Below are 144,179 nucleotides of genomic sequence, written 5' to 3'. Positions count from 1 at the left end.
TAACTACTAGAATGTGATACAATACACTATTGGGTGAAATTTGGTTGACTTCTGCGCAGCGGTTTGGGAGTTAACATCAAAATTACATTTCTCGGCCATATCGCATAGATCTCACTGTGAAAAGGCTTAAATGGCTTTTTTGACCTAAGTTTGAGGATTGCGCTCAAATCAAATGTCCTAGAACCAAATTTCCACATGTAACTACTAGATTGTGATACAATACACTAATGGGTGAAGTTTGGTTTACTTCTGCGCAGCGGTTTGGGAGTTAACATCAAAATTACATTTCTCGGCCATATCGCATAGATCTCACTGTGAAAAGGCTTAAATGGCTTTTTTGACCTAAGTTTAATAATTGCGCTCAAACCAAATGTCCTTGAACGAAATTTTAAAATGTAACTACTAGAATGTGATACAATACACTATTGGGTGAAGTTTGGTTGACTTCTGCGCAGCGGTTTGGGAGTTAACATCAAAATTACATTTCTCGGCCATATCGCATAGATCTCACTGTGAAAAGGCTTAAATGACTTTTTTAATTAAGTTTGAGAATTGCGCTCAAATCAAATGTCCTAGAACAAAATTTCCACATGTAACTACTAGATTGTGATACAATACACTAATGGGTGAAGTTTGGTTGACTTCTGCGCAGCGGTTTGGGAGTTAACATCAAAATTACATTTCTCGGCCATATCGCATAGATCTCACTGTGAAAAGGCTTAAATGACTTTTTTAATTAAGTTTGATGATTGCGTTCAAACAAAATGTCCTAGAACAAAATTTTTAAATGTAACTACTAGATTGTGATACAATACACTATTGGGTGAAGTTTGGTTGACTTCTGCGCAGCGGTTTGGGAGTTAACATCAAAATTACATTTCTCGGCCATATCGCATAGATCTCACTGTGAAAAGGCTTAAATGGCTTTTTTGACCTAAGTTTGAGGATTGCGCTCAAATCAAATGTCCTAGAACCAAATTTCCACATGTAACTACTAGATTGTGATAAAATACACTAATGGGTGAAGTTTGGTTGACTTCTGCGCAGCGGTTTGGGAGTTAACATCAAAATTACATTTCTCGGCCATATCGCAAAGATCTCACTGTGAAAAGGCTTAAATGACTTTTTTAATTAAGTTTGATGATTGCGCTCAAACAAAATTTCCTAGAACAAAATTTTCAAATGTAACTACTAGATTGTGATACAATACACTATTGGGTGAAGTTTGGTTGACTTCTGCGCAGCGGTTTGGGAGTTAACATCAAAATTACATTTCTCGGCCATATCGCATAGATCTCACTGTGAAAAGGCTTAAATGACTTTTTTAATTAAGTTTGATGATTGCGCTCAAACAAAATTTCCTAGAACAAAATTTTCAAATGTAACTACTAGATTGTGATACAATACACTATTGGGTGAAGTTTGGTTGACTTCTGCGCAGCGGTTTGGGAGTTAACATCAAAATTACATTTCTCGGCCATATCGCATAGATCTCACTGTGAAAAGGCTTAAATGACTTTTTTAATTAAGTTTGATGATTGCGTTCAAACAAAATGTCCTAGAACAAAATTTTCAAATGTAACTACTAGATTGTGATACAATACACTATTGGGTGAAGTTTGGTTGACTTCTGCGCAGCGGTTTGGGAGTTAACATCAAAATTACATTTCTCGGCCATATCGCATAGATCTCACTGTGAAAAGGCTTAAATGGCTTTTTTGACCTAAGTTTGAGGATTGCGCTCAAACAAAATGTCCTAGAACAAAATTTTCAAATGTAACTACTAGATTGTGATACAATACACTATTGGGTGAAGTTTGGTTGACTTCTGCGCAGCGGTTTGGGAGTTAACATCAAAATTACATTTCTCGGCCATATCGCATAGATCTCACTGTGAAAAGGCTTAAATGAGTTTTTTAATTAAGTTTGATGATTGCGTTCAAACAAAATGTCCTAGAACAAAATTTTCAAATGTAACTACTAGATTGTGATACAATACACTATTGGGTGAAGTTTGGTTGACTTCTGCGCAGCGGTTTGGGAGTTAACATCAAAATTACATTTCTCGGCCATATCGCATAGATCTCACTGTGAAAAGGCTTAAATGACTTTTTTAATTAAGTTTGATGATTGCGTTCAAACAAAATGTCCTAGAACAAAATTTTCAAATGTAACTACTAGATTGTGATACAATACACTATTGGGTGAAGTTTGGTTGACTTCTGCGCAGCGGTTTGGGAGTTAACATCAAAATTACATTTCTCGGCCATATCGCATAGATCTCACTGTGAAAAGGCTTAAATGGCTTTTTTGACCTAAGTTTGAGGATTGCGCTCAAACCAAATGTCCTAGAACGAAATTTTCAAATGTAACTACTAGAATGTGATACAATACACTATTGGGTGAAGTTTGGTTGACTTCTGCGCAGCGGTTTGGGAGTTAACATCAAAATTACATTTCTCGGCCATATCGCATAGATCTCACTGTGAAAAGGCTTAAATGGCTTTTTTGACCTAAGTTTGAGGATTGCGCTCAAATCAAATGTCCTAGAACCAAATTTCCACATGTAACTACTAGATTGTGATAAAATACACTAATGGGTGAAGTTTGGTTGACTTCTGCGCAGCGGTTTGGGAGTTAAAATCAAAATTACATTTCTCGGCCATATCGCATAGATCTCACTGTGAAAAGGCTTAAATGACTTTTTTAATTAAGTTTGATGATTGCGCTCAAACAAAATTTCCTAGAACAAAATTTTCAAATGTAACTACTAGATTGTGATACAATACACTATTGGGTGAAGTTTGGTTGACTTCTGCGCAGCGGTTTGGGAGTTAACATCAAAATTACATTTCTCGGCCATATCGCATAGATCTCACTGTGAAAAGGCTTAAATGGCTTTTTTGACCTAAGTTTGAGGATTGCGCTCAAATCAAATGTCCTATAACCAAATTTCCACATGTAACTACTAGATTGTGATACAATACACTAATGGGTGAAGTTTGGTTGACTTCTGCGCAGCGGTTTGGGAGTTAACATCAAAATTACATTTCTCGGCCATATCGCATAGATCTCACTGTGAAAAGGCTTAAATGACTTTTTTAATTAAGTTTGATGATTGCGTTCAAACAAAATGTCCTAGAACAAAATTTTTAAATGTAACTACTAGATTGTGATACAATACACTATTGGGTGAAGTTTGGTTGACTTCTGCGCAGCGGTTTGGGAGTTAACATCAAAATTACATTTCTCGGCCATATCGCATAGATGTCACTGTGAAAAGGCTTAAATGGCTTTTTTGACCTAAGTTTGATGATTGCGCTCAAACAAAATTTCCTAGAACAAAATTTTCAAATGTAACTACTAGATTGTGATACAATACACTATTGGGTGAAGTTTGGTTGACTTCTGCGCAGCGGTTTGGGAGTTAACATCAAAATTACATTTCTCGGCCATATCGCATAGATCTCACTGTGAAAAGGCTTAAATGGCTTTTTTGACCTAAGTTTGAGGATTGCGCTCAAACCAAATGTCCTAGAACGAAATTTTCAAATGTAACTACTAGAATGTGATACAATACACTATTGGGTGAAGTTTGGTTGACTTCTGCGCAGCGGTTTGGGAGTTAACATCAAAATTACATTTCTCGGCCATATCGCATAGATCTCACTGTGAAAAGGCTTAAATGGCTTTTTTGACCTAAGTTTGAGGATTGCGCTCAAATCAAATGTCCTAGAACCAAATTTCCACATGTAACTACTAGATTGTGATAAAATACACTAATGGGTGAAGTTTGGTTAACTTCTGCGCAGCGGTTTGGGAGTTAACATCAAAATTACATTTCTCGGCCATATCGCATAGATCTCACTGTGAAAAGGCTTAAATGACTTTTTTAATTAAGTTTGATGATTGCGCTCAAACAAAATTTCCTAGAACAAAATTTTCAAATGTAACTACTAGATTGTGATACAATACACTATTGGGTGAAGTTTGGTTGACTTCTGCGCAGCGGTTTGGGAGTTAACATCAAAATTACATTTCTCGGCCATATCGCATAGATCACACTGTGAAAAGGCTTAAATGGCTTTTTTGACCTAAGTTTGAGGATTGCGCTCAAATCAAATGTCCTAGAACCAAATTTCCATTTGTAACTACTAGATTGTGATAAAATACACTAATGGGTGAAGTTTGGTTGACTTCTGCGCAGCGGTTTGGGAGTTAACATCAAAATTACATTTCTCGGCCATATCGCATAGATCTCACTGTGAAAAGGCTTAAATGACTTTTTTAATTAAGTTTGATGATTGCGCTCAAACAAAATTTCCTAGAACAAAATTTTCAAATGTAACTACTAGATTGTGATACAATACACTATTGGGTGAAGTTTGGTTGACTTCTGCGCAGCGGTTTGGGAGTGAACATCAAAATTACATTTCTCGGCCATATCGCATAGATCTCACTGTGAAAAGGCTTAAATGGCTTTTTTGACCTAAGTTTGAGGATTGCGCTCAAATCAAATGTCCTAGAACCAAATTTTCACATGTAACTACTAGATTGTGATACAATACACTAATGGGTGAAGTTTGGTTGACTTCTGCGCAGCGGTTTGGGAGTTAACATCAAAATTACATTTCTCGGCCATATCGCATAGATCTCACTGTGAAAAGGCTTAAATGACTTTTTTAATTAAGTTTGATGATTGCGCTCAAACAAAATTTCCTAGAACAAAATTTTCAAATGTAACTACTAGATTGTGATACAATACACTATTGGGTGAAGTTTGGTTTACTTCTGCGCAGCGGTTTGGGAGTTAACATCAAAATTACATTTCTCGGCCATATCGCATAGATCTCACTGTGAAAAGGCTTAAATGGCTTTTTTGACCTAAGTTTGAGGATTGCGCTCAAATCAAATGTCCTATAACCAAATTTCCACATGTAACTACTAGATTGTGATACAATACACTAATGGGTGAAGTTTGGTTGACTTCTGCGCAGCGGTTTGGGAGTTAACATCAAAATTACATTTCTCGGCCATATCGCATAGATCTCACTGTGAAAAGGCTTAAATGACTTTTTTAATTAAGTTTGATGATTGCGTTCAAACAAAATGTCCTAGAACAAAATTTTTAAATGTAACTACTAGATTGTGATACAATACACTATTGGGTGAAGTTTGGTTGACTTCTGCGCAGCGGTTTGGGAGTTAACATCAAAATTACATTTCTCGGCCATATCGCATAGATCTCACTGTGAAAAGGCTTAAATGGCTTTTTTGACCTAAGTTTGAGGATTGCGCTCAAATCAAATGTCCTAGAACCAAATTTCCACATGTAACTACTAGATTGTGATAAAATACACTAATGGGTGAAGTTTGGTTGACTTCTGCGCAGCGGTTTGGGAGTTAACATCAAAATTACATTTCTCGGCCATATCGCATAGATCTCACTGTGAAAAGGCTTAAATGACTTTTTTAATTAAGTTTGATGATTGCGCTCAAACAAAATTTCCTAGAACAAAATTTTCAAATGTAACTACTAGATTGTGATACAATACACTATTGGGTGAAGTTTGGTTGACTTCTGCGCAGCGGTTTGGGAGTTAACATCAAAATTACATTTCTCGGCCATATCGCATAGATCTCACTGTGAAAAGGCTTAAATGACTTTTTTAATTAAGTTTGATGATTGCGTTCAAACAAAATGTCCTAGAACAAAATTTTCAAATGTAACTACTAGATTGTGATACAATACACTATTGGGTGAAGTTTGGTTGACTTCTGCGCAGCGGTTTGGGAGTTAACATCAAAATTACATTTCTCGGCCATATCGCATAGATCTCACTGTGAAAAGGCTTAAATGGCTTTTTTGACCTAAGTTTGAGGATTGCGCTCAAACAAAATGTCCTAGAACAAAATTTTCAAATGTAACTACTAGATTGTGATACAATACACTATTGGGTGAAGTTTGGTTGACTTCTGCGCAGCGGTTTGGGAGTAAACATCAAAATTACATTTCTCGGCCATATCGCATAGATCTCACTGTGAAAAGGCTTAAATGACTTTTTTAATTAAGTTTGATGATTGCGTTCAAACAAAATGTCCTAGAACAAAATTTTCAAATGTAACTACTAGATTGTGATACAATACACTATTGGGTGAAGTTTGGTTGACTTCTGCGCAGCGGTTTGGGAGTTAACATCAAAATTACATTTCTCGGCCATATCGCATAGATCTCACTGTGAAAAGGCTTAAATGACTTTTTTAATTAAGTTTGATGATTGCGCTCAAACAAAATTTCCTAGAACAAAATTTTCAAATGTAACTACTAGATTGTGATACAATACACTATTGGGTGAAGTTTGGTTTACTTCTGCGCAGCGGTTTGGGAGTTAACATCAAAATTACATTTCTCGGCCATATCGCATAGATCTCACTGTGAAAAGGCTTAAATGGCTTTTTTGACCTAAGTTTGAGGATTGCGCTCAAATCAAATGTCCTATAACCAAATTTCCACATGTAACTACTAGATTGTGATACAATACACTAATGGGTGAAGTTTGGTTGACTTCTGCGCAGCGGTTTGGGAGTTAACATCAAAATTACATTTCTCGGCCATATCGCATAGATCTCACTGTGAAAAGGCTTAAATGACTTTTTTAATTAAGTTTGATGATTGCGTTCAAACAAAATGTCCTAGAACAAAATTTTTAAATGTAACTACTAGATTGTGATACAATACACTATTGGGTGAAGTTTGGTTGACTTCTGCGCAGCGGTTTGGGAGTTAACATCAAAATTACATTTCTCGGCCATATCGCATAGATCTCACTGTGAAAAGGCTTAAATGGCTTTTTTGACCTAAGTTTGAGGATTGCGTTCAAATCAAATGTCCTAGAACCAAATTTCCACATGTAACTACTAGATTGTGATAAAATACACTAATGGGTGAAGTTTGGTTGACTTCTGCGCAGCGGTTTGGGAGTTAACATCAAAATTACATTTCTCGGCCATATCGCATAGATCTCACTGTGAAAAGGCTTAAATGACTTTTTTAATTAAGTTTGATGATTGCGCTCAAACAAAATTTTCTAGAACAAAATTTTCAAATGTAACTACTAGATTGTGATACAATACACTATTGGGTGAAGTTTGGTTGACTTCTGCGCAGCGGTTTGGGAGTTAACATCAAAATTACATTTCTCGGCCATATCGCATAGATCTCACTGTGAAAAGGCTTAAATGACTTTTTTAATTAAGTTTGATGATTGCGTTCAAACAAAATGTCCTAGAACAAATTTTTCAAATGTAACTACTAGATTGTGATACAATACACTATTGGGTGAAGTTTGGTTGACTTCTGCGCAGCGGTTTGGGAGTTAACATCAAAATTACATTTCTCGGCCATATCGCATAGATCTCACTGTGAAAAGGCTTAAATGGCTTTTTTGACCTAAGTTTGAGGATTGCGCTCAAACAAAATGTCCTAGAACAAAATTTTTAAATGTAACTACTAGATTGTGATAGAATACACTATTGGGTGAAGTTTGGTTGACTTCTGCGCAGCGGTTTGGGAGTTAACATCAAAATTACATTTCTCGGCCATATCGCATAGATCTCACTGTGAAAAGGCTTAAATGACTTTTTTAATTAAGTTTGATGATTGCGTTCAAACAAAATGTCCTAGAACAAAATTTTCAAATGTAACTACTAGATTGTGATACAATACACTATTGGGTGAAGTTTGGTTGACTTCTGCGCAGCGGTTTGGGAGTTAACATCAAAATTACATTTCTCGGCCATATCGCATAGATCTCACTGTGAAAAGGCTTAAATGACTTTTTTAATTAAGTTTGATGATTGCGCTCAAACAAAATTTCCTAAAACAAAATTTTCAAATGTAACTACTAGATTGTGATACAATACACTATTGGGTGAAGTTTGGTTGACTTCTGCGCAGCGGTTTGGGAGTTAACATCAAAATTACATTTCTCGGCCATATCGCATAGATCTCACTGTGAAAAGGCTTAAATGGCTTTTTTGACCTAAGTTTGAGGATTGCGCTAAAATCAAATGTCCTAGAACCAAATTTCCACATGTAACTACTAGATTGTGATACAATACACTAATGGGTGAAGTTTGGTTTACTTCTGCGCAGCGGTTTGGGAGTTAACATCAAAATTACATTTCTCGGCCATATCGCATAGATCTCACTGTGAAAAGGCTTAAATGGCTTTTTTGACCTAAGTTTAATAATTGCGCTCAAACCAAATGTCCTAGAACGAAATTTTCAAATGTAACTACTAGAATGTGATACAATACACTATTGGGTGAAATTTGGTTGACTTCTGCGCAGCGGTTTGGGAGTTAACATCAAAATTACATTTCTCGGCCATATCGCATAGATCTCACTGTGAAAAGGCTTAAATGGCTTTTTTGACCTAAGTTTGAGGATTGCGCTCAAATCAAATGTCCTAGAACCAAATTTCCACATGTAACTACTAGATTGTGATACAATACACTAATGGGTGAAGTTTGGTTTACTTCTGCGCAGCGGTTTGGGAGTTAACATCAAAATTACATTTCTCGGCCATATCGCATAGATCTCACTGTGAAAAGGCTTAAATGGCTTTTTTGACCTAAGTTTAATAATTGCGCTCAAACCAAATGTCCTTGAACGAAATTTTAAAATGTAACTACTAGAATGTGATACAATACACTATTGGGTGAAGTTTGGTTGACTTCTGCGCAGCGGTTTGGGAGTTAACATCAAAATTACATTTCTCGGCCATATCGCATAGATCTCACTGTGAAAAGGCTTAAATGACTTTTTTAATTAAATTTGATGATTGCATTCAAACAAAATGTCCTAGAACAAAATTTTCAAATGTAACTACTAGATTGTGATACAATACACTATTGGGTGAAGTTTGGTTGACTTCTGCGCAGCGGTTTGGGAGTTAACATCAAAATTACATTTCTCGGCCATATCGCATAGATCTCACTGTGAAAAGGCTTAAATGGCTTTTTTGACCTAAGTTTAATAATTGCGCTCAAACCAAATGTCCTAGAACGAAATTTTAAAATGTAACTACTAGAATGTGATACAATACACTATTGGGTGAAGTTTGGTTGACTTCTGCGCAGCGGTTTGGGAGTTAACATCAAAATTACATTTCTCGGCCATATCGCATAGATCTCACTGTGAAAAGGCTTAAATGGCTTTTTTGACCTAAGTTTGAGGATTGCGCTCAAATCAAATGTCCAAGAACCAAATTTCCACATGTAACTACTAGATTGTGATACAATACACTAATGGGTGAAGTTTGGTTGACTTTTGCGCTGCGGTTTGGGAGTTAACATCAAAATTACATTTCTCGGCCATATCGCATAGATCTCACTGTGAAAAGGCTTAAATGACTTTTTTAATTAAGTTTGATGATTGCGCTCAAACAAAATTTCCTAGAACAAAATTTTCAAATGTAACTACTAGATTGTGATACAATACACTATTGGGTGAAGTTTGGTTGACTTCTGCGCAGCGGTTTGGGAGTTAACATCAAAATTACATTTCTCGGCCATATCGCATAGATCTCACTGTGAAAAGGCTTAAATGGCTTTTTTGACCTAAGTTTGAGGATGGCGCTAAAATCAAATGTCCTAGAACCAAATTTCCACATGTAACTACTAGATTGTGATACAATACACTAATGGGTGAAGTTTGGTTTACTTCTGCGCAGCGGTTTGGGAGTTAACATCAAAATTACATTTCTCGGCCATATCGCATAGATCTCACTGTGAAAAGGCTTAAATGGCTTTTTTGACCTAAGTTTAATAATTGCGCTCAAACCAAATGTCCTAGAACGAAATTTTCAAATGTAACTACTAGAATGTGATACAATACACTATTGGGTGAAGTTTGGTTGACTTCTGCGCAGCGGTTTGGGAGTTAACATCAAAATTACATTTCTCGGCCATATCGCATAGATCTCACTTTGAAAAGGCTTAAATGGCTTTTTTGACCTAAGTTTGAGGATTGCGCTCAAATCAAATGTCCTAGAACCAAATTTCCACATGTAACTACTAGATTGTGATACAATACACTAATGGGTGAAGTTTGGTTTACTTCTGCGCAGCGGTTTGGGAGTTAACATCAAAATTACATTTCTCGGCCATATCGCATAGATCTCACTGTGAAAAGGCTTAAATGACTTTTTTAATTAAGTTTGATGATTGCGCTCAAACAAAATTTCCTAGAACAAAATTTTCAAATGTAACTACTAGATTGTGATACAATACACTATTGGGTGAAGTTTGGTTGACTTCTGCGCAGCGGTTTGGGAGTTAACATCAAAATTACATTTCTCGGCCATATCGCATAGATCTCACTGTGAAAAGGCTTAAATGACTTTTTTAATTAAGTTTGATGATTGCGTTCAAACAAAATGTCCTAGAACAAAATTTTCAAATGTAACTACTAGATTGTGATAGAATACACTATTGGGTGAAGTTTGGTTGACTTCTGCGCAGCGGTTTGGGAGTTAACATCAAAATTACATTTCTCGGCCATATCGCATAGATCTCACTGTGAAAAGGCTTTAATGGCTTTTTTGACCTAAGTTTGAGGATTGCGCTCAAACAAAATGTCCTAGAACAAAATTTTCAAATGTAACTACTAGATTGTGATACAATACACTATTGGGTGAAGTTTGGTTGACTTCTGCGCAGCGGTTTGGGAGTTAACATCAAAATTACATTTCTCGGCCATATCGCATAGATCTCACTGTGAAAAGGCTTAAATGACTTTTTTAATTAAGTTTGATGATTGCGTTCAAACAAAATGTCCTAGAACAAAATTTTCAAATGTAACTACTAGATTGTGATACAATACACTATTGGGTGAAGTTTGGTTGACTTCTGCGCAGCGGTTTGGGAGTTATCATCAAAATTACATTTCTCGGCCATATCGCATAGATCTCACTGTGAAAAGGCTTAAATGGCTTTTTTGACCTAAGTTTGAGGATTGCGCTCAAACCAAATGTCCTAGAACGAAATTTTCAAATGTAACTACTAGAATGTGATACAATACACTATTGGGTGAAGTTTGGTTGACTTCTGCGCAGCGGTTTGGGAGTTAACATCAAAATTACATTTCTCGGCCATATCGCATAGATCTCACTGTGAAAAGGCTTTAATGGCTTTTTTGACCTAAGTTTGAGGATTGCGCTCAAACAAAATGTCCTAGAACAAAATTTTCAAATGTAACTACTAGATTGTGATACAATACACTATTGGGTGAAGTTTGGTTGACTTCTGCGCAGCGGTTTGGGAGTTAACATCAAAATTACATTTCTCGGCCATATCGCATAGATCTCACTGTGAAAAGGCTTAAATGACTTTTTTAATTAAGTTTGATGATTGCGTTCAAACAAAATGTCCTAGAACAAAATTTTCAAATGTAACTACTAGATTGTGATACAATACACTATTGGGTGAAGTTTGGTTGACTTCTGCGCAGCGGTTTGGGAGTTATCATCAAAATTACATTTCTCGGCCATATCGCATAGATCTCACTGTGAAAAGGCTTAAATGGCTTTTTTGACCTAAGTTTGAGGATTGCGCTCAAACCAAATGTCCTAGAACGAAATTTTCAAATGTAACTACTAGAATGTGATACAATACACTATTGGGTGAAGTTTGGTTGACTTCTGCGCAGCGGTTTGGGAGTTAACATCAAAATTACATTTCTCGGCCATATCGCATAGATCTCACTGTGAAAAGGCTTAAATGGCTTTTTTGACCTAAGTTTGAGGATTGCGCTCAAATCAAATGTCCTAGAACCAAATTTCCACATGTAACTACTAGATTGTGATAAAATACACTAATGGGTGAAGTTTGGTTGACTTCTGCGCAGCGGTTTGGGAGTTAACATCAAAATTACATTTCTCGGCCATATCGCATAGATCTCACTGTGAAAAGGCTTAAATGACTTTTTTAATTAAGTTTGATGATTGCGCTCAAACAAAATTTCCTAGAACAAAATTTTCAAATGTAACTACTAGATTGTGATACAATACACTATTGGGTGAAGTTTGGTTGACTTCTGCGCAGCGGTTTGGGAGTTAACATCAATATTACATTTTTCGGCCATATCGCATAGATCTCACTGTGAAAAGGCTTAAATGGCTTTTTTGACCTAAGTTTGAGAATTGCGCTCAAATCAAATGTCCTATAACCAAATTTCCACATGTAACTACTAGATTGTGATACAATACACTAATGGGTGAAGTTTGGTTGACTTCTGCGCAGCGGTTTGGGAGTTAACATCAAAATTACATTTCTCGGCCATATCGCATAGATCTCACTGTGAAAAGGCTTAAATGACTTTTTTAATTAAGTTTGATGATTGCGTTCAAACAAAATGTCCTAGAACAAAATTTTTAAATGTAACTACTAGATTGTGATACAATACACTATTGGGTGAAGTTTGGTTGACTTCTGCGCAGCGGTTTGGGAGTTAACATCAAAATTACATTTCTCGGCCATATCGCATAGATCTCACTGTGAAAAGGCTTAAATGGCTTTTTTGACCTAAGTTTGAGGATTGCGCTCAAATCAAATGTCCTAGAACCAAATTTCCACATGTAACTACTAGATTGTGATAAAATACACTAATGGGTGAAGTTTGGTTGACTTCTGCGCAGCGGTTTGGGAGTTAACATCAAAATTACATTTCTCGGCCATATCGCATAGATCTCACTGTGAAAAGGCTTAAATGACTTTTTTAATTAAGTTTGATGATTGCGCTCAAACAAAATTTCCTAGAACAAAATTTTCAAATGTAACTACTAGATTGTGATACAATACACTATTGGGTGAAGTTTGGTTGACTTCTGCGCAGCGGTTTGGGAGTTAACATCAAAATTACATTTCTCGGCCATATCGCATAGATCTCACTGTGAAAAGGCTTAAATGACTTTTTTAATTAAGTTTGATGATTGCGTTCAAACAAAATGTCCTAGAACAAAATTTTCAAATGTAACTACTAGATTGTGATACAATACACTATTGGGTGAAGTTTGGTTGACTTCTGCGCAGCGGTTTGGGAGTTAACATCAAAATTACATTTCTCGGCCATATCGCATAGATCTCACTGTGAAAAGGCTTAAATGGCTTTTTTGACCTAAGTTTGAGGATTGCGCTCAAACAAAATGTCCTAGAACAAAATTTTCAAATGTAACTACTAGATTGTGATACAATACACTATTGGGTGAAGTTTGGTTGACTTCTGCGCAGCGGTTTGGGAGTTAACATCAAAATTACATTTCTCGGCCATATCGCATAGATCTCACTGTGAAAAGGCTTAAATGACTTTTTTAATTAAGTTTGATGATTGCTTTCAAACAAAATGTCCTAGAACAAAATTTTCAAATGTAACTACTAGATTGTGATACAATACACTATTGGGTGAAGTTTGGTTGACTTCTGCGCAGCGGTTTGGGAGTTAACATCAAAATTACATTTCTCGGCCACATCGCATAGATCTCACTGTGAAAAGGCTTAAATGACTTTTTTAATTAAGTTTGATGATTGCGTTCAAACAAAATGTCCTAGAACAAAATTTTCAAATGTAACTACTAGATTGTGATACAATACACTATTGGGTGAAGTTTGGTTGACTTCTGCGCAGCGGTTTGGGAGTTAACATCAAAATTACATTCCTCGGCCATATCGCATAGATCTCACTGTGAAAAGGCTTAAATGGCTTTTTTGACCTAAGTTTGAGGATTGCGCTCAAACAAAATGTCCTAGAACAAAATTTTCAAATGTAACTACTAGATTGTGATACAATACACTATTGGGTGAAGTTTGGTTGACTTCTGCGCAGCGGTTTGGGAGTTAACATCAAAATTACATTTCTCGGCCATATCGCATAGATCTCACTGTGAAAAGGCTTAAATGACTTTTTTAATTAAGTTTGATGATTGCGTTCAAACAAAATGTCCTAGAACAAAATTTTCAAATGTAACTACTAGATTGTGATACAATACACTATTGGGTGAAGTTTGGTTGACTTCTGCGCAGCGGTTTGGGAGTTAACATCAAAATTACATTTCTCGGCCATATCGCATAGATCTCACTGTGAAAAGGCTTAAATGGCTTTTTTGACCTAAGTTTGAGGATTGCGCTCAAACCAAATGTCCTAGAACGAAATTTTCAAATGTAACTACTAGAATGTGATACAATACACTATTGGGTGAAGTTTGGTTGACTTCTGCGCAGCGGTTTGGGAGTTAACATCAAAATTACATTTCTCGGCCATATCGCATAGATCTCACTGTGAAAAGGCTTAAATGGCTTTTTTGACCTAAGTTTGAGGATTGCGCTCAAATCAAATGTCCTAGAACCAAATTTCCACATGTAACTACTAGATTGTGATAAAATACACTAATGGGTGAAGTTTGGTTGACTTCTGCGCAGCGGTTTGGGAGTTAACATCAAAATTACATTTCTCGGCCATATCGCATAGATCTCACTGTGAAAAGGCTTAAATGACTTTTTTAATTAAGTTTGATGATTGCGCTCAAACAAAATTTCCTAGAACAAAATTTTCAAATGTAACTACTAGATTGTGATACAATACACTATTGGGTGAAGTTTGGTTGACTTCTGCGCAGCGGTTTGGGAGTTAACATCAAAATTACATTTCTCGGCCATATCGCATAGATCTCACTGTGAAAAGGCTTAAATGGCTTTTTTGACCTAAGTTTGAGGATTGCGCTCAAATCAAATGTCCTATAACCAAATTTCCACATGTAACTACTAGATTGTGATACAATACACTAATGGGTGAAGTTTGGTTGACTTCTGCGCAGCAGTTTGGGAGTTAACATCAAAATTACATTTCTCGGCCATATCGCATAGATCTCACTGTGAAAAGGCTTAAATGACTTTTTTAATTAAGTTTGATGAATGCGTTCAAACAAAATGTCCTAGAACAAAATTTTTAAATGTAACTACTAGATTGTGATACAATACACTATTGGGTGAAGTTTGGTTGACTTCTGCGCAGCGGTTTGGGAGTTAACATCAAAATTACATTTCTCGGCCATATCGCATAGATCTCACTGTGAAAAGGCTTAAATGGCTTTTTTGACCTAAGTTTGATGATTGCGCTCAAACAAAATTTCCTAGAACAAAATTTTCAAATGTAACTACTAGATTGTGATACAATACACTATTGGGTGAAGTTTGGTTGACTTCTGCGCAGCGGTTTGGGAGTTAACATCAAAATTACATTTCTCGGCCATATCGCATAGATCTCACTGTGAAAAGGCTTAAATGGCTTTTTTGACCTAAGTTTGAGGATTGCGCTCAAACCAAATGTCCTAGAACGAAATTTTAAAATGTAACTACTAGAATGTGATACAATACACTATTGGGTGAAGTTTGGTTGACTTCTGCGCAGCGGTTTGGGAGTTAACATCAAAATTACATTTCTCGGCCATATCGCATAGATCTCACTGTGAAAAGGCTTAAATGGCTTTTTTGACCTAAGTTTGAGGATTGCGCTCAAACCAAATGTCCTAGAACAAAATTTTCAAATGTAACTACTAGATTGTGATACAATACACTATTGGGTGAAGTTTGGTTGACTTCTGCGCAGCGGTTTGGGAGTTAACATCAAAATTACATTTCTCGGCCATATCGCATAGATCTCACTGTGAAAAGGCTTAAATGACTTTTTTAATTAAGTTTGATGATTGCGTTCAAACAAAATGTCCTAGAACAAAATTTTCAAATGTAACTACTAGATTGTGATACAATACACTATTGGGTGAAGTTTGGTTGACTTCTGCGCAGCGGTTTGGGAGTTATCATCAAAATTACATTTCTCGGCCATATCGCATAGATCTCACTGTGAAAAGGCTTAAATGGCTTTTTTGACCTAAGTTTGAGGATTGCGCTCAAACCAAATGTCCTAGAACGAAATTTTCAAATGTAACTACTAGAATGTGATACAATACACTATTGGGTGAAGTTTGGTTGACTTCTGCGCAGCGGTTTGGGAGTTAACATCAAAATTACATTTCTCGGCCATATCGCATAGATCTCACTGTGAAAAGGCTTAAATGGCTTTTTTGACCTAAGTTTGAGGATTGCGCTCAAATCAAATGTCCTAGAACCAAATTTCCACATGTAACTACTAGATTGTGATAAAATACACTAATGGGTGAAGTTTGGTTGACTTCTGCGCAGCGGTTTGGGAGTTAACATCAAAATTACATTTCTCGGCCATATCGCATAGATCTCACTGTGAAAAGGCTTAAATGACTTTTTTAATTAAGTTTGATGATTGCGCTCAAACAAAATTTCCTAGAACAAAATTTTCAAATGTAACTACTAGATTGTGATACAATACACTATTGGGTGAAGTTTGGTTGACTTCTGCGCAGCGGTTTGGGAGTGAACATCAAAATTACATTTCTCGGCCATATCGCATAGATCTCACTGTGAAAAGGCTTAAATGGCTTTTTTGACCTAAGTTTGAGGATTGCGCTCAAATCAAATGTCCTAGAACCAAATTTCCACATGTAACTACTAGATTGTGATAAAATACACTAATGGGTGAAGTTTGGTTGACTTCTGCGCAGCGGTTTGGGAGTTAACATCAAAATTACATTTCTCGGCCATATCGCATAGATCTCACTGTGAAAAGGCTTAAATGACTTTTTTAATTAAGTTTGATGATTGCGCTCAAACAAAATTTCCTAGAACAAAATTTTCAAATGTAACTACTAGATTGTGATACAATACACTATTGGGTGAAGTTTGGTTGACTTCTGCGCAGCGGTTTGGGAGTTAACATCAATATTACATTTCTCGGCCATATCGCATAGATCTCACTGTGAAAAGGCTTTAATGGCTTTTTTGACCTAAGTTTGAGGATTGCGCTCAAACAAAATGTCCTAGAACAAAATTTTCAAATGTAACTACTAGATTGTGATACAATACACTATTGGGTGAAGTTTGGTTGACTTCTGCGCAGCGGTTTGGGAGTTAACATCAAAATTACATTTCTCGGCCATATCGCATAGATCTCACTGTGAAAAGGCTTAAATGACTTTTTTAATTAAGTTTGATGATTGCGTTCAAACAAAATGTCCTAGAACAAAATTTTCAAATGTAACTACTAGATTGTGATACAATACACTATTGGGTGAAGTTTGGTTGACTTCTGCGCAGCGGTTTGGGAGTTATCATCAAAATTACATTTCTCGGCCATATCGCATAGATCTCACTGTGAAAAGGCTTAAATGGCTTTTTTGACCTAAGTTTGAGGATTGCGCTCAAACCAAATGTCCTAGAACGAAATTTTCAAATGTAACTACTAGAATGTGATACAATACACTATTGGGTGAAGTTTGGTTGACTTCTGCGCAGCGGTTTGGGAGTTAACATCAAAATTACATTTCTCGGCCATATCGCATAGATCTCACTGTGAAAAGGCTTAAATGGCTTTTTTGACCTAAGTTTGAGGATTGCGCTCAAATCAAATGTCCTAGAACCAAATTTCCACATGTAACTACTAGATTGTGATAAAATACACTAATGGGTGAAGTTTGGTTGACTTCTGCGCAGCGGTTTGGGAGTTAACATCAAAATTACATTTCTCGGCCATATCGCATAGATCTCACTGTGAAAAGGCTTAAATGACTTTTTTGACCTAAGTTTGATGATTGCGCTCAAACAAAATTTCCTAGAACAAAATTTTCAAATGTAACTACTAGATTGTGATACAATACACTATTGGGTGAAGTTTGGTTGACTTCTGCGCAGCGGTTTGGGAGTGAACATCAAAATTACATTTCTCGGCCATATCGCATAGATCTCACTGTGAAAAGGCTTAAATGGCTTTTTTGACCTAAGTTTGAGGATTGCGCTCAAATCAAATGTCCTAGAACCAAATTTCCACATGTAACTACTAGATTGTGATAAAATACACTAATGGGTGAAGTTTGGTTGACTTCTGCGCAGCGGTTTGGGAGTTAACATCAAAATTACATTTCTCGGCCATATCGCATAGATCTCACTGTGAAAAGGCTTAAATGACTTTTTTAATTAAGTTTGATGATTGCGCTCAAACAAAATTTCCTAGAACAAAATTTTCAAATGTAACTACTAGATTGTGATACAATACACTATTGGGTGAAGTTTGGTTGACTTCTGCGCAGCGGTTTGGGAGTTAACATCAATATTACATTTCTCGGCCATATCGCATAGATCTCACTGTGAAAAGGCTTAAATGGCTTTTTTGACCTAAGTTTGAGAATTGCGCTCAAATCAAATGTCCTATAACCAAATTTCCACATGTAACTACTAGATTGTGATACAATACACTAATGGGTGAAGTTTGGTTGACTTTTGCGCAGCGGTTTGGGAGTTAACATCAAAATTACATTTCTCGGCCATATCGCATAGATCTCACTGTGAAAAGGCTTAAATGACTTTTTTAATTAAGTTTGATGATTGCGTTCAAACAAAATGTCCTAGAACAAAATTTTTAAATGTAACTACTAGATTGTGATACAATACACTATTGGGTGAAGTTTGGTTGACTTCTGCGCAGCGGTTTGGGAGTTAACATCAAAATTACATTTCTCGGCCATATCGCATAGATCTCACTGTGAAAAGGCTTAAATGGCTTTTTTGACCTAAGTTTGAGGATTGCGCTCAAATCAAATGTCCTAGAACCAAATTTCCACATGTAACTACTAGATTGTGATAAAATACACTAATGGGTGAAGTTTGGTTGACTTCTGCGCAGCGGTTTGGGAGTTAACATCAAAATTACATTTCTCGGCCATATCGCATAGATCTCACTGTGAAAAGGCTTAAATGACTTTTTTAATTAAGTTTGATGATTGCGCTCAAACAAAATTTCCTAGAACAAAATTTTCAAATGTAACTACTAGATTGTGATACAATACACTATTGGGTGAAGTTTGGTTGACTTCTGCGCAGCGGTTTGGGAGTTAACATCAAAATTACATTTCTCGGCCATATCGCATAGATCTCACTGTGAAAAGGCTTAAATGACTTTTTTAATTAAGTTTGATGATTGCGTTCAAACAAAATGTCCTAGTACAAAATTTTCAAATGTAACTACTAGATTGTGATACAATACACTATTGGGTGAAGTTTGGTTGACTTCTGCGCAGCGGTTTGGGAGTTAACATCAAAATTACATTTCTCGGCCATATCGCATAGATCTCACTGTGAAAAGGCTTAAATGGCTTTTTTGACCTAAGTTTGAGGATTGCGCTCAAACAAAATGTCCTAGAACAAAATTTTCAAATGTAACTACTAGATTGTGATACAATACACTATTGGGTGAAGTTTGGTTGACTTCTGCGCAGCGGTTTGGGAGTTAACATCAAAATTACATTTCTCGGCCATATCGCATAGATCTCACTGTGAAAAGGCTTAAATGACTTTTTTAATTAAGTTTGATGATTGCGTTCAAACAAAATGTCCTAGAACAAAATTTTCAAATGTAACTACTAGATTGTGATACAATACACTATTGGGTGAAGTTTGGTTGACTTCTGCGCAGCGGTTTGGGAGTTAACATCAAAATTACATTTCTCGGCCATATCGCATAGATCTCACTGTGAAAAGGCTTAAATGACTTTTTTAATTAAGTTTGATGATTGCGTTCAAACAAAATGTCCTAGAACAAAATTTTCAAATGTAACTACTAGATTGTGATACAATACACTATTGGGTGAAGTTTGGTTGACTTCTGCGCAGCGGTTTGGGAGTTAACATCAAAATTACATTTCTCGGCCATATCGCATAGATCTCACTGTGAAAAGGCTTAAATGGCTTTTTTGACCTAAGTTTGAGGATTGCGCTCAAACAAAATGTCCTAGAACAAAATTTTCAAATGTAACTACTAGATTGTGATACAATACACTATTGGGTGAAGTTTGGTTGACTTCTGCGCAGCGGTTTGGGAGTTAACATCAAAATTACATTTCTCGGCCATATCGCATAGATCTCACTGTGAAAAGGCTTAAATGACTTTTTTAATTAAGTTTGATGATTGCGTTCAAACAAAATGTCCTAGAACAAAATTTTCAAATGTAACTACTAGATTGTGATACAATACACTATTGGGTGAAGTTTGGTTGACTTCTGCGCAGCGGTTTGGGAGTTAACATCAAAATTACATTTCTCGGCCATATCGCATAGATCTCACTGTGAAAAGGCTTAAATGACTTTTTTAATTAAGTTTGATGATTGCGCTCAAACAAAATTTCCTAGAACAAAATTTTCAAATGTAACTACTAGATTGTGATACAATACACTATTGGGTGAAGTTTGGTTGACTTCTGCGCAGCGGTTTGGGAGTTAACATCAAAATTACATTTCTCGGCCTTATCGCATAGATCTCACTGTGAAAAGGCTTAAATGGCTTTTTTGACCTAAGTTTGAGGATTGCGCTCAAACCAAATGTCCTAGAACAAAATTTCTACATGTAACTACTAGATTGTGATACAATACACTAATGGGTGAAGTTTGGTTGACTTCTGCGCAGCGGTTTGGGAGTTAACATCAAAATTACATTTCTCGGCCATATCGCATAGATCTCACTGTGAAAAGGCTTAAATGACTTTTTTAATTAAGTTTGATGATTGCGTTCAAACAAAATGTCCTAGAACAAAATTTTTAAATGTAACTACTAGATTGTGATACAATACACTATTGGGTGAAGTTTGGTTGACTTCTGCGCAGCGGTTTGGGAGTTAACATCAATATTACATTTTTCGGCCATATCGCATAGATCTCACTGTGAAAAGGCTTAAATGGCTTTTTTGACCTAAGTTTGAGAATTGCGCTCAAATCAAATGTCCTATAACCAAATTTCCACATGTAACTACTAGATTGTGATACAATACACTAATGGGTGAAGTTTGGTTGACTTCTGCGCAGCGGTTTGGGAGTTAACATCAAAATTACATTTCTCGGCCATATCGCATAGATCTCACTGTGAAAAGGCTTAAATGACTTTTTTAATTAAGTTTGATGATTGCGTTCAAACAAAATGTCCTAGAACAAAATTTTTAAATGTAACTACTAGATTGTGATACAATACACTATTGGGTGAAGTTTGGTTGACTTCTGCGCAGCGGTTTGGGAGTTAACATCAAAATTACATTTCTCGGCCATATCGCATAGATCTCACTGTGAAAAGGCTTAAATGGCTTTTTTGACCTAAGTTTGAGGATTGCGCTCAAATCAAATGTCCTAGAACCAAATTTCCACATGTAACTACTAGATTGTGATAAAATACACTAATGGGTGAAGTTTGGTTGACTTCTGCGCAGCGGTTTGGGAGTTAACATCAAAATTACATTTCTCGGCCATATCGCATAGATCTCACTGTGAAAAGGCTTAAATGACTTTTTTAATTAAGTTTGATGATTGCGCTCAAACAAAATTTCCTAGAACAAAATTTTCAAATGTAACTACTAGATTGTGATACAATACACTATTGGGTGAAGTTTGGTTGACTTCTGCGCAGCGGTTTGGGAGTTAACATCAAAATTACATTTCTCGGCCATATCGCATAGATCTCACTGTGAAAAGGCTTAAATGACTTTTTTAATTAAGTTTGATGATTGCGTTCAAACAAAATGTCCTAGAACAAAATTTTCAAATGTAACTACTAGATTGTGATACAATACACTATTGGGTGAAGTTTGGTTGACTTCTGCGCAGCGGTTTGGGAGTTAACATCAAAATTACATTTCTCGGCCATATCGCATAGATCTCACTGTGAAAAGGCTTAAATGGCTTTTTTGACCTAAGTTTGAGGATTGCGCTCAAACAAAATGTCCTAGAACAAAATTTTCAAATGTAACTACTAGATTGTGATACAATACACTATTGGGTGAAGTTTGGTTGACTTCTGCGCAGCGGTTTGGGAGTTAACATCAAAATTACATTTCTCGGCCATATCGCATAGATCTCACTGTGAAAAGGCTTAAATGACTTTTTTAATTAAGTTTGATGATTGCTTTCAAACAAAATGTCCTAGAACAAAATTTTCAAATGTAACTACTAGATTGTGATACAATACACTATTGGGTGAAGTTTGGTTGACTTCTGCGCAGCGGTTTGGGAGTTAACATCAAAATTACATTTCTCGGCCACATCGCATAGATCTCACTGTGAAAAGGCTTAAATGACTTTTTTAATTAAGTTTGATGATTGCGTTCAAACAAAATGTCCTAGAACAAAATTTTCAAATGTAACTACTAGATTGTGATACAATACACTATTGGGTGAAGTTTGGTTGACTTCTGCGCAGCGGTTTGGGAGTTAACATCAAAATTACATTCCTCGGCCATATCGCATAGATCTCACTGTGAAAAGGCTTAAATGGCTTTTTTGACCTAAGTTTGAGGATTGCGCTCAAACAAAATGTCCTAGAACAAAATTTTCAAATGTAACTACTAGATTGTGATACAATACACTATTGGGTGAAGTTTGGTTGACTTCTGCGCAGCGGTTTGGGAGTTAACATCAAAATTACATTTCTCGGCCATATCGCATAGATCTCACTGTGAAAAGGCTTAAATGACTTTTTTAATTAAGTTTGATGATTGCGTTCAAACAAAATGTCCTAGAACAAAATTTTCAAATGTAACTACTAGATTGTGATACAATACACTATTGGGTGAAGTTTGGTTGACTTCTGCGCAGCGGTTTGGGAGTTAACATCAAAATTACATTTCTCGGCCATATCGCATAGATCTCACTGTGAAAAGGCTTAAATGGCTTTTTTGACCTAAGTTTGAGGATTGCGCTCAAACCAAATGTCCTAGAACGAAATTTTCAAATGTAACTACTAGAATGTGATACAATACACTATTGGGTGAAGTTTGGTTGACTTCTGCGCAGCGGTTTGGGAGTTAACATCAAAATTACATTTCTCGGCCATATCGCATAGATCTCACTGTGAAAAGGCTTAAATGGCTTTTTTGACCTAAGTTTGAGGATTGCGCTCAAATCAAATGTCCTAGAACCAAATTTCCACATGTAACTACTAGATTGTGATAAAATACACTAATGGGTGAAGTTTGGTTGACTTCTGCGCAGCGGTTTGGGAGTTAACATCAAAATTACATTTCTCGGCCATATCGCATAGATCTCACTGTGAAAAGGCTTAAATGACTTTTTTAATTAAGTTTGATGATTGCGCTCAAACAAAATTTCCTAGAACAAAATTTTCAAATGTAACTACTAGATTGTGATACAATACACTATTGGGTGAAGTTTGGTTGACTTCTGCGCAGCGGTTTGGGAGTTAACATCAAAATTACATTTCTCGGCCATATCGCATAGATCTCACTGTGAAAAGGCTTAAATGGCTTTTTTGACCTAAGTTTGAGGATTGCGCTCAAATCAAATGTCCTATAACCAAATTTCCACATGTAACTACTAGATTGTGATACAATACACTAATGGGTGAAGTTTGGTTGACTTCTGCGCAGCAGTTTGGGAGTTAACATCAAAATTACATTTCTCGGCCATATCGCATAGATCTCACTGTGAAAAGGCTTAAATGACTTTTTTAATTAAGTTTGATGAATGCGTTCAAACAAAATGTCCTAGAACAAAATTTTTAAATGTAACTACTAGATTGTGATACAATACACTATTGGGTGAAGTTTGGTTGACTTCTGCGCAGCGGTTTGGGAGTTAACATCAAAATTACATTTCTCGGCCATATCGCATAGATCTCACTGTGAAAAGGCTTAAATGGCTTTTTTGACCTAAGTTTGATGATTGCGCTCAAACAAAATTTCCTAGAACAAAATTTTCAAATGTAACTACTAGATTGTGATACAATACACTATTGGGTGAAGTTTGGTTGACTTCTGCGCAGCGGTTTGGGAGTTAACATCAAAATTACATTTCTCGGCCATATCGCATAGATCTCACTGTGAAAAGGCTTAAATGGCTTTTTTGACCTAAGTTTGAGGATTGCGCTCAAACCAAATGTCCTAGAACGAAATTTTAAAATGTAACTACTAGAATGTGATACAATACACTATTGGGTGAAGTTTGGTTGACTTCTGCGCAGCGGTTTGGGAGTTAACATCAAAATTACATTTCTCGGCCATATCGCATAGATCTCACTGTGAAAAGGCTTAAATGGCTTTTTTGACCTAAGTTTGAGGATTGCGCTCAAACCAAATGTCCTAGAACAAAATTTTCAAATGTAACTACTAGATTGTGATACAATACACTATTGGGTGAAGTTTGGTTGACTTCTGCGCAGCGGTTTGGGAGTTAACATCAAAATTACATTTCTCGGCCATATCGCATAGATCTCACTGTGAAAAGGCTTAAATGACTTTTTTAATTAAGTTTGATGATTGCGTTCAAACAAAATGTCCTAGAACAAAATTTTCAAATGTAACTACTAGATTGTGATACAATACACTATTGGGTGAAGTTTGGTTGACTTCTGCGCAGCGGTTTGGGAGTTATCATCAAAATTACATTTCTCGGCCATATCGCATAGATCTCACTGTGAAAAGGCTTAAATGGCTTTTTTGACCTAAGTTTGAGGATTGCGCTCAAACCAAATGTCCTAGAACGAAATTTTCAAATGTAACTACTAGAATGTGATACAATACACTATTGGGTGAAGTTTGGTTGACTTCTGCGCAGCGGTTTGGGAGTTAACATCAAAATTACATTTCTCGGCCATATCGCATAGATCTCACTGTGAAAAGGCTTAAATGGCTTTTTTGACCTAAGTTTGAGGATTGCGCTCAAATCAAATGTCCTAGAACCAAATTTCCACATGTAACTACTAGATTGTGATAAAATACACTAATGGGTGAAGTTTGGTTGACTTCTGCGCAGCGGTTTGGGAGTTAACATCAAAATTACATTTCTCGGCCATATCGCATAGATCTCACTGTGAAAAGGCTTAAATGACTTTTTTAATTAAGTTTGATGATTGCGCTCAAACAAAATTTCCTAGAACAAAATTTTCAAATGTAACTACTAGATTGTGATACAATACACTATTGGGTGAAGTTTGGTTGACTTCTGCGCAGCGGTTTGGGAGTGAACATCAAAATTACATTTCTCGGCCATATCGCATAGATCTCACTGTGAAAAGGCTTAAATGGCTTTTTTGACCTAAGTTTGAGGATTGCGCTCAAATCAAATGTCCTAGAACCAAATTTCCACATGTAACTACTAGATTGTGATAAAATACACTAATGGGTGAAGTTTGGTTGACTTCTGCGCAGCGGTTTGGGAGTTAACATCAAAATTACATTTCTCGGCCATATCGCATAGATCTCACTGTGAAAAGGCTTAAATGACTTTTTTAATTAAGTTTGATGATTGCGCTCAAACAAAATTTCCTAGAACAAAATTTTCAAATGTAACTACTAGATTGTGATACAATACACTATTGGGTGAAGTTTGGTTGACTTCTGCGCAGCGGTTTGGGAGTTAACATCAATATTACATTTCTCGGCCATATCGCATAGATCTCACTGTGAAAAGGCTTTAATGGCTTTTTTGACCTAAGTTTGAGGATTGCGCTCAAACAAAATGTCCTAGAACAAAATTTTCAAATGTAACTACTAGATTGTGATACAATACACTATTGGGTGAAGTTTGGTTGACTTCTGCGCAGCGGTTTGGGAGTTAACATCAAAATTACATTTCTCGGCCATATCGCATAGATCTCACTGTGAAAAGGCTTAAATGACTTTTTTAATTAAGTTTGATGATTGCGTTCAAACAAAATGTCCTAGAACAAAATTTTCAAATGTAACTACTAGATTGTGATACAATACACTATTGGGTGAAGTTTGGTTGACTTCTGCGCAGCGGTTTGGGAGTTATCATCAAAATTACATTTCTCGGCCATATCGCATAGATCTCACTGTGAAAAGGCTTAAATGGCTTTTTTGACCTAAGTTTGAGGATTGCGCTCAAACCAAATGTCCTAGAACGAAATTTTCAAATGTAACTACTAGAATGTGATACAATACACTATTGGGTGAAGTTTGGTTGACTTCTGCGCAGCGGTTTGGGAGTTAACATCAAAATTACATTTCTCGGCCATATCGCATAGATCTCACTGTGAAAAGGCTTAAATGGCTTTTTTGACCTAAGTTTGAGGATTGCGCTCAAATCAAATGTCCTAGAACCAAATTTCCACATGTAACTACTAGATTGTGATAAAATACACTAATGGGTGAAGTTTGGTTGACTTCTGCGCAGCGGTTTGGGAGTTAACATCAAAATTACATTTCTCGGCCATATCGCATAGATCTCACTGTGAAAAGGCTTAAATGACTTTTTTGACCTAAGTTTGATGATTGCGCTCAAACAAAATTTCCTAGAACAAAATTTTCAAATGTAACTACTAGATTGTGATACAATACACTATTGGGTGAAGTTTGGTTGACTTCTGCGCAGCGGTTTGGGAGTGAACATCAAAATTACATTTCTCGGCCATATCGCATAGATCTCACTGTGAAAAGGCTTAAATGGCTTTTTTGACCTAAGTTTGAGGATTGCGCTCAAATCAAATGTCCTAGAACCAAATTTCCACATGTAACTACTAGATTGTGATAAAATACACTAATGGGTGAAGTTTGGTTGACTTCTGCGCAGCGGTTTGGGAGTTAACATCAAAATTACATTTCTCGGCCATATCGCATAGATCTCACTGTGAAAAGGCTTAAATGACTTTTTTAATTAAGTTTGATGATTGCGCTCAAACAAAATTTCCTAGAACAAAATTTTCAAATGTAACTACTAGATTGTGATACAATACACTATTGGGTGAAGTTTGGTTGACTTCTGCGCAGCGGTTTGGGAGTTAACATCAATATTACATTTCTCGGCCATATCGCATAGATCTCACTGTGAAAAGGCTTAAATGGCTTTTTTGACCTAAGTTTGAGAATTGCGCTCAAATCAAATGTCCTATAACCAAATTTCCACATGTAACTACTAGATTGTGATACAATACACTAATGGGTGAAGTTTGGTTGACTTTTGCGCAGCGGTTTGGGAGTTAACATCAAAATTACATTTCTCGGCCATATCGCATAGATCTCACTGTGAAAAGGCTTAAATGACTTTTTTAATTAAGTTTGATGATTGCGTTCAAACAAAATGTCCTAGAACAAAATTTTTAAATGTAACTACTAGATTGTGATACAATACACTATTGGGTGAAGTTTGGTTGACTTCTGCGCAGCGGTTTGGGAGTTAACATCAAAATTACATTTCTCGGCCATATCGCATAGATCTCACTGTGAAAAGGCTTAAATGGCTTTTTTGACCTAAGTTTGAGGATTGCGCTCAAATCAAATGTCCTAGAACCAAATTTCCACATGTAACTACTAGATTGTGATAAAATACACTAATGGGTGAAGTTTGGTTGACTTCTGCGCAGCGGTTTGGGAGTTAACATCAAAATTACATTTCTCGGCCATATCGCATAGATCTCACTGTGAAAAGGCTTAAATGACTTTTTTAATTAAGTTTGATGATTGCGCTCAAACAAAATTTCCTAGAACAAAATTTTCAAATGTAACTACTAGATTGTGATACAATACACTATTGGGTGAAGTTTGGTTGACTTCTGCGCAGCGGTTTGGGAGTTAACATCAAAATTACATTTCTCGGCCATATCGCATAGATCTCACTGTGAAAAGGCTTAAATGACTTTTTTAATTAAGTTTGATGATTGCGTTCAAACAAAATGTCCTAGTACAAAATTTTCAAATGTAACTACTAGATTGTGATACAATACACTATTGGGTGAAGTTTGGTTGACTTCTGCGCAGCGGTTTGGGAGTTAACATCAAAATTACATTTCTCGGCCATATCGCATAGATCTCACTGTGAAAAGGCTTAAATGGCTTTTTTGACCTAAGTTTGAGGATTGCGCTCAAACAAAATGTCCTAGAACAAAATTTTCAAATGTAACTACTAGATTGTGATACAATACACTATTGGGTGAAGTTTGGTTGACTTCTGCGCAGCGGTTTGGGAGTTAACATCAAAATTACATTTCTCGGCCATATCGCATAGATCTCACTGTGAAAAGGCTTAAATGACTTTTTTAATTAAGTTTGATGATTGCGTTCAAACAAAATGTCCTAGAACAAAATTTTCAAATGTAACTACTAGATTGTGATACAATACACTATTGGGTGAAGTTTGGTTGACTTCTGCGCAGCGGTTTGGGAGTTAACATCAAAATTACATTTCTCGGCCATATCGCATAGATCTCACTGTGAAAAGGCTTAAATGACTTTTTTAATTAAGTTTGATGATTGCGTTCAAACAAAATGTCCTAGAACAAAATTTTCAAATGTAACTACTAGATTGTGATACAATACACTATTGGGTGAAGTTTGGTTGACTTCTGCGCAGCGGTTTGGGAGTTAACATCAAAATTACATTTCTCGGCCATATCGCATAGATCTCACTGTGAAAAGGCTTAAATGGCTTTTTTGACCTAAGTTTGAGGATTGCGCTCAAACAAAATGTCCTAGAACAAAATTTTCAAATGTAACTACTAGATTGTGATACAATACACTATTGGGTGAAGTTTGGTTGACTTCTGCGCAGCGGTTTGGGAGTTAACATCAAAATTACATTTCTCGGCCATATCGCATAGATCTCACTGTGAAAAGGCTTAAATGACTTTTTTAATTAAGTTTGATGATTGCGTTCAAACAAAATGTCCTAGAACAAAATTTTCAAATGTAACTACTAGATTGTGATACAATACACTATTGGGTGAAGTTTGGTTGACTTCTGCGCAGCGGTTTGGGAGTTAACATCAAAATTACATTTCTCGGCCATATCGCATAGATCTCACTGTGAAAAGGCTTAAATGACTTTTTTAATTAAGTTTGATGATTGCGCTCAAACAAAATTTCCTAGAACAAAATTTTCAAATGTAACTACTAGATTGTGATACAATACACTATTGGGTGAAGTTTGGTTGACTTCTGCGCAGCGGTTTGGGAGTTAACATCAAAATTACATTTCTCGGCCATATCGCATAGATCTCACTGTGAAAAGGCTTAAATGGCTTTTTTGACCTAAGTTTGAGGATTGCGCTCAAACCAAATGTCCTAGAACAAAATTTCTACATGTAACTACTAGATTGTGATACAATACACTAATGGGTGAAGTTTGGTTGACTTCTGCGCAGCGGTTTGGGAGTTAACATCAAAATTACATTTCTCGGCCATATCGCATAGATCTCACTGTGAAAAGGCTTAAATGACTTTTTTAATTAAGTTTGATGATTGCGTTCAAACAAAATGTCCTAGAACAAAATTTTTAAATGTAACTACTAGATTGTGATACAATACACTATTGGGTGAAGTTTGGTTGACTTCTGCGCAGCGGTTTGGGAGTTAACATCAAAATTACATTTCTCGGCCATATCGCATAGATCTCACTGTGAAAAGGCTTAAATGGCTTTTTTGACCTAAGTTTGATGATTGCGCTCAAACAAAATTTCCTAGAACAAAATTTTCAAATGTAACTACTAGATTGTGATACAATACACTATTGGGTGAAGTTTGGTTGACTTCTGCGCAGCGGTTTGGGAGTTAACATCAAAATTACATTTCTCGGCCATATCGCATAGATCTCACTGTGAAAAGGCTTAAATGGCTTTTTTGACCTAAGTTTGAGGATTGCGCTCAAACCAAATGTCCTAGAACGAAATTTTCAAATGTAACTACTAGAATGTGATACAATACACTATTGGGTGAAGTTTGGTTGACTTCTGCGCAGCGGTTTGGGAGTTAACATCAAAATTACATTTCTCGGCCATATCGCATAGATCTCACTGTGAAAAGGCTTAAATGGCTTTTTTGACCTAAGTTTGAGGATTGCGCTCAAATCAAATGTCCTAGAACCAAATTTCCACATGTAACTACTAGATTGTGATAAAATACACTAATGGGTGAAGTTTGGTTAACTTCTGCGCAGCGGTTTGGGAGTTAACATCAAAATTACATTTCTCGGCCATATCGCACAGATCTCACTGTGAAAAGGCTTAAATGACTTTTTTAATTAAGTTTGATGATTGCGCTCAAACAAAATTTCCTAGAACAAAATTTTCAAATGTAACTACTAGATTGTGATACAATACACTATTGGGTGAAGTTTGGTTGACTTCTGCGCAGCGGTTTGGGAGTTAACATCAAAATTACATTTCTCGGCCATATCGCATAGATCTCACTGTGAAAAGGCTTAAATGGCTTTTTTGACCTAAGTTTGAGGATTGCGCTCAAACCAAATGTCCTAGAACGAAATTTTCAAATGTAACTACTAGAATGTGATACAATACACTATTGGGTGAAGTTTGGTTGACTTCTGCGCAGCGGTTTGGGAGTTAACATCAAAATTACATTTCTCGGCCATATCGCATAGATCTCACTGTGAAAAGGCTTAAATGGCTTTTTTGACCTAAGTTTGAGGATTGCGCTCAAATCAAATGTCCTAGAACCAAATTTCCATTTGTAACTACTAGATTGTGATACAATACACTAATGGGTGAAGTTTGGTTGACTTCTGCGCAGCGGTTTGGGAGTTAACATCAAAATTACATTTCTCGGCCATATCGCATAGATCTCACTGTGAAAAGGCTTAAATGACTTTTTTAATTAAGTTTGATGATTGCGCTCAAACAAAATTTCCTAGAACAAAATTTTCAAATGTAACTACTAGATTGTGATACAATACACTATTGGGTGAAGTTTGGTTGACTTCTGCGCAGGGGTTTGGGAGTGAACATCAAAATTACATTTCTCGGCCATATCGCATAGATCTCACTGTGAAAAGGCTTAAATGGCTTTTTTGACCTAAGTTTGAGGATTGCGCTCAAATCAAATGTCCTAGAACCAAATTTCCACATGTAACTACTAGATTGTGATAAAATACACTAATGGGTGAAGTTTGGTTGACTTCTGCGCAGCGGTTTGGGAGTTAACATCAAAATTACATTTCTCGGCCATATCGCATAGATCTCACTGTGAAAAGGCTTAAATGACTTTTTTAATTAAGTTTGATGATTGCGCTCAAACAAAATTTCCTAGAACAAAATTTTCAAATGTAACTACTAGATTGTGATACAATACACTATTGGGTGAAGTTTGGTTGACTTCTGCGCAGCGGTTTGGGAGTTAACATCAAAATTACATTTCTCGGCCATATCGCATAGATCTCACTGTGAAAAGGCTTAAATGGCTTTTTTGACCTAAGTTTGAGGATTGCGCTCAAATCAAATGTCCTATAACCAAATTTCCACATGTAACTACTAGATTGTGATACAATACACTAATGGGTGAAGTTTGGTTGACTTCTGCGCAGCGGTTTGGGAGTTAACATCAAAATTACATTTCTCGGCCATATCGCATAGATCTCACTGTGAAAAGGCTTAAATGACTTTTTTAATTAAGTTTGATGATTGCGTTCAAACAAAATGTCCTAGAACAAAATTTTTTAAATGTAACTACTAGATTGTGATACAATACACTATTGGGTGAAGTTTGGTTGACTTCTGCGCAGCGGTTTGGGAGTTAACATCAAAATTACATTTCTCGGCCATATCGCATAGATCTCACTGTGAAAAGGCTTAAATGGCTTTTTTGACCTAAGTTTGAGGATTGCGCTCAAATCAAATGTCCTAGAACCAAATTTCCACATGTAACTACTAGATTGTGATAAAATACACTAATGGGTGAAGTTTGGTTGACTTCTGCGCAGCGGTTTGGGAGTTAACATCAAAATTACATTTCTCGGCCATATCGCATAGATCTCACTGTGAAAAGGCTTAAATGGCTTTTTTGACCTAAGTTTGAGGATTGCGCTCAAACCAAATGTCCTAGAACCAAATTTTCAAATGTAACTACTAGATTGTGATACAATACACTAATGGGTGAAGTTTGGTTGACTTCTGCGCAGCGGTTTGGGAGTTAACATCAAAATTACATTTCTCGGCCATATCGCATAGATCTCACTGTGAAAAGGCTTAAATGACTTTTTTAATTAAGTTTGATGATTGCGCTCAAACAAAATTTCCTAGAACAAAATTTTCAAATGTAACTACTAGATTGTGATACAATACACTATTGGGTGAAGTTTGGTTGACTTCTGCGCAGGGGTTTGGGAGTGAACATCAAAATTACATTTCTCGGCCATATCGCATAGATCTCACTGTGAAAAGGCTTAAATGGCTTTTTTGACCTAAGTTTGAGGATTGCGCTCAAATCAAATGTCCTAGAACCAAATTTCCACATGTAACTACTAGATTGTGATAAAATACACTAATGGGTGAAGTTTGGTTGACTTCTGCGCAGCGGTTTGGGAGTTAACATCAAAATTACATTTCTCGGCCATATCGCATAGATCTCACTGTGAAAAGGCTTAAATGACTTTTTTAATTAAGTTTGATGATTGCGCTCAAACAAAATTTCCTAGAACAAAATTTTCAAATGTAACTACTAGATTGTGATACAATACACTATTGGGTGAAGTTTGGTTGACTTCTGCGCAGCGGTTTGGGAGTTAACATCAAAATTACATTTCTCGGCCATATCGCATAGATCTCACTGTGAAAAGGCTTAAATGGCTTTTTTGACCTAAGTTTGAGGATTGCGCTCAAATCAAATGTCCTATAACCAAATTTCCACATGTAACTACTAGATTGTGATACAATACACTAATGGGTGAAGTTTGGTTGACTTCTGCGCAGCGATTTGGGAGTTAACATCAAAATTACATTTCTCGGCCATATCGCATAGATCTCACTGTGAAAAGGCTTAAATGACTTTTTTAATTAAGTTTGATGATTGCGTTCAAACAAAATGTCCTAGAACAAAATTTTTTAAATGTAACTACTAGATTGTGATACAATACACTATTGGGTGAAGTTTGGTTGACTTCTGCGCAGCGGTTTGGGAGTTAACATCAAAATTACATTTCTCGGCCATATCGCATAGATCTCACTGTGAAAAGGCTTAAATGGCTTTTTTGACCTAAGTTTGAGGATTGCGCTCAAATCAAATGTCCTAGAACCAAATTTCCACATGTAACTACTAGATTGTGATAAAATACACTAATGGGTGAAGTTTGGTTGACTTCTGCGCAGCGGTTTGGGAGTTAACATCAAAATTACATTTCTCGGCCATATCGCATAGATCTCACTGTGAAAAGGCTTAAATGGCTTTTTTGACCTAAGTTTGAGGATTGCGCTCAAACCAAATGTCCTAGAACAAAATTTTCAAATGTAACTACTAGATTGTGATACAATACACTATTGGGTGAAGTTTGGTTGACTTCTGCGCAGCGGTTTGGGAGTTAACATCAAAATTACATTTCTCGGCCATATCGCATAGATCTCACTGTGAAAAGGCTTAAATGACTTTTTTAATTAAGTTTGATGATTGCGTTCAAACAAAATGTCCTAGAACAAAATTTTTAAATGTAACTACTAGATTGTGATACAATACACTATTGGGTGAAGTTTGGTTGACTTCTGCGCAGCGGTTTGGGAGTTATCATCAAAATTACATTTCTCGGCCATATCGCATAGATCTCACTGTGAAAAGGCTTAAATGGCTTTTTTGACCTAAGTTTGAGGATTGCGCTCAAACCAAATGTCCTAGAACGAAATTTTCAAATGTAACTACTAGAATGTGATACAATACACTATTGGGTGAAGTTTGGTTGACTTCTGCGCAGCGGTTTGGGAGTTAACATCAAAATTACATTTCTCGGCCATATCGCATAGATCTCACTGTGAAAAGGCTTAAATGGCTTTTTTGACCTAAGTTTGAGGATTGCGCTCAAATCAAATGTCCTAGAACCAAATTTCCACATGTAACTACTAGATTGTGATAAAATACACTAATGGGTGAAGTTTGGTTGACTTCTGCGCAGCGGTTTGGGAGTTAACATCAAAATTACATTTCTCGGCCATATCGCATAGATCTCACTGTGAAAAGGCTTAAATGACTTTTTTAATTAAGTTTGATGATTGCGCTCAAACAAAATTTCCTAGAACAAAATTTTCAAATGTAACTACTAGATTGTGATACAATACACTATTGGGTGAAGTTTGGTTGACTTCTGCGCAGCGGTTTGGGAGTGAACATCAAAATTACATTTCTCGGCCATATCGCATAGATCTCACTGTGAAAAGGCTTAAATGGCTTTTTTGACCTAAGTTTGAGGATTGCGCTCAAATCAAATGTCCTAGAACCAAATTTCCACATGTAACTACTAGATTGTGATAAAATACACTAATGGGTGAAGTTTGGTTGACTTCTGCGCAGCGGTTTGGGAGTTAACATCAAAATTACATTTCTCGGCCATATCGCATAGATCTCACTGTGAAAAGGCTTAAATGACTTTTTTAATTAAGTTTGATGATTGCGCTCAAACAAAATTTCCTAGAACAAAATTTTCAAATGTAACTACTAGATTGTGATACAATACACTATTGGGTGAAGTTTGGTTGACTTCTGCGCAGCGGTTTGGGAGTTAACATCAATATTACATTTCTCGGCCATATCGCATAGATCTCACTGTGAAAAGGCTTAAATGGCTTTTTTGACCTAAGTTTGAGAATTGCGCTCAAATCAAATGTCCTATAACCAAATTTCCACATGTAACTACTAGATTGTGATACAATACACTAATGGGTGAAGTTTGGTTGACTTCTGCGCAGCGGTTTGGGAGTTAACATCAAAATTACATTTCTCGGCCATATCGCATAGATCTCACTGTGAAAAGGCTTAAATGACTTTTTTAATTAAGTTTGATGATTGCGTTCAAACAAAATGTCCTAGAACAAAATTTTTAAATGTAACTACTAGATTGTGATACAATACACTATTGGGTGAAGTTTGGTTGACTTCTGCGCAGCGGTTTGGGAGTTAACATCAAAATTACATTTCTCGGCCATATCGCATAGATCTCACTGTGAAAAGGCTTAAATGGCTTTTTTGACCTAAGTTTGAGGATTGCGCTCAAATCAAATGTCCTAGAACCAAATTTCCACATGTAACTACTAGATTGTGATAAAATACACTAATGGGTGAAGTTTGGTTGACTTCTGCGCAGCGGTTTGGGAGTTATCAAAATTACATTTCTCGGCCATATCGCATAGATCTCACTGTGAAAAGGCTTAAATGACTTTTTTAATTAAGTTTGATGATTGCGCTCAAACAAAATTTCCTAGAACAAAATTTTCAAATGTAACTACTAGATTGTGATACAATACACTATTGGGTGAAGTTTGGTTGACTTCTGCGCAGCGGTTTGGGAGTTAACATCAAAATTACATTTCTCGGCCATATCGCTTAGATCTCACTGTGAAAAGGCTTAAATGACTTTTTTAATTAAGTTTGATGATTGCGTTCAAACAAAATGTCCTAGAACAAAATTTTCAAATGTAACTACTAGATTGTGATACAATACACTATTGGGTGAAGTTTGGTTGACTTCTGCGCAGCGGTTTGGGAGTTAACATCAAAATTACATTTCTCGGCCATATCGCATAGATCTCACTGTGAAAAGGCTTAAATGGCTTTTTTGACCTAAGTTTGAGGATTGCGCTCAAACAAAATGTCCTAGAACAAAATTTTCAAATGTAACTACTAGATTGTGATACAATACACTATTGGGTGAAGTTTGGTTGACTTCTGCGCAGCGGTTTGGGAGTTAACATCAAAATTACATTTCTCGGCCATATCGCATAGATCTCACTGTGAAAAGGCTTATATGACTTTTTTAATTAAGTTTGATGATTGCGTTCAAACAAAATGTCCTAGAACAAAATTTTCAAATGTAACTACTAGATTGTGATACAATACACTATTGGGTGAAGTTTGGTTGACTTCTGCGCAGCGGTTTGGGAGTTAACATCAAAATTACATTTCTCGGCCATATCGCATAGATCTCACTGTGAAAAGGCTTAAATGACTTTTTTAATTAAGTTTGATGATTGCGTTCAAACAAAATGTCCTAGAACAAAATTTTCAAATGTAACTACTAGATTGTGATACAATACACTATTGGGTGAAGTTTGGTTGACTTCTGCGCAGCGGTTTGGGAGTTAACATCAAAATTACATTTCTCGGCCATATCGCATAGATCTCACTGTGAAAAGGCTTAAATGGCTTTTTTGACCTAAGTTTGAGGATTGCGCTCAAACAAAATGTCCTAGAACAAAATTTTCAAATGTAACTACTAGATTGTGATACAATACACTATTGGGTGAAGTTTGGTTGACTTCTGCGCAGCGGTTTGGGAGTTAACATCAAAATTACATTTCTCGGCCATATCGCATAGATCTCACTGTGAAAAGGCTTAAATGACTTTTTTAATTAAGTTTGATGATTGCGCTCAAACAAAATTTCCTAGAACAAAATTTTCAAATGTAACTACTAGATTGTGATACAATACACTATTGGGTGAAGTTTGGTTGACTTCTGCGCAGCGGTTTGGGAGTGAACATCAAAATTACATTTCTCGGCCATATCGCATAGATCTCACTGTGAAAAGGCTTAAATGACTTTTTTAATTAAGTTTGATGATTGCGTTCAAACAAAATGTCCTAGAACAAAATTTTCAAATGTAACTACTAGATTGTGATACAATACACTATTGGGTGAAGTTTGGTTGACTTCTGCGCAGCGGTTTGGGAGTTAACATCAAAATTACATTTCTCGGCCATATCGCATAGATCTCACTGTGAAAAGGCTTAAATGGCTTTTTTGACCTAAGTTTGAGGATTGCGCTCAAACAAAATGTCCTAGAACAAAATTTTCAAATGTAACTACTAGATTGTGATACAATACACTATTGGGTGAAGTTTGGTTGACTTCTGCGCAGCGGTTTGGGAGTTAACATCAAAATTACATTTCTCGGCCATATCGCATAGATCTCACTGTGAAAAGGCTTAAATGACTTTTTTAATTAAGTTTGATGATTGCGCTCAAACAAAATTTCCTAGAACAAAATTTTCAAATGTAACTACTAGATTGTGATACAATACACTATTGGGTGAAGTTTGGTTGACTTCTGCGCAGCGGTTTGGGAGTGAACATCAAAATTACATTTCTCGGCCATATCGCATAGATCTCACTGTGAAAAGGCTTAAATGGCTTTTTTGACCTAAGTTTGAGGATTGCGCTCAAATCAAATGTCCTAGAACCAAATTTCCACATGTAACTACTAGATTGTGATAAAATACACTAATGGGTGAAGTTTGGTTGACTTCTGCGCAGCGGTTTGGGAGTTAACATCAAAATTACATTTCTCGGCCATATCGCATAGATCTCACTGTGAAAAGGCTTAAATGACTTTTTTAATTAAGTTTGATGATTGCGCTCAAACAAAATTTCCTAGAACAAAATTTTCAAATGTAACTACTAGATTGTGATACAATACACTATTGGGTGAAGTTTGGTTGACTTCTGCGCAGCGGTTTGGGAGTTAACATCAATATTACATTTCTCGGCCATATCGCATAGATCTCACTGTGAAAAGGCTTAAATGGCTTTTTTGACCTAAGTTTGAGAATTGCGCTCAAATCAAATGTCCTATAACCAAATTTCCACATGTAACTACTAGATTGTGATACAATACACTAATGGGTGAAGTTTGGTTGACTTCTGCGCAGCGGTTTGGGAGTTAACATCAAAATTACATTTCTCGGCCATATCGCATAGATCTCACTGTGAAAAGGCTTAAATGACTTTTTTAATTAAGTTTGATGATTGCGTTCAAACAAAATGTCCTAGAACAAAATTTTTAAATGTAACTACTAGATTGTGATACAATACACTATTGGGTGAAGTTTGGTTGACTTCTGCGCAGCGGTTTGGGAGTTAACATCAAAATTACATTTCTCGGCCATATCGCATAGATCTCACTGTGAAAAGGCTTAAATGGCTTTTTTGACCTAAGTTTGAGGATTGCGCTCAAATCAAATGTCCTAGAACCAAATTTCCACATGTAACTACTAGATTGTGATAAAATACACTAATGGGTGAAGTTTGGTTGACTTCTGCGCAGCGGTTTGGGAGTTATCAAAATTACATTTCTCGGCCATATCGCATAGATCTCACTGTGAAAAGGCTTAAATGACTTTTTTAATTAAGTTTGATGATTGCGCTCAAACAAAATTTCCTAGAACAAAATTTTCAAATGTAACTACTAGATTGTGATACAATACACTATTGGGTGAAGTTTGGTTGACTTCTGCGCAGCGGTTTGGGAGTTAACATCAAAATTACATTTCTCGGCCATATCGCATAGATCTCACTGTGAAAAGGCTTAAATGACTTTTTTAATTAAGTTTGATGATTGCGTTCAAACAAAATGTCCTAGAACAAAATTTTCAAATGTAACTACTAGATTGTGATACAATACACTATTGGGTGAAGTTTGGTTGACTTCTGCGCAGCGGTTTGGGAGTTAACATCAAAATTACATTTCTCGGCCATATCGCATAGATCTCACTGTGAAAAGGCTTAAATGGCTTTTTTGACCTAAGTTTGAGGATTGCGCTCAAACAAAATGTCCTAGAACAAAATTTTCAAATGTAACTACTAGATTGTGATACAATACACTATTGGGTGAAGTTTGGTTGACTTCTGCGCAGCGGTTTGGGAGTTAACATCAAAATTACATTTCTCGGCCATATCGCATAGATCTCACTGTGAAAAGGCTTATATGACTTTTTTAATTAAGTTTGATGATTGCGTTCAAACAAAATGTCCTAGAACAAAATTTTCAAATGTAACTACTAGATTGTGATACAATACACTATTGGGTGAAGTTTGGTTGACTTCTGCGCAGCGGTTTGGGAGTTAACATCAAAATTACATTTCTCGGCCATATCGCATAGATCTCACTGTGAAAAGGCTTAAATGACTTTTTTAATTAAGTTTGATGATTGCGTTCAAACAAAATGTCCTAGAACAAAATTTTCAAATGTAACTACTAGATTGTGATACAATACACTATTGGGTGAAGTTTGGTTGACTTCTGCGCAGCGGTTTGGGAGTTAACATCAAAATTACATTTCTCGGCCATATCGCATAGATCTCACTGTGAAAAGGCTTAAATGGCTTTTTTGACCTAAGTTTGAGGATTGCGCTCAAACAAAATGTCCTAGAACAAAATTTTCAAATGTAACTACTAGATTGTGATACAATACACTATTGGGTGAAGTTTGGTTGACTTCTGCGCAGCGGTTTGGGAGTTAACATCAAAATTACATTTCTCGGCCATATCGCATAGATCTCACTGTGAAAAGGCTTAAATGACTTTTTTAATTAAGTTTGATGATTGCGCTCAAACAAAATTTCCTAGAACAAAATTTTCAAATGTAACTACTAGATTGTGATACAATACACTATTGGGTGAAGTTTGGTTGACTTCTGCGCAGCGGTTTGGGAGTGAACATCAAAATTACATTTCTCGGCCATATCGCATAGATCTCACTGTGAAAAGGCTTAAATGACTTTTTTAATTAAGTTTGATGATTGCGTTCAAACAAAATGTCCTAGAACAAAATTTTCAAATGTAACTACTAGATTGTGATACAATACACTATTGGGTGAAGTTTGGTTGACTTCTGCGCAGCGGTTTGGGAGTTAACATCAAAATTACATTTCTCGGCCATATCGCATAGATCTCACTGTGAAAAGGCTTAAATGGCTTTTTTGACCTAAGTTTGAGGATTGCGCTCAAACAAAATGTCCTAGAACAAAATTTTCAAATGTAACTACTAGATTGTGATACAATACACTATTGGGTGAAGTTTGGTTGACTTCTGCGCAGCGGTTTGGGAGTTAACATCAAAATTACATTTCTCGGCCATATCGCATAGATCTCACTGTGAAAAGGCTTAAATGACTTTTTTAATTAAGTTTGATGATTGCGCTCAAACAAAATTTCCTAGAACAAAATTTTCAAATGTAACTACTAGATTGTGATACAATACACTATTGGGTGAAGTTTGGTTGACTTCTGCGCAGCGGTTTGGGAGTGAACATCAAAATTACATTTCTCGGCCATATCGCATAGATCTCACTGTGAAAAGGCTTAAATGGCTTTTTTGACCTAAGTTTGAGGATTGCGCTCAAATCAAATGTCCTAGAACCAAATTTCCACATGTAACTACTAGATTGTGATAAAATACACTAATGGGTGAAGTTTGGTTGACTTCTGCGCAGCGGTTTGGGAGTTAACATCAAAATTACATTTCTCGGCCATATCGCATAGATCTCACTGTGAAAAGGCTTAAATGACTTTTTTAATTAAGTTTGATGATTGCGCTCAAACAAAATTTCCTAGAACAAAATTTTCAAATGTAACTACTAGATTGTGATACAATACACTATTGGGTGAAGTTTGGTTGACTTCTGCGCAGCGGTTTGGGAGTTAACATCAATATTACATTTCTCGGCCATATCGCATAGATCTCACTGTGAAAAGGCTTAAATGGCTTTTTTGACCTAAGTTTGAGAATTGCGCTCAAATCAAATGTCCTATAACCAAATTTCCACATGTAACTACTAGATTGTGATACAATACACTAATGGGTGAAGTTTGGTTGACTTCTGCGCAGCGGTTTGGGAGTTAACATCAAAATTACATTTCTCGGCCATATCGCATAGATCTCACTGTGAAAAGGCTTAAATGACTTTTTTAATTAAGTTTGATGATTGCGTTCAAACAAAATGTCCTAGAACAAAATTTTTAAATGTAACTACTAGATTGTGATACAATACACTATTGGGTGAAGTTTGGTTGACTTCTGCGCAGCGGTTTGGGAGTTAACATCAAAATTACATTTCTCGGCCATATCGCATAGATCTCACTGTGAAAAGGCTTAAATGGCTTTTTTGACCTAAGTTTGAGGATTGCGCTCAAATCAAATGTCCTAGAACCAAATTTCCACATGTAACTAATAGATTGTGATAAAATACACTAATGGGTGAAGTTTGGTTGACTTCTGCGCAGCGGTTTGGGAGTTAACATCAAAATTACATTTCTCGGCCATATCGCATAGATCTCACTGATAAAAGGCTTAAATGACTTTTTTAATTAAGTTTGATGATTGCGCTCAAACAAAATTTCCTAGAACAAAATTTTCAAATGTAACTACTAGATTGTGATACAATACACTATTGGGTGAAGTTTGGTTGACTTCTGCGCAGCGGTTTGGGAGTTAACATCAAAATTACATTTCTCGGCCATATCGCATAGATCTCACTGTGAAAAGGCTTAAATGACTTTTTTAATTAAGTTTGATGATTGCGTTCAAACAAAATGTCCTAGAACAAAATTTTCAAATGTAACTACTAGATTGTGATACAATACACTATTGGGTGAAGTTTGGTTGACTTCTGCGCAGCGGTTTGGGAGTTAACATCAAAATTACATTTCTCGGCCATATCGCATAGATCTCACTGTGAAAAGGCTTAAATGGCTTTTTTGACCTAAGTTTGAGGATTGCGCTCAAACAAAATGTCCTAGAACAAAATTTTCAAATGTAACTACTAGATTGTGATACAATACACTATTGGGTGAAGTTTGGTTGACTTCTGCGCAGCGGTTTGGGAGTTAACATCAAAATTACATTTCTCGGCCATATCGCATAGATCTCACTGTGAAAAGGCTTAAATGACTTTTTTAATTAAGTTTGATGATTGCGTTCAAACAAAATGTCCTAGAACAAAATTTTCAAATGTAACTACTAGATTGTGATACAATACACTATTGGGTGAAGTTTGGTTGACTTCTGCGCAGCGGTTTGGGAGTTAACATCAAAATTACATTTCTCGGCCATATCGCATAGATCTCACTGTGAAAAGGCTTAAATGACTTTTTTAATTAAGTTTGATGATTGCGTTCAAACAAAATGTCCTAGAACAAAATTTTCAAATGTAACTACTAGATTGTGATACAATACACTATTGGGTGAAGTTTGGTTGACTTCTGCGCAGCGGTTTGGGAGTTAACATCAAAATTACATTTCTCGGCCATATCGCATAGATCTCACTGTGAAAAGGCTTAAATGACTTTTTTAATTAAGTTTGATGATTGCGTTCAAACAAAATGTCCTAGAACAAAATTTTCAAATGTAACTACTAGATTGTGATACAATACACTATTGGGTGAAGTTTGGTTGACTTCTGCGCAGCGGTTTGGGAGTTAACATCAAAATTACATTTCTCGGCCATATCGCATAGATCTCACTGTGAAAAGGCTTAAATGGCTTTTTTGACCTAAGTTTGAGGATTGCGCTCAAACCAAATGTCCTAGAACGAAATTTTCAAATGTAACTACTAGAATCTGATACAATACACTATTGGGTGAAGTTTTGTTGACTTCTGCGCAGCGGTTTGGGAGTTAACATCAAAATTACATTTCTCGGCCATATCGCATAGATCTCACTGTGAAAAGGCTTAAATGGCTTTTTTGACCTAAGTTTGAGGATTGCGCTCAAATCAAATGTCCTAGAACCAAATTTCCACATGTAACTACTAGATTGTGATAAAATACACTAATGGGTGAAGTTTGGTTGACTTCTGCGCAGCGGTTTGGGAGTTAACATCAAAATTACATTTCTCGGCCATATCGCATAGATCTCACTGTGAAAAGGCTTAAATGACTTTTTTAATTAAGTTTGATGATTGCGCTCAAACAAAATTTCCTAGAACAAAATTTTCAAATGTAACTACTAGATTGTGATACAATACACTATTGGGTGAAGTTTGGTTGACTTCTGCGCAGCGGTTTGGGAGTTAACTTCAAAATTACATTTCTCGGCCATATCGCATAGATCTCACTGTGAAAAGGCTTAAATGGCTTTTTTTGACCTAAGTTTGAGGATTGCGCTCAAATCAAATGTCCTATAACCAAATTTCCACATGTAACTACTAGATTGTGATACAATACACTAATGGGTGAAGTTTGGTTGACTTCTGCGCAGCGGTTTGGGAGTTAACATCAAAATTACATTTCTCGGCCATATCGCATAGATCTCACTGTGAAAAGGCTTAAATGACTTTTTTAATTAAGTTTGATGATTGCGTTCAAACAAAATGTCCTAGAACAAAATTTTTAAATGTAACTACTAGATTGTGATACAATACACTATTGGGTTAAGTTTGGTTGACTTCTGCGCAGCGGTTTGGGAGTTAACATCAAAATTACATTTCTCGGCCATATCGCATAGATCTCACTGTGAAAAGGCTTAAATGGCTTTTTTGACCTAAGTTTGATGATTGCGCTCAAACAAAATTTCCTAGAACAAAATTTTCAAATGTAACTACTAGATTGTGATACAATACACTATTGGGTGAAGTTTGGTTGACTTCTGCGCAGCGGTTTGGGAGTTAACATCAAAATTACATTTCTCGGCCATATCGCATAGATCTCACTGTGAAAAGGCTTAAATGGCTTTTTTGACCTAAGTTTGAGGATTGCGCTCAAACCAAATGTCCTAGAACGAAATTTTCAAATGTAACTACTAGATTGTGATACAATACACTATTGGGTGAAGTTTGGTTGACTTCTGCGCAGCGGTTTGGGAGTTAACATCAAAATTACATTTCTCGGCCATATCGCATAGATCTCACTGTGAAAAGGCTTAAATGGCTTTTTTGACCTAAGTTTGAGGATTGCGCTCAAACCAAATGTCCTAGAACGAAATTTTCAAATGTAACTACTAGAATGTGATACAATACACTATTGGGTGAAGTTTGGTTGACTTCTGCGCAGCGGTTTGGGAGTTAACATCAAAATTACATTTCTCGGCCATATCGCATAGATCTCACTGTGAAAAGGCTTAAATGGCTTTTTTGACCTAAGTTTGAGGATTGCGCTCAAATCAAATGTCCTAGAACCAAATTTCCACATGTAACTACTAGATTGTGATAAAATACACTAATGGGTGAAGTTTGGTTGACTTCTGCGCAGCGGTTTGGGAGTTAACATCAAAATTACATTTCTCGGCCATATCGCATAGATCTCACTGTGAAAAGGCTTAAATGACTTTTTTAATTAAGTTTGATGATTGCGCTCAAACAAAATTTCCTAGAACAAAATTTTCAAATGTAACTACTAGATTGTGATACAATACACTATTGGGTGAAGTTTGGTTGACTTCTGCGCAGCGGTTTGGGAGTTAACATCAAAATTACATTTCTCGGCCATATCGCATAGATCTCACTGTGAAAAGGCTTAAATGGCTTTTTTGACCTAAGTTTGAGGATTGCGCTCAAATCAAATGTCCTATAACCAAATTTCCACATGTAACTACTAGATTGTGATACAATACACTAATGGGTGAAGTTTGGTTGACTTCTGCGCAGCGGTTTGGGAGTTAACATCAAAATTACATTTCTCGGCCATATCGCATAGATCTCACTGTGAAAAGGCTTAAATGACTTTTTTAATTAAGTTTGATGATTGCGTTCAAACAAAATGTCCTAGAACAAAATTTTTAAATGTAACTACTAGATTGTGATACAATACACTATTGGGTGAAGTTTGGTTGACTTCTGCGCAGCGGTTTGGGAGTTAACATCAAAATTACATTTCTCGGCCATATCGCATAGATCTCACTGTGAAAAGGCTTAAATGGCTTTTTTGACCTAAGTTTGAGGATTGCGCTCAAATCAAATGTCCTAGAACCAAATTTCCACATGTAACTACTAGATTGTTATAAAATACACTAATGGGTGAAGTTTGGTTGACTTCTGCGCAGCGGTTTGGGAGTTAACATCAAAATTACATTTCTCGGCCATATCGCATAGATCTCACTGTGAAAAGGCTTAAATGACTTTTTTAATTAAGTTTGATGATTGCGCTCAAACAAAATTTCCTAGAACGAAATTTTCAAATGTAACTACTAGAATGTGATACAATACACTATTGGGTGAAGTTTGGTTGACTTCTGCGCAGCGGTTTGGGAGTTAACATCAAAATTACATTTCTCGGCCATATCGCATAGATCTCACTGTGAAAAGGCTTAAATGGCTTTTTTGACCTAAGTTTGAGGATTGCGCTCAAACCAAATGTCCTAGAACAAAATTTTCAAATGTAACTACTAGATTGTGATACAATACACTATTGGGTGAAGTTTGGTTGACTTCTGCGCAGCGGTTTGGGAGTTAACATCAAAATTACATTTCTCGGCCATATCGCATAGATCTCACTGTGAAAAGGCTTAAATGACTTTTTTAATTAAGTTTGATGATTGCGTTCAAACAAAATGTCCTAGAACAAAATTTTCAAATGTAACTACTAGATTGTGATACAATACACTATTGGGTGAAGTTTGGTTGACTTCTGCGCAGCGGTTTGGGAGTTATCATCAAAATTACATTTCTCGGCCATATCGCATAGATCTCACTGTGAAAAGGCTTAAATGGCTTTTTTGACCTAAGTTTGAGGATTGCGCTCAAACCAAATGTCCTAGAACGAAATTTTCAAATGTAACTACTAGAATGTGATACAATACACTATTGGGTGAAGTTTGGTTGACTTCTGCGCAGCGGTTTGGGAGTTAACATCAAAATTACATTTCTCGGCCATATCGCATAGATCTCACTGTGAAAAGGCTTAAATGGCTTTTTTGACCTAAGTTTGAGGATTGCGCTCAAATCAAATGTCCTAGAACCAAATTTCCACATGTAACTACTAGATTGTGATAAAATACACTAATGGGTGAAGTTTGGTTGACTTCTACGCAGCGGTTTGGGAGTTAACATCAAAATTACATTTCTCGGCCATATCGCATAGATCTCACTGTGAAAAGGCTTAAATGACTTTTTTAATTAAGTTTGATGATTGCGCTCAAACAAAATTTCCTAGAACAAAATTTTCAAATGTAACTACTAGATTGTGATACAATACACTATTGGGTGAAGTTTGGTTGACTTCTGCGCAGCGGTTTGGGAGTTAACATCAAAATTACATTTCTCGGCCATATCGCATAGATCTCACTGTGAAAAGGCTTAAATGGCTTTTTTGACCTAAGTTTGAGGATTGCGCTCAAACCAAATGTCCTAGAACGAAATTTTCAAATGTAACTACTAGAATGTGATACAATACACTATTGGGTGAAGTTTGGTTGACTTCTGCGCAGCGGTTTGGGAGTTAACATCAAAATTACATTTCTCGGCCATATCGCATAGATCTCACTGTGAAAAGGCTTAAATGGCTTTTTTGACCTAAGTTTGAGGATTGCGCTCAAATCAAATGTCCTAGAACCAAATTTCCACATGTAACTACTAGATTGTGATAAAATACACTAATGGGTGAAGTTTGGTTGACTTCTGCGCAGCGGTTTGGGAGTTAACATCAAAATTACATTTCTCGGCCATATCGCATAGATCTCACTGTGAAAAGGCTTAAATGACTTTTTTAATTAAGTTTGATGATTGCGCTCAAACAAAATTTCCTAGAACAAAATTTTCAAATGTAACTACTAGATTGTGATACAATACACTATTGGGTGAAGTTTGGTTGACTTCTGCGCAGCGGTTTGGGAGTTAACATCAAAATTACATTTCTCGGCCATATCGCATAGATCTCACTGTGAAAAGGCTTAAATGACTTTTTTAATTAAGTTTGATGATTGCGCTCAAACAAAATTTCCTAGAACAAAATTTTCAAATGTAACTACTAGATTGTGATACAATACACTATTGGGTGAAGTTTGGTTGACTTCTGCGCAGCGGTTTGGGAGTTAACATCAAAATTACATTTCTCGGCCATATCGCATAGATCTCACTGTGAAAAGGCTTAAATGGCTTTTTTGACCTAAGTTTGAGGATTGCGCTCAAATCAAATGTCCTATAACCAAATTTCCACATGTAACTACTAGATTGTGATACAATACACTAATGGGTGAAGTTTGGTTGACTTCTGCGCAGCGGTTTGGGAGTTAACATCAAAATTACATTTCTCGGCCATATCGCATAGATCTCACTGTGAAAAGGCTTAAATGACTTTTTTAATTAAGTTTGATGATTGCGTTCAAACAAAATGTCCTAGAACAAAATTTTTAAATGTAACTACTAGATTGTGATACAATACACTATTGGGTGAAGTTTGGTTGACTTCTGCGCAGCGGTTTGGGAGTTAACATCAAAATTACATTTCTCGGCCATATCGCATAGATCTCACTGTGAAAAGGCTTAAATGGCTTTTTTGACCTAAGTTTGATGATTGCGCTCAAACAAAATTTCCTAGAACAAAATTTTCAAATGTAACTACTAGATTGTGATACAATACACTATTGGGTGAAGTTTGGTTGACTTCTGCGCAGCGGTTTGGGAGTTAACATCAAAATTACATTTCTCGGCCATATCGCATAGATCTCACTGTGAAAAGGCTTAAATGGCTTTTTTGACCTAAGTTTGAGGATTGCGCTCAAACCAAATGTCCTAGAACGAAATTTTCAAATGTAACTACTAGAATGTGATACAATACACTATTGGGTGAAGTTTGGTTGACTTCTGCGCAGCGGTTTGGGAGTTAACATCAAAATTACATTTCTCGGCCATATCGCATAGATCTCACTGTGAAAAGGCTTAAATGGCTTTTTTGACCTAAGTTTGAGGATTGCGCTCAAATCAAATGTCCTAGAACCAAATTTCCACATGTAACTACTAGATTGTGATAAAATACACTAATGGGTGAAGTTTGGTTAACTTCTGCGCAGCGGTTTGGGAGTTAACATCAAAATTACATTTCTCGGCCATATCGCATAGATCTCACTGTGAAAAGGCTTAAATGACTTTTTTAATTAAGTTTGATGATTGCGCTCAAACAAAATTTCCTAGAACAAAATTTTCAAATGTAACTACTAGATTGTGATACAATACACTATTGGGTGAAGTTTGGTTGACTTCTGCGCAGCGGTTTGGGAGTTAACATCAAAATTACATTTCTCGGCCATATCGCATAGATCTCACTGTGAAAAGGCTTAAATGGCTTTTTTGACCTAAGTTTGAGGATTGCGCTCAAACCAAATGTCCTAGAACGAAATTTTCAAATGTAACTACTAGAATGTGATACAATACACTATTGGGTGAAGTTTGGTTGACTTCTGCGCAGCGGTTTGGGAGTTAACATCAAAATTACATTTCTCGGCCATATCGCATAGATCTCACTGTGAAAAGGCTTAAATGGCTTTTTTGACCTAAGTTTGAGGATTGCGCTCAAATCAAATGTCCTAGAACCAAATTTCCATTTGTAACTACTAGATTGTGATAAAATACACTAATGGGTGAAGTTTGGTTGACTTCTGCGCAGCGGTTTGGGAGTTAACATCAAAATTACATTTCTCGGCCATATCGCATAGATCTCACTGTGAAAAGGCTTAAATGACTTTTTTAATTAAGTTTGATGATTGCGCTCAAACAAAATTTCCTAGAACAAAATTTTCAAATGTAACTACTAGATTGTGATACAATACACTATTGGGTGAAGTTTGGTTGACTTCTGCGCAGCGGTTTGGGAGTGAACATCAAAATTACATTTCTCGGCCATATCGCATAGATCTCACTGTGAAAAGGCTTAAATGGCTTTTTTGACCTAAGTTTGAGGATTGCGCTCAAATCAAATGTCCTAGAACCAAATTTCCACATGTAACTACTAGATTGTGATAAAATACACTAATGGGTGAAGTTTGGTTGACTTCTGCGCAGCGGTTTGGGAGTTAACATCAAAATTACATTTCTCGGCCATATCGCATAGATCTCACTGTGAAAAGGCTTAAATGACTTTTTTAATTAAGTTTGATGATTGCGCTCAAACAAAATTTCCTAGAACAAAATTTTCAAATGTAACTACTAGATTGTGATACAATACACTATTGGGTGAAGTTTGGTTGACTTCTGCGCAGCGGTTTGGGAGTTAACATCAAAATTACATTTCTCGGCCATATCGCATAGATCTCACTGTGAAAAGGCTTAAATGGCTTTTTTGACCTAAGTTTGAGGATTGCGCTCAAATCAAATGTCCTATAACCAAATTTCCACATGTAACTACTAGATTGTGATACAATACACTAATGGGTGAAGTTTGGTTGACTTCTGCGCAGCGGTTTGGGAGTTAACATCAAAATTACATTTCTCGGCCATATCGCATAGATCTCACTGTGAAAAGGCTTAAATGACTTTTTTAATTAAGTTTGATGATTGCGTTCAAACAAAATGTCCTAGAACAAAATTTTTAAATGTAACTACTAGATTGTGATACAATACACTATTGGGTGAAGTTTGGTTGACTTCTGCGCAGCGGTTTGGGAGTTAACATCAAAATTACATTTCTCGGCCATATCGCATAGATCTCACTGTGAAAAGGCTTAAATGGCTTTTTTGACCTAAGTTTGAGGATTGCGCTCAAATCAAATGTCCTAGAACCAAATTTCCACATGTAACTACTAGATTGTGATAAAATACACTAATGGGTGAAGTTTGGTTGACTTCTGCGCAGCGGTTTGGGAGTTAACATCAAAATTACATTTCTCGGCCATATCGCATAGATCTCACTGTGAAAAGGCTTAAATGACTTTTTTAATTAAGTTTGATGATTGCGCTCAAACAAAATTTCCTAGAACAAAATTTTCAAATGTAACTACTAGATTGTGATACAATACACTATTGGGTGAAGTTTGGTTGACTTCTGCGCAGCGGTTTGGGAGTTAACATCAAAATTACATTTCTCGGCCATATCGCATAGATCTCACTGTGAAAAGGCTTAAATGACTTTTTTAATTAAGTTTGATGATTGCGTTCAAACAAAATGTCCTAGAACAAAATTTTCAAATGTAACTACTAGATTGTGATACAATACACTATTGGGTGAAGTTTGGTTGACTTCTGCGCAGCGGTTTGGGAGTAAACATCAAAATTACATTTCTCGGCCATATCGCATAGATCTCACTGTGAAAAGGCTTAAATGACTTTTTTAATTAAGTTTGATGATTGCGTTCAAACAAAATGTCCTAGAACAAAATTTTCAAATGTAACTACTAGATTGTGATACAATACACTATTGGGTGAAGTTTGGTTGACTTCTGCGCAGCGGTTTGGGAGTTAACATCAAAATTACATTTCTCGGCCATATCGCATAGATCTCACTGTGAAAAGGCTTAAATGGCTTTTTTGACCTAAGTTTGAGGATTGCGCTCAAACCAAATGTCCTAGAACGAAATTTTCAAATGTAACTACTAGAATGTGATACAATACACTATTGGGTGAAGTTTGGTTGACTTCTGCGCAGCGGTTTGGGAGTTAACATCAAAATTACATTTCTCGGCCATATCGCATAGATCTCACTGTGAAAAGGCTTAAATGGCTTTTTTGACCTAAGTTTGAGGATTGCGCTCAAATCAAATGTCCTAGAACCAAATTTCCACATGTAACTACTAGATTGTGATAAAATACACTAATGGGTGAAGTTTGGTTGACTTCTGCGCAGCGGTTTGGGAGTTAACATCAAAATTACATTTCTCGACCATATCGCATAGATCTCACTGTGAAAAGGCTTAAATGACTTTTTTAATTAAGTTTGATGATTGCGCTCAAACAAAATTTCCTAGAACAAAATTTTCAAATGTAACTACTAGATTGTGATACAATACACTATTGGGTGAAGTTTGGTTGACTTCTGCGCAGCGGTTTGGGAGTTAACATCAAAATTACATTTCTCGGCCATATCGCATAGATCTCACTGTGAAAAGGCTTAAATGGCTTTTTTGATCTAAGTTTGAGGATTGCGCTCAAATCAAATGTCCTAGAACCAAATTTCCACATGTAACTACTAGATTGTGATACAATACACTAATGGGTGAAGTTTGGTTGACTTCTGCGCAGCGGTTTGGGAGTTAACATCAAAATTACATTTCTCGGCCATATCGCATAGATCTCACTGTGAAAAGGCTTAAATGACTTTTTTAATTAAGTTTGATGATTGCGTTCAAACAAAATGTCCTAGAACAAAATTTTTAAATGTAACTACTAGATTGTGATACAATACACTATTGGGTGAAGTTTGGTTGACTTCTGCGCAGCGGTTTGGGAGTTAACATCAAAATTACATTTCTCGGCCATATCGCATAGATCTCACTGTGAAAAGGCTTAAATGGCTTTTTTGACCTAAGTTTGAGGATTGCGCTCAAATCAAATGTCCTAGAACCAAATTTCCACATGTAACTACTAGATTGTGATAAAATACACTAATGGGTGAAGTTTGGTTGACTTCTGCGCAGCGGTTTGGGAGTTAACATCAAAATTACATTTCTCGGCCATATCGCATAGATCTCACTGTGAAAAGGCTTAAATGACTTTTTTAATTAAGTTTGATGATTGCGCTCAAATCAAATGTCCTATAACCAAATTTCCACATGTAACTACTAGATTGTGATACAATACACTAATGGGTGAAGTTTGGTTGACTTCTGCGCAGCGGTTTGGGAGTTAACATCAAAATTACATTTCTCGGCCATATCGCATAGATCTCACTGTGAAAAGGCTTAAATGACTTTTTTAATTAAGTTTGATGATTGCGTTCAAACAAAATGTCCTAGAACAAAATTTTTAAATGTAACTACTAGATTGTGATACAATACACTAATGGGTGAAGTTTGGTTGACTTCTGCGCAGCGGTTTGGGAGTTAACATCAAAATTACATTTCTCGGCCATATCGCATAGATCTCACTGTGAAAAGGCTTAAATGACTTTTTTAATTAAGTTTGATGATTGCGTTCAAACAAAATGTCCTAGAACAAAATTTTTAAATGTAACTACTAGATTGTGATACAATACACTATTGGGTGAAGTTTGGTTGACTTCTGCGCTGCGGTTTGGGAGTTAACATCAAAATTACATTTCTCGGCCATATCGCATAGATCTCACTGTGAAAAGGCTTAAATGGCTTTTTTGACCTAAGTTTGATGATTGCGCTCAAACAAAATTTCCTAGAACAAAATTTTCAAATGTAACTACTAGATTGTGATACAATACACTATTGGGTGAAGTTTGGTTGACTTCTGCGCAGCGGTTTGGGAGTTAACATCAAAATTACATTTCTCGGCCATATCGCATAGATCTCACTGTGAAAAGGCTTAAATGGCTTTTTTGACCTAAGTTTGAGGATTGCGCTCAAACCAAATGTCCTAGAACGAAATTTTCAAATGTAACTACTAGAATGTGATACAATACACTATTGGGTGAAGTTTGGTTGACTTCTGCGCAGCGGTTTGGGAGTTAACATCAAAATTACATTTCTCGGCCATATCGCATAGATCTCACTGTGAAAAGGCTTAAATGGCTTTTTTGACCTAAGTTTGAGGATTGCGCTCAAATCAAATGTCCTAGAACCGAATTTCCACATGTAACTACTAGATTGTGATAAAATACACTAATGGGTGAAGTTTGGTTAACTTCTGCGCAGCGGTTTGGGAGTTAACATCAAAATTACATTTCTCGGCCATATCGCATAGATCTCACTGTGAAAAGGCTTAAATGACTTTTTTAATTAAGTTTGATGGTTGCGCTCAAACAAAATTTCCTAGAACAAAATTTTCAAATGTAACTACTACATTGTGATACAATACACTATTGGGTGAAGTTTGGTTGACTTCTGCGCAGCGGTTTGGGAGTTAACATCAAAATTACATTTCTCGGCCATATCGCATAGATCTCACTGTGAAAAGGCTTAAATGGCTTTTTTGACCTAAGTTTGAGGATTGCGCTCAAACCAAATGTCCTAGAACGAAATTTTCAAATGTAACTACTAGAATGTGATACAATACACTATTGGGTGAAGTTTGGTTGACTTCTGCGCAGCGGTTTGGGAGTTAACATCAAAATTACATTTCTCGGCCATATCGCATAGATCTCACTGTGAAAAGGCTTAAATGGCTTTTTTGACCTAAGTTTGAGGATTGCGCTCAAATCAAATGTCCTAGAACCAAATTTCCATTTGTAACTACTAGATTGTGATAAAATACACTAATGGGTGAAGTTTGGTTGACTTCTGCGCAGCGGTTTGGGAGTTAACATCAAAATTACATTTCTCGGCCATATCGCATAGATCTCACTGTGAAAAGGCTTAAATGACTTTTTTAATTAAGTTTGATGATTGCGCTCAAACAAAATTTCCTAGAACAAAATTTTCAAATGTAACTACTAGATTGTGATACAATACACTATTGGGTGAAGTTTGGTTGACTTCTGCGCAGCGGTTTGGGAGTGAACATCAAAATTACATTTCTCGGCCATATCGCATAGATCTCACTGTGAAAAGGCTTAAATGGCTTTTTTGACCTAAGTTTGAGGATTGCGCTCAAATCAAATGTCCTAGAACCAAATTTCCACATGTAACTACTAGATTGTGATAAAATACACTAATGGGTGAAGTTTGGTTGACTTCTGCGCAGCGGTTTGGGAGTTAACATCAAAATTACATTTCTCGGCCATATCGCATAGATCTCACTGTGAAAAGGCTTAAATGACTTTTTTAATTAAGTTTGATGATTGCGCTCAAACAAAATTTCCTAGAACAAAATTTTCAAATGTAACTACTAGATTGTGATACAATACACTATTGGGTGAAGTTTGGTTGACTTCTGCGCAGCGGTTTGGGAGTTAACATCAAAATTACATTTCTCGGCCATATCGCATAGATCTCACTGTGAAAAGGCTTAAATGGCTTTTTTGACCTAAGTTTGAGGATTGCGCTCAAATCAAATGTCCTATAACCAAATTTCCACATGTAACTACTAGATTGTGATACAATACACTAATGGGTGAAGTTTGGTTGACTTCTGCGCAGCGGTTTGGGAGTTAACATCAAAATTACATTTCTCGGCCATATCGCATAGATCTCACTGTGAAAAGGCTTAAATGACTTTTTTAATTAAGTTTGATGATTGCGTTCAAACAAAATGTCCTAGAACAAAATTTTTAAATGTAACTACTAGATTGTGATACAATACACTATTGGGTGAAGTTTGGTTGACTTCTGCGCAGCGGTTTGGGAGTTAACATCAAAATTACATTTCTCGGCCATATCGCATAGATCTCACTGTGAAAAGGCTTAAATGGCTTTTTTGACCTAAGTTTGAGGATTGCGCTCAAATCAAATGTCCTAGAACCAAATTTCCACATGTAACTACTAGATTGTGATAAAATACACTAATGGGTGAAGTTTGGTTGACTTCTGCGCAGCGGTTTGGGAGTTAACATCAAAATTACATTTCTCGGCCATATCGCATAGATCTCACTGTGAAAAGGCTTAAATGACTTTTTTAATTAAGTTTGATGATTGCGCTCAAACAAAATTTCCTAGAACGAAATTTTCAAATGTAACTACTAGAATGTGATACAATACACTATTGGGTGAAGTTTGGTTGACTTCTGCGCAGCGGTTTGGGAGTTAACATCAAAATTACATTTCTCGGCCATATCGCATAGATCTCACTGTGAAAAGGCTTAAATGGCTTTTTTGACCTAAGTTTGAGGATTGCGCTCAAACCAAATGTCCTAGAACAAAAATTTCAAATGTAACTACTAGATTGTGATACAATACACTATTGGGTGAAGTTTGGTTGACTTCTGCGCAGCGGTTTGGGAGTTAACATCAAAATTACATTTCTCGGCCATATCGCATAGATCTCACTGTGAAAAGGCTTAAATGACTTTTTTAATTAAGTTTGATGATTGCGTTCAAACAAAATGTCCTAGAACAAAATTTTCAAATGTAACTACTAGATTGTGATACAATACACTATTGGGTGAAGTTTAGTTGACTTCTGCGCAGCGGTTTGGGAGTTATCATCAAAATTACATTTCTCGGCCATATCGCATAGATCTCACTGTGAAAAGGCTTAAATGGCTTTTTTGACCTAAGTTTGAGGATTGCGCTCAAATCAAATGTCCTAGAACCAAATTTCCACATGTAACTACTAGATTGTGATAAAATACACTAATGGGTGAAGTTTGGTTGACTTCTGCGCAGCGGTTTGGGAGTTAACATCAAAATTACATTTCTCGGCCATATCGCATAGATCTCACTGTGAAAAGGCTTAAATGACTTTTTTAATTAAGTTTGATGATTGCGCTCAAACAAAATTTCCTAGAACAAAATTTTAAATTTAACTACTAGATTGTGATACAATACACTATTGGGTGAAGTTTGGTTGACTTCTGCGCAGCGGTTTGGGAGTTAACATCAAAATTACATTTCTCGGCCATATCGCATAGATCTCACTGTGAAAAGGCTTAAATGGCTTTTTTGACCTAAGTTTGAGGATTGCGCTCAAACCAAATGTCCTAGAACGAAATTTTCAAATGTAACTACTAGAATGTGATACAATACACTATTGGGTGAAGTTTGGTTGACTTCTGCGCAGCGGTTTGGGAGTTAACATCAAAATTACATTTCTCGGCCATATCGCATAGATCTCACTGTGAAAAGGCTTAAATGGCTTTTTTGACCTAAGTTTGAGGATTGCGCTCAAATCAAATGTCCTAGAACCAAATTTCCACATGTAACTACTAGATTGTGATAAAATACACTAATGGGTGAAGTTTGGTTGACTTCTGCGCAGCGGTTTGGGAGTTAACATCAAAATTACATTTCTCGGCCATATCGCATAGATCTCACTGTGAAAAGGCTTAAATGACTTTTTTAATTAAGTTTGATGATTGCGCTCAAACAAAATTTCCTAGAACAAAATTTTCAAATGTAACTACTAGATTGTGATACAATACACTATTGGGTGAAGTTTGGTTGACTTCTGCGCAGCGGTTTGGGAGTTAACATCAAAATTACATTTCTCGGCCATATCGCATAGATCTCACTGTGAAAAGGCTTAAATGGCTTTTTTGACCTAAGTTTGAGGATTGCGCTCAAATCAAATGTCCTATAACCAAATTTCCACATGTAACTACTAGATTGTGATACAATACACTAATGGGTGAAGTTTGGTTGACTTCTGCGCAGCGGTTTGGGAGTTAACATCAAAATTACATTTCTCGGCCATATCGCATAGATCTCACTGTGAAAAGGCTTAAATGACTTTTTTAATTAAGTTTGATGATTGCGTTCAAACAAAATGTCCTAGAACAAAATTTTTAAATGTAACTACTAGATTGTGATACAATACACTATTGGGTGAAGTTTGGTTGACTTCTGCGCAGCGGTTTGGGAGTTAACATCAAAATTACATTTCTCGGCCATATCGCATAGATCTCACTGTGAAAAGGCTTAAATGGCTTTTTTGACCTAAGTTTGATGATTGCGCTCAAACAAAATTTCCTAGAACAAAATTTTCAAATGTAACTACTAGATTGTGATACAATACACTATTGGGTGAAGTTTGGTTGACTTCTGCGCAGCGGTTTGGGAGTTAACATCAAAATTACATTTCTCGGCCATATCGCATAGATCTCACTGTGAAAAGGCTTAAATGGCTTTTTTGACCTAAGTTTGAGGATTGCGCTCAAACCAAATGTCCTAGAACGAAATTTTCAAATGTAACTACTAGAATGTGATACAATACACTATTGGGTGAAGTTTGGTTGACTTCTGCGCAGCGGTTTGGGAGTTAACATCAAAATTACATTTCTCGGCCATATCGCATAGATCTCACTGTGAAAAGGCTTAAATGGCTTTTTTGACCTAAGTTTGAGGATTGCGCTCAAATCAAATGTCCTAGAACCAAATTTCCATTTGTAACTACTAGATTGTGATAAAATACACTAATGGGTGAAGTTTGGTTGACTTCTGCGCAGCGGTTTGGGAGTTAACATCAAAATTACATTTCTCGGCCATATCGCATAGATCTCACTGTGAAAAGGCTTAAATGACTTTTTTAATTAAGTTTGATGATTGCGCTCAAACAAAATTTCCTAGAACAAAATTTTCAAATGTAACTACTAGATTGTGATACAATACACTATTGGGTGAAGTTTGGTTGACTTCTGCGCAGCGGTTTGGGAGTGAACATCAAAATTACATTTCTCGGCCATATCGCATAGATCTCACTGTGAAAAGGCTTAAATGGCTTTTTTGACCTAAGTTTGAGGATTGCGCTCAAATCAAATGTCCTAGAACCAAATTTCCACATGTAACTACTAGATTGTGATAAAATACACTAATGGGTGAAGTTTGGTTGACTTCTGCGCAGCGGTTTGGGAGTTAACATCAAAATTACATTTCTCGGCCATATCGCATAGATCTCACTGTGAAAAGGCTTAAATGACTTTTTTAATTAAGTTTGATGATTGCGCTCAAACAAAATTTCCTAGAACAAAATTTTCAAATGTAACTACTAGATTGTGATACAATACACTATTGGGTGAAGTTTGGTTGACTTCTGCGCAGCGGTTTGGGAGTTAACATCAAAATTACATTTCTCGGCCATATCGCATAGATCTCACTGTGAAAAGGCTTAAATGGCTTTTTTGACCTAAGTTTGAGGATTGCGCTCAAATCAAATGTCCTATAACCAAATTTCCACATGTAACTACTAGATTGTGATACAATACACTAATGGGTGAAGTTTGGTTGACTTCTGCGCAGCGGTTTGGGAGTTAACATCAAAATTACATTTCTCGGCCATATCGCATAGATCTCACTGTGAAAAGGCTTAAATGACTTTTTTAATTAAGTTTGATGATTGCGTTCAAACAAAATGTCCTAGAACAAAATTTTTAAATGTAACTACTAGATTGTGATACAATACACTATTGGGTGAAGTTTGGTTGACTTCTGCGCAGCGGTTTGGGAGTTAACATCAAAATTACATTTCTCGGCCATATCGCATAGATCTCACTGTGAAAAGGCTTAAATGGCTTTTTTGACCTAAGTTTGAGGATTGCGCTCAAATCAAATGTCCTAGAACCAAATTTCCACATGTAACTACTAGATTGTGATAAAATACACTAATGGGTGAAGTTTGGTTGACTTCTGCGCAGCGGTTTGGGAGTTAACATCAAAATTACATTTCTCGGCCATATCGCATAGATCTCACTGTGAAAAGGCTTAAATGACTTTTTTAATTAAGTTTGATGATTGCGCTCAAACAAAATTTCCTAGAACAAAATTTTCAAATGTAACTACTAGATTGTGATACAATACACTATTGGGTGAAGTTTGGTTGACTTCTGCGCAGCGGTTTGGGAGTTAACATCAAAATTACATTTCTCGGCCATATCGCATAGATCTCACTGTGAAAAGGCTTAAATGACTTTTTTAATTAAGTTTGATGATTGCGTTCAAACAAAATGTCCTAGAACAAAATTTTCAAATGTAACTACTAGATTGTGATACAATACACTATTGGGTGAAGTTTGGTTGACTTCTGCGCAGCGGTTTGGGAGTTAACATCAAAATTACATTTCTCGGCCATATCGCATAGATCTCACTGTGAAAAGGCTTAAATGGCTTTTTTGACCTAAGTTTGAGGATTGCGCTCAAACAAAATGTCCTAGAACAAAATTTTCAAATGTAACTACTAGATTGTGATACAATACACTATTGGGTGAAGTTTGGTTGACTTCTGCGCAGCGGTTTGGGAGTAAACATCAAAATTACATTTCTCGGCCATATCGCATAGATCTCACTGTGAAAAGGCTTAAATGACTTTTTTAATTAAGTTTGATGATTGCGTTCAAACAAAATGTCCTAGAACAAAATTTTCAAATGTAACTACTAGATTGTGATACAATACACTATTGGGTGAAGTTTGGTTGACTTCTGCGCAGCGGTTTGGGAGTAAACATCAAAATTACATTTCTCGGCCATATCGCATAGATCTCACTGTGAAAAGGCTTAAATGGCTTTTTTGACCTAAGTTTGAGGATTGCGCTCAAACCAAATGTCCTAGAACGAAATTTTCAAATGTAACTACTAGAATGTGATACAATACACTATTGGGTGAAGTTTGGTTGACTTCTGCGCAGCGGTTTGGGAGTTAACATCAAAATTACATTTCTCGGCCATATCGCATAGATCTCACTGTGAAAAGGCTTAAATGGCTTTTTTGACCTAAGTTTGAGGATTGCGCTCAAATCAAATGTCCTAGAACCAAATTTCCACATGTAACTACTAGATTGTGATAAAATACACTAATGGGTGAAGTTTGGTTGACTTCTGCGCAGCGGTTTGGGAGTTAACATCAAAATTACATTTCTCGGCCATATCGCATAGATCTCACTGTGAAAAGGCTTAAATGACTTTTTTAATTAAGTTTGATGATTGCGCTCAAACAAAATTTCCTAGAACAAAATTTTCAAATGTAACTACTAGATTGTGATACAATACACTATTGGGTGAAGTTTGGTTGACTTCTGCGCAGCGGTTTGGGAGTTAACATCAAAATTACATTTCTCGGCCATATCGCATAGATCTCACTGTGAAAAGGCTTAAATGGCTTTTTTGATCTAAGTTTGAGGATTGCGCTCAAATCAAATGTCCTAGAACCAAATTTCCACATGTAACTACTAGATTGTGATACAATACACTAATGGGTGAAGTTTGGTTGACTTCTGCGCAGCGGTTTGGGAGTTAACATCAAAATTACATTTCTCGGCCATATCGCATAGATCTCACTGTGAAAAGGCTTAAATGACTTTTTTAATTAAGTTTGATGATTGCGTTCAAACAAAATGTCCTAGAACAAAATTTTTAAATGTAACTACTAGATTGTGATACAATACACTATTGGGTGAAGTTTGGTTGACTTCTGCGCAGCGGTTTGGGAGTTAACATCAAAATTACATTTCTCGGCCATATCGCATAGATCTCACTGTGAAAAGGCTTAAATGACTTTTTTGACCTAAGTTTGAGGATTGCGCTCAAACCAAATGTCCTAGAACGAAATTTTCAAATGTAACTACTAGAATGTGATACAATACACTATTGGGTGAAGTTTGGTTGACTTCTGCGCAGCGGTTTGGGAGTTAACATCAAAATTACATTTCTCGGCCATATCGCATAGATCTCACTGTGAAAAGGCTTAAATGGCTTTTTTGACCTAAGTTTGAGGATTGCGCTCAAATCAAATGTCCTAGAACCAAATTTCCACATGTAACTACTAGATTGTGATAAAATACACTAATGGGTGAAGTTTGGTTGACTTCTGCGCAGCGGTTTGGGAGTTAACATCAAAATTACATTTCTCGGCCATATCGCATAGATCTCACTGTGAAAAGGCTTAAATGACTTTTTTAATTAAGTTTGATGATTGCGCTCAAACAAAATTTCCTAGAACAAAATTTTAAATTTAACTACTAGATTGTGATACAATACACTATTGGGTGAAGTTTGGTTGACTTCTGCGCAGCGGTTTGGGAGTTAACATCAAAATTACATTTCTCGGCCATATCGCATAGATCTCACTGTGAAAAGGCTTAAATGGCTTTTTTGACCTAAGTTTGAGGATTGCGCTCAAACCAAATGTCCTAGAACGAAATTTTCAAATGTAACTACTAGAATGTGATACAATACACTATTGGGTGAAGTTTGGTTGACTTCTGCGCAGCGGTTTGGGAGTTAACATCAAAATTACATTTCTCGGCCATATCGCATAGATCTCACTGTGAAAAGGCTTAAATGGCTTTTTTGACCTAAGTTTGAGGATTGCGCTCAAATCAAATGTCCTAGAACCAAATTTCCACATGTAACTACTAGATTGTGATAAAATACACTAATGGGTGAAGTTTGGTTGACTTCTGCGCAGCGGTTTGGGAGTTAACATCAAAATTACATTTCTCGGCCATATCGCATAGATCTCACTGTGAAAAGGCTTAAATGACTTTTTTAATTAAGTTTGATGATTGCGCTCAAACAAAATTTCCTAGAACAAAATTTTCAAATGTAACTACTAGATTGTGATACAATACACTATTGGGTGAAGTTTGGTTGACTTCTGCGCAGCGGTTTGGGAGTTAACATCAAAATTACATTTCTCGGCCATATCGCATAGATCTCACTGTGAAAAGGCTTAAATGGCTTTTTTGACCTAAGTTTGAGGATTGCGCTCAAATCAAATGTCCTATAACCAAATTTCCACATGTAACTACTAGATTGTGATACAATACACTAATGGGTGAAGTTTGGTTGACTTCTGCGCAGCGGTTTGGGAGTTAACATCAAAATTACATTTCTCGGCCATATCGCATAGATCTCACTGTGAAAAGGCTTAAATGACTTTTTTAATTAAGTTTGATGATTGCGTTCAAACAAAATGTCCTAGAACAAAATTTTTAAATGTAACTACTAGATTGTGATACAATACACTATTGGGTGAAGTTTGGTTGACTTCTGCGCAGCGGTTTGGGAGTTAACATCAAAATTACATTTCTCGGCCATATCGCATAGATCTCACTGTGAAAAGGCTTAAATGGCTTTTTTGACCTAAGTTTGAGGATTGCGCTCAAATCAAATGTCCTATAACCAAATTTCCACATGTAACTACTAGATTGTGATACAATACACTAATGGGTGAAGTTTGGTTGACTTCTGCGCAGCGGTTTGGGAGTTAACATCAAAATTACATTTCTCGGCCATATCGCATAGATCTCACTGTGAAAAGGCTTAAATGACTTTTTTAATTAAGTTTGATGATTGCGTTCAAACAAAATGTCCTAGAACAAAATTTTTAAATGTAACTACTAGATTGTGATACAATACACTATTGGGTGAAGTTTGGTTGACTTCTGCGCAGCGGTTTGGGAGTTAACATCAAAATTACATTTCTCGGCCATATCGCATAGATCTCACTGTGAAAAGGCTTAAATGGCTTTTTTGACCTAAGTTTGATGATTGCGCTCAAACAAAATTTCCTAGAACAAAATTTTCAAATGTAACTACTAGATTGTGATACAATACACTATTGGGTGAAGTTTGGTTGACTTCTGCGCAGCGGTTTGGGAGTTAACATCAAAATTACATTTCTCGGCCATATCGCATAGATCTCACTGTGAAAAGGCTTAAATGACTTTTTTGACCTAAGTTTGAGGATTGCGCTCAAACCAAATGTCCTAGAACGAAATTTTCAAATGTAACTACTAGAATGTGATACAATACACTATTGGGTGAAGTTTGGTTGACTTCTGCGCAGCGGTTTGGGAGTTAACATCAAAATTACATTTCTCGGCCATATCGCATAGATCTCACTGTGAAAAGGCTTAAATGGCTTTTTTGACCTAAGTTTGAGGATTGCGCTCAAATCAAATGTCCTAGAACCAAATTTCCACATGTAACTACTAGATTGTGATAAAATACACTAATGGGTGAAGTTTGGTTAAGTTCTGCGCAGCGGTTTGGGAGTTAACATCAAATTTACATTTCTCGGCCATATCGCATAGATCTCACTGTGAAAAGGCTTAAATGACTTTTTTAATTAAGTTTGATGATTGCGCTCAAACAAAATTTCCTAGAACAAAATTTTCAAATGTAACTACTAGATTGTGATACAATACACTATTGGGTGAAGTTTGGTTGACTTCTGCGCAGCGGTTTGGGAGTTAACATCAAAATTACATTTCTCGGCCATATCGCATAGATCTCACTGTGAAAAGGCTTAAATGGCTTTTTTGACCTAAGTTTGAGGATTGCGCTCAAACCAAATGTCCTAGAACGAAATTTTCAAATGTAACTACTAGAATGTGATACAATACACTATTGGGTGAAGTTTGGTTGACTTCTGCGCAGCGGTTTGGGAGTTAACATCAAAATTACATTTCTCGGCCATATCGCATAGATCTCACTGTGAAAAGGCTTAAATGGCTTTTTTGACCTAAGTTTGAGGATTGCGCTCAAATCAAATGTCCTAGAACCAAATTTCCATTTGTAACTACTAGATTGTGATAAAATACACTAATGGGTGAAGTTTGGTTGACTTCTGCGCAGCGGTTTGGGAGTTAACATCAAAATTACATTTCTCGGCCATATCGCATAGATCTCACTGTGAAAAGGCTTAAATGACTTTTTTAATTAAGTTTGATGATTGCGCTCAAACAAAATTTCCTAGAACAAAATTTTCAAATGTAACTACTAGATTGTGATACAATACACTATTGGGTGAAGTTTGGTTGACTTCTGCGCAGCGGTTTGGGAGTGAACATCAAAATTACATTTCTCGGCCATATCGCATAGATCTCACTGTGAAAAGGCTTAAATGGCTTTTTTGACCTAAGTTTGAGGATTGCGCTCAAATCAAATGTCCTAGAACAAAATTTCCACATGTAACTACTAGATTGTGATAAAATACACTAATGGGTGAAGTTTGGTTGACTTCTGCGCAGCGGTTTGGGAGTTAACATCAAAATTACATTTCTCGGCCATATCGCATAGATCTCACTGTGAAAAGGCTTAAATGACTTTTTTAATTAAGTTTGATGATTGCGCTCAAACAAAATTTCCTAGAACAAAATTTTCAAATGTAACTACTAGATTGTGATACAATACACTATTGGGTGAAGTTTGGTTGACTTCTGCGCAGCGGTTTGGGAGTTAACATCAAAATTACATTTCTCGGCCATATCGCATAGATCTCACTGTGAAAAGGCTTAAATGGCTTTTTTGACCTAAGTTTGAGGATTGCGCTCAAATCAAATGTCCTATAACCAAATTTCCACATGTAACTACTAGATTGTGATACAATACACTAATGGGTGAAGTTTGGTTGACTTCTGCGCAGCGGTTTGGGAGTTAACATCAAAATTACATTTCTCGGCCATATCGCATAGATCTCACTGTGAAAAGGCTTAAATGACTTTTTTAATTAAGTTTGATGATTGCGTTCAAACAAAATGTCCTAGAACAAAATTTTTAAATGTAACTACTAGATTGTGATACAATACACTATTGGGTGAAGTTTGGTTGACTTCTGCGCAGCGGTTTGGGAGTTAACATCAAAATTACATTTCTCGGCCATATCGCATAGATCTCACTGTGAAAAGGCTTAAATGGCTTTTTTGACCTAAGTTTGAGGATTGCGCTCAAATCAAATGTCCTAGAACCAAATTTCCACATGTAACTACTAGATTGTGATAAAATACACTAATGGGTGAAGTTTGGTTGACTTCTGCGCAGCGGTTTGGGAGTTAACATCAAAATTACATTTCTCGGCCATATCGCATAGATCTCACTGTGAAAAGGCTTAAATGACTTTTTTAATTAAGTTTGATGATTGCGCTCAAACAAAATTTCCTAGAACAAAATTTTCAAATGTAACTACTAGATTGTGATACAATACACTATCGGGTGAAGTTTGGTTGACTTCTGCGCAGCGGTTTGGGAGTTAACATCAAAATTACATTTCTCGGCCATATCGCATAGATCTCACTGTGAAAAGGCTTAAATGACTTTTTTAATTAAGTTTGATGATTGCGTTCAAACAAAATGTCCTAGAACAAAATTTTCAAATGTAACTACTAGATTGTGATACAATACACTATTGGGTGAAGTTTGGTTGACTTCTGCGCAGCGGTTTGGGAGTTAACATCAAAATTACATTTCTCGGCCATATCGCATAGATCTCACTGTGAAAAGGCTTAAATGGCTTTTTTGACCTAAGTTTGAGGATTGCGCTCAAACAAAATGTCCTAGAACAAAATTTTCAAATGTAACTACTAGATTGTGATACAATACACTATTGGGTGAAGTTTGGTTGACTTCTGCGCAGCGGTTTGGGAGTAAACATCAAAATTACATTTCTCGGCCATATCGCATAGATCTCACTGTGAAAAGGCTTAAATGACTTTTTTAATTAAGTTTGATGATTGCGTTCAAACAAAATGTCCTAGAACAAAATTTTCAAATGTAACTACTAGATTGTGATACAATACACTATTGGGTGAAGTTTGGTTGACTTCTGCGCAGCGGTTTGGGAGTTAACATCAAAATTACATTTCTCTACCATATCGCATAGATCTCACTGTGAAAAGGCTTAAATGGCTTTTTTGACCTAAGTTTGAGGATTGCGCTCAAACCAAATGTCCTAGAACGAAATTTTCAAATGTAACTACTAGAATGTGATACAATACACTATTGGGTGAAGTTTGGTTGACTTCTGCGCAGCGGTTTGGGAGTTAACATCAAAATTACATTTCTCGGCCATATCGCATAGATCTCACTGTGAAAAGGCTTAAATGGCTTTTTTGACCTAAGTTTGAGGATTGCGCTCAAATCAAATGTCCTAGAACCAAATTTCCACATGTAACTACTAGATTGTGATAAAATACACTAATGGGTGAAGTTTGGTTGACTTCTGCGCAGCGGTTTGGGAGTTAACATCAAAATTACATTTCTCGGCCATATCGCATAGATCTCACTGTGAAAAGGCTTAAATGACTTTTTTAATTAAGTTTGATGATTGCGCTCAAACAAAATTTCCTAGAACAAAATTTTCAAATGTAACTACTAGATTGTGATACAATACACTATTGGGTGAAGTTTGGTTGACTTCTGCGCAGCGGTTTGGGAGTTAACATCAAAATTACATTTCTCGGCCATATCGCATAGATCTCACTGTGAAAAGGCTTAAATGGCTTTTTTGATCTAAGTTTGAGGATTGCGCTCAAATCAAATGTCCTAGAACCAAATTTCCACATGTAACTACTAGATTGTGATACAATACACTAATGGGTGAAGTTTGGTTGACTTCTGCGCAGCGGTTTGGGAGTTAACATCAAAATTACATTTCTCGGCCATATCGCATAGATCTCACTGTGAAAAGGCTTAAATGACTTTTTTAATTAAGTTTGATGATTGCGTTCAAACAAAATGTCCTAGAACAAAATTTTTAAATGTAACTACTAGTTTGTGATACAATACACTATTGGGTGAAGTTTGGTTGACTTCTGCGCAGCGGTTTGGGAGTTAACATCAAAATTACATTTCTCGGCCATATCGCATAGATCTCACTGTGAAAAGGCTTAAATGGCTTTTTTGACCTAAGTTTGAGGATTGCGCTCAAATCAAATGTCCTAGAACCAAATTTCCACATGTAACTACTAGATTGTGATAAAATACACTAATGGGTGAAGTTTGGTTGACTTCTGCGCAGCGGTTTGGGAGTTAACATCAAAATTACATTTCTCGGCCATATCGCATAGATCTCACTGTGAAAAGGCTTAAATGACTTTTTTAATTAAGTTTGATGATTGCGCTCAAACAAAATTTTCTAGAACAAAATTTTCAAATGTAACTACTAGATTGTGATACAATACACTATTGGGTGAAGTTTGGTTGACTTCTGCGCAGCGGTTTGGGAGTTAACATCAAAATTACATTTCTCGGCCATATCGCATAGATCTCACTGTGAAAAGGCTTAAATGACTTTTTTAATTAAGTTTGATGATTGCGTTCAAACAAAATGTCCTAGAACAAATTTTTCAAATGTAACTACTAGATTGTGATACAATACACTATTGGGTGAAGTTTGGTTGACTTCTGCGCAGCGGTTTGGGAGTTAACATCAAAATTACATTTCTCGGCCATATCGCATAGATCTCACTGTGAAAAGGCTTAAATGGCTTTTTTGACCTAAGTTTGAGGATTGCGCTCAAACAAAATGTCCTAGAACAAAATTTTTAAATGTAACTACTAGATTGTGATACAATACACTATTGGGTGAAGTTTGGTTGACTTCTGCGCAGCGGTTTGGGAGTTAACATCAAAATTACATTTCTCGGCCATATCGCATAGATCTCACTGTGAAAAGGCTTAAATGACTTTTTTAATTAAGTTTGATGATTGCGTTCAAACAAAATGTCCTAGAACAAAATTTTCAAATGTAACTACTAGATTGTGATACAATACACTATTGGGTGAAGTTTGGTTGACTTCTGCGCAGCGGTTTGGGAGTTAACATCAAAATTACATTTCTCGGCCATATCGCATAGATCTCACTGTGAAAAGGCTTAAATGACTTTTTTAATTAAGTTTGATGATTGCGCTCAAACAAAATTTCCTAAAACAAAATTTTCAAATGTAACTACTAGATTGTGATACAATACACTATTGGGTGAAGTTTGGTTTACTTCTGCGCAGCGGTTTGGGAGTTAACATCAAAATTACATTTCTCGGCCATATCGCATAGATCTCACTGTGAAAAGGCTTAAATGGCTTTTTTGACCTAAGTTTGAGGATTGCGCTAAAATCAAATGTCCTAGAACCAAATTTCCACATGTAACTACTAGATTGTGATACAATACACTAATGGGTGAAGTTTGGTTTACTTCTGCGCAGCGGTTTGGGAGTTAACATCAAAATTACATTTCTCGGCCATATCGCATAGATCTCACTGTGAAAAGGCTTAAATGGCTTTTTTGACCTAAGTTTAATAATTGCGCTCAAACCAAATGTCCTAGAACGAAATTTTCAAATGTAACTACTAGAATGTGATACAATACACTATTGGGTGAAATTTGGTTGACTTCTGCGCAGCGGTTTGGGAGTTAACATCAAAATTACATTTCTCGGCCATATCGCATAGATCTCACTGTGAAAAGGCTTAAATGGCTTTTTTGACCTAAGTTTGAGGATTGCGCTCAAATCAAATGTCCTAGAACCAAATTTCCACATGTAACTACTAGATTGTGATACAATACACTAATGGGTGAAGTTTGGTTTACTTCTGCGCAGCGGTTTGGGAGTTAACATCAAAATTACATTTCTCGGCCATATCGCATAGATCTCACTGTGAAAAGGCTTAAATGGCTTTTTTGACCTAAGTTTAATAATTGCGCTCAAACCAAATGTCCTTGAACGAAATTTTAAAATGTAACTACTAGAATGTGATACAATACACTATTGGGTGAAGTTTGGTTGACTTCTGCGCAGCGGTTTGGGAGTTAACATCAAAATTACATTTCTCGGCCATATCGCATAGATCTCACTGTGAAAAGGCTTAAATGACTTTTTTAATTAAGTTTGATGATTGCATTCAAACAAAATGTCCTAGAACAAAATTTTCAAATGTAACTACTAGATTGTGATACAATACACTATTGGGTGAAGTTTGGTTGACTTCTGCGCAGCGGTTTGGGAGTTAACATCAAAATTACATTTCTCGGCCATATCGCATAGATCTCACTGTGAAAAGGCTTAAATGGCTTTTTTGACCTAAGTTTAATAATTGCGCTCAAACCAAATGTCCTAGAACGAAATTTTAAAATGTAACTACTAGAATGTGATACAATACACTATTGGGTGAAGTTTGGTTGACTTCTGCGCAGCGGTTTGGGAGTTAACATCAAAATTACATTTCTCGGCCATATCGCATAGATCTCACTGTGAAAAGGCTTAAATGGCTTTTTTGACCTAAGTTTGAGGATTGCGCTCAAATCAAATGTCCTAGAACCAAATTTCCACATGTAACTACTAGATTGTGATACAATACACTAATGGGTGAAGTTTGGTTGACTTTTGCGCAGCGGTTTGGGAGTTAACATCAAAATTACATTTCTCGGCCATATCGCATAGATCTCACTGTGAAAAGGCTTAAATGACTTTTTTAATTAAGTTTGATGATTGCGCTCAAACAAAATTTCCTAGAACAAAATTTTCAAATGTAACTACTAGATTGTGATACAATACACTATTGGGTGAAGTTTGGTTGACTTCTGCGCAGCGGTTTGGGAGTTAACATCAAAATTACATTTCTCGGCCATATCGCATAGATCTCACTGTGAAAAGGCTTAAATGGCTTTTTTGACCTAAGTTTGAGGATTGCGCTAAAATCAAATGTCCTAGAACCAAATTTCCACATGTAACTACTAGATTGTGATACAATACACTAATGGGTGAAGTTTGGTTTACTTCTGCGCAGCGGTTTGGGAGTTAACATCAAAATTACATTTCTCGGCCATATCGCATAGATCTCACTGTGAAAAGGCTTAAATGGCTTTTTTGACCTAAGTTTAATAATTGCGCTCAAACCAAATGTCCTAGAACGAAATTTTCAAATGTAACTACTAGAATGTGATACAATACACTATTGGGTGAAGTTTGGTTGACTTCTGCGCAGCGGTTTGGGAGTTAACATCAAAATTACATTTCTCGGCCATATCGCATAGATCTCACTGTGAAAAGGCTTAAATGGCTTTTTTGACCTAAGTTTGAGGATTGCGCTCAAATCAAATGTCCTAGAACCAAATTTCCACATGTAACTACTAGATTGTGATACAATACACTAATGGGTGAAGTTTGGTTTACTTCTGCGCAGCGGTTTGGGAGTTAACATCAAAATTACATTTCTCGGCCATATCGCATAGATCTCACTGTGAAAAGGCTTAAATGGCTTTTTTGACCTAAGTTTAATAATTGCGCTCAAACCAAATGTCCTTGAACGAAATTTTAAAATGTAACTACTAGAATGTGATACAATACACTATTGGGTGAAGTTTGGTTGACTTCTGCGCAGCGGTTTGGGAGTTAACATCAAAATTACATTTCTCGGCCATATCGCATAGATCTCACTGTGAAAAGGCTTAAATGGCTTTTTTGACCTAAGTTTGAGGATTGCGCTCAAATCAAATGTCCTAGAACCAAATTTCCACATGTAACTACTAGATTGTGATACAATACACTAATGGGTGAAGTTTGGTTGACTTCTGCGCAGCGGTTTGGGAGTTAACAACAAAATTACATTTCTCGGCCATATCGCATAGATCTCACTGTGAAAAGGCTTAAATGGCTTTTTTGACCTAAGTTTGAGGATTGCGCTCAAACAAAATGTCCTAGAACAAAATTTTCAAATGTAACTACTAGATTGTGATACAATACACTATTGGGTGAAGTTTGGTTGACTTCTGCGCAGCGGTTTGGGAGTTAACATCAAAATTACATTTCTCGGCCATATCGCATAGATCTCACTGTGAAAAGGCTTAAATGACTTTTTTAATTAAGTTTGATGATTGCGTTCAAACAAAATGTCCTAGAACAAAATTTTCAAATGTAACTACTAGATTGTGATACAATACACTATTGGGTGAAGTTTGGTTGACTTCTGCGCAGCGGTTTGGGAGTTAACATCAAAATTACATTTCTCGGCCATATCGCATAGATCTCACTGTGAAAAGGCTTAAATGGCTTTTTTGACCTAAGTTTGAGGATTGCGCTCAAACCAAATGTCCTAGAACGAAATTTTCAAATGTAACTACTAGAATGTGATACAATACACTATTGGGTGAAGTTTGGTTGACTTCTGCGCAGCGGTTTGGGAGTTAACATCAAAATTACATTTCTCGGCCATATCGCATAGATCTCACTGTGAAAAGGCTTAAATGGCTTTTTTGACCTAAGTTTGAGGATTGCGCTCAAATCAAATGTCCTAGAACCAAATTTCCACATGTAACTACTAGATTGTGATAAAATACACTAATGGGTGAAGTTTGGTTGACTTCTGCGCAGCGGTTCGGGAGTTAACATCAAAATTACATTTCTCGGCCATATCGCATAGATCTCACTGTGAAAAGGCTTAAATGACTTTTTTAATTAAGTTTGATGATTGCGCTCAAACAAAATTTCCTAGAACAAAATTTTCAAATGTAACTACTAGATTGTGATACAATACACTATTGGGTGAAGTTTGGTTGACTTCTGCGCAGCGGTTTGGGAGTGAACATCAAAATTACATTTCTCGGCCATATCGCATAGATCTCACTGTGAAAAGGCTTAAATGGCTTTTTTGACCTAAGTTTGAGGATTGCGCTCAAATCAAATGTCCTAGAACCAAATTTCCACATGTAACTACTAGATTGTGATAAAATACACTAATGGGTGAAGTTTGGTTGACTTCTGCGCAGCGGTTTGGGAGTTAACATCAAAATTACATTTCTCGGCCATATCGCATAGATCTCACTGTTAAAAGGCTTAAATGACTTTTTTAATTAAGTTTGATGATTGCGCTCAAACAAAATTTTCTAGAACAAAATTTTCAAATGTAACTACTAGATTGTGATACAATACACTATTGGGTGAAGTTTGGTTGACTTCTGCGCAGCGGTTTGGGAGTTAACATCAATATTACATTTCTCGGCCATATCGCATAGATCTCACTGTGAAAAGGCTTAAATGGCTTTTTTGACCTAAGTTTGAGAATTGCGCTCAAATCAAATGTCCTATAACCAAATTTCCACATGTAACTACTAGATTGTGATACAATACACTAATGGGTGAAGTTTGGTTGACTTCTGCGCAGCAGTTTGGGAGTTAACATCAAAATTACATTTCTCGGCCATATCGCATAGATCTCACTGTGAAAAGGCTTAAATGACTTTTTTAATTAAGTTTGATGATTGCGTTCAAACAAAATGTCCTAGAACAAAATTTTTAAATGTAACTACTAGATTGTGATACAATACACTATTGGGTGAAGTTTGGTTGACTTCTGCGCAGCGGTTTGGGAGTTAACATCAAAATTACATTTCTCGGCCATATCGCATAGATCTCACTGTGAAAAGGCTTAAATGGCTTTTTTGACCTAAGTTTGAGGATTGCGCTCAAATCAAATGTCCTAGAACCAAATTTCCACATGTAACTACTAGATTGTGATAAAATACACTAATGGGTGAAGTTTGGTTGACTTCTGCGCAGCGGTTTGGGAGTTAACATCAAAATTACATTTCTCGGCCATATCGCATAGATCTCACTGTGAAAAGGCTTAAATGACTTTTTTAATTAAGTTTGATGATTGCGTTCAAACAAAATGTCCTAGAACAAAATTTTCAAATGTAACTACTAGATTGTGATACAATACACTATTGGGTGAAGTTTGGTTGACTTCTGCGCAGCGGTTTGGGAGTTAACATCAAAATTACATTTCTCGGCCATATCGCATAGATCTCACTGTGAAAAGGCTTAAATGGCTTTTTTGACCTAAGTTTGAGGATTGCGCTCAAACCAAATGTCCTAGAACGAAATTTTCAAATGTAACTACTAGAATGTGATACAATACACTATTGGGTGAAGTTTGGTTGACTTCTGCGCAGCGGTTTGGGAGTTAACATCAAAATTACATTTCTCGGCCATATCGCATAGATCTCACTGTGAAAAGGCTTAAATGGCTTTTTTGACCTAAGTTTGAGGATTGCGCTCAAACAAAATGTCCTAGAACAAAATTTTCAAATGTAACTACTAGATTGTGATACAATACACTATTGGGTGAAGTTTGGTTGACTTCTGCGCAGCGGTTTGGGAGTAAACATCAAAATTACATTTCTCGGCCATATCGCATAGATCTCACTGTGAAAAGGCTTAAATGACTTTTTTAATTAAGTTTGATGATTGCGTTCAAACAAAATGTCCTAGAACAAAATTTTCAAATGTAACTACTAGATTGTGATACAATACACTATTGGGTGAAGTTTGGTTGACTTCTGCGCAGCGGTTTGGGAGTAAACATCAAAATTACATTTCTCGGCCATATCGCATAGATCTCACTGTGAAAAGGCTTAAATGGCTTTTTTGACCTAAGTTTGAGGATTGCGCTCAAACCAAATGTCCTAGAACGAAATTTTCAAATGTAACTACTAGAATGTGATACAATACACTATTGGGTGAAGTTTGGTTGACTTCTGCGCAGCGGTTTGGGAGTTAACATCAAAATTACATTTCTCGGCCATATCGCATAGATCTCACTGTGAAAAGGCTTAAATGGCTTTTTTGACCTAAGTTTGAGGATTGCGCTCAAATCAAATGTCCTAGAACCAAATTTCCACATGTAACTACTAGATTGTGATAAAATACACTAATGGGTGAAGTTTGGTTGACTTCTGCGCAGCGGTTTGGGAGTTAACATCAAAATTACATTTCTCGGCCATATCGCATAGATCTCACTGTGAAAAGGCTTAAATGACTTTTTTAATTAAGTTTGATGATTGCGCTCAAACAAAATTTCCTAGAACAAAATTTTCAAATGTAACTACTAGATTGTGATACAATACACTATTGGGTGAAGTTTGGTTGACTTCTGCGCAGCGGTTTGGGAGTTAACATCAAAATTACATTTCTCGGCCATATCGCATAGATCTCACTGTGAAAAGGCTTAAATGGCTTTTTTGATCTAAGTTTGAGGATTGCGCTCAAATCAAATGTCCTAGAACCAAATTTCCACATGTAACTACTAGATTGTGATACAATACACTAATGGGTGAAGTTTGGTTGACTTCTGCGCAGCGGTTTGGGAGTTAACATCAAAATTACATTTCTCGGCCATATCGCATAGATCTCACTGTGAAAAGGCTTAAATGACTTTTTTAATTAAGTTTGATGATTGCGTTCAAACAAAATGTCCTAGAACAAAATTTTTAAATGTAACTACTAGATTGTGATACAATACACTATTGGGTGAAGTTTGGTTGACTTCTGCGCAGCGGTTTGGGAGTTAACATCAAAATTACATTTCTCGGCCATATCGCATAGATCTCACTGTGAAAAGGCTTAAATGACTTTTTTGACCTAAGTTTGAGGATTGCGCTCAAACCAAATGTCCTAGAACGAAATTTTCAAATGTAACTACTAGAATGTGATACAATACACTATTGGGTGAAGTTTGGTTGACTTCTGCGCAGCGGTTTGGGAGTTAACATCAAAATTACATTTCTCGGCCATATCGCATAGATCTCACTGTGAAAAGGCTTAAATGGCTTTTTTGACCTAAGTTTGAGGATTGCGCTCAAATCAAATGTCCTAGAACCAAATTTCCACATGTAACTACTAGATTGTGATAAAATACACTAATGGGTGAAGTTTGGTTGACTTCTGCGCAGCGGTTTGGGAGTTAACATCAAAATTACATTTCTCGGCCATATCGCATAGATCTCACTGTGAAAAGGCTTAAATGACTTTTTTAATTAAGTTTGATGATTGCGCTCAAACAAAATTTCCTAGAACAAAATTTTAAATTTAACTACTAGATTGTGATACAATACACTATTGGGTGAAGTTTGGTTGACTTCTGCGCAGCGGTTTGGGAGTTAACATCAAAATTACATTTCTCGGCCATATCGCATAGATCTCACTGTGAAAAGGCTTAAATGGCTTTTTTGACCTAAGTTTGAGGATTGCGCTCAAACCAAATGTCCTAGAACGAAATTTTCAAATGTAACTACTAGAATGTGATACAATACACTATTGGGTGAAGTTTGGTTGACTTCTGCGCAGCGGTTTGGGAGTTAACATCAAAATTACATTTCTCGGCCATATCGCATAGATCTCACTGTGAAAAGGCTTAAATGGCTTTTTTGACCTAAGTTTGAGGATTGCGCTCAAATCAAATGTCCTAGAACCAAATTTCCACATGTAACTACTAGATTGTGATAAAATACACTAATGGGTGAAGTTTGGTTGACTTCTGCGCAGCGGTTTGGGAGTTAACATCAAAATTACATTTCTCGGCCATATCGCATAGATCTCACTGTGAAAAGGCTTAAATGACTTTTTTAATTAAGTTTGATGATTGCGCTCAAACAAAATTTCCTAGAACAAAATTTTCAAATGTAACTACTAGATTGTGATACAATACACTATTGGGTGAAGTTTGGTTGACTTCTGCGCAGCGGTTTGGGAGTTAACATCAAAATTACATTTCTCGGCCATATCGCATAGATCTCACTGTGAAAAGGCTTAAATGGCTTTTTTGACCTAAGTTTGAGGATTGCGCTCAAATCAAATGTCCTATAACCAAATTTCCACATGTAACTACTAGATTGTGATACAATACACTAATGGGTGAAGTTTGGTTGACTTCTGCGCAGCGGTTTGGGAGTTAACATCAAAATTACATTTCTCGGCCATATCGCATAGATCTCACTGTGAAAAGGCTTAAATGACTTTTTTAATTAAGTTTGATGATTGCGTTCAAACAAAATGTCCTAGAACAAAATTTTTAAATGTAACTACTAGATTGTGATACAATACACTATTGGGTGAAGTTTGGTTGACTTCTGCGCAGCGGTTTGGGAGTTAACATCAAAATTACATTTCTCGGCCATATCGCATAGATCTCACTGTGAAAAGGCTTAAATGGCTTTTTTGACCTAAGTTTGAGGATTGCGCTCAAATCAAATGTCCTATAACCAAATTTCCACATGTAACTACTAGATTGTGATACAATACACTAATGGGTGAAGTTTGGTTGACTTCTGCGCAGCGGTTTGGGAGTTAACATCAAAATTACATTTCTCGGCCATATCGCATAGATCTCACTGTGAAAAGGCTTAAATGACTTTTTTAATTAAGTTTGATGATTGCGTTCAAACAAAATGTCCTAGAACAAAATTTTTAAATGTAACTACTAGATTGTGATACAATACACTATTGGGTGAAGTTTGGTTGACTTCTGCGCAGCGGTTTGGGAGTTAACATCAAAATTACATTTCTCGGCCATATCGCATAGATCTCACTGTGAAAAGGCTTAAATGGCTTTTTTGACCTAAGTTTGATGATTGCGCTCAAACAAAATTTCCTAGAACAAAATTTTCAAATGTAACTACTAGATTGTGATACAATACACTATTGGGTGAAGTTTGGTTGACTTCTGCGCAGCGGTTTGGGAGTTAACATCAAAATTACATTTCTCGGCCATATCGCATAGATCTCACTGTGAAAAGGCTTAAATGGCTTTTTTGACCTAAGTTTGAGGATTGCGCTAAAATCAAATGTCCTAGAACCAAATTTCCACATGTAACTACTAGATTGTGATACAATACACTAATGGGTGAAGTTTGGTTTACTTCTGCGCAGCGGTTTGGGAGTTAACATCAAAATTACATTTCTCGGCCATATCGCATAGATCTCACTGTGAAAAGGCTTAAATGGCTTTTTTGACCTAAGTTTAATAATTGCGCTCAAACCAAATGTCCTAGAACGAAATTTTCAAATGTAACTACTAGAATGTGATACAATACACTATTGGGTGAAGTTTGGTTGACTTCTGCGCAGCGGTTTGGGAGTTAACATCAAAATTACATTTCTCGGCCATATCGCATAGATCTCACTGTGAAAAGGCTTAAATGGCTTTTTTGACCTAAGTTTGAGGATTGCGCTCAAATCAAATGTCCTAGAACCAAATTTCCACATGTAACTACTAGATTGTGATACAATACACTAATGGGTGAAGTTTGGTTTACTTCTGCGCAGCGGTTTGGGAGTTAACATCAAAATTACATTTCTCGGCCATATCGCATAGATCTCACTGTGAAAAGGCTTAAATGGCTTTTTTGACCTAAGTTTAATAATTGCGCTCAAACCAAATGTCCTTGAACGAAATTTTAAAATGTAACTACTAGAATGTGATACAATACACTATTGGGTGAAGTTTGGTTGACTTCTGCGCAGCGGTTTGGGAGTTAACATCAAAATTACATTTCTCGGCCATATCGCATAGATCTCACTGTGAAAAGGCTTAAATGGCTTTTTTGACCTAAGTTTGAGGATTGCGCTCAAATCAAATGTCCTAGAACCAAATTTCCACATGTAACTACTAGATTGTGATACAATACACTAATGGGTGAAGTTTGGTTGACTTCTGCGCAGCGGTTTGGGAGTTAACATCAAAATTACATTTCTCGGCCATATCGCATAGATCTCACTGTGAAAAGGCTTAAATGGCTTTTTTGACCTAAGTTTGAGGATTGCGCTCAAACAAAATGTCCTAGAACAAAATTTTCAAATGTAACTACTAGATTGTGATACAATACACTATTGGGTGAAGTTTGGTTGACTTCTGCGCAGCGGTTTGGGAGTTAACATCAAAATTACATTTCTCGGCCATATCGCATAGATCTCACTGTGAAAAGGCTTAAATGACTTTTTTAATTAAGTTTGATGATTGCGTTCAAACAAAATGTCCTAGAACAAAATTTTCAAATGTAACTACTAGATTGTGATACAATACACTATTGGGTGAAGTTTGGTTGACTTCTGCGCAGCGGTTTGGGAGTTAACATCAAAATTACATTTCTCGGCCATATCGCATAGATCTCACTGTGAAAAGGCTTAAATGGCTTTTTTGACCTAAGTTTGAGGATTGCGCTCAAACCAAATGTCCTAGAACGAAATTTTCAAATGTAACTACTAGAATGTGATACAATACACTATTGGGTGAAGTTTGGTTGACTTCTGCGCAGCGGTTTGGGAGTTAACATCAAAATTACATTTCTCGGCCATATCGCATAGATCTCACTGTGAAAAGGCTTAAATGGCTTTTTTGACCTAAGTTTGAGGATTGCGCTCAAATCAAATGTCCTAGAACCAAATTTCCACATGTAACTACTAGATTGTGATAAAATACACTAATGGGTGAAGTTTGGTTGACTTCTGCGCAGCGGTTCGGGAGTTAACATCAAAATTACATTTCTCGGCCATATCGCATAGATCTCACTGTGAAAAGGCTTAAATGACTTTTTTAATTAAGTTTGATGATTGCGCTCAAACAAAATTTCCTAGAACAAAATTTTCAAATGTAACTACTAGATTGTGATACAATACACTATTGGGTGAAGTTTGGTTGACTTCTGCGCAGCGGTTTGGGAGTGAACATCAAAATTACATTTCTCGGCCATATCGCATAGATCTCACTGTGAAAAGGCTTAAATGGCTTTTTTGACCTAAGTTTGAGGATTGCGCTCAAATCAAATGTCCTAGAACCAAATTTCCACATGTAACTACTAGATTGTGATAAAATACACTAATGGGTGAAGTTTGGTTGACTTCTGCGCAGCGGTTTGGGAGTTAACATCAAAATTACATTTCTCGGCCATATCGCATAGATCTCACTGTTAAAAGGCTTAAATGACTTTTTTAATTAAGTTTGATGATTGCGCTCAAACAAAATTTCCTAGAACAAAATTTTCAAATGTAACTACTAGATTGTGATACAATACACTATTGGGTGAAGTTTGGTTGACTTCTGCGCAGCGGTTTGGGAGTTAACATCAATATTACATTTCTCGGCCATATCGCATAGATCTCACTGTGAAAAGGCTTAAATGGCTTTTTTGACCTAAGTTTGAGAATTGCGTTCAATCAAATGTCCTATAACCAAATTTCCACATGTAACTACTAGATTGTGATACAATACACTAATGGGTGAAGTTTGGTTGACTTCTGCGCAGCGGTTTGGGAGTTAACATCAAAATTACATTTCTCGGCCATATCGCATAGATCTCACTGTGAAAAGGCTTAAATGACTTTTTTAATTAAGTTTGATGATTGCGTTCAAACAAAATGTCCTAGAACAAAATTTTTAAATGTAACTACTAGATTGTGATACAATACACTATTGGGTGAAGTTTGGTTGACTTCTGCGCAGCGGTTTGGGAGTTAACATCAAAATTACATTTCTCGGCCATATCGCATAGATCTCACTGTGAAAAGGCTTAAATGGCTTTTTTGACCTAAGTTTGAGGATTGCGCTCAAATCAAATGTCCTAGAACCAAATTTCCACATGTAACTACTAGATTGTGATAAAATACACTAATGGGTGAAGTTTGGTTGACTTCTGCGCAGCGGTTTGGGAGTTAACATCAAAATTACATTTCTCGGCCATTTCGCATAGATCTCACTGTGAAAAGGCTTAAATGACTTTTTTAATTAAGTTTGATGATTGCGTTCAAACAAAATGTCCTAGAACAAAATTTTCAAATGTAACTACTAGATTGTGATACAATACACTATTGGGTGAAGTTTGGTTGACTTCTGCGCAGCGGTTTGGGAGTTAACATCAAAATTACATTTCTCGGCCATATCGCATAGATCTCACTGTGAAAAGGCTTAAATGGCTTTTTTGACCTAAGTTTGAGGATTGCGCTCAAACCAAATGTCCTAGAACGAAATTTTCAAATGTAACTACTAGAATGTGATACAATACACTATTGGGTGAAGTTTGGTTGACTTCTGCGCAGCGGTTTGGGAGTTAACATCAAAATTACATTTCTCGGCCATATCGCATAGATCTCACTGTGAAAAGGCTTAAATGGCTTTTTTGACCTAAGTTTGAGGATTGCGCTCAAATCAAATGTCCTAGAACCAAATTTCCACATGTAACTACTAGATTGTGATAAAATACACTAATGGGTGAAGTTTGGTTGACTTCTGCGCAGCGGTTTGGGAGTTAACATCAAAATTACATTTCTCGGCCATATCGCATAGATCTCACTGTGAAAAGGCTTAAATGACTTTTTTAATTAAGTTTGATGATTGCGCTCAAACAAAATTTCCTAGAACAAAATTTTCAAATGTAACTACTAGATTGTGATACAATACACTATTGGGTGAAGTTTGGTTGACTTCTGCGCAGCGGTTTGGGAGTTAACATCAAAATTACATTTCTCGGCCATATCGCATAGATCTCACTGTGAAAAGGCTTAAATGGCTTTTTTGACCTAAGTTTGAGGATTGCGCTCAAACCAAATGTCCTAGAACGAAATTTTCAAATGTAACTACTAGAATGTGATACAATACACTATTGGGTGAAGTTTGGTTGACTTCTGCGCAGCGGTTTGGGAGTTAACATCAAAATTACATTTCTCGGCCATATCGCATAGATCTCACTGTGAAAAGGCTTAAATGGCTTTTTTGACCTAAGTTTGAGGATTGCGCTCAAATCAAATGTCCTAGAACCAAATTTCCATTTGTAACTACTAGATTGTGATAAAATACACTAATGGGGGAAGTTTGGTTGACTTCTGCGCAGCGGTTTGGGAGTTAACATCAAAATTACATTTCTCGGCCATATCGCATAGATCTCACTGTGAAAAGGCTTAAATGACTTTTTTAATTAAGTTTGATGATTGCGCTCAAACAAAATTTCCTAGAACAAAATTTTCAAATGTAACTACTAGATTGTGATACAATACACTATTGGGTGAAGTTTGGTTGACTTCTGCGCAGCGGTTTGGGAGTTAACATCAAAATTACATTTCTCGGCCATATCGCATAGATCTCACTGTGAAAAGGCTTAAATGGCTTTTTTGACCTAAGTTTGAGGATTGCGCTCAAATCAAATGTCCTAGAACCAAATTTCCACATGTAACTACTAGATTGTGATAAAATACACTAATGGGTGAAGTTTGGTTGACTTCTGCGCAGCGGTTTGGGAGTTAACATCAAAATTACATTTCTCGGCCATATCGCATAGATCTCACTGTGAAAAGGCTTAAATGGCTTTTTTGACCTAAGTTTGAGGATTGCGCTCAAACCAAATGTCCTAGAACGAAATTTTCAAATGTAACTACTAGAATGTGATACAATACACTATTGGGTGAAGTTTGGTTGACTTCTGCGCAGCGGTTTGGGAGTTAACATCAAAATTACATTTCTCGGCCATATCGCATAGATCTCACTGTGAAAAGGCTTAAATGGCTTTTTTGACCTAAGTTTGAGGATTGCGCTCAAATCAAATGTCCTAGAACCAAATTTCCACATGTAACTACTAGATTGTGATAAAATACACTAATGGGTGAAGTTTGGTTGACTTCTGCGCAGCGGTTTGGGAGTTAACATCAAAATTACATTTCTCGGCCATATCGCATAGATCTCACTGTGAAAAGGCTTAAATGACTTTTTTAATTAAGTTTGATGATTGCGCTCAAACAAAATTTCCTAGAACAAAATTTTCAAATGTAACTACTAGATTGTGATACAATACACTATTGGGTGAAGTTTGGTTGACTTCTGCGCAGCGGTTTGGGAGTGAACATCAAAATTACATTTCTCGGCCATATCGCATAGATCTCACTGTGAAAAGGCTTAAATGGCTTTTTTGACCTAAGTTTGAGGATTGCGCTCAAATCAAATGTCCTAGAACCAAATTTCCACATGTAACTACTAGATTGTGATAAAATACACTAATGGGTGAAGTTTGGTTGACTTCTGCGCAGCGGTTTGGGAGTTAACATCAAAATTACATTTCTCGGCCATATCGCATAGATCTCACTGTGAAAAGGCTTAAATGACTTTTTTAATTAAGTTTGATGATTGCGCTCAAACAAAATTTCCTAGAACAAAATTTTCAAATGTAACTACTAGATTGTGATACAATACACTATTGGGTGAAGTTTGGTTGACTTCTGCGCAGCGGTTTGGGAGTTATCAAAATTACATTTCTCGGCCATATCGCATAGATCTCACTGTGAAAAGGCTTAAATGGCTTTTTTGACCTAAGTTTGAGGATTGCGCTCAAATCAAATGTCCTAGAACCAAATTTCCACATGTAACTACTAGATTGTGATAAAATACACTAATGGGTGAAGTTTGGTTGACTTCTGCGCAGCGGTTTGGGAGTTAACATCAAAATTACATTTCTCGGCCATATCGCATAGATCTCACTGTGCAAAGGCTTAAATGACTTTTTTAATTAAGTTTGATGATTGCGCTCAAACAAAATTTCCTAGAACAAAATTTTCAAATGTAACTACTAGATTGTGATACAATACACTATTGGGTGAAGTTTGGTTGACTTCTGCGCAGCGGTTTGGGAGTTAACATCAAAATTACATTTCTCGGCCATATCGCATAGATCTCACTGTGAAAAGGCTTAAATGGCTTTTTTGACCTAAGTTTGAGGATTGCGCTCAAATCAAATGTCCTATAACCAAATTTCCACATGTAACTACTAGATTGTGATACAATACACTAATGGGTGAAGTTTGGTTGACTTCTGCGCAGCGGTTTGGGAGTTAACATCAAAATTACATTTCTCGGCCATATCGCATAGATCTCACTGTGAAAAGGCTTAAATGACTTTTTTAATTAAGTTTGATGATTGCGTTCAAACAAAATGTCCTAGAACAAAATTTTTAAATGTAACTACTAGATTGTGATACAATACACTATTGGGTGAAGTTTGGTTGACTTCTGCGCAGCGGTTTGGGAGTTAACATCAAAATTACATTTCTCGGCCATATCGCATAGATCTCACTGTGAAAAGGCTTAAATGGCTTTTTTGACCTAAGTTTGAGGATTGCGCTCAAATCAAATGTCCTAGAACCAAATTTCCACATGTAACTACTAGATTGTGATAAAATACACTAATGGGTGAAGTTTGGTTGACTTCTGCGCAGCGGTTTGGGAGTTAACATCAAAATTACATTTCTCGGCCATATCGCATAGATCTCACTGTGAAAAGGCTTAAATGACTTTTTTAATTAAGTTTGATGATTGCGCTCAAACAAAATTTCCTAGAACAAAATTTTCAAATGTAACTACTAGATTGTGATACAATACACTATTGGGTGAAGTTTGGTTGACTTCTGCGCAGCGGTTTGGGAGTTAACATCAAAATTACATTTCTCGGCCATATCGCATAGATCTCACTGTGAAAAGGCTTAAATGACTTTTTTAATTAAGTTTGATGATTGCGTTCAAACAAAATGTCCTAGAACAAAATTTTCAAATGTAACTACTAGATTGTGATACAATACACTATTGGGTGAAGTTTGGTTGACTTCTGCGCAGCGGTTTGGGAGTTAACATCAAAATTACATTTCTCGGCCATATCGCATAGATCTCACTGTGAAAAGGCTTAAATGGCTTTTTTGACCTAAGTTTGAGGATTGCGCTCAACTCAAATGTCCTATAACCAAATTTCCACATGTAACTACTAGATTGTGATACAATACACTAATGGGTGAAGTTTGGTTGACTTCTGCGCAGCGGTTTGGGAGTGAACATCAAAATTACATTTCTCGGCCATATCGCATAGATCTCACTGTGAAAAGACTTAAATGGCTTTTTTGACCTAAGTTTGAGGATTGCGCTCAAATCAAATGTCCTAGAACCAAATTTCCACATGTAACTACTAGATTGTGATAAAATACACTAATGGGTGAAGTTTGGTTGACTTCTGCGCAGCGGTTTGGGAGTTAACATCAAAATTACATTTCTCGGCCATATCGCATAGATCTCACTGTGAAAAGGCTTAAATGACTTTTTTAATTAAGTTTGATGATTGCGCTCAAACAAAATTTCCTAGAACAAAATTTTCAAATGTAACTACTAGATTGTGATACAATACACTATTGGGTGAAGTTTGGTTGACTTCTGCGCAGCGGTTTGGGAGTTAACATCAAAATTACATTTCTCGGCCATATCGCATAGATCTCACTGTGAAAAGGCTTAAATGGCTTTTTTGACCTAAGTTTGAGGATTGCGCTCAAATCAAATGTCCTAGAACCAAATTTCCACATGTAACTACTAGATTGTGATACAATACACTAATGGGTGAAGTTTGGTTGACTTTTGCGCAGCGGTTTGGGAGTTAACATCAAAATTACATTTCTCGGCCATATCGCATAGATCTCACTGTGAAAAGGCTTAAATGACTTTTTTAATTAAGTTTGATGATTGCGCTCAAACAAAATTTCCTAGAACAAAATTTTCAAATGTAACTACTAGATTGTGATACAATACACTATTGGGTGAAGTTTGGTTGACTTCTGCGCAGCGGTTTGGGAGTTAACATCAAAATTACATTTCTCGGCCATATCGCATAGATCTCACTGTGAAAAGGCTTAAATGGCTTTTTTGACCTAAGTTTGAGGATTGCGCTAAAATCAAATGTCCTAGAACCAAATTTCCACATGTAACTACTAGATTGTGATACAATACACTAATGGGTGAAGTTTGGTTTACTTCTGCGCAGCGGTTTGGGAGTTAACATCAAAATTACATTTCTCGGCCATATCGCATAGATCTCACTGTGAAAAGGCTTAAATGGCTTTTTTGACCTAAGTTTAATAATTGCGCTCAAACCAAATGTCCTAGAACGAAATTTTCAAATGTAACTACTAGAATGTGATACAATACACTATTGGGTGAAGTTTGGTTGACTTCTGCGCAGCGGTTTGGGAGTTAACATCAAAATTACATTTCTCGGCCATATCGCATAGATCTCACTGTGAAAAGGCTTAAATGGCTTTTTTGACCTAAGTTTGAGGATTGCGCTCAAATCAAATGTCCTATAACCAAATTTCTACATGTAACTACTAGATTGTGATACAATACACTAATGGGTGAAGTTTGGTTTACTTCTGCGCAGCGGTTTGGGAGTTAACATCAAAATTACATTTCTCGGCCATATCGCATAGATCTCACTGTGAAAAGGCTTAAATGGCTTTTTTGACCTAAGTTTAATAATTGCGCTCAAACCAAATGTCCTAGAACGAAATTTTCAAATGTAACTACTAGAATGTGATACAATACACTATTGGGTGAAGTTTGGTTGACTTCTGCGCAGCGGTTTGGGAGTTAACATCAAAATTACATTTCTCGGCCATATCGCATAGATCTCACTGTGAAAAGGCTTAAATGGCTTTTTTGACCTAAGTTTGAGGATTGCGCTCAAATCAAATGTCCTATAACCAAATTTCTACATGTAACTACTAGATTGTGATACAATACACTAATGGGTGAAGTTTGGTTGACTTCTGCGCAGCGGTTTGGGAGTGAACATCAAAATTACATTTCTCGGCCATATCGCATAGATCTCACTGTGAAAAGGCTTAAATGGCTTTTTTGACCTAAGTTTGAGGATTGCGCTCAAATCAAATGTCCTAGAACCAAATTTCCACATGTAACTACTAGATTGTGATACAATACACTAATGGGTGAAGTTTGGTTGACTTCTGCGCAGCGGTTTGGGAGTTAACATCAAAATTACATTTCTCGGCCATATCGCATAGATCTCACTGTGAAAAGGCTTAAATGACTTTTTTAATTAAGTTTGATGATTGCGCTCAAATCAAATGTCCTAGAACCAAATTTCCACATGTAACTACTAGATTGTGATACAATACACTAATGGGTGAAGTTTGGTTGACTTCTGCGCAGCGGTTTGGGAGTTAACATCAAAATTACATTTCTCGGCCATATCGCATAGATCTCACTGTGAAAAGGCTTAAATGGCTTTTTTGACCTAAGTTTGAGGATTGCGCTCAAATCAAATGTCCTAGAACCAAATTTCCACATGTAACTACTAGATTGTGATACAATACACTATTGGGTGAAGTTTGGTTGACTTCTGCGCAGCGGTTTGGGAGTTAACATCAAAATTACATTTCTCGGCCATATCGCATAGATCTCACTGTGAAAAGGCTTAAATGGCTTTTTTGACCTAAGTTTGAGGATTGCGCTCAAATCAAATGTCCTAGAACCAAATTTCCACATGTAACTACTAGATTGTGATACAATACACTAATGGGTGAAGTTTGGTTGACTTTTGCGCAGCGGTTTGGGAGTTAACATCAAAATTACATTTCTCGGCCATATCGCATAGATCTCACTGTGAAAAGGCTTAAATGACTTTTTTAATTAAGTTTGATGATTGCGCTCAAACAAAATTTCCTAGAACAAAATTTTCAAATGTAACTACTAGATTGTGATACAATACACTATTGGGTGAAGTTTGGTTGACTTCTGCGCAGCGGTTTGGGAGTTAACATCAAAATTACATTTCTCGGCCATATCGCATAGATCTCACTGTGAAAAGGCTTAAATGGCTTTTTTGACCTAAGTTTGAGGATTGCGCTAAAATCAAATGTCCTAGAACCAAATTTCCACATGTAACTACTAGATTGTGATACAATACACTAATGGGTGAAGTTTGGTTTACTTCTGCGCAGCGGTTTGGGAGTTAACATCAAAATTACATTTCTCGGCCATATCGCATAGATCTCACTGTGAAAAGGCTTAAATGGCTTTTTTGACCTAAGTTTAATAATTGCGCTCAAACCAAATGTCCTTGAACGAAATTTTAAAATGTAACTACTAGAATGTGATACAATACACTATTGGGTGAAGTTTGGTTGACTTCTGCGCAGCGGTTTGGGAGTTAACATCAAAATTACATTTCTCGGCCATATCGCATAGATCTCACTGTGAAAAGGCTTAAATGGCTTTTTTGACCTAAGTTTGAGGATTGCGCTCAAATCAAATGTCCTAGAACCAAATTTCCACATGTAACTACTAGAATGTGATACAATACACTATTGGGTGAAGTTTGGTTTACTTCTGCGCAGCGGTTTGGGAGTTAACATCAAAATTACATTTCTCGGCCATATCGCATAGATCTCACTGTGAAAAGGCTTAAATGGCTTTTTTGACCTAAGTTTAATAATTGCGCTCAAACCAAATGTCCTTGAACGAAATTTTAAAATGTAACTACTAGATTGTGATACAATACACTATTGGGTGAAGTTTGGTTGACTTCTGCGCAGCGGTTTGGGAGTTAACATCAAAATTACATTTCTCGGCCATATCGCATAGATCTCACTGTGAAAAGGCTTAAATGGCTTTTTTGACCTAAGTTTGAGGATTGCGCTCAAACAAAATGTCCTAGAACAAAATTTTCAAATGTAACTACTAGATTGTGATACAATACACTATTGGGTGAAGTTTGGTTGACTTCTGCGCAGCGGTTTGGGAGTTAACATCAAAATTACATTTCTCGGCCATATCGCATAGATCTCACTGTGAAAAGGCTTAAATGGCTTTTTTGACCTAAGTTTGAGGATTGCGCTCAAATCAAATGTCCTAGAACCAAATTTCAACATGTAACTACTAGATTGTGATACAATACACTATTGGGTGAAGTTTGGTTGACTTCTGCGCAGCGAATTGGGAGTTAACATCAAAATTAAATTTCTCGGCCATATCGCGTAGATCTCACTGTGAAAAGGCTTAAATGACTTTTTTAATTAAGTTTGATGATTGCGCTCAAATCAAATGTCCTAGAACCAAATTTCCACATGTAACTACTAGATTGTGATACAATACACTATTGGGTGAAGTTTGGTTGACTTCTGCGCAGCGGTTTGGGAGTTAACATCAAAATTACATTTCTCGGCCATATCGCATAGATCTCACTGTGAAAAGGCTTAAATGGCTTTTTTGACCTAAGTTTGAGGATTGCGCTCAAATCAAATGTCCTAGAACCAAATTTCCACAAGTAACTACTAGATTGTGATACAATACACTAATGGGTGAAGTTTGGTTTACTTCTGCGCAGCGGTTTGGGAGTTAACATCAAAATTACATTTCTCGGCCATATCGCATAGATCTCACTGTGAAAAGGCTTAAATGACTTTTTTAATTAAGTTTGATGATTGCGCTCAAACAAAATTTCCTAGAACAAAATTTTCAAATGTAACTACTAGATTGTGATACAATACACTATTGGGTGAAGTTTGGTTGACTTCTGCGCAGCGGTTTGGGAGTTAACATCAAAATTACATTTCTCGGCCATATCGCATAGATCTCACTGTGAAAAGGCTTAAATGGCTTTTTTGACCTAAGTTTGAGGATTGCGCTCAAATCAAATGTCCTAGAACCAAATTTCCACATGTAACTACTAGATTGTGATACAATACACTATTGGGTGAAGTTTGGTTGACTTCTGCGCAGCGAATTGGGAGTTAACATCAAAATTAAATTTCTCGGCCATATCGCGTAGATCTCACTGTGAAAAGGCTTAAATGACTTTTTTAATTAAGTTTGATGATTGCGCTCAAACAAAATTTCCTAGAACAAAATTTTCAAATGTAACTACTAGATTGTGATACAATACACTATTGGGTGAAGTTTGGTTGACTTCTGCGCAGCGGTTTGGGAGTTAACATCAAAATTACATTTCTCGGCCATATCGCATAGATCTCACTGTGAAAAGGCTTAAATGGCTTTTTTGACCTAAGTTTGAGGATTGCGCTCAAATCAAATGTCCTAGAACCAAATTTCCACATGTAACTACTAGATTGTGATACAATACACTAATGGGTGAAGTTTGGTTGACTTTTGCGCAGCGGTTTGGGAGTTAACATCAAAATTACATTTCTCGGCCATATCGCATAGATCTCACTGTGAAAAGGCTTAAATGACTTTTTTAATTAAGTTTGATGATTGCGCTCAAACAAAATTTCCTAGAACAAAATTTTCAAATGTAACTACTAGATTGTGATACAATACACTATTGGGTGAAGTTTGGTTGACTTCTGCGCAGCGGTTTGGGAGTTAACATCAAAATTACATTTCTCGGCCATATCGCATAGATCTCACTGTGAAAAGGCTTAAATGGCTTTTTTGACCTAAGTTTGAGGATTGCGCTAAAATCAAATGTCCTAGAACCAAATTTCCACATGTAACTACTAGATTGTGATACAATACACTAATGGGTGAAGTTTGGTTTACTTCTGCGCAGCGGTTTGGGAGTTAACATCAAAATTACATTTCTCGGCCATATCGCATAGATCTCACTGTGAAAAGGCTTAAATGGCTTTTTTGACCTAAGTTTAATAATTGCGCTCAAACCAAATGTCCTAGAACGAAATTTTCAAATGTAACTACTAGAATGTGATACAATACACTATTGGGTGAAGTTTGGTTGACTTCTGCGCAGCGGTTTGGGAGTTAACATCAAAATTACATTTCTCGGCCATATCGCATAGATCTCACTGTGAAAAGGCTTAAATGGCTTTTTTGACCTAAGTTTGAGGATTGCGCTCAAATCAAATGTCCTAGAACCAAATTTCCACATGTAACTACTAGATTGTGATACAATACACTAATGGGTGAAGTTTGGTTTACTTCTGCGCAGCGGTTTGGGAGTTAACATCAAAATTACATTTCTCGGCCATATCGCATAGATCTCACTGTGAAAAGACTTAAATGGCTTTTTTGACCTAAGTTTAATAATTGCGCTCAAACCAAATGTCCTTGAACGAAATTTTAAAATGTAACTACTAGAATGTGATACAATACACTATTGGGTGAAGTTTGGTTGACTTCTGCGCAGCGGTTTGGGAGTTAACATCAAAATTACATTTCTCGGCCATATCGCATAGATCTCACTGTGAAAAGGCTTAAATGGCTTTTTTGACCTAAGTTTGAGGATTGCGCTCAAATCAAATGTCCTAGAACCAAATTTCCACATGTAACTACTAGATTGTGATACAATACACTAATGGGTGAAGTTTGGTTTACTTCTGCGCAGCGGTTTGGGAGTTAACATCAAAATTACATTTCTCGGCCATATCGCATAGATCTCACTGTGAAAAGGCTTAAATGGCTTTTTTGACCTAAGTTTAATAATTGCGCTCAAACCAAATGTCCTTGAACGAAATTTTAAAATGTAACTACTAGATTGTGATACAATACACTATTGGGTGAAGTTTGGTTGACTTCTGCGCAGCGGTTTGGGAGTTAACATCAAAATTACATTTCTCGGCCATATAGCATTGATCTCACTGTGAAAAGGCTTAAATGGCTTTTTTGACCTAAGTTTGAGGATTGCGCTCAAACAAAATGTCCTAGAACAAAATTTTCAAATGTAACTACTAGATTGTGATACAATACACTATTGGGTGAAGTTTGGTTGACTTCTGCGCAGCGGTTTGGGAGTTAACATCAAAATTACATTTCTCGGCCATATCGCATAGATCTCACTGTGAAAAGGCTTAAATGACTTTTTTAATTAAGTTTGATGATTGCGTTCAAACAAAATGTCCTAGAACAAAATTTTCAAATGTAACTACTAGATTGTGATACAATACACTATTGGGTGAAGTTTGGTTGACTTCTGCGCAGCGGTTTGGGAATTAACATCAAAATTACATTTCTCGGCCATATCGCATAGATCTCACTGTGAAAAGGCTTAAATGGCTTTTTTGACCTAAGTTTGAGGATTGCGCTTAAACCAAATGTCCTAGAACGAAATTTTCAAATGTAACTACTAGAATGTGATACAATACACTATTGGGTGAAGTTTGGTTGATTTCTGCGCAGCGGTTTGGGAGTTAACATCAAAATTACATTTCTCGGCCATATCGCATAGATCTCACTGTGAAAAGGCTTAAATGGCTTTTTTGACCTAAGTTTGAGGATTGCGCTCAAATCAAATGTCCTAGAACCAAATTTCCACATGTAACTACTAGATTGTGATAAAATACACTAATGGGTGAAGTTTGATTGACTTCTGCGCAGCGGTTTGGGAGTTAACTTAAAAATTACATTTCTCGGCCATATCGCATAGATCTCACTGTGAAAAGGCTTAAATGACTTTTTTAATTAAGTTTGATGATTGCGCTCAAACAAAATTTCCTAGAACAAAATTTTCAAATGTAACTACTAGATTGTGATACAATACACTATTGGGTGAAGTTTGGTTGACTTCTGCGCAGCGGTTTGGGAGTGAACATCAAAATTACATTTCTCGGCCATATCGCATAGATCTCACTGTGAAAAGGCTTAAATGGCTTTTTTGACCTAAGTTTGAGGATTGCGCTCAAATCAAATGTCCTAGAACCAAATTTCCACATGTAACTACTAGATTGTGATAAAATACACTAATGGGTGAAGTTTGGTTGACTTCTGCGCAGCGGTTTGGGAGTTAACATCAAAATTACATTTCTCGGCCATATCGCATAGATCTCACTGTGAAAAGGCTTAAATGACTTTTTTAATTAAGTTTGATGATTGCGCTCAAACAAAATTTCCTAGAACAAAATTTTCAAATGTAACTACTAGATTGTGATACAATACACTATTGGGTGAAGTTTGGTTGACTTCTGCGCAGCGGTTTGGGAGTTAACATCAAAATTACATTTCTCGGCCATATCGCATAGATCTCACTGTGAAAAGGCTTAAATGGCTTTTTTGACCTAAGTTTGAGGATTGCGCTCAAATCAAATGTCCTAGAACCAAATTTCCACATGTAACTACTAGATTGTGATACAATACACTAATGGGTGAAGTTTGGTTTACTTCTGCGCAGCGGTTTGGGAGTTAACATCAAAATTACATTTCTCGGCCATATCGCATAGATCTCACTGTGAAAAGGCTTAAATGGCTTTTTTGACCTAAGTTTAATAATTGCGCTCAAACCAAATGTCCTTGAACGAAATTTTAAAATGTAACTACTAGAATGTGATACAATACACTATTGGGTGAAGTTTGGTTGACTTCTGCGCAGCGGTTTGGGAGTTAACATCAAAATTACATTTCTCGGCCATATCGCATAGATCTCACTGTGAAAAGGCTTAAATGGCTTTTTTGACCTAAGTTTGAGGATTGCGCTCAAATCAAATGTCCTATAACCAAATTTCCACATGTAACTACTAGATTGTGATACAATACACTAATGGGTGAAGTTTGGTTGACTTCTGCGCAGCGGTTTGGGAGTTAACATCAAAATTACATTTCTCGGCCATATCGCATAGATCTCACTGTGAAAAGGCTTAAATGGCTTTTTTGACCTAAGTTTGAGGATTGCGCTCAAACAAAATGTCCTAGAACAAAATTTTCAAATGTAACTACTAGATTGTGATACAATACACTATTGGGTGAAGTTTGGTTGACTTCTGCGCAGCGGTTTGGGAGTTAACATCAAAATTACATTTCTCGGCCATATCGCATAGATCTCACTGTGAAAAGGCTTAAATGACTTTTTTAATTAAGTTTGATGATTGCGTTCAAACAAAATGTCCTAGAACAAAATTTTCAAATGTAACTACTAGATTGTGATACAATACACTATTGGGTGAAGTTTGGTTGACTTCTGCGCAGCGGTTTGGGAGTTAACATCAAAATTACATTTCTCGGCCATATCGCATAGATCTCACTGTGAAAAGGCTTAAATGGCTTTTTTGACCTAAGTTTGAGGATTGCGCTCAAACCAAATGTCCTAGAACGAAATTTTCAAATGTAACTACTAGAATGTGATACAATACACTATTGGGTGAAGTTTGGTTGACTTCTGCGCAGCGGTTTGGGAGTTAACATCAAAATTACATTTCTCGGCCATATCGCATAGATCTCACTGTGAAAAGGCTTAAATGGCTTTTTTGACCTAAGTTTGAGGATTGCGCTCAAATCAAATGTCCTAGAACCAAATTTCCACATGTAACTACTAGATTGTGATAAAATACACTAATGGGTGAAGTTTGGTTGACTTCTGCGCAGCGGTTCGGGAGTTAACATCAAAATTACATTTCTCGGCCATATCGCATAGATCTCACTGTGAAAAGGCTTAAATGACTTTTTTAATTAAGTTTGATGATTGCGCTCAAACAAAATTTCCTAGAACAAAATTTTCAAATGTAACTACTAGATTGTGATACAATACACTATTGGGTGAAGTTTGGTTGACTTCTGCGCAGCGGTTTGGGAGTGAACATCAAAATTACATTTCTCGGCCATATCGCATAGATCTCACTGTGAAAAGGCTTAAATGGCTTTTTTGACCTAAGTTTGAGGATTGCGCTCAAATCAAATGTCCTAGAACCAAATTTCCACATGTAACTACTAGATTGTGATAAAATACACTAATGGGTGAAGTTTGGTTGACTTCTGCGCAGCGGTTTGGGAGTTAACATCAAAATTACATTTCTCGGCCATATCGCATAGATCTCACTGTTAAAAGGCTTAAATGACTTTTTTAATTAAGTTTGATGATTGCGCTCAAACAAAATTTCCTAGAACAAAATTTTCAAATGTAACTACTAGATTGTGATACAATACACTATTGGGTGAAGTTTGGTTGACTTCTGCGCAGCGGTTTGGGAGTTAACATCAATATTACATTTCTCGGCCATATCGCATAGATCTCACTGTGAAAAGGCTTAAATGGCTTTTTTGACCTAAGTTTGAGAATTGCGTTCAATCAAATGTCCTATAACCAAATTTCCACATGTAACTACTAGATTGTGATACAATACACTAATGGGTGAAGTTTGGTTGACTTCTGCGCAGCGGTTTGGGAGTTAACATCAAAATTACATTTCTCGGCCATATCGCATAGATCTCACTGTGAAAAGGCTTAAATGACTTTTTTAATTAAGTTTGATGATTGCGTTCAAACAAAATGTCCTAGAACAAAATTTTTAAATGTAACTACTAGATTGTGATACAATACACTATTGGGTGAAGTTTGGTTGACTTCTGCGCAGCGGTTTGGGAGTTAACATCAAAATTACATTTCTCGGCCATATCGCATAGATCTCACTGTGAAAAGGCTTAAATGGCTTTTTTGACCTAAGTTTGAGGATTGCGCTCAAATCAAATGTCCTAGAACCAAATTTCCACATGTAACTACTAGATTGTGATAAAATACACTAATGGGTGAAGTTTGGTTGACTTCTGCGCAGCGGTTTGGGAGTTAACATCAAAATTACATTTCTCGGCCATTTCGCATAGATCTCACTGTGAAAAGGCTTAAATGACTTTTTTAATTAAGTTTGATGATTGCGTTCAAACAAAATGTCCTAGAACAAAATTTTCAAATGTAACTACTAGATTGTGATACAATACACTATTGGGTGAAGTTTGGTTGACTTCTGCGCAGCGGTTTGGGAGTTAACATCAAAATTACATTTCTCGGCCATATCGCATAGATCTCACTGTGAAAAGGCTTAAATGGCTTTTTTGACCTAAGTTTGAGGATTGCGCTCAAACCAAATGTCCTAGAACGAAATTTTCAAATGTAACTACTAGAATGTGATACAATACACTATTGGGTGAAGTTTGGTTGACTTCTGCGCAGCGGTTTGGGAGTTAACATCAAAATTACATTTCTCGGCCATATCGCATAGATCTCACTGTGAAAAGGCTTAAATGGCTTTTTTGACCTAAGTTTGAGGATTGCGCTCAAATCAAATGTCCTAGAACCAAATTTCCACATGTAACTACTAGATTGTGATAAAATACACTAATGGGTGAAGTTTGGTTGACTTCTGCGCAGCGGTTTGGGAGTTAACATCAAAATTACATTTCTCGGCCATATCGCATAGATCTCACTGTGAAAAGGCTTAAATGACTTTTTTAATTAAGTTTGATGATTGCGCTCAAACAAAATTTCCTAGAACAAAATTTTCAAATGTAACTACTAGATTGTGATACAATACACTATTGGGTGAAGTTTGGTTGACTTCTGCGCAGCGGTTTGGGAGTTAACATCAAAATTACATTTCTCGGCCATATCGCATAGATCTCACTGTGAAAAGGCTTAAATGGCTTTTTTGACCTAAGTTTGAGGATTGCGCTCAAACCAAATGTCCTAGAACGAAATTTTCAAATGTAACTACTAGAATGTGATACAATACACTATTGGGTGAAGTTTGGTTGACTTCTGCGCAGCGGTTTGGGAGTTAACATCAAAATTACATTTCTCGGCCATATCGCATAGATCTCACTGTGAAAAGGCTTAAATGGCTTTTTTGACCTAAGTTTGAGGATTGCGCTCAAATCAAATGTCCTAGAACCAAATTTCCATTTGTAACTACTAGATTGTGATAAAATACACTAATGGGGGAAGTTTGGTTGACTTCTGCGCAGCGGTTTGGGAGTTAACATCAAAATTACATTTCTCGGCCATATCGCATAGATCTCACTGTGAAAAGGCTTAAATGACTTTTTTAATTAAGTTTGATGATTGCGCTCAAACAAAATTTCCTAGAACAAAATTTTCAAATGTAACTACTAGATTGTGATACAATACACTATTGGGTGAAGTTTGGTTGACTTCTGCGCAGCGGTTTGGGAGTTAACATCAAAATTACATTTCTCGGCCATATCGCATAGATCTCACTGTGAAAAGGCTTAAATGGCTTTTTTGACCTAAGTTTGAGGATTGCGCTCAAATCAAATGTCCTAGAACCAAATTTCCACATGTAACTACTAGATTGTGATAAAATACACTAATGGGTGAAGTTTGGTTGACTTCTGCGCAGCGGTTTGGGAGTTAACATCAAAATTACATTTCTCGGCCATATCGCATAGATCTCACTGTGAAAAGGCTTAAATGGCTTTTTTGACCTAAGTTTGAGGATTGCGCTCAAACCAAATGTCCTAGAACGAAATTTTCAAATGTAACTACTAGAATGTGATACAATACACTATTGGGTGAAGTTTGGTTGACTTCTGCGCAGCGGTTTGGGAGTTAACATCAAAATTACATTTCTCGGCCATATCGCATAGATCTCACTGTGAAAAGGCTTAAATGGCTTTTTTGACCTAAGTTTGAGGATTGCGCTCAAATCAAATGTCCTAGAACCAAATTTCCACATGTAACTACTAGATTGTGATAAAATACACTAATGGGTGAAGTTTGGTTGACTTCTGCGCAGCGGTTTGGGAGTTAACATCAAAATTACATTTCTCGGCCATATCGCATAGATCTCACTGTGAAAAGGCTTAAATGACTTTTTTAATTAAGTTTGATGATTGCGCTCAAACAAAATTTCCTAGAACAAAATTTTCAAATGTAACTACTAGATTGTGATACAATACACTATTGGGTGAAGTTTGGTTGACTTCTGCGCAGCGGTTTGGGAGTGAACATCAAAATTACATTTCTCGGCCATATCGCATAGATCTCACTGTGAAAAGGCTTAAATGGCTTTTTTGACCTAAGTTTGAGGATTGCGCTCAAATCAAATGTCCTAGAACCAAATTTCCACATGTAACTACTAGATTGTGATAAAATACACTAATGGGTGAAGTTTGGTTGACTTCTGCGCAGCGGTTTGGGAGTTAACATCAAAATTACATTTCTCGGCCATATCGCATAGATCTCACTGTGAAAAGGCTTAAATGACTTTTTTAATTAAGTTTGATGATTGCGCTCAAACAAAATTTCCTAGAACAAAATTTTCAAATGTAACTACTAGATTGTGATACAATACACTATTGGGTGAAGTTTGGTTGACTTCTGCGCAGCGGTTTGGGAGTTATCAAAATTACATTTCTCGGCCATATCGCATAGATCTCACTGTGAAAAGGCTTAAATGGCTTTTTTGACCTAAGTTTGAGGATTGCGCTCAAATCAAATGTCCTAGAACCAAATTTCCACATGTAACTACTAGATTGTGATAAAATACACTAATGGGTGAAGTTTGGTTGACTTCTGCGCAGCGGTTTGGGAGTTAACATCAAAATTACATTTCTCGGCCATATCGCATAGATCTCACTGTGCAAAGGCTTAAATGACTTTTTTAATTAAGTTTGATGATTGCGCTCAAACAAAATTTCCTAGAACAAAATTTTCAAATGTAACTACTAGATTGTGATACAATACACTATTGGGTGAAGTTTGGTTGACTTCTGCGCAGCGGTTTGGGAGTTAACATCAAAATTACATTTCTCGGCCATATCGCATAGATCTCACTGTGAAAAGGCTTAAATGGCTTTTTTGACCTAAGTTTGAGGATTGCGCTCAAATCAAATGTCCTATAACCAAATTTCCACATGTAACTACTAGATTGTGATACAATACACTAATGGGTGAAGTTTGGTTGACTTCTGCGCAGCGGTTTGGGAGTTAACATCAAAATTACATTTCTCGGCCATATCGCATAGATCTCACTGTGAAAAGGCTTAAATGACTTTTTTAATTAAGTTTGATGATTGCGTTCAAACAAAATGTCCTAGAACAAAATTTTTAAATGTAACTACTAGATTGTGATACAATACACTATTGGGTGAAGTTTGGTTGACTTCTGCGCAGCGGTTTGGGAGTTAACATCAAAATTACATTTCTCGGCCATATCGCATAGATCTCACTGTGAAAAGGCTTAAATGGCTTTTTTGACCTAAGTTTGAGGATTGCGCTCAAATCAAATGTCCTAGAACCAAATTTCCACATGTAACTACTAGATTGTGATAAAATACACTAATGGGTGAAGTTTGGTTGACTTCTGCGCAGCGGTTTGGGAGTTAACATCAAAATTACATTTCTCGGCCATATCGCATAGATCTCACTGTGAAAAGGCTTAAATGACTTTTTTAATTAAGTTTGATGATTGCGCTCAAACAAAATTTCCTAGAACAAAATTTTCAAATGTAACTACTAGATTGTGATACAATACACTATTGGGTGAAGTTTGGTTGACTTCTGCGCAGCGGTTTGGGAGTTAACATCAAAATTACATTTCTCGGCCATATCGCATAGATCTCACTGTGAAAAGGCTTAAATGACTTTTTTAATTAAGTTTGATGATTGCGTTCAAACAAAATGTCCTAGAACAAAATTTTCAAATGTAACTACTAGATTGTGATACAATACACTATTGGGTGAAGTTTGGTTGACTTCTGCGCAGCGGTTTGGGAGTTAACATCAAAATTACATTTCTCGGCCATATCGCATAGATCTCACTGTGAAAAGGCTTAAATGGCTTTTTTGACCTAAGTTTGAGGATTGCGCTCAACTCAAATGTCCTATAACCAAATTTCCACATGTAACTACTAGATTGTGATACAATACACTAATGGGTGAAGTTTGGTTGACTTCTGCGCAGCGGTTTGGGAGTGAACATCAAAATTACATTTCTCGGCCATATCGCATAGATCTCACTGTGAAAAGACTTAAATGGCTTTTTTGACCTAAGTTTGAGGATTGCGCTCAAATCAAATGTCCTAGAACCAAATTTCCACATGTAACTACTAGATTGTGATAAAATACACTAATGGGTGAAGTTTGGTTGACTTCTGCGCAGCGGTTTGGGAGTTAACATCAAAATTACATTTCTCGGCCATATCGCATAGATCTCACTGTGAAAAGGCTTAAATGACTTTTTTAATTAAGTTTGATGATTGCGCTCAAACAAAATTTCCTAGAACAAAATTTTCAAATGTAACTACTAGATTGTGATACAATACACTATTGGGTGAAGTTTGGTTGACTTCTGCGCAGCGGTTTGGGAGTTAACATCAAAATTACATTTCTCGGCCATATCGCATAGATCTCACTGTGAAAAGGCTTAAATGGCTTTTTTGACCTAAGTTTGAGGATTGCGCTCAAATCAAATGTCCTAGAACCAAATTTCCACATGTAACTACTAGATTGTGATACAATACACTAATGGGTGAAGTTTGGTTGACTTTTGCGCAGCGGTTTGGGAGTTAACATCAAAATTACATTTCTCGGCCATATCGCATAGATCTCACTGTGAAAAGGCTTAAATGACTTTTTTAATTAAGTTTGATGATTGCGCTCAAACAAAATTTCCTAGAACAAAATTTTCAAATGTAACTACTAGATTGTGATACAATACACTATTGGGTGAAGTTTGGTTGACTTCTGCGCAGCGGTTTGGGAGTTAACATCAAAATTACATTTCTCGGCCATATCGCATAGATCTCACTGTGAAAAGGCTTAAATGGCTTTTTTGACCTAAGTTTGAGGATTGCGCTAAAATCAAATGTCCTAGAACCAAATTTCCACATGTAACTACTAGATTGTGATACAATACACTAATGGGTGAAGTTTGGTTTACTTCTGCGCAGCGGTTTGGGAGTTAACATCAAAATTACATTTCTCGGCCATATCGCATAGATCTCACTGTGAAAAGGCTTAAATGGCTTTTTTGACCTAAGTTTAATAATTGCGCTCAAACCAAATGTCCTAGAACGAAATTTTCAAATGTAACTACTAGAATGTGATACAATACACTATTGGGTGAAGTTTGGTTGACTTCTGCGCAGCGGTTTGGGAGTTAACATCAAAATTACATTTCTCGGCCATATCGCATAGATCTCACTGTGAAAAGGCTTAAATGGCTTTTTTGACCTAAGTTTGAGGATTGCGCTCAAATCAAATGTCCTATAACCAAATTTCTACATGTAACTACTAGATTGTGATACAATACACTAATGGGTGAAGTTTGGTTGACTTCTGCGCAGCGGTTTGGGAGTGAACATCAAAATTACATTTCTCGGCCATATCGCATAGATCTCACTGTGAAAAGGCTTAAATGGCTTTTTTGACCTAAGTTTGAGGATTGCGCTCAAATCAAATGTCCTAGAACCAAATTTCCACATGTAACTACTAGATTGTGATACAATACACTAATGGGTGAAGTTTGGTTGACTTCTGCGCAGCGGTTTGGGAGTTAACATCAAAATTACATTTCTCGGCCATATCGCATAGATCTCACTGTGAAAAGGCTTAAATGACTTTTTTAATTAAGTTTGATGATTGCGCTCAAACAAAATTTCCTAGAACAAAATTTTCAAATGTAACTACTAGATTGTGATACAATACACTATTGGGTGAAGTTTGGTTGACTTCTGCGCAGCGGTTTGGGAGTTAACATCAAAATTACATTTCTCGGCCATATCGCATAGATCTCACTGTGAAAAGGCTTAAATGGCTTTTTTGACCTAAGTTTGAGGATTGCGCTCAAATCAAATGTCCTAGAACCAAATTTCCACATGTAACTACTAGATTGTGATACAATACACTAATGGGTGAAGTTTGGTTGACTTTTGCGCAGCGGTTTGGGAGTTAACATCAAAATTACATTTCTCGGCCATATCGCATAGATCTCACTGTGAAAAGGCTTAAATGACTTTTTTAATTAAGTTTGATGATTGCGCTCAAACAAAATTTCCTAGAACAAAATTTTCAAATGTAACTACTAGATTGTGATACAATACACTATTGGGTGAAGTTTGGTTGACTTCTGCGCAGCGGTTTGGGAGTTAACATCAAAATTACATTTCTCGGCCATATCGCATAGATCTCACTGTGAAAAGGCTTAAATGGCTTTTTTGACCTAAGTTTGAGGATTGCGCTAAAATCAAATGTCCTAGAACCAAATTTCCACATGTAACTACTAGATTGTGATACAATACACTAATGGGTGAAGTTTGGTTTACTTCTGCGCAGCGGTTTGGGAGTTAACATCAAAATTACATTTCTCGGCCATATCGCATAGATCTCACTGTGAAAAGGCTTAAATGGCTTTTTTGACCTAAGTTTAATAATTGCGCTCAAACCAAATGTCCTTGAACGAAATTTTAAAATGTAACTACTAGAATGTGATACAATACACTATTGGGTGAAGTTTGGTTGACTTCTGCGCAGCGGTTTGGGAGTTAACATCAAAATTACATTTCTCGGCCATATCGCATAGATCTCACTGTGAAAAGGCTTAAATGGCTTTTTTGACCTAAGTTTGAGGATTGCGCTCAAATCAAATGTCCTAGAACCAAATTTCCACATGTAACTACTAGAATGTGATACAATACACTATTGGGTGAAGTTTGGTTTACTTCTGCGCAGCGGTTTGGGAGTTAACATCAAAATTACATTTCTCGGCCATATCGCATAGATCTCACTGTGAAAAGGCTTAAATGGCTTTTTTGACCTAAGTTTAATAATTGCGCTCAAACCAAATGTCCTTGAACGAAATTTTAAAATGTAACTACTAGATTGTGATACAATACACTATTGGGTGAAGTTTGGTTGACTTCTGCGCAGCGGTTTGGGAGTTAACATCAAAATTACATTTCTCGGCCATATCGCATAGATCTCACTGTGAAAAGGCTTAAATGGCTTTTTTGACCTAAGTTTGAGGATTGCGCTCAAACAAAATGTCCTAGAACAAAATTTTCAAATGTAACTACTAGATTGTGATACAATACACTATTGGGTGAAGTTTGGTTGACTTCTGCGCAGCGGTTTGGGAGTTAACATCAAAATTACATTTCTCGGCCATATCGCATAGATCTCACTGTGAAAAGGCTTAAATGGCTTTTTTGACCTAAGTTTGAGGATTGCGCTCAAATCAAATGTCCTAGAACCAAATTTCAACATGTAACTACTAGATTGTGATACAATACACTATTGGGTGAAGTTTGGTTGACTTCTGCGCAGCGAATTGGGAGTTAACATCAAAATTAAATTTCTCGGCCATATCGCGTAGATCTCACTGTGAAAAGGCTTAAATGACTTTTTTAATTAAGTTTGATGATTGCGCTCAAATCAAATGTCCTAGAACCAAATTTCCACATGTAACTACTAGATTGTGATACAATACACTATTGGGTGAAGTTTGGTTGACTTCTGCGCAGCGGTTTGGGAGTTAACATCAAAATTACATTTCTCGGCCATATCGCATAGATCTCACTGTGAAAAGGCTTAAATGGCTTTTTTGACCTAAGTTTGAGGATTGCGCTCAAATCAAATGTCCTAGAACCAAATTTCCACAAGTAACTACTAGATTGTGATACAATACACTAATGGGTGAAGTTTGGTTTACTTCTGCGCAGCGGTTTGGGAGTTAACATCAAAATTACATTTCTCGGCCATATCGCATAGATCTCACTGTGAAAAGGCTTAAATGACTTTTTTAATTAAGTTTGATGATTGCGCTCAAACAAAATTTCCTAGAACAAAATTTTCAAATGTAACTACTAGATTGTGATACAATACACTATTGGGTGAAGTTTGGTTGACTTCTGCGCAGCGGTTTGGGAGTTAACATCAAAATTACATTTCTCGGCCATATCGCATAGATCTCACTGTGAAAAGGCTTAAATGGCTTTTTTGACCTAAGTTTGAGGATTGCGCTCAAATCAAATGTCCTAGAACCAAATTTCCACATGTAACTACTAGATTGTGATACAATACACTATTGGGTGAAGTTTGGTTGACTTCTGCGCAGCGAATTGGGAGTTAACATCAAAATTAAATTTCTCGGCCATATCGCGTAGATCTCACTGTGAAAAGGCTTAAATGACTTTTTTAATTAAGTTTGATGATTGCGCTCAAACAAAATTTCCTAGAACAAAATTTTCAAATGTAACTACTAGATTGTGATACAATACACTATTGGGTGAAGTTTGGTTGACTTCTGCGCAGCGGTTTGGGAGTTAACATCAAAATTACATTTCTCGGCCATATCGCATAGATCTCACTGTGAAAAGGCTTAAATGGCTTTTTTGACCTAAGTTTGAGGATTGCGCTCAAATCAAATGTCCTAGAACCAAATTTCCACATGTAACTACTAGATTGTGATACAATACACTAATGGGTGAAGTTTGGTTGACTTTTGCGCAGCGGTTTGGGAGTTAACATCAAAATTACATTTCTCGGCCATATCGCATAGATCTCACTGTGAAAAGGCTTAAATGACTTTTTTAATTAAGTTTGATGATTGCGCTCAAACAAAATTTCCTAGAACAAAATTTTCAAATGTAACTACTAGATTGTGATACAATACACTATTGGGTGAAGTTTGGTTGACTTCTGCGCAGCGGTTTGGGAGTTAACATCAAAATTACATTTCTCGGCCATATCGCATAGATCTCACTGTGAAAAGGCTTAAATGGCTTTTTTGACCTAAGTTTGAGGATTGCGCTAAAATCAAATGTCCTAGAACCAAATTTCCACATGTAACTACTAGATTGTGATACAATACACTAATGGGTGAAGTTTGGTTTACTTCTGCGCAGCGGTTTGGGAGTTAACATCAAAATTACATTTCTCGGCCATATCGCATAGATCTCACTGTGAAAAGGCTTAAATGGCTTTTTTGACCTAAGTTTAATAATTGCGCTCAAACCAAATGTCCTAGAACGAAATTTTCAAATGTAACTACTAGAATGTGATACAATACACTATTGGGTGAAGTTTGGTTGACTTCTGCGCAGCGGTTTGGGAGTTAACATCAAAATTACATTTCTCGGCCATATCGCATAGATCTCACTGTGAAAAGGCTTAAATGGCTTTTTTGACCTAAGTTTGAGGATTGCGCTCAAATCAAATGTCCTAGAACCAAATTTCCACATGTAACTACTAGATTGTGATACAATACACTAATGGGTGAAGTTTGGTTTACTTCTGCGCAGCGGTTTGGGAGTTAACATCAAAATTACATTTCTCGGCCATATCGCATAGATCTCACTGTGAAAAGACTTAAATGGCTTTTTTGACCTAAGTTTAATAATTGCGCTCAAACCAAATGTCCTTGAACGAAATTTTAAAATGTAACTACTAGAATGTGATACAATACACTATTGGGTGAAGTTTGGTTGACTTCTGCGCAGCGGTTTGGGAGTTAACATCAAAATTACATTTCTCGGCCATATCGCATAGATCTCACTGTGAAAAGGCTTAAATGGCTTTTTTGACCTAAGTTTGAGGATTGCGCTCAAATCAAATGTCCTATAACCAAATTTCTACATGTAACTACTAGATTGTGATACAATACACTAATGGGTGAAGTTTGGTTGACTTCTGCGCAGCGGTTTGGGAGTGAACATCAAAATTACATTTCTCGGCCATATCGCATAGATCTCACTGTGAAAAGGCTTAAATGGCTTTTTTGACCTAAGTTTGAGGATTGCGCTCAAATCAAATGTCCTAGAACCAAATTTCCACATGTAACTACTAGATTGTGATACAATACACTAATGGGTGAAGTTTGGTTGACTTCTGCGCAGCGGTTTGGGAGTTAACATCAAAATTACATTTCTCGGCCATATCGCATAGATCTCACTGTGAAAAGGCTTAAATGACTTTTTTAATTAAGTTTGATGATTGCGCTCAAACAAAATTTCCTAGAACAAAATTTTCAAATGTAACTACTAGATTGTGATACAATACACTATTGGGTGAAGTTTGGTTGACTTCTGCGCAGCGGTTTGGGAGTTAACATCAAAATTACATTTCTCGGCCATATCGCATAGATCTCACTGTGAAAAGGCTTAAATGGCTTTTTTGACCTAAGTTTGAGGATTGCGCTCAAATCAAATGTCCTAGAACCAAATTTCCACATGTAACTACTAGATTGTGATACAATACACTAATGGGTGAAGTTTGGTTGACTTTTGCGCAGCGGTTTGGGAGTTAACATCAAAATTACATTTCTCGGCCATATCGCATAGATCTCACTGTGAAAAGGCTTAAATGACTTTTTTAATTAAGTTTGATGATTGCGCTCAAACAAAATTTCCTAGAACAAAATTTTCAAATGTAACTACTAGATTGTGATACAATACACTATTGGGTGAAGTTTGGTTGACTTCTGCGCAGCGGTTTGGGAGTTAACATCAAAATTACATTTCTCGGCCATATCGCATAGATCTCACTGTGAAAAGGCTTAAATGGCTTTTTTGACCTAAGTTTGAGGATTGCGCTAAAATCAAATGTCCTAGAACCAAATTTCCACATGTAACTACTAGATTGTGATACAATACACTAATGGGTGAAGTTTGGTTTACTTCTGCGCAGCGGTTTGGGAGTTAACATCAAAATTACATTTCTCGGCCATATCGCATAGATCTCACTGTGAAAAGGCTTAAATGGCTTTTTTGACCTAAGTTTAATAATTGCGCTCAAACCAAATGTCCTTGAACGAAATTTTAAAATGTAACTACTAGAATGTGATACAATACACTATTGGGTGAAGTTTGGTTGACTTCTGCGCAGCGGTTTGGGAGTTAACATCAAAATTACATTTCTCGGCCATATCGCATAGATCTCACTGTGAAAAGGCTTAAATGGCTTTTTTGACCTAAGTTTGAGGATTGCGCTCAAACAAAATGTCCTAGAACAAAATTTTCAAATGTAACTACTAGATTGTGATACAATACACTATTGGGTGAAGTTTGGTTGACTTCTGCGCAGCGGTTTGGGAGTTAACATCAAAATTACATTTCTCGGCCATATCGCATAGATCTCACTGTGAAAAGGCTTAAATGGCTTTTTTGACCTAAGTTTGAGGATTGCGCTCAAATCAAATGTCCTAGAACCAAATTTCAACATGTAACTACTAGATTGTGATACAATACACTATTGGGTGAAGTTTGGTTGACTTCTGCGCAGCGAATTGGGAGTTAACATCAAAATTAAATTTCTCGGCCATATCGCGTAGATCTCACTGTGAAAAGGCTTAAATGACTTTTTTAATTAAGTTTGATGATTGCGCTCAAATCAAATGTCCTAGAACCAAATTTCCACATGTAACTACTAGATTGTGATACAATACACTATTGGGTGAAGTTTGGTTGACTTCTGCGCAGCGGTTTGGGAGTTAACATCAAAATTACATTTCTCGGCCATATCGCATAGATCTCACTGTGAAAAGGCTTAAATGGCTTTTTTGACCTAAGTTTGAGGATTGCGCTCAAATCAAATGTCCTAGAACCAAATTTCCACAAGTAACTACTAGATTGTGATACAATACACTAATGGGTGAAGTTTGGTTTACTTCTGCGCAGCGGTTTGGGAGTTAACATCAAAATTACATTTCTCGGCCATATCGCATAGATCTCACTGTGAAAAGGCTTAAATGACTTTTTTAATTAAGTTTGATGATTGCGCTCAAACAAAATTTCCTAGAACAAAATTTTCAAATGTAACTACTAGATTGTGATACAATACACTATTGGGTGAAGTTTGGTTGACTTCTGCGCAGCGGTTTGGGAGTTAACATCAAAATTACATTTCTCGGCCATATCGCATAGATCTCACTGTGAAAAGGCTTAAATGGCTTTTTTGACCTAAGTTTGAGGATTGCGCTCAAATCAAATGTCCTAGAACCAAATTTCCACATGTAACTACTAGATTGTGATACAATACACTATTGGGTGAAGTTTGGTTGACTTCTGCGCAGCGAATTGGGAGTTAACATCAAAATTAAATTTCTCGGCCATATCGCGTAGATCTCACTGTGAAAAGGCTTAAATGACTTTTTTAATTAAGTTTGATGATTGCGCTCAAACAAAATTTCCTAGAACAAAATTTTCAAATGTAACTACTAGATTGTGATACAATACACTATTGGGTGAAGTTTGGTTGACTTCTGCGCAGCGGTTTGGGAGTTAACATCAAAATTACATTTCTCGGCCATATCGCATAGATCTCACTGTGAAAAGGCTTAAATGGCTTTTTTGACCTAAGTTTGAGGATTGCGCTCAAATCAAATGTCCTAGAACCAAATTTCCACATGTAACTACTAGATTGTGATACAATACACTAATGGGTGAAGTTTGGTTGACTTTTGCGCAGCGGTTTGGGAGTTAACATCAAAATTACATTTCTCGGCCATATCGCATAGATCTCACTGTGAAAAGGCTTAAATGGCTTTTTTGACCTAAGTTTGAGGATTGCGCTAAAATCAAATGTCCTAGAACCAAATTTCCACATGTAACTACTAGATTGTGATACAATACACTAATGGGTGAAGTTTGGTTTACTTCTGCGCAGCGGTTTGGGAGTTAACATCAAAATTACATTTCTCGGCCATATCGCATAGATCTCACTGTGAAAAGGCTTAAATGGCTTTTTTGACCTAAGTTTAATAATTGCGCTCAAACCAAATGTCCTAGAACGAAATTTTCAAATGTAACTACTAGAATGTGATACAATACACTATTGGGTGAAGTTTGGTTGACTTCTGCGCAGCGGTTTGGGAGTTAACATCAAAATTACATTTCTCGGCCATATCGCATAGATCTCACTGTGAAAAGGCTTAAATGGCTTTTTTGACCTAAGTTTGAGGATTGCGCTCAAATCAAATGTCCTATAACCAAATTTCCACATGTAACTACTAGATTGTGATACAATACACTAATGGGTGAAGTTTGGTTGACTTCTGCGCAGCGGTTTGGGAGTTAACATCAAAATTACATTTCTCGGCCATATCGCATAGATCTCACTGTGAAAAGGCTTAAATGGCTTTTTTGACCTAAGTTTGAGGATTGCGCTCAAATCAAATGTCCTAGAACCAAATTTCCACATGTAACTACTAGATTGTGATACAATACACTAATGGGTGAAGTTTGGTTTACTTCTGCGCAGCGGTTTGGGAGTTAACATCAAAATTACATTTCTCGGCCATATCGCATAGATCTCACTGTGAAAAGACTTAAATGGCTTTTTTGACCTAAGTTTAATAATTGCGCTCAAACCAAATGTCCTTGAACGAAATTTTAAAATGTAACTACTAGAATGTGATACAATACACTATTGGGTGAAGTTTGGTTGACTTCTGCGCAGCGGTTTGGGAGTTAACATCAAAATTACATTTCTCGGCCATATCGCATAGATCTCACTGTGAAAAGGCTTAAATGGCTTTTTTGACCTAAGTTTGAGGATTGCGCTCAAATCAAATGTCCTAGAACCAAATTTCCACATGTAACTACTAGATTGTGATACAATACACTAATGGGTGAAGTTTGGTTTACTTCTGCGCAGCGGTTTGGGAGTTAACATCAAAATTACATTTCTCGGCCATATCGCATAGATCTCACTGTGAAAAGGCTTAAATGGCTTTTTTGACCTAAGTTTAATAATTGCGCTCAAACCAAATGTCCTTGAACGAAATTTTAAAATGTAACTACTAGATTGTGATACAATACACTATTGGGTGAAGTTTGGTTGACTTCTGCGCAGCGGTTTGGGAGTTAACATCAAAATTACATTTCTCGGCCATATAGCATTGATCTCACTGTGAAAAGGCTTAAATGGCTTTTTTGACCTAAGTTTGAGGATTGCGCTCAAACAAAATGTCCTAGAACAAAATTTTCAAATGTAACTACTAGATTGTGATACAATACACTATTGGGTGAAGTTTGGTTGACTTCTGCGCAGCGGTTTGGGAGTTAACATCAAAATTACATTTCTCGGCCATATCGCATAGATCTCACTGTGAAAAGGCTTAAATGACTTTTTTAATTAAGTTTGATGATTGCGTTCAAACAAAATGTCCTAGAACAAAATTTTCAAATGTAACTACTAGATTGTGATACAATACACTATTGGGTGAAGTTTGGTTGACTTCTGCGCAGCGGTTTGGGAATTAACATCAAAATTACATTTCTCGGCCATATCGCATAGATCTCACTGTGAAAAGGCTTAAATGGCTTTTTTGACCTAAGTTTGAGGATTGCGCTTAAACCAAATGTCCTAGAACGAAATTTTCAAATGTAACTACTAGAATGTGATACAATACACTATTGGGTGAAGTTTGGTTGATTTCTGCGCAGCGGTTTGGGAGTTAACATCAAAATTACATTTCTCGGCCATATCGCATAGATCTCACTGTGAAAAGGCTTAAATGGCTTTTTTGACCTAAGTTTGAGGATTGCGCTCAAATCAAATGTCCTAGAACCAAATTTCCACATGTAACTACTAGATTGTGATAAAATACACTAATGGGTGAAGTTTGATTGACTTCTGCGCAGCGGTTTGGGAGTTAACTTAAAAATTACATTTCTCGGCCATATCGCATAGATCTCACTGTGAAAAGGCTTAAATGACTTTTTTAATTAAGTTTGATGATTGCGCTCAAACAAAATTTCCTAGAACAAAATTTTCAAATGTAACTACTAGATTGTGATACAATACACTATTGGGTGAAGTTTGGTTGACTTCTGCGCAGCGGTTTGGGAGTGAACATCAAAATTACATTTCTCGGCCATATCGCATAGATCTCACTGTGAAAAGGCTTAAATGGCTTTTTTGACCTAAGTTTGAGGATTGCGCTCAAATCAAATGTCCTAGAACCAAATTTCCACATGTAACTACTAGATTGTGATAAAATACACTAATGGGTGAAGTTTGGTTGACTTCTGCGCAGCGGTTTGGGAGTTAACATCAAAATTACATTTCTCGGCCATATCGCATAGATCTCACTGTGAAAAGGCTTAAATGACTTTTTTAATTAAGTTTGATGATTGCGCTCAAACAAAATTTCCTAGAACAAAATTTTCAAATGTAACTACTAGATTGTGATACAATACACTATTGGGTGAAGTTTGGTTGACTTCTGCGCAGCGGTTTGGGAGTTAACATCAAAATTACATTTCTCGGCCATATCGCATAGATCTCACTGTGAAAAGGCTTAAATGACTTTTTTAATTAAGTTTGATGATTGCGTTCAAACAAAATCTCCTAGAACAAAATTTTTAAATGTAACTACTAGATTGTGATACAATACACTATTGGGTGAAGTTTGGTTGACTTCTGCGCAGCGGTTTGGGAGTTAACATCAAAATTACATTTCTCGGCCATATAGCATAGATCTCACTGTGAAAAGGCTTAAATGGCTTTTTTGACCTAAGTTTGAGGATTGCGCTCAAACAAAATGTCCTAGAACAAAATTTTCAAATGTAACTACTAGATTGTGATACAATACACTATTGGGTGAAGTTTGGTTGACTTCTGCGCAGCGGTTTGGGAGTTAACATCAAAATTACATTTCTCGGCCATATCGCATAGATCTCACTGTGAAAAGGCTTAAATGACTTTTTTAATTAAGTTTGATGATTGCGTTCAAACAAAATGTCCTAGAACAAAATTTTCAAATGTAACTACTAGATTGTGATACAATACACTATTGGGTGAAGTTTGGTTGACTTCTGCGCAGCGGTTTGGGAATTAACATCAAAATTACATTTCTCGGCCATATCGCATAGATCTCACTGTGAAAAGGCTTAAATGGCTTTTTTGACCTAAGTTTGAGGATTGCGCTCAAACCAAATGTCCTAGAACGAAATTTTCAAATGTAACTACTAGAATGTGATACAATACACTATTGGGTGAAGTTTGGTTGACTTCTGCGCAGCGGTTTGGGAGTTAACATCAAAATTACATTTCTCGGCCATATCGCATAGATCTCACTGTGAAAAGGCTTAAATGGCTTTTTTGACCTAAGTTTGAGGATTGCGCTCAAATCAAATGTCCTAGAACCAAATTTCCACATGTAACTACTAGATTGTGATAAAATACACTAATGGGTGAAGTTTGATTGACTTCTGCGCAGCGGTTTGGGAGTTAACTTAAAAATTACATTTCTCGGCCATATCGCATAGATCTCACTGTGAAAAGGCTTAAATGACTTTTTTAATTAAGTTTGATGATTGCGCTCAAACAAAATTTCCTAGAACAAAATTTTCAAATGTAACTACTAGATTGTGATACAATACACTATTGGGTGAAGTTTGGTTGACTTCTGCGCAGCGGTTTGGGAGTGAACATCAAAATTACATTTCTCGGCCATATCGCATAGATCTCACTGTGAAAAGGCTTAAATGGCTTTTTTGACCTAAGTTTGAGGATTGCGCTCAAATCAAATGTCCTAGAACCAAATTTCCACATGTAACTACTAGATTGTGATACAATACACTAATGGGTGAAGTTTGGTTTACTTCTGCGCAGCGGTTTGGGAGTTAACATCAAAATTACATTTCTCGGCCATATCGCATAGATCTCACTGTGAAAAGGCTTAAATGGCTTTTTTGACCTAAGTTTAATAATTGCGCTCAAACCAAATGTCCTTGAACGAAATTTTAAAATGTAACTACTAGATTGTGATACAATACACTATTGGGTGAAGTTTGGTTGACTTCTGCGCAGCGGTTTGGGAGTTAACATCAAAATTACATTTCTCGGCCATATAGCATTGATCTCACTGTGAAAAGGCTTAAATGGCTTTTTTGACCTAAGTTTGAGGATTGCGCTCAAACAAAATGTCCTAGAACAAAATTTTCAAATGTAACTACTAGATTGTGATACAATACACTATTGGGTGAAGTTTGGTTGACTTCTGCGCAGCGGTTTGGGAGTTAACATCAAAATTACATTTCTCGGCCATATCGCATAGATCTCACTGTGAAAAGGCTTAAATGACTTTTTTAATTAAGTTTGATGATTGCGTTCAAACAAAATGTCCTAGAACAAAATTTTCAAATGTAACTACTAGATTGTGATACAATACACTATTGGGTGAAGTTTGGTTGACTTCTGCGCAGCGGTTTGGGAATTAACATCAAAATTACATTTCTCGGCCATATCGCATAGATCTCACTGTGAAAAGGCTTAAATGGCTTTTTTGACCTAAGTTTGAGGATTGCGCTCAAACCAAATGTCCTAGAACGAAATTTTCAAATGTAACTACTAGAATGTGATACAATACACTATTGGGTGAAGTTTGGTTGATTTCTGCGCAGCGGTTTGGGAGTTAACATCAAAATTACATTTCTCGGCCATATCGCATAGATCTCACTGTGAAAAGGCTTAAATGGCTTTTTTGACCTAAGTTTGAGGATTGCGCTCAAATCAAATGTCCTAGAACCAAATTTCCACATGTAACTACTAGATTGTGATAAAATACACTAATGGGTGAAGTTTGATTGACTTCTGCGCAGCGGTTTGGGAGTTAACTTAAAAATTACATTTCTCGGCCATATCGCATAGATCTCACTGTGAAAAGGCTTAAATGACTTTTTTAATTAAGTTTGATGATTGCGCTCAAACAAAATTTCCTAGAACAAAATTTTCAAATGTAACTACTAGATTGTGATACAATACACTATTGGGTGAAGTTTGGTTGACTTCTGCGCAGCGGTTTGGGAGTGAACATCAAAATTACATTTCTCGGCCATATCGCATAGATCTCACTGTGAAAAGGCTTAAATGGCTTTTTTGACCTAAGTTTGAGGATTGCGCTCAAATCAAATGTCCTAGAACCAAATTTCCACATGTAACTACTAGATTGTGATAAAATACACTAATGGGTGAAGTTTGGTTGACTTCTGCGCAGCGGTTTGGGAGTTAACATCAAAATTACATTTCTCGGCCATATCGCATAGATCTCACTGTGAAAAGGCTTAAATGACTTTTTTAATTAAGTTTGATGATTGCGCTCAAACAAAATTTCCTAGAACAAAATTTTCAAATGTAACTACTAGATTGTGATACAATACACTATTGGGTGAAGTTTGGTTGACTTCTGCGCAGCGGTTTGGGAGTTAACATCAAAATTACATTTCTCGGCCATATCGCATAGATCTCACTGTGAAAAGGCTTAAATGACTTTTTTAATTAAGTTTGATGATTGCGTTCAAACAAAATCTCCTAGAACAAAATTTTTAAATGTAACTACTAGATTGTGATACAATACACTATTGGGTGAAGTTTGGTTGACTTCTGCGCAGCGGTTTGGGAGTTAACATCAAAATTACATTTCTCGGCCATATCGCATAGATCTCACTGTGAAAAGGCTTAAATGGCTTTTTTGACCTAAGTTTGAGGATTGCGCTCAAATCAAATGTCCTAGAACCAAATTTCCACATGTAACTACTAGATTGTGATAAAATACACTAATGGGTGAAGTTTGGTTGACTTCTGCGCAGCGGTTTGGGAGTTAACATCAAAATTACATTTCTCGGCCATATAGCATTGATCTCACTGTGAAAAGGCTTAAATGGCTTTTTTGACCTAAGTTTGAGGATTGCGCTCAAACAAAATGTCCTAGAACAAAATTTTCAAATGTAACTACTAGATTGTGATACAATACACTATTGGGTGAAGTTTGGTTGACTTCTGCGCAGCGGTTTGGGAGTTAACATCAAAATTACATTTCTCGGCCATATCGCATAGATCTCACTGTGAAAAGGCTTAAATGACTTTTTTAATTAAGTTTGATGATTGCGTTCAAACAAAATGTCCTAGAACAAAATTTTCAAATGTAACTACTAGATTGTGATACAATACACTATTGGGTGAAGTTTGGTTGACTTCTGCGCAGCGGTTTGGGAATTAACATCAAAATTACATTTCTCGGCCATATCGCATAGATCTCACTGTGAAAAGGCTTAAATGGCTTTTTTGACCTAAGTTTGAGGATTGCGCTCAAACCAAATGTCCTAGAACGAAATTTTCAAATGTAACTACTAGAATGTGATACAATACACTATTGGGTGAAGTTTGGTTGACTTCTGCGCAGCGGTTTGGGAGTTAACATCAAAATTACATTTCTCGGCCATATCGCATAGATCTCACTGTGAAAAGGCTTAAATGGCTTTTTTGACCTAAGTTTGAGGATTGCGCTCAAATCAAATGTCCTAGAACCAAATTTCCACATGTAACTACTAGATTGTGATAAAATACACTAATGGGTGAAGTTTGATTGACTTCTGCGCAGCGGTTTGGGAGTTAACTTAAAAATTACATTTCTCGGCCATATCGCATAGATCTCACTGTGAAAAGGTTTAAATGACTTTTTTAATTAAGTTTGATGATTGCGCTCAAACAAAATTTCCTAGAACAAAATTTTCAAATGTAACTACTAGATTGTGATACAATACACTATTGGGTGAAGTTTGGTTGACTTCTGCGCAGCGGTTTGGGAGTGAACATCAAAATTACATTTCTCGGCCATATCGCATAGATCTCACTGTGAAAAGGCTTAAATGACTTTTTTAATTAAGTTTGATGATTGCGTTCAAACAAAATGTCCTAGAACAAAATTTTCAAATGTAACTACTAGATTGTGATACAATACACTATTGGGTGAAGTTTGGTTGACTTCTGCGCAGCGGTTTGGGAATTAACATCAAAATTACATTTCTCGGCCATATCGCATAGATCTCACTGTGAAAAGGCTTAAATGGCTTTTTTGACCTAAGTTTGAGGATTGCGCTCAAACCAAATGTCCTAGAACGAAATTTTCAAATGTAACTACTAGAATGTGATACAATACACTATTGGGTGAAGTTTGGTTGATTTCTGCGCAGCGGTTTGGGAGTTAACATCAAAATTACATTTCTCGGCCATATCGCATAGATCTCACTGTGAAAAGGCTTAAATGGCTTTTTTGACCTAAGTTTGAGGATTGCGCTCAAATCAAATGTCCTAGAACCAAATTTCCACATGTAACTACTAGATTGTGATAAAATACACTAATGGGTGAAGTTTGATTGACTTCTGCGCAGCGGTTTGGGAGTTAACTTAAAAATTACATTTCTCGGCCATATCGCATAGATCTCACTGTGAAAAGGCTTAAATGACTTTTTTAATTAAGTTTGATGATTGCGCTCAAACAAAATTTCCTAGAACAAAATTTTCAAATGTAACTACTAGATTGTGATACAATACACTATTGGGTGAAGTTTGGTTGACTTCTGCGCAGCGGTTTGGGAGTGAACATCAAAATTACATTTCTCGGCCATATCGCATAGATCTCACTGTGAAAAGGCTTAAATGGCTTTTTTGACCTAAGTTTGAGGATTGCGCTCAAATCAAATGTCCTAGAACCAAATTTCCACATGTAACTACTAGATTGTGATAAAATACACTAATGGGTGAAGTTTGGTTGACTTCTGCGCAGCGGTTTGGGAGTTAACATCAAAATTACATTTCTCGGCCATATCGCATAGATCTCACTGTGAAAAGGCTTAAATGACTTTTTTAATTAAGTTTGATGATTGCGCTCAAACAAAATTTCCTAGAACAAAATTTTCAAATGTAACTACTAGATTGTGATACAATACACTATTGGGTGAAGTTTGGTTGACTTCTGCGCAGCGGTTTGGGAGTTAACATCAAAATTACATTTCTCGGCCATATCGCATAGATCTCACTGTGAAAAGGCTTAAATGACTTTTTTAATTAAGTTTGATGATTGCGTTCAAACAAAATCTCCTAGAACAAAATTTTTAAATGTAACTACTAGATTGTGATACAATACACTATTGGGTGAAGTTTGGTTGACTTCTGCGCAGCGGTTTGGGAGTTAACATCAAAATTACATTTCTCGGCCATATCGCATAGATCTCACTGTGAAAAGGCTTAAATGGCTTTTTTGACCTAAGTTTGAGGATTGCGCTCAAATCAAATGTCCTAGAACCAAATTTCCACATGTAACTACTAGATTGTGATAAAATACACTAATGGGTGAAGTTTGGTTGACTTCTGCGCAGCGGTTTGGGAGTTAACATCAAAATTACATTTCTCGGCCATATAGCATTGATCTCACTGTGAAAAGGCTTAAATGGCTTTTTTGACCTAAGTTTGAGGATTGCGCTCAAACAAAATGTCCTAGAACAAAATTTTCAAATGTAACTACTAGATTGTGATACAATACACTATTGGGTGAAGTTTGGTTGACTTCTGCGCAGCGGTTTGGGAGTTAACATCAAAATTACATTTCTCGGCCATATCGCATAGATCTCACTGTGAAAAGGCTTAAATGACTTTTTTAATTAAGTTTGATGATTGCGTTCAAACAAAATGTCCTAGAACAAAATTTTCAAATGTAACTACTAGATTGTGATACAATACACTATTGGGTGAAGTTTGGTTGACTTCTGCGCAGCGGTTTGGGAATTAACATCAAAATTACATTTCTCGGCCATATCGCATAGATCTCACTGTGAAAAGGCTTAAATGGCTTTTTTGACCTAAGTTTGAGGATTGCGCTCAAACCAAATGTCCTAGAACGAAATTTTCAAATGTAACTACTAGAATGTGATACAATACACTATTGGGTGAAGTTTGGTTGACTTCTGCGCAGCGGTTTGGGAGTTAACATCAAAATTACATTTCTCGGCCATATCGCATAGATCTCACTGTGAAAAGGCTTAAATGGCTTTTTTGACCTAAGTTTGAGGATTGCGCTCAAATCAAATGTCCTAGAACCAAATTTCCACATGTAACTACTAGATTGTGATAAAATACACTAATGGGTGAAGTTTGATTGACTTCTGCGCAGCGGTTTGGGAGTTAACTTAAAAATTACATTTCTCGGCCATATCGCATAGATCTCACTGTGAAAAGGCTTAAATGACTTTTTTAATTAAGTTTGATGATTGCGCTCAAACAAAATTTACTAGAACAAAATTTTCAAATGTAACTACTAGATTGTGATACAATACACTATTGGGTGAAGTTTGGTTGACTTCTGCGCAGCGGTTTGGGAGTGAACATCAAAATTACATTTCTCGGCCATATCGCATAGATCTCACTGTGAAAAGGCTTAAATGGCTTTTTTGACCTAAGTTTGAGGATTGCGCTCAAATCAAATGTCCTAGAACCAAATTTCCACATGTAACTACTAGATTGTGATAAAATACACTAATGGGTGAAGTTTGGTTGACTTCTGCGCAGCGGTTTGGGAGTTAACATCAAAATTACATTTCTCGGCCATATCGCATAGATCTCACTGTGAAAAGGCTTAAATGACTTTTTTAATTAAGTTTGATGATTGCGCTCAAACAAAATTTCCTAGAACAAAATTTTCAAATGTAACTACTAGATTGTGATACAATACACTATTGGGTGAAGTTTGGTTGACTTCTGCGCAGCGGTTTGGGAGTTAACATCAAAATTACATTTCTCGGCCATATCGCATAGATCTCACTGTGAAAAGGCTTAAATGACTTTTTTAATTAAGTTTGATGATTGCGTTCAAACAAAATCTCCTAGAACAAAATTTTTAAATGTAACTACTAGATTGTGATACAATACACTATTGGGTGAAGTTTGGTTGACTTCTGCGCAGCGGTTTGGGAGTTAACATCAAAATTACATTTCTCGGCCATATCGCATAGATCTCACTGTGAAAAGGCTTAAATGGCTTTTTTGACCTAAGTTTGAGGATTGCGCTCAAATCAAATGTCCTAGAACCAAATTTCCACATGTAACTACTAGATTGTGATAAAATACACTAATGGGTGAAGTTTGGTTGACTTCTGCGCAGCGGTTTGGGAGTTAACATCAAAATTACATTTCTCGGCCATATCGCATAGATCTCACTGTGAAAAGGATTAAATGACTTTTTTAATTAAGTTTGATGATTGCGCTCAAACAAAATTTCCTAGAACAAAATTTTCAAATGTAACTACTAGATTGTGATAAAATACACTAATGGGTGAAGTTTGGTTGACTTCTGCGCAGCGGTTTGGGAGTTAACATCAAAATTACATTTCTCGGCCATATCGCATAGATCTCACTGTGAAAAGGCTTAAATGACTTTTTTAATTAAGTTTGATGATTGCGCTCAAACAAAATTTCCTAGAACAAAATTTTCAAATGTAACTACTAGATTGTGATACAATACACTATTGGGTGAAGTTTGGTTGACTTCTGCGCAGCGGTTTGGGAGTTAACATCAAAATTACATTTCTCGGCCATATCGCATAGATCTCACTGTGAAAAGGCTTAAATGACTTTTTTAATTAAGTTTGATGATTGCGCTCAAACAAAATTTCCTAGAACAAAATTTTCAAATGTAACTACTAGATTGTGATAGAATACACTATTGGGTGAAGTTTGGTTGACTTCTGCGCAGCGGTTTGGGAGTGAACATCAAAATTACATTTCTCGGCCATATCGCATAGATCTCACTGTGAAAAGGCTTAAATGGCTTTTTTGACCTAAGTTTGAGGATTGCGCTCAAATCAAATGTCCTAGAACCAAATTTCCACATGTAACTACTAGATTGTGATAAAATACACTAATGGGTGAAGTTTGGTTGACTTCTGCGCAGCGGTTTGGGAGTTAACATCAAAATTACATTTCTCGGCCATATCGCATAGATCTCACTGTGAAAAGGCTTAAATGACTTTTTTAATTAAGTTTGATGATTGCGCTCAAACAAAATTTCCTAGAACAAAATTTTCAAATGTAACTACTAGATTGTGATACAATACACTATTGGGTGAAGTTTGGTTGACTTCTGCGCAGCGGTTTGGGAGTTATCAAAATTACATTTCTCGGCCATATCGCATAGATCTCACTGTGAAAAGGCTTAAATGGCTTTTTTGACCTAAGTTTGAGGATTGCGCTCAAATCAAATGTCCTAGAACCAAATTTCCACATGTAACTACTAGATTGTGATAAAATACACTAATGGGTGAAGTTTGGTTGACTTCTGCGCAGCGGTTTGGGAGTTAACATCAAAATTACATTTCTCGGCCATATCGCATAGATCTCACTGTGCAAAGGCTTAAATGACTTTTTTAATTAAGTTTGATGATTGCGCTCAAACAAAATTTCCTAGAACAAAATTTTCAAATGTAACTACTAGATTGTGATACAATACACTATTGGGTGAAGTTTGGTTGACTTCTGCGCAGCGGTTTGGGAGTTAACATCAAAATTACATTTCTCGGCCATATCGCATAGATCTCACTGTGAAAAGGCTTAAATGGCTTTTTTGACCTAAATTTGAGGATTGCGCTCAAACAAAATGTCCTAGAACAAAATTTTCAAATGTAACTACTAGATTGTGATACAATACACTATTGGGTGAAGTTTGGTTGACTTCTGCGCAGCGGTTTGGGAGTTAACATCAAATTTACATTTCTCGGCCATATCGCATAGATCTCACTGTGAAAAGGCTTAAATGACTTTTTTAATTAAGTTTGATGATTGCGTTCAAACAAAATGTCCTAGAACAAAATTTTCAAATGTAACTACTAGATTGTGATACAATATACTATTGGGTGAAGTTTGGTTGACTTCTGCGCAGCGGTTTGGGAGTTAACATCAAAATTACATTTCTCGGCCATATCGCATAGATCTCACTGTGAAAAGGCTTAAATGGCTTTTTTGACCTAAGTTTGAGGATTGCGCTCAAACCAAATGTCCTAGAACGAAATTTTCAAATGTAACTACTAGAATGTGATACAATACACTATTGGGTGAAGTTTGGTTGACTTCTGCGCAGCGGTTTGGGAGTTAACATCAAAATTACATTTCTCGGCCATATCGCATAGATCTCACTGTGAAAAGGCTTAAATGGCTTTTTTGACCTAAGTTTGAGGATTGCGCTCAAATCAAATGTCCTAGAACCAAATTTCCACATGTAACTACTAGATTGTGATAAAATACACTAATGGGTGAAGTTTGGTTGACTTCTGCGCAGCGGTTTGGGAGTTAACATCAAAATTACATTTCTCGGCCATATCGCATAGATCTCACTGTGAAAAGGCTTAAATGACTTTTTTAATTAAGTTTGATGATTGCGCTCAAACAAAATTTCCTAGAACAAAATTTTCAAATGTAACTACTAGATTGTGATACAATACACTATTGGGTGAAGTTTGGTTGACTTCTGCGCAGCGGTTTGGGAGTTAACATCAAAATTACATTTCTCGGCCATATCGCATAGATCTCACTGTGAAAAGGCTTAAATGGCTTTTTTGACCTAAGTTTGAGGATTGCGCTCAAATCAAATGTCCTAGAACCAAATTTCCACATGTAACTACTAGATTGTGATACAATACACTAATGGGTGAAGTTTGGTTGACTTTTGCGCAGCGGTTTGGGAGTTAACATCAAAATTAAATTTCTCGGCCATATCGCATAGATCTCACTGTGAAAAGGCTTAAATGACTTTTTTAATTAAGTTTGATGATTGCGCTCAAACAAAATTTCCTAGAACAAAATTTTCAAATGTAACTAGTAGATTGTGATACAATACACTATTGGGTGAAGTTTGGTTGACTTCTGCGCAGCGGTTTGGGAGTTAACATCAAAATTACATTTCTTGGCCATATCGCATAGATCTCACTGTGAAAAGGCTTAAATGGCTTTTTTGACCTAAGTTTGAGGATTGCGCTAAAATCAAATGTCCTAGAACCAAATTTCCACATGTAACTACTAGATTGTGATACAATACACTAATGGGTGAAGTTTGGTTTACTTCTGCGCAGCGGTTTGGGAGTTAACATCAAAATTACATTTCTCGGCCATATCGCATAGATCTCACTGTGAAAAGGCTTAAATGGCTTTTTTGACCTAAGTTTAATAATTGCGCTCAAACCAAATGTCCTAGAACGAAATTTTCAAATGTAACTACTAGAATGTGATACAATACACTATTGGGTGAAGTTTGGTTGACTTCTGCGCAGCGGTTTGGGAGTTAACATCAAAATTACATTTCTCGGCCATATCGCATAGATCTCACTGTGAAAAGGCTTAAATGGCTTTTTTGACCTAAGTTTGAGGATTGCGCTCAAATCAAATGTCCTAGAACCAAATTTCCACATGTAACTACTAGATTGTGATACAATACACTAATGGGTGAAGTTTGGTTTACTTCTGCGCAGCGGTTTGGGAGTTAACATCAAAATTACATTTCTCGGCCATATCGCATAGATCTCACTGTGAAAAGGCTTAAATGGCTTTTTTGACCTAAGTTTAATAATTGCGCTCAAACCAAATGTCCTTGAACGAAATTTTAAAATGTAACTACTAGAATGTGATACAATACACTATTGGGTGAAGTTTTGTTGACTTCTGCGCAGCGGTTTGGGAGTTAACATCAAAATTACATTTCTCGGCCATATCGCATAGATCTCACTGTGAAAAGGCTTAAATGGCTTTTTTGACCTAAGTTTGAGGATTGCGCTCAAATCAAATGTCCTAGAACCAAATTTCCACATGTAACTACTAGATTGTGATACAATACACTAATGGGTGAAGTTTGGTTTACTTCTGCGCAGCGGTTTGGGAGTTAACATCAAAATTACATTTCTCGGCCATATCGCATAGATCTCACTGTGAAAAGGCTTAAATGGCTTTTTTGACCTAAGTTTAATAATTGCTCTCAAACCAAATGTCCTTGAACGAAATTTTAAAATGTAACTACTAGATTGTGATACAATACACTATTGGGTGAAGTTTGGTTGACTTCTGCGCAGCGGTTTGGGAGTTAACATCAAAATTACATTTCTCGGCCATATCGCATAGATCTCACTGTGAAAAGGCTTAAATGGCTTTTTTGACCTAAGTTTGAGGATTGCGCTCAAACAAAATGTCCTAGAACAAAATTTTCAAATGTAACTACTAGATTGTGATACAATACACTATTGGGTGAAGTTTGGTTGACTTCTGCGCAGCGGTTTGGGAGTTAACATCAAAATTACATTTCTCGGCCATATCGCATAGATCTCACTGTGAAAAGGCTTAAATGACTTTTTTAATTAAGTTTGATGATTGCGTTCAAACAAAATGTCCTAGAACAAAATTTTCAAATGTAACTACTAGATTGTGATACAATACACTATTGGGTGAAGTTTGGTTGACTTCTGCGCAGCGGTTTGGGAGTTAACATCAAAATTACATTTCTCGGCCATATCGCATAGATCTCACTGTGAAAAGGCTTAAATGGCTTTTTTGACCTAAGTTTGAGGATTGCGCTCAAACCAAATGTCCTAGAACGAAATTTTCAAATGTAACTACTAGAATGTGATACAATACACTATTGGGTGAAGTTTGGTTGACTTCTGCGCAGCGGTTTGGGAGTTAACATTAAAATTACATTTCTCGGCCATATCGCATAGATCTCACTGTGAAAAGGCTTAAATGGCTTTTTTGACCTAAGTTTGAGGATTGCGCTCAAATAAAATGTCCTAGAACCAAATTTCCACATGTAACTACTAGATTGTGATAAAATACACTAATGGGTGAAGTTTGGTTGACTTCTGCGCAGCGGTTTGGGAGTTAACATCAAAATTACATTTCTCGGCCATATCGCATAGATCTCACTGTGAAAAGGCTTAAATGACTTTTTTAATTAAGTTTGATGATTGCGCTCAAACAAAATTTCCTAGAACAAAATTTTCAAATGTAACTACTAGATTGTGATACAATACACTATTGGGTGAAGTTTGGTTGACTTCTGCGCAGCGGTTTGGGAGTGAACATCAAAATTACATTTCTCGGCCATATCGCATAGATCTCACTGTGAAAAGGCTTAAATGGCTTTTTTGACCTAAGTTTGAGGATTGCGCTCAAATCAAATGTCCTAGAACCAAATTTCCACATGTAACTACTAGATTGTGATAAAATACACTAATGGGTGAAGTTTGGTTGACTTCTGCGCAGCGGTTTGGGAGTTAACATCAAAATTACATTTCTCGGCCATATCGCATAGATCTCACTGTGAAAAGGCTTAAATGACTTTTTTAATTAAGTTTGATGATTGCGCTCAAACAAAATTTCCTAGAACAAAATTTTCAAATGTAACTACTAGATTGTGATACAATACACTATTGGGTGAAGTTTGGTTGACTTCTGCGCAGCGGTTTGGGAGTTAACATCAAAATTACATTTCTCGGCCATATCGCATAGATCTCACTGTGAAAAGGCTTAAATGACTTTTTTAATTAAGTTTGATGATTGCGTTCAAACAAAATGTCCTAGAACAAAATTTTTAAATGTAACTACTAGATTGTGATACAATACACTATTGGGTGAAGTTTGGTTGACTTCTGCGCAGCGGTTTGGGAGTTAACATCAAAATTACATTTCTCGGCCATATCGCATAGTGAAAAGGCTTAAATGGCTTTTTTGACCTAAGTTTGAGGATTGCGCTCAAATCAAATGTCCTAGAACCAAATTTCCACATGTAACTACTAGATTGTGATAAAATACACTAATGGGTGAAGTTTGGTTGACTTCTGCGCAGCGGTTTGGGAGTTAACATCAAAATTACATTTCTCGGCCATATCGCATAGATCTCACTGTGAAAAGGCTTAAATGACTTTTTTAATTGTTTGATGATTGCGCTCAAACAAAATTTCCTAGAACAAAATTTTCAAATGTAACTACTAGATTGTGATACAATACACTATTGGGTGAAGTTTGGTTGACTTCTGCGCAGCGGTTTGGGAGTTAACATCAAAATTACATTTCTCGGCCATATCGCATAGATCTCACTGTGAAAAGGCTTAAATGACTTTTTTAATTAAGTTTGATGATTGCGTTCAAACAAAATGTCCTAGAACAAAATTTTCAAATGTAACTACTAGATTGTGATACAATACACTATTGGGTGAAGTTTGGTTGACTTCTGCGCAGCGGTTTGGGAATTAACATCAAAATTACATTTCTCGGCCATATCGCATAGATCTCACTGTGAAAAGGCTTAAATGGCTTTTTTGACCTAAGTTTGAGGATTGCGCTCAAACCAAATGTCCTAGAACGAAATTTTCAAATGTAACTACTAGAATGTGATACAATACACTATTGGGTGAAGTTTGGTTGACTTCTGCGCAGCGGTTTGGGAGTTAACATCAAAATTACATTTCTCGGCCATATCGCATAGATCTCACTGTGAAAAGGCTTAAATGGCTTTTTTGACCTAAGTTTGAGGATTGCGCTCAAATCAAATGTCCTAGAACCAAATTTCCACATGTAACTACTAGATTGTGATAAAATACACTAATGGGTGAAGTTTGATTGACTTCTGCGCAGCGGTTTGGGAGTTAACTTAAAAATTACATTTCTCGGCCATATCGCATAGATCTCACTGTGAAAAGGCTTAAATGACTTTTTTAATTAAGTTTGATGATTGCGCTCAAACAAAATTTCCTAGAACAAAATTTTCAAATGTAACTACTAGATTGTGATACAATACACTATTGGGTGAAGTTTGGTTGACTTCTGCGCAGCGGTTTGGGAGTGAACATCAAAATTACATTTCTCGGCCATATCGCATAGATCTCACTGTGAAAAGGCTTAAATGGCTTTTTTGACCTAAGTTTGAGGATTGCGCTCAAATCAAATGTCCTAGAACCAAATTTCCACATGTAACTACTAGATTGTGATAAAATACACTAATGGGTGAAGTTTGGTTGACTTCTGCGCAGCGGTTTGGGAGTTAACATCAAAATTACATTTCTCGGCCATATCGCATAGACCTCACTGTGAAAAGGCTTAAATGACTTTTTTAATTAAGTTTGATGATTGCGCTCAAACAAAATTTCCTAGAACAAAATTTTCAAATGTAACTACTAGATTGTGATACAATACACTATTGGGTGAAGTTTGGTTGACTTCTGCGCAGCGGTATGGGAGTTAACATCAAAATTACATTTCTCGGCCATATCGCATAGATCTCACTGTGAAAAGGCTTAAATGACTTTTTTAATTAAGTTTGATGATTGCGTTCAAACAAAATGTCCTAGAACAAAATTTTCAAATGTAACTACTAGATTGTGATACAATACACTATTGGGTGAAGTTTGGTTGACTTCTGCGCAGCGGTTTGGGAGTTAACATCAAAATTACATTTCTCGGCCATATCGCATAGATCTCACTGTGAAAAGGCTTAAATGGCTTTTTTGACCTAAGTTTAATAATTGCGCTCAAACCAAATGTCCTAGAACGAAATTTTCAAATGTAACTACTAGAATGTGATACAATACACTATTGGGTGAAGTTTGGTTGACTTCTGCGCAGCGGTTTGGGAGTTAACATCAAATTTACATTTCTCGGCCATATCGCATAGATCTCACTGTGAAAAGGCTTAAATGGCTTTTTTGACCTAAGTTTGAGGATTGCGCTCAAATCAAATGTCCTAGAACCAAATTTTCACATGTAACTACTAGATTGTGATACAATACACTAATGGGTGAAGTTTGGTTGACTTCTGCGCAGCGGTTTGGGAGTTAACATCAAAATTACATTTCTCGGCCATATCGCATAGATCTCACTGTGAAAAGGCTTAAATGACTTTTTTAATTAAGTTTGAGGATTGCGTTCAAACAAAATGTCCTAGAACCAAATTTCCACATGTAACTACTAGATTGTGATACAATACACTAATGGGTGAAGTTTGGTTGACTTCTGCGCAGCGGTTTGGGAGTTAACATCAAAATTACATTTCTCGGCCATATCGCATAGATCTCACTGTGAAAAGGCTTAAATGACTTTTTTAATTAAGTTTGATGATTGCGCTCAAACAAAATTTCCTAGAACAAAATTTTCAAATGTAACTACTAGATTTTGATACAATACACTATTGGGTGAAGTTTGGTTGACTTCTGCGCAGCGGTTTGGGAGTTAACATCAAAATTACATTACTCGGCCATATCGCATAGATCTCACTGTGAAAAGGCTTAAATGACTTTTTTAATTAAGTTTGATGATTGCGCTCAAACAAAATTTCCTAGAACAAAATTTTCAAATGTAACTACTAGATTGTGATACAATACACTATTGGGTGAAGTTTGGTTGACTTCTGCGCAGCGGTTTGGGAGTTAACATCAAAATTACATTTCTCGGCCATATCGCATAGATCTCACTGTGAAAAGGCTTAAATGACTTTTTTAATTAAGTTTGATGATTGCGTTCAAACAAAATGTCCTAGAACAAAATTTTCAAATGTAACTACTAGATTGTGATACAATACACTATTGGGTGAAGTTTGGTTGACTTCTGCGCAGCGGTTTGGGAGTCAACATCAAAATTACATTTCTCGGCCATATCGCATAGATCTCACTGTGAAAAGGCTTAAATGGCTTTTTTGACCTAAGTTTGAGGATTGCGCTCAAATCAAATGTCCTAGAACCAAATTTATACATGTAACTACTAGATTGTGATACAATACACTAATGGGTGAAGTTTAGTTGACTTCTGCGCAGCGGTTTGGGAGTTAACATCAAAATTACATTTCTCGGCCATATCGCATAGATCTCACTGTGAAAAGGCTTAAATGGCTTTTTTGACCTAAGTTTAATAATTGCGCTCAAACCAAATGTCCTAGAACGAAATTTTAAAATGTAACTACTAGAATGTGATACAATACACTATTGGGTGAAGTTTGGTTGACTTCTGCGCAGCGGTTTGGGAGTTAACATCAAAATTACATTTCTCGGCTATATCGCATAGATCTCACTGTGAAAAGGCTTAAATGACTTTTTTAATTAAGTTTGATGATTGCGCTCAAACAAAATTTCCTAGAACGAAATTTTCAAATGTAACTACTAGAATGTGATACAATACACTATTGGGTGAAGTTTGGTTGACTTCTGCGCAGCGGTTTGGGAGTTGACATCAAAATTACATTTCTCGGCCATATCGCATAGATCTCACTGTGAAAAGGCTTAAATGGCTTTTTTGACCTAAGTTTGAGGATTGCGCTCAAATCAAATGTCCTAGAACCAAATTTCCACATGTAACTACTAGATTGTGATACAATACACTAATGGGTGAAGTTTAGTTGACTTCTGCGCAGCGGTTTGGGAGTTAACATCAAAATTACATTTCTCGGCCATATCGCATAGATCTCACTGTGAAAAGGCTTAAATGGCTTTTTTGACCTAAGTTTAATAATTGCGCTCAAACCAAATGTCCTAGAACGAAATTTTAAAATGTAACTACTAGAATGTGATACAATACACTATTGGGTGAAGTTTGGTTGACTTCTGCGCAGCGGTTTGGGAGTTAACATCAAAATTACATTTCTCGGCCATATCGCATAGATCTCACTGTGAAAAGGCTTAAATGGCTTTTTTGACCTAAGTTTGAGGATTGCGCTCAAATCAAATGTCCTAGAACCAAATTTCCACATGTAACTACTAGATTGTGATACAATACACTAATGGGTGAAGTTTAGTTGACTTCTGCGCAGCGGTTTGGGAGTTAACATCAAAATTACATTTCTCGGCCATATCGCATAGATCTCACTGTGAAAAGGCTTAAATGACTTTTTTAATTAAGTTTGATGATTGCGCTCAAACAAAATTTCCTCGAACAAAATTTTCAAATGTAACTACTAGATTGTGATACAATACACTATTGGGTGAAGTTTGGTTGACTTCTGCGCAGCGGTTTGGGAGTTAACATCAAAATTACATTTCTCGGCCATATCGCATAGATCTCACTGTGAAAAGGCTTAAATGGCTTTTTAGACCTAAGTTTAATGATTGCGTTCAAACAAAATGTCCTAGAACAAAATTTTCAAATGTAACTACTAGATTGTGATACAATACACTATTGGGTGAAGTTTGGTTGACTTCTGCACAGCGGTTTGGGAGTTAAAATCAAATTTACATTTCTCGGCCATATCGCATAGATCTCACTGTGAAAAGGCTTAAATGACTTTTTTAATTAAGTTTGATGATTGCGCTCAAACAAAATTTCCTAGAACAAAATTTTCAAATGTAACTACTAGATTGTGATACAATACACTATTGGGTGAAGTTTGGTTGACTTCTGCGCAGCGGTTTGGGAGTTAACATCAAAATTACATTTCTCGGCCATATCGCATAGATCTCACTGTGAAAAGGCTTAAATGGCTTTTTTGACCTAAGTTTGAGGATTGCGCTCAAATCAAATGTCCTAGAACCAAATTTCCACATGTAACTACTAGATTGTGATACAATACACTAATGGGTGAAGTTTGGTTGACTTCTGCGCAGCGGTTTGGGAGTTAACATCAAAATTACATTTCTCGGCCATATCGCATAGATCTCACTGTGAAAAGGCTTAAATGACTTTTTTAATTAAGTTTGATGATTGCGCTCAAACAAAATTTCCTAGAACAAAATTTTCAAATGTAACTACTAGATTGTGATACAATACACTATTGGGTGAAGTTTGGTTGACTTCTGCGCAGCGGTTTGGGAGTTATCAAAATTACATTTCTCGGCCATATAGCATAGATCTCACTGTGAAAAGGCTTAAATGACTTTTTTAATTAAGTTTGATGATTGCGTTCAAACAAAATGTCCTAGAACAAAATTTTCAAATGTAACTACTAGATTGTGATACAATACACTATTGGGTGAAGTTTGGTTGACTTCTGCGCAGCGGTTTGGGAGTCAACATCAAAATTACATTTCTCGGCCATATCGCATAGATCTCACTGTGAAAAGGCTTAAATGGCTTTTTTGACCTAAGTTTGAGGATTGCGCTCAAATCAAATGTCCTAGAACCAAATTTCCACATGTAACTACTAGATTGTGATACAATACACTAATGGGTGAAGTTTAGTTGACTTCAGCGCAGCGGTTTGGGAGTTAACATCAAAATTACATTTCTCGGCCATATCGCATAGATCTCACTGTGAAAAGGCTTAAATGGCTTTTTTGACCTAAGTTTAATAATTGCGCTCAAACCAAATGTCCTAGAACGAAATTTTAAAATGTAACTACTAGAATGTGATACAATACACTATTGGGTGAAGTTTGGTTGACTTCTGCGCAGCGGTTTGGGAGTTAACATCAAAATTACATTTCTCGGCCATATCGCATAGATCTCACTGTGAAAAGGCTTAAATGGCTTTTTTGACCTAAGTTTGAGGATTGCGCTCAAATCAAATGTCCTAGAACCAAATTTCCACATGTAACTACTAGATTGTGATACAATACACTAATGGGTGAAGTTTGGTTGACTTCTGCGCAGCGGTTTGGGAGTTAACATCAAAATTACATTTCTCGGCCATATCGCATAGATCTCACTGTGAAAAGGCTTAAATGACTTTTTTAATTAAGTTTGATGATTGCGCTCAAACAAAATTTCCTAGAACGAAATTTTCAAATGTAACTACTAGAATGTGATACAATACACTATTGGGTGAAGTTTGGTTGACTTCTGCGCAGCGGTTTGGGAGTCAACATCAAAATTACATTTCTCGGCCATATCGCATAGATCTCACTGTGAAAAGGCTTAAATGGCTTTTTTGACCTAAGTTTGAGGATTGCGCTCAAATCAAATGTCCTAGAACCAAATTTCCACATGTAACTACTAGATTGTGATACAATACACTAATGGGTGAAGTTTAGTTGACTTCAGCGCAGCGGTTTGGGAGTTAACATCAAAATTACATTTCTCGGCCATATCGCATAGATCTCACTGTGAAAAGGCTTAAATGGCTTTTTTGACCTAAGTTTAATAATTGCGCTCAAACCAAATGTCCTAGAACGAAATTTTAAAATGTAACTACTAGAATGTGATACAATACACTATTGGGTGAAGTTTGGTTGACTTCTGCGCAGCGGTTTGGGAGTTAACATCAAAATTACATTTCTCGGCCATATCGCATAGATCTCACTGTGAAAAGGCTTAAATGGCTTTTTTGACCTAAGTTTGAGGATTGCGCTCAAATCAAATGTCCTAGAACCAAATTTCCACATGTAACTACTAGATTGTGATACAATACACTAATGGGTGAAGTTTGGTTGACTTCTGCGCAGCGGTTTGGGAGTTAACATCAAAATTACATTTCTCGGCCATATCGCATAGATCTCACTGTGAAAAGGCTTAAATGACTTTTTTAATTAAGTTTGATGATTGCGCTCAAACAAAATTTCCTAGAACGAAATTTTCAAATGTAACTACTAGAATGTGATACAATACACTATTGGGTGAAGTTTGGTTGACTTCTGCGCAGCGGTTTGGGAGTTGACATCAAAATTACATTTCTCGGCCATATCGCATAGATCTCACTGTGAAAAGGCTTAAATGGCTTTTTTGACCTAAGTTTGAGGATTGCGCTCAAATCAAATGTCCTAGAACCAAATTTCCACATGTAACTACTAGATTGTGATACAATACACTAATGGGTGAAGTTTAGTTGACTTCTGCGCAGCGGTTTGGGAGTTAACATCAAAATTACATTTCTCGGCCATATCGCATAGATCTCACTGTGAAAAGGCTTAAATGGCTTTTTTGACCTAAGTTTAATGATTGCGCTCAAACCAAATGTCCTAGAACGAAATTTTCAAATGTAACTACTAGAATGTGATACAATACACTATTGGGTGAAGTTTGGTTGACTTCTGCGCAGCGGTGTGGGTTTTAACATCAAAATTACATTTCTCGGCCATATCGCATAGATCTCACTGTGAAAAGGCTTAAATGGCTTTTTTGACCTAAGTTTGAGGATTGCGCTCAAATCAAATGTCCTAGAACCAAATTTCCACATGTAACTACTAGATTGTGATACAATACACTAATGGGTGAAGTTTGGTTGACTTCTGCGCAGCGGTTTGGGAGTTAACATCAAAATTACATTTCTCGGCCATATCGCCTGGATCTCACTGTGAAAAGGCTTAAATGGCTTTTTTGACCTAAGTTTGAGGATTGCGCTCAAATCAAATGTCCAATAACCAAATTTCCACATGTAACTACTAGATTGTGATACAATACACTAATGGGTGAAGTTTGGTTGACTTCTGCGCAGCGGTTTGGGAGTTAACATCAAAATTACATTTCTCGGCCATATCGCATAGACCTCACTGTGAAAAGGCTTAAATGACTTTTTTAATTAAGTTTGATGATTGCGCTCAAACAAAATTTCCTAGAACAAAATTTTCAAATGTAACTACTAGATTGTGATACAATACACTATTGGGTGAAGTTTGGTTGACTTCTGCGCAGCGGTTTGGGAGTTAACATCAAAATTACATTTCTCGGCCATATCGCATAGATCTCACTGTGAAAAGGCTTAAATGACTTTTTTAATTAAGTTTGATGATTGCGTTCAAACAAAATGTCCTAGAACAAAATTTTCAAATGTAACTACTAGATTGTGATACAATACACTATTGGGTGAAGTTTGGTTGACTTCTGCGCAGCGGTTTGGGAGTTAACATCAAAATTACATTTCTCGGCCATATCGCATAGATCTCACTGTGAAAAGGCTTAAATGGCTTTTTTGACCTAATTTTAATAATTGCGCTCAAACCAAATGTCCTAGAACGAAATTTTCAAATGTAACTACTAGAATGTGATACAATACACTATTGGGTGAAGTTTGGTTGACTTCTGCGCAGCGGTTTGGGAGTTAACATCAAATTTACATTTCTCGGCCATATCGCATAGATCTCACTGTGAAAAGGCTTAAATGGCTTTTTTGACCTAAGTTTGAGGATTGCGCTCAAATCAAATGTCCTAGAACCAAATTTTCACATGTAACTACTAGATTGTGATACAATACACTAATGGGTGAAGTTTGGTTGACTTCTGCGCAGCGGTTTGGGAGTTAACATCAAAATTACATTTCTCGGCCATATCGCATAGATCTCACTGTGAAAAGGCTTAAATGACTTTTTTAATTAAGTTTGATGATTGCGTTCAAACAAAATGTCCTAGAACAAAATTTTCAAATGTAACTACTAGATTGTGATACAATACACTATTGGGTGAAGTTTGGTTGACTTCTGCGCAGCGGTTTGGGAGTCAACATCAAAATTACATTTCTCGGCCATATCGCATAGATCTCACTGTGAAAAGGCTTAAATGGCTTTTTTGACCTAAGTTTGAGGATTGCGCTCAAATCAAATGTCCTAGAACCAAATTTCCACATGTAACTACTAGATTGTGATACAATACACTAATGGGTGAAGTTTGGTTGACTTCTGCGCAGCGGTTTGGGAGTTAACATCAAAATTACATTTCTCGGCCATATCGCATAGATCTCACTGTGAAAAGGCTTAAATGACTTTTTTAATTAAGTTTGATGATTGCGCTCAAACAAAATTTCCTAGAACAAAATTTTCAAATGTAACTACTAGATTTTGATACAATACACTATTGGGTGAAGTTTGGTTGACTTCTGCGCAGCGGTTTGGGAGTTAACATAAAAATTACATTACTCGGCCATATCGCATAGATCTCACTGTGAAAAGGCTTAAATGACTTTTTTAATTAAGTTTGATGATTGCGCTCAAACAAAATTTCCTAGAACAAAATTTTCAAATGTAACTACTAGATTGTGATACAATACACTATTGGGTGAAGTTTGGTTGACTTCTGCGCAGCGGTTTGGGAGTTAACATCAAAATTACATTTCTCGGCCATATCGCATAGATCTCACTGTGAAAAGGCTTAAATGACTTTTTTAATTAAGTTTGATGATTGCGTTCAAACAAAATGTCCTAGAACAAAATTTTCAAATGTAACTACTAGATTGTGATACAATACACTATTGGGTGAAGTTTGGTTGACTTCTGCGCAGCGGTTTGGGAGTCAACATCAAAATTACATTTCTCGGCCATATCGCATAGATCTCACTGTGAAAAGGCTTAAATGGCTTTTTTGACCTAAGTTTGAGGATTGCGCTCAAATCAAATGTCCTAGAACCAAATTTCCACATGTAACTACTAGATTGTGATACAATACACTAATGGGTGAAGTTTAGTTGACTTCTGCGCAGCGGTTTGGGAGTTAACATCAAAATTACATTTCTCGGCCATATCGCATAGATCTCACTGTGAAAAGGCTTAAATGGCTTTTTTGACCTAAGTTTAATAATTGCGCTCAAACCAAATGTCCTAGAACGAAATTTTAAAATGTAACTACTAGAATGTGATACAATACACTATTGGGTGAAGTTTGGTTGACTTCTGCGCAGCGGTTTGGGAGTTAACATCAAAATTACATTTCTCGGCCATATCGCATAGATCTCACTGTGAAAAGGCTTAAATGGCTTTTTTGACCTAAGTTTGAGGATTGCGCTCAAATCAAATGTCCTAGAACCAAATTTCCACATGTAACTACTAGATTGTGATACAATACACTAATGGGTGAAGTTTGGTTGACTTCTGCGCAGCGGTTTGGGAGTTAACATCAAAATTACATTTCTCGGCCATATCGCATAGATCTCACTGTGAAAAGGCTTAAATGACTTTTTTAATTAAGTTTGATGATTGCGCTCAAACAAAATTTCCTAGAACGAAATTTTCAAATGTAACTACTAGAATGTGATACAATACACTATTGGGTGAAGTTTGGTTGACTTCTGCGCAGCGGTTTGGGAGTTGACATCAAAATTACATTTCTCGGCCATATCGCATAGATCTCACTGTGAAAAGGCTTAAATGGCTTTTTTGACCTAAGTTTGAGGATTGCGCTCAAATCAAATGTCCTAGAACCAAATTTCCACATGTAACTACTAGATTGTGATACAATACACTAATGGGTGAAGTTTAGTTGACTTCTGCGCAGCGGTTTGGGAGTTAACATCAAAATTACATTTCTCGGCCATATCGCATAGATCTCACTGTGAAAAGGCTTAAATGGCTTTTTTGACCTAAGTTTAATAATTGCGCTCAAACCAAATGTCCTAGAACGAAATTTTAAAATGTAACTACTAGAATGTGATACAATACACTATTGGGTGAAGTTTGGTTGACTTCTGCGCAGCGGTTTGGGAGTTAACATCAAAATTACATTTCTCGGCCATATCGCATAGATCTCACTGTGAAAAGGCTTAAATGGCTTTTTTGACCTAAGTTTGAGGATTGCGCTCAAATCAAATGTCCTAGAACCAAATTTCCACATGTAACTACTAGATTGTGATACAATACACTAATGGGTGAAGTTTAGTTGACTTCTGCGCAGCGGTTTGGGAGTTAACATCAAAATTACATTTCTCGGCCATATCGCATAGATCTCACTGTGAAAAGGCTTAAATGACTTTTTTAATTAAGTTTGATGATTGCGCTCAAACAAAATTTCCTAGAACAAAATTTTCAAATGTAACTACTAGATTGTGATACAATACACTATTGGGTGAAGTTTGGTTGACTTCTGCGCAGCGGTTTGGGAGTTAACATCAAAATTACATTTCTCGGCCATATCGCATAGATCTCACTGTGAAAAGGCTTAAATGGCTTTTTAGACCTAAGTTTAATGATTGCGTTCAAACAAAATGTCCTAGAACAAAATTTTCAAATGTAACTACTAGATTGTGATACAATACACTATTGGGTGAAGTTTGGTTGACTTCTGCACAGCGGTTTGGGAGTTAACATCAAATTTACATTTCTCGGCCATATCGCATAGATCTCACTGTGAAAAGGCTTAAATGACTTTTTTAATTAAGTTTGATGATTGCGCTCAAACAAAATTTCCTAGAACAAAATTTTCAAATGTAACTACTAGATTGTGATACAATACACTATTGGGTGAAGTTTGGTTGACTTCTGCGCAGCGGTTTGGGAGTTATCAAAATTACATTTCTCGGCCATATAGCATAGATCTCACTGTGAAAAGGCTTAAATGACTTTTTTAATTAAGTTTGATGATTGCGTTCAAACAAAATGTCCTAGAACAAAATTTTCAAATGTAACTACTAGATTGTGATACAATACACTATTGGGTGAAGTTTGGTTGACTTCTGCGCAGCGGTTTGGGAGTCAACATCAAAATTACATTTCTCGGCCATATCGCATAGATCTCACTGTGAAAAGGCTTAAATGGCTTTTTTGACCTAAGTTTGAGGATTGCGCTCAAATCAAATGTCCTAGAACCAAATTTCCACATGTAACTACTAGATTGTGATACAATACACTAATGGGTGAAGTTTAGTTGACTTCTGCGCAGCGGTTTGGGAGTTAACATCAAAATTACATTTCTCGGCCATATCGCATAGATCTCACTGTGAAAAGGCTTAAATGGCTTTTTTGACCTAAGTTTAATAATTGCGCTCAAACCAAATGTCCTAGAACGAAATTTTCAAATGTAACTACTAGAATGTGATACAATACACTAATGGGTGAAGTTTGGTTGACTTCTGCGCAGCGGTTTGGGAGTTAACATCAAAATTACATTTCTTGGCCATATCGCATAGATCTCACTGTGAAAAGGCTTAAATGGCTTTTTTGACCTAAGTTTGAGGATTGCGCTCAAATCAAATGTCCTAGAACCAAATTTTCACATGTAACTACTAGATTGTGATACAATACACTAATGGGTGAAGTTTGGTTGACTTCTGCGCAGCGGTTTGGGAGTTAACATCAAAATTACATTTCTCGGCCATATCGCATAGATCTCACTGTGAAAAGGCTTAAATGACTTTTTTAATTAAGTTTGATGATTGCGCTCAAACAAAATTTCCTAGAACAAAATTTTCAAATGTAACTACTAGATTGTGATACAATACACTATTGGGTGAAGTTTGGTTGACTTCTGCGCAGCGGTTTGGGAGTTAACATCAAAATTACATTTCTCGGCCATATCGCATAGATCTCACTGTGAAAAGGCTTAAATGGCTTTTTTGACCTAAGTTTAATGATTGCGCTCAAACCAAATGTCCTAGAACGAAATTTTCAAATGTAACTACTAGAATGTGATACAATACACTATTGGGTGAAGTTTGGTTGACTTCTGCGCAGCGGTGTGGGTTTTAACATCAAAATTACATTTCTCGGCCATATCGCATAGATCTCACTGTGAAAAGGCTTAAATGGCTTTTTTGACCTAAGTTTGAGGATTGCGCTCAAATCAAATGTCCTAGAACCAAATTTCCACATGTAACTACTAGATTGTGATACAATACACTAATGGGTGAAGTTTGGTTGACTTCTGCGCAGCGGTTTGGGAGTTAACATCAAAATTACATTTCTCGGCCATATCGCCTGGATCTCACTGTGAAAAGGCTTAAATGGCTTTTTTGACCTAAGTTTGAGGATTGCGCTCAAATCAAATGTCCAATAACCAAATTTCCACATGTAACTACTAGATTGTGATACAATACACTAATGGGTGAAGTTTGGTTGACTTCTGCGCAGCGGTTTGGGAGTTAACATCAAAATTACATTTCTCGGCCATATCGCATAGACCTCACTGTGAAAAGGCTTAAATGACTTTTTTAATTAAGTTTGATGATTGCGCTCAAACAAAATTTCCTAGAACAAAATTTTCAAATGTAACTACTAGATTGTGATACAATACACTATTGGGTGAAGTTTGGTTGACTTCTGCGCAGCGGTTTGGGAGTTAACATCAAAATTACATTTCTCGGCCATATCGCATAGATCTCACTGTGAAAAGGCTTAAATGACTTTTTTAATTAAGTTTGATGATTGCGTTCAAACAAAATGTCCTAGAACAAAATTTTCAAATGTAACTACTAGATTGTGATACAATACACTATTGGGTGAAGTTTGGTTGACTTCTGCGCAGCGGTTTGGGAGTTAACATCAAAATTACATTTCTCGGCCATATCGCATAGATCTCACTGTGAAAAGGCTTAAATGGCTTTTTTGACCTAAGTTTAATAATTGCGCTCAAACCAAATGTCCTAGAACGAAATTTTCAAATGTAACTACTAGAATGTGATACAATACACTATTGGGTGAAGTTTGGTTGACTTCTGCGCAGCGGTTTGGGAGTTAACATCAAATTTACATTTCTCGGCCATATCGCATAGATCTCACTGTGAAAAGGCTTAAATGGCTTTTTTGACCTAAGTTTGAGGATTGCGCTCAAATCAAATGTCCTAGAACCAAATTTTCACATGTAACTACTAGATTGTGATACAATACACTAATGGGTGAAGTTTGGTTGACTTCTGCGCAGCGGTTTGGGAGTTAACATCAAAATTACATTTCTCGGCCATATCGCATAGATCTCACTGTGAAAAGGCTTAAATGACTTTTTTAATTAAGTTTGATGATTGCGTTCAAACAAAATGTCCTAGAACAAAATTTTCAAATGTAACTACTAGATTGTGATACAATACACTATTGGGTGAAGTTTGGTTGACTTCTGCGCAGCGGTTTGGGAGTCAACATCAAAATTACATTTCTCGGCCATATCGCATAGATCTCACTGTGAAAAGGCTTAAATGGCTTTTTTGACCTAAGTTTGAGGATTGCGCTCAAATCAAATGTCCTAGAACCAAATTTCCACATGTAACTACTAGATTGTGATACAATACACTAATGGTTGAAGTTTGGTTGACTTCTGCGCAGCGGTTTGGGAGTTAACATCAAAATTACATTTCTCGGCCATATCGCATAGATCTCACTGTGAAAAGGCTTAAATGACTTTTTTAATTAAGTTTGATGATTGCGCTCAAACAAAATTTCCTAGAACAAAATTTTCAAATGTAACTACTAGATTTTGATACAATACACTATTGGGTGAAGTTTGGTTGACTTCTGCGCAGCGGTTTGGGAGTTAACATCAAAATTACATTACTCGGCCATATCGCATAGATCTCACTGTGAAAAGGCTTAAATGACTTTTTTAATTAAGTTTGATGATTGCGCTCAAACAAAATTTCCTAGAACAAAATTTTCAAATGTAACTACTAGATTGTGATACAATACACTATTGGGTGAAGTTTGGTTGACTTCTGCGCAGCGGTTTGGGAGTTATCAAAATTACATTTCTCGGCCATATAGCATAGATCTCACTGTGAAAAGGCTTAAATGACTTTTTTAATTAAGTTTGATGATTGCGTTCAAACAAAATGTCCTAGAACAAAATTTTCAAATGTAACTACTAGATTGTGATACAATACACTATTGGGTGAAGTTTGGTTGACTTCTGCGCAGCGGTTTGGGAGTTAACATCAAAATTACATTTCTCGGCCATATAGCATAGATCTCACTGTGAAAAGGCTTAAATGGCTTTTTTGACCTAAGTTTGAGGATTGCGCTCAAACAAAATGTCCTAGAACAAAATTTTCAAATGTAACTACTAGATTGTGATACAATACACTATTGGGTGAAGTTTGGTTGACTTCTGCGCAGCGGTTTGGGAGTTAACATCAAAATTACATTTCTCGGCCATATCGCATAGATCTCACTGTGAAAAGGCTTAAATGACTTTTTTAATTAAGTTTGATGATTGCGTTCAAACAAAATGTCCTAGAACAAAATTTTCAAATGTAACTACTAGATTGTGATACAATACACTATTGGGTGAAGTTTGGTTGACTTCTGCGCAGCGGTTTGGGAATTAACATCAAAATTACATTTCTCGGCCATATCGCATAGATCTCACTGTGAAAAGGCTTAAATGGCTTTTTTGACCTAAGTTTGAGGATTGCGCTCAAACCAAATGTCCTAGAACGAAATTTTCAAATGTAACTACTAGAATGTGATACAATACACTATTGGGTGAAGTTTGGTTGACTTCTGCGCAGCGGTTTGGGAGTTAACATCAAAATTACATTTCTCGGCCATATCGCATAGATCTCACTGTGAAAAGGCTTAAATGGCTTTTTTGACCTAAGTTTGAGGATTGCGCTCAAATCAAATGTCCTAGAACCAAATTTCCACATGTAACTACTAGATTGTGATAAAATACACTAATGGGTGAAGTTTGATTGACTTCTGCGCAGCGGTTTGGGAGTTAACTTAAAAATTACATTTCTCGGCCATATCGCATAGATCTCACTGTGAAAAGGCTTAAATGACTTTTTTAATTAAGTTTGATGATTGCGCTCAAACAAAATTTCCTAGAACAAAATTTTCAAATGTAACTACTAGATTGTGATACAATACACTATTGGGTGAAGTTTGGTTGACTTCTGCGCAGCGGTTTGGGAGTTATCAAAATTACATTTCTCGGCCATATAGCATAGATCTCACTGTGAAAAGGCTTAAATGACTTTTTTAATTAAGTTTGATGATTGCGTTCAAACAAAATGTCCTAGAACAAAATTTTCAAATGTAACTACTAGATTGTGATACAATACACTATTGGGTGAAGTTTGGTTGACTTCTGCGCAGCGGTTTGGGAGTCAACATCAAAATTACATTTCTCGGCCATATCGCATAGATCTCACTGTGAAAAGGCTTAAATGGCTTTTTTGACCTAAGTTTGAGGATTGCGCTCAAATCAAATGTCCTAGAACCAAATTTCCACATGTAACTACTAGATTGTGATACAATACACTAATGGGTGAAGTTTAGTTGACTTCTGCGCAGCGGTTTGGGAGTTAACATCAAAATTACATTTCTCGGCCATATCGCATAGATCTCACTGTGAAAAGGCTTAAATGGCTTTTTTGACCTAAGTTTAATAATTGCGCTCAAACCAAATGTCCTAGAACGAAATTTTCAAATGTAACTACTAGAATGTGATACAATACACTAATGGGTGAAGTTTGGTTGACTTCTGCGCAGCGGTTTGGGAGTTAACATCAAAATTACATTTCTTGGCCATATCGCATAGATCTCACTGTGAAAAGGCTTAAATGGCTTTTTTGACCTAAGTTTGAGGATTGCGCTCAAATCAAATGTCCTAGAACCAAATTTTCACATGTAACTACTAGATTGTGATACAATACACTAATGGGTGAAGTTTGGTTGACTTCTGCGCAGCGGTTTGGGAGTTAACATCAAAATTACATTTCTCGGCCATATCGCATAGATCTCACTGTGAAAAGGCTTAAATGACTTTTTTAATTAAGTTTGATGATTGCGCTCAAACAAAATTTCCTAGAACAAAATTTTCAAATGTAACTACTAGATTGTGATACAATACACTATTGGGTGAAGTTTGGTTGACTTCTGCGCAGCGGTTTGGGAGTTAACATCAAAATTACATTTCTCGGCCATATCGCATAGATCTCACTGTGAAAAGGCTTAAATGGCTTTTTTGACCTAAGTTTAATGATTGCGCTCAAACCAAATGTCCTAGAACGAAATTTTCAAATGTAACTACTAGAATGTGATACAATACACTATTGGGTGAAGTTTGGTTGACTTCTGCGCAGCGGTGTGGGTTTTAACATCAAAATTACATTTCTCGGCCATATCGCATAGATCTCACTGTGAAAAGGCTTAAATGGCTTTTTTGACCTAAGTTTGAGGATTGCGCTCAAATCAAATGTCCTAGAACCAAATTTCCACATGTAACTACTAGATTGTGATACAATACACTAATGGGTGAAGTTTGGTTGACTTCTGCGCAGCGGTTTGGGAGTTAACATCAAAATTACATTTCTCGGCCATATCGCCTGGATCTCACTGTGAAAAGGCTTAAATGGCTTTTTTGACCTAAGTTTGAGGATTGCGCTCAAATCAAATGTCCAATAACCAAATTTCCACATGTAACTACTAGATTGTGATACAATACACTAATGGGTGAAGTTTGGTTGACTTCTGCGCAGCGGTTTGGGAGTTAACATCAAAATTACATTTCTCGGCCATATCGCATAGACCTCACTGTGAAAAGGCTTAAATGACTTTTTTAATTAAGTTTGATGATTGCGCTCAAACAAAATTTCCTAGAACAAAATTTTCAAATGTAACTACTAGATTGTGATACAATACACTATTGGGTGAAGTTTGGTTGACTTCTGCGCAGCGGTTTGGGAGTTAACATCAAAATTACATTTCTCGGCCATATCGCATAGATCTCACTGTGAAAAGGCTTAAATGACTTTTTTAATTAAGTTTGATGATTGCGTTCAAACAAAATGTCCTAGAACAAAATTTTCAAATGTAACTACTAGATTGTGATACAATACACTATTGGGTGAAGTTTGGTTGACTTCTGCGCAGCGGTTTGGGAGTTAACATCAAAATTACATTTCTCGGCCATATCGCATAGATCTCACTGTGAAAAGGCTTAAATGGCTTTTTTGACCTAAGTTTAATAATTGCGCTCAAACCAAATGTCCTAGAACGAAATTTTCAAATGTAACTACTAGAATGTGATACAATACACTATTGGGTGAAGTTTGGTTGACTTCTGCGCAGCGGTTTGGGAGTTAACATCAAATTTACATTTCTCGGCCATATCGCATAGATCTCACTGTGAAAAGGCTTAAATGGCTTTTTTGACCTAAGTTTGAGGATTGCGCTCAAATCAAATGTCCTAGAACCAAATTTTCACATGTAACTACTAGATTGTGATACAATACACTAATGGGTGAAGTTTGGTTGACTTCTGCGCAGCGGTTTGGGAGTTAACATCAAAATTACATTTCTCGGCCATATCGCATAGATCTCACTGTGAAAAGGCTTAAATGACTTTTTTAATTAAGTTTGATGATTGCGTTCAAACAAAATGTCCTAGAACAAAATTTTCAAATGTAACTACTAGATTGTGATACAATACACTATTGGGTGAAGTTTGGTTGACTTCTGCGCAGCGGTTTGGGAGTCAACATCAAAATTACATTTCTCGGCCATATCGCATAGATCTCACTGTGAAAAGGCTTAAATGGCTTTTTTGACCTAAGTTTGAGGATTGCGCTCAAATCAAATGTCCTAGAACCAAATTTCCACATGTAACTACTAGATTGTGATACAATACACTAATGGTTGAAGTTTGGTTGACTTCTGCGCAGCGGTTTGGGAGTTAACATCAAAATTACATTTCTCGGCCATATCGCATAGATCTCACTGTGAAAAGGCTTAAATGACTTTTTTAATTAAGTTTGATGATTGCGCTCAAACAAAATTTCCTAGAACAAAATTTTCAAATGTAACTACTAGATTTTGATACAATACACTATTGGGTGAAGTTTGGTTGACTTCTGCGCAGCGGTTTGGGAGTTAACATCAAAATTACATTACTCGGCCATATCGCATAGATCTCACTGTGAAAAGGCTTAAATGACTTTTTTAATTAAGTTTGATGATTGCGCTCAAACAAAATTTCCTAGAACAAAATTTTCAAATGTAACTACTAGATTGTGATACAATACACTATTGGGTGAAGTTTGGTTGACTTCTGCGCAGCGGTTTGGGAGTTATCAAAATTACATTTCTCGGCCATATAGCATAGATCTCACTGTGAAAAGGCTTAAATGACTTTTTTAATTAAGTTTGATGATTGCGTTCAAACAAAATGTCCTAGAACAAAATTTTCAAATGTAACTACTAGATTGTGATACAATACACTATTGGGTGAAGTTTGGTTGACTTCTGCGCAGCGGTTTGGGAGTTAACATCAAAATTACATTTCTCGGCCATATAGCATAGATCTCACTGTGAAAAGGCTTAAATGGCTTTTTTGACCTAAGTTTGAGGATTGCGCTCAAACAAAATGTCCTAGAACAAAATTTTCAAATGTAACTACTAGATTGTGATACAATACACTATTGGGTGAAGTTTGGTTGACTTCTGCGCAGCGGTTTGGGAGTTAACATCAAAATTACATTTCTCGGCCATATCGCATAGATCTCACTGTGAAAAGGCTTAAATGACTTTTTTAATTAAGTTTGATGATTGCGTTCAAACAAAATGTCCTAGAACAAAATTTTCAAATGTAACTACTAGATTGTGATACAATACACTATTGGGTGAAGTTTGGTTGACTTCTGCGCAGCGGTTTGGGAATTAACATCAAAATTACATTTCTCGGCCATATCGCATAGATCTCACTGTGAAAAGGCTTAAATGGCTTTTTTGACCTAAGTTTGAGGATTGCGCTCAAACCAAATGTCCTAGAACGAAATTTTCAAATGTAACTACTAGAATGTGATACAATACACTATTGGGTGAAGTTTGGTTGACTTCTGCGCAGCGGTTTGGGAGTTAACATCAAAATTACATTTCTCGGCCATATCGCATAGATCTCACTGTGAAAAGGCTTAAATGGCTTTTTTGACCTAAGTTTGAGGATTGCGCTCAAATCAAATGTCCTAGAACCAAATTTCCACATGTAACTACTAGATTGTGATAAAATACACTAATGGGTGAAGTTTGATTGACTTCTGCGCAGCGGTTTGGGAGTTAACTTAAAAATTACATTTCTCGGCCATATCGCATAGATCTCACTGTGAAAAGGCTTAAATGACTTTTTTAATTAAGTTTGATGATTGCGCTCAAACAAAATTTCCTAGAACAAAATTTTCAAATGTAACTACTAGATTGTGATACAATACACTATTGGGTGAAGTTTGGTTGACTTCTGCGCAGCGGTTTGGGAGTGAACATCAAAATTACATTTCTCGGCCATATCGCATAGATCTCACTGTGAAAAGGCTTAAATGGCTTTTTTGACCTAAGTTTGAGGATTGCGCTCAAATCAAATGTCCTAGAACCAAATTTCCACATGTAACTACTAGATTGTGATACAATACACTAATGGGTGAAGTTTGGTTTACTTCTGCGCAGCGGTTTGGGAGTTAACATCAAAATTACATTTCTCGGCCATATCGCATAGATCTCACTGTGAAAAGGCTTAAATGGCTTTTTTGACCTAAGTTTAATAATTGCGCTCAAACCAAATGTCCTTGAACGAAATTTTAAAATGTAACTACTAGATTGTGATACAATACACTATTGGGTGAAGTTTGGTTGACTTCTGCGCAGCGGTTTGGGAGTTAACATCAAAATTACATTTCTCGGCCATATAGCATTGATCTCACTGTGAAAAGGCTTAAATGGCTTTTTTGACCTAAGTTTGAGGATTGCGCTCAAACAAAATGTCCTAGAACAAAATTTTCAAATGTAACTACTAGATTGTGATACAATACACTATTGGGTGAAGTTTGGTTGACTTCTGCGCAGCGGTTTGGGAGTTAACATCAAAATTACATTTCTCGGCCATATCGCATAGATCTCACTGTGAAAAGGCTTAAATGACTTTTTTAATTAAGTTTGATGATTGCGTTCAAACAAAATGTCCTAGAACAAAATTTTCAAATGTAACTACTAGATTGTGATACAATACACTATTGGGTGAAGTTTGGTTGACTTCTGCGCAGCGGTTTGGGAATTAACATCAAAATTACATTTCTCGGCCATATCGCATAGATCTCACTGTGAAAAGGCTTAAATGGCTTTTTTGACCTAAGTTTGAGGATTGCGCTCAAACCAAATGTCCTAGAACGAAATTTTCAAATGTAACTACTAGAATGTGATACAATACACTATTGGGTGAAGTTTGGTTGATTTCTGCGCAGCGGTTTGGGAGTTAACATCAAAATTACATTTCTCGGCCATATCGCATAGATCTCACTGTGAAAAGGCTTAAATGGCTTTTTTGACCTAAGTTTGAGGATTGCGCTCAAATCAAATGTCCTAGAACCAAATTTCCACATGTAACTACTAGATTGTGATAAAATACACTAATGGGTGAAGTTTGATTGACTTCTGCGCAGCGGTTTGGGAGTTAACTTAAAAATTACATTTCTCGGCCATATCGCATAGATCTCACTGTGAAAAGGCTTAAATGACTTTTTTAATTAAGTTTGATGATTGCGCTCAAACAAAATTTCCTAGAACAAAATTTTCAAATGTAACTACTAGATTGTGATACAATACACTATTGGGTGAAGTTTGGTTGACTTCTGCGCAGCGGTTTGGGAGTGAACATCAAAATTACATTTCTCGGCCATATCGCATAGATCTCACTGTGAAAAGGCTTAAATGGCTTTTTTGACCTAAGTTTGAGGATTGCGCTCAAATCAAATGTCCTAGAACCAAATTTCCACATGTAACTACTAGATTGTGATAAAATACACTAATGGGTGAAGTTTGGTTGACTTCTGCGCAGCGGTTTGGGAGTTAACATCAAAATTACATTTCTCGGCCATATCGCATAGATCTCACTGTGAAAAGGCTTAAATGACTTTTTTAATTAAGTTTGATGATTGCGTTCAAGCAAAATCTCCTAGAACAAAATTTTTAAATGTAACTACTAGATTGTGATACAATACACTATTGGGTGAAGTTTGGTTGACTTCTGCGCAGCGGTTTGGGAGTTAACATCAAAATTACATTTCTCGGCCATATCGCATAGATCTCACTGTGAAAAGGCTTAAATGGCTTTTTTGACCTAAGTTTGAGGATTGCGCTCAAATCAAATGTCCTAGAACCAAATTTCCACATGTAACTACTAGATTGTGATAAAATACACTAATGGGTGAAGTTTGGTTGACTTCTGCGCAGCGGTTTGGGAGTTAACATCAAAATTACATTTCTCGGCCATATAGCATTGATCTCACTGTGAAAAGGCTTAAATGGCTTTTTTGACCTAAGTTTGAGGATTGCGCTCAAACAAAATGTCCTAGAACA

This window comes from Corythoichthys intestinalis, unplaced genomic scaffold (assembly GCF_030265065.1).
Source record: "Corythoichthys intestinalis isolate RoL2023-P3 unplaced genomic scaffold, ASM3026506v1 HiC_scaffold_24, whole genome shotgun sequence".
Lineage (NCBI taxonomy): Eukaryota > Metazoa > Chordata > Actinopteri > Syngnathiformes > Syngnathidae > Corythoichthys > Corythoichthys intestinalis.
The sequence above is the reverse complement of the archived record's forward strand: the minus strand, read 5'-3'. Positions refer to the sequence as shown.